General features: G+C 42.8%; 2 protein-coding genes across 2 annotated transcripts in view; one reads left to right on the top strand and one right to left on the bottom strand.

Annotated features, from left to right (window-relative positions):
- The window catches only part of LOC120027734 (SH3 and PX domain-containing protein 2A-like), a 121248-nt gene extending 98325 nt beyond the window's left edge, over nt 1-22923 (top strand). The window contains exons 8-16 of the mRNA XM_038972739.1: nt 4060-4173; nt 7046-7129; nt 13933-14050; nt 18168-18330; nt 18477-18561; nt 18592-18750; nt 19495-19544; nt 19654-19773; nt 20769-22923. Of these exons, the coding sequence (XP_038828667.1) occupies nt 4060-4173; nt 7046-7129; nt 13933-14050; nt 18168-18330; nt 18477-18561; nt 18592-18750; nt 19495-19544; nt 19654-19773; nt 20769-22847 (2972 nt within the window). The 3' untranslated portion in view covers nt 22848-22923. The remainder of the gene's footprint in view (nt 1-4059; nt 4174-7045; nt 7130-13932; nt 14051-18167; nt 18331-18476; nt 18562-18591; nt 18751-19494; nt 19545-19653; nt 19774-20768) is intronic.
- A 13320-nt stretch (nt 22924-36243) lies between these two features.
- On the bottom strand, nt 36244-136160 carry LOC120023137 (E3 ubiquitin-protein ligase NEURL1-like). Its single transcript, XM_038967131.1, has 6 exons — nt 136157-136160; nt 85383-85648; nt 82451-82772; nt 53293-54015; nt 39400-39579; nt 36244-37359 (listed from the first exon to the last, which is right to left on the bottom strand). Exons 1-6 carry the CDS (start codon nt 136158-136160, stop codon nt 37103-37105), a joined length of 1752 nt encoding a protein of 583 aa, XP_038823059.1. The 3' UTR covers nt 36244-37102.
- Between the last annotated feature and the right edge of the window lie 8019 nt (nt 136161-144179).

Here is a 144179-nt window from a genome sequence, read left to right as displayed (position 1 = left end):
CTAAATGGCACGGCCAGAAAGAGGGAACACCCACTAACTTCCTACTAACAACTGTCCTGAAAGAGAGAGAGAAGAGAAAAGAGAAAGAACCAGCTTCTGTCCATATTGCAGTTGGACAGAATGAGTTTCCTGGAAAATGTTGACACACGGACAGTAGTTGGTTGGAACATATGAGAACGTTCCCTCGCTTTCTCTCTCTGGTCTCTCTCTCTCTCTCTCTCTTCCTCCACAGTCTCTCTCCACTCTGGTAACTGCCTATGTGTGACGAGATCCAGCAGCCTTTCTGTTTCTAATTTCTCTGCTCTTTTACCGCATCTGACTTTCTCCAGAACTGAATTTATAGGCGAACTGGGCCTTGTCAAAGCCATGTGGTGTCTGCCAGCCTGGGAGCTGAATGTATAAGGGAGCTGGGCCTTGTCAAAGCCATGTGGTGTCTGTCAGCCTGGGAGCTGAATGTATAGGGGAGCTGGGCCTTGTCAAAGCCATGTGGTGTCTGCCAGCCTGGGAGCTGAATGTATAGGGGAGCTGGGCCTTGTCAAGCCATGTGGTGTCTGCCAGCCTGGGAGCTGAATGTATAGGGGAGCTGGGCCTTGTCAAGCCATGTGGTGTCTGCAAGCCTGGGAGATGAATGTATAGGGGAGCTGGGCCTTGTCAAGCCATGTGGTGTCTGCAAGCCTGGGAGATGAATGTATAGGGGAGCTGGGCCTTGTCAAGCCATGTGGTGTCTGCCAGCCTGGGAGCTGAATGTATAGGGGAGCTGGGCCTTGTCAAGCCATGTGGTGTCTGTCAGCCTGGGAGCTGAATGTATAGGCGAACTGGGCCTTGTCAAAGCCATGTGGTGTCTGTCAGCCTGGGAGCTGAATGTATAGGGGAGCTGGGCCTTGTCAAGCCATGTGGTGTCTGCCAGCTTGGGAGCTGAATGTATAGGGGAGCTGGGCCTTGTCAAGCCATGTGGTGTCTGTCAGCCTGGGAGCTGAATGTATAGGCGAACTGGGCCTTGTCAAGCCATGTGGTGTCTGTCAGCCTGGGAGTTGAATGTATAGGGGAGCTGGGCCTTGTCAAGCCATGTGGTGTCTGCCAGCTTGGGAGCTGAATGTATAGGGGAGCTGGGCCTTGTCAAGCCATGTGGTGTCTGTCAGCCTGGGAGCTGAATGTATAGGCGAACTGGGCCTTGTCAAGCCATGTGGTGTCTGTCAGCCTGGGAGTTGAATGTATAGGGGAGCTGGGCCTTGTCAAGCCATGTGGTGTCTGCCAGCCTGGGAGTTGAATGTATAGGGGAGCTGGGCCTTGTCAAGCCATGTGGTGTCTGTCAGCCTGGGAGTTGAATGTATAGGGGAGCTGGGCCTTGTCAAGCCATGTGGTGTCTGCCAGCCTGGGCGAGAGAGACCAGGGCTAAACTAGTTTTTCTCATTTGCCTTTTCACAGCACACGCAAGTACATACACATACAAGTGCAAGCAGGCATGTTCATGGATCCCTATATAGACACGCGCCCATGCTTGTAAGCATACACTTTCACACAAACACACATGTTTGCGTAAGCAGACACACTCTTTCCACGCACACAGACCTGACCAATTTCTATCAGCCCCAACTAGGTAGGCAGTGATATACAGCCGTGGCAGCTCACACATGCAGCTGATAATGGCAGTCGCTCACCAGGACCCTGTCACATAGGGATTTAGAGGACTGTTTTTCCTCCTCTTGTCAAGTCAGGTGACCCTTTGAAGAAAATGGCTCCTGAATTGTCTCTTTGCTAAACTATGGCCGAATTCCATAAAGGTGGATGGGTGGGATTATTTTATTTTGAACATTTGCTGTAACTTGATCTATAAAGTTTCTTTGCCAAAACTATAGGCAACTTCCATTGAGTTGGCACATAAAAGTGAATGTGTTTCGTATGGTATTGGCAATTTTTATAGAGGGAGCATGTTTCACATGTTGAATGTAGGACTTTAAAAAAGAAAGGAGAGCCCTACTGTACTGCCTCTCATCTCACTACTATATGTGTTGACTGCCATTCATCAAAACATATTTTCAGTCTAGGAACTAGCTAGCCTACAGTAGCATAATAATGAATTAGCATAGCATCAATGTCGCAATGTCAAATTCACATTGGCAGTTAGCACTGAGCAAAACCTATGCCTCTACAGTCAGTCCAACGTTACCGTTTTCGCTAGGCTAAACATTAGCATAGCGTCATTTGCATAGCCTTATTATCATTTTGTGAAGCCAACCAATTCTGATAGGTTTCCAAACTCACTGTACTGTGTGCGGTCAGACCCCAGACTCTGCTGTAATGTCTACAGTGGGACCTACTTTGAACTTCAATGCCTTTTAGACAATGCCTATGGGTTGAAGCCTCAAACACTGTGGTGGGCCATTCAGAGCTTCAAACATAGTATTGCTATAGTAGTCTTGTGGTATGAGTGACTTCCAACCTGGATTTATGGAAAACCAAGGAATGTTTGGGAAGTTCCTGGAATTTCGCAACCCTACCAATGACCAATGTTTTTTTTTTCCGATGAAGAAACTGTTGTACACAGACATGTTTTCCATATGGGTCAAATAGGTCTCATTTCCCAATGTGACTTGGCGTGTCTTGCAGGGACATAAAATGGGGTGTGTGAGGACTTGATTTGTGTGTGTGTGTGTGTGTGTGTGTGTGTGTGTGTGTGTGTGTGTGTGTGTGTATGTGTGTGTGTCAAACCACATCATAGGACCTCGCCATATGACTGTTAATACAGTCAAGAGCTGATGACTTAATTGTTGGACTCCATTGGAGAGAAAAAAATAGTTGTGCTCGTTGCCTCGCTCTCTTCTCTTTTATACTGTCAGAGCGTGCGAGTTATTGTGTATGTGTACATATGTGCATCCGTCAAGAGTGCGCCTGTGTGTGTTAGCATATGGCGTACGTCTGGGTGCGTTATAGGCTGCAGAAAGTCATCCATTATCCTGTATCTTCGAGGTTCACTGAAAGGCAGCTTCCCTACTATTTATGACTCTGAATAGTCCACGTTGAACCCAAATGTTACGGATGAAATGCTTGGGGAGCCTCCGAACTTCGTAAACAGAATAGACAGTCGGAGAATCTGGATTCGTGCTACCGCTGCAGAACTAAAACACAAAGACACATGCTAACTGTCAGGGAGGGATCGATGGCTTCTTTTCTTCTCTCTTTTAGTGAGTTTCGGTTTGGTTTGGTTCCCGATTTGACATGTGTTTTTGCATTCAATCAGGTCTAGGTAGAGGCGAGTCAATTCGAATCAAAAATCTTTATTGTCCCACAAACACCTCTCGAAATGCTAGACTAGGATTTTCTTTTTGAGACTAAGTTCAAGTCAATCCTTAACCATTGCACTGATACAGGGTCAGCTCTTATTTAATCCCCTTGATGGTTTCAGGTTAGAACTCAGTTATGGTCATCTGATCCTAGATCTGTGGTTCAGGGACAACTTCTACCTCCTTGAACCTTAAGTGACCATTTTCCTCTGCACTCCGGGCACATATATGAAAAAACGTGACCCTAACCCTAGAGTGCTGATCTAGGATCAGGTTCTCCCTGTCCATATAATCTCAATCATTATGATTTTAAAATGAAAAACTGATCCATGATCAGTACCGCTACTCTGAGACGTCTGGTGGTTTTGTAATGATAGCAGCTTTCCAAGCAGGTGAAAAGTTCCCTGGTTACATCACTTCACTGCTCTCCATGTAGCCGATATAAATGAACGCCTGGACCAAGAGAAACACTAACACCCGATCAATTCTGGAGTTCTATTTCCATTATTGAATGTAAATCACAATGTGTAAGTGTGTTTGGAGTCCAAGCCCAACTATTAGGTGTCATGCCTAAGGCCTTAGTAATGATGGTAGTGATATTTAGCAGGGAGAATGGCTGGTAAATATGTGTGTGTGTGTGTGTGTCTGTCTATTTTCTTTCTGTGTCATAGTGTATAAAGAATGTGTTTGTGTGTGTGTGTGTGTGTGTGTGTGTGTGTCTCTCCATGTGGCTCTGCACAAACTAATGTGTGTGTGTGTGTGTGTGTCTTTGTTATAGGTTGGTGGTTCGTCAGTACAGCCGAGGAGCAGGGTTGGGTGCCGGCCACATACCTGGACTCACAGAACGGCACTAGAGATGACCTGGAACTTAGCACCGTCAGGACAGGAGAAGGTAACACACACACACACCAGCCATTCTCCCTGCTAAATAGCACTACCATCATTACTAAGGCCTTAGGTAACACACACCAGCCATTCTCCCTGCTAAATATCCCTACCCTCATTACTAAGGCCTTAGGCATGACAACTAATAGTTGTGCTTGGACAGCAGGAACCTCGAGGACCAGGGTCAGAGCAGGAAACAGACACTGTAACAAACCCAGCCGAATGCCCTTTGTTCAAATTACAGGGTTTGCATCAGGCTGGATATTTTGGCACCAGAGGAAATTCCTTCACTACTCTTTCAAGGAGTTTTGTCATGACCTCTTTTTTTGCAATAATGTTTAGTCTGACTGTTTGGAGGGCATATTTCATCACTAGAGAATAAGCTCCCTTTCCTTTTGGTGCTTCGGGATGACACTGTAGCGCCTTAGCTGTGTGTTACACCCAGGCAGGCAGACAGACATGCACATACAGACATACACACACACAGACATACACACACACAGACATACACACATACACTCCCCCACCGTTAAAGTCATATTACCTCTGTTTTCCATCAGTTTTAGTAACCCATGGAGACTACCTGGTATAGTGTAATCATTATGCCGTAATGCTTTGTGTGTCATAGACTGCCACCAGGGTATGTAAGGCTCTCTCCCTGTCTCTCATTAAGACACATTGCTTTATGATCCTCACGCTGGCCCATGGCACTGTTACACTGTAAACTGGCACCCCACATCCCAGCATGTGATGACAGGTCCTCTGCAGCTGCCGTGGCCCCCAGCTCCCCTTAATGCAGACTGCAGTCACTCGAGAGAGAGAGAGAGAGAGAGAGAGAGAGAGAGAGAGAGAGAGAGAGAGAGAGAGAGAGAGAGAGAGAGAGAGAGAGAGAGAGAGAGAGAGAGAGAGAGAGAGAGAGAGAGAGAGAGAGAGAGAGAGAGAGAGAGAGAGAGAGAGAGAGAGAGAGAGAGAGAGAGAGAGAGAGAGAGAGAGAGAGAGAGAGAGAGAGAGAGAGAGAGACTGGGTGGTACTGGGTGGTACTGGGTGGTACTGGGTGGTACTGGGCTGGTAGTGAAAGTCTGTGACAGCCTTTAAGGAAAAAGACGGTCATGTAGCTGGAGCCTGGAAATACCTAGGGATCTGGGTCAGAGACTCGCAGAGAGGAAATGCAGACACACAAACACACATCCCTCCCATCCCACAAAACACTCCTCTATCAACACCTTCCCCATTAGAGCCTGCCTACTCAGTTTTCACACACCACTGCATATCTCATATCTCTGGTAACTACCCTGTCTCCCCCCCCCCCCCCCCCCTCATACTCATTAAGCCCCAGTCTGCTGTCATATAAACCAATAGCAGACTGTAGCTAGCTCACTGAGGAGGAACGACAGGGCCTGGTAGGTCTGGTCTATTGGAATTACCCTGGAATAACGTCTGCCTTTGTGGCTGTCCCCAATCTGATATTTCAATCAGGAGGTCAATGGGAGACGGAGAGAGAGAGAGAGATGAGAGTCATTTGATTCTGTCCTCCTCTCCTCACTCCTCCGTTTCTCCCTCCTCCTCTTCCCTCCATTATGAAGGGAGAGATGACAGTAATTTCATTCTGTTCTCCATCCTCATCACTCGTTCCTCCGTTCTGAAAGTCTGGTTTATGTCCTCCTAGGGAATGCGTTAAGGAAGGGAGGATAACTGCGAGGCATCAGAAAGCAACGAGTTGGACAGTATCAAATAGGGCTGTTTTACTTTACTGTAAGTCAGTGGTGTTGCAAGAGTGGACCCTGCTTATAAGGGCGACTGGAACGGAACAGTTTACCAGAGGACTTAGCTAGCTGTTACGGTAGCCTAACAGGCTAACATGGAGATTTACTCTTATCTATTTTCTCCTATACAGTTGCTAGAAAACCTATTAGCGACACATTGGACACAGATGTAGTTTGCTGGGCAATCTTAAACCATGTGTACCGTATGCTAGGGGCTAGTATGATACTATGCCACACAGATGTAGCATGTCTGTGACCATTTGAAAGGTCCCAGATACACACAACGTTATGTATGGGGATTGGCCTTCTTGAATACGGAATACGTCGTGGTGAGAACCTTGAAGACCAACAGATTTCAGTGTTCTAGACACACTAGATTGGATGATACTGTATAATACATCAAGTCATCATTGCTATAGAAATATAATTAATAGAACATGCTTGGATCTCTAACCCTGGCATTTTGTAATGAATAGAGACACCCTTTCTATACATTATATTTCTATGATACATCATGTCATCATTGTCATAGAGATTGAATGAATAGAACAGGCTTGGACGAGCTAACCCTGGTAATTTGTAATGAATGGAGACGTCCTTTCTATTCATTCTATTTATATGATCATTGCTTCCTCTTTTAATGTGGGGCTTGTTCTCTTTCGGTCTTTCGGTGACAGACGATGTGGAGGATAGCTCCTCTGGGCAGTTGTCTCTCGTAAGGAAATATCTCTGTGTTTATGACCTCGTTCTCTCTGTCCTCAGGATATCTGTGATTCCACTCTTCCTTTATACTGTCAGCACAACTCAGTCCCCAGAAATACTCACCCTTCAAGAAGTTTAGCTGCTTGACTGTGAAACGTGCGCGTGAACTCATTATCATGACAACAATGAATATCAATTCTTTCTGCAAAACCATTTGCTAATACGCTATTACAAATCATGTCATTTACTATGCATAGCTTAAAATGGACACCGTTTATTTGCTGGCTTTCCATGTCATGTTTTCACCATCCAACTAACTAACGCCGGCTTTTTGCCTTCTTTCATTTTGTAATACGCTTCTTAAGTTCATGTTTCTTTGTTTTTCTTTGTTTTCACCGTCCGTCCCGTCATCAGTTACTAAGAGACGCAAGGCTCATCTGAAGAGACTGGACCGCAGATGGACCTTGGGAGGCATAGTGAACCGCCAGCAGAGTCGAGGTGAACACACAGTCAACACACACAGACACACACACACACGCAAACACGCACACACACACACACACACACACACACACACACACACACACACACACACACACACACACACACACACACACACACACACACACACACACACACACAAACACACAAACACACAAGCACAGAGACACTCTCAAGTGGCCTCTGTCAGAACCACACACATACACACTCCTTCCTTCATCGCAAGAAAACTCATTTACATCCATGACAGTCAGCCAACAACAACTCCAGCTTAACGCCAACATCACAAACAGCACATTGGGTGGTCCTGTAGATTTCAGCTCCCGGAGTTACATTTACCACACTTTTCTCTACTTTTAGAAAGATCATTATTTCTTCATTTTGCTCTGCGTAACAGAATCATGTACTAACATGAAACAGATGAGATAATGAGGGGTATCTGATTCAGACAGGACAACAGTAACAACCTTGATGGCCAATAGCTGTTCTTAACATTACTGTGTGCAGTGCTACTTCATGTACTTATACAACTCCCTCCAGGGTCAGAACCATTCGATTTTAATGACTGAGTTTTTACTGAACATTTATTGGTAAAGATATGTTCTCACACTCTTGAATGTATCACGTTGCCAAGCTCCCCTGGCCACTGCAATACTGGAATACGTCTCAATGGAGAGTTGCTGTTGAGTCATAATGAATTCTCTTTGATGGACCCAGACAGACATGAGCCTATGTCTCATATTGTCTAGTATTTAATCTGGTCCAAGGTCAGCTTTGCATTTATCCTCTAATGGTTATGGTTGGAATCTGGGGAAGATAAGCTGATCCAAGATCTGTGGCTATTAAAAGGCTACTTCTACTCATATTTGATCAAAAAAGTCGTCACTATATTGAAGGATGAAGTTGCTATATACGCTGATTGAAGGTCTGTTAGATGTTCTCTGTCATTGATATAGATAGGATTTGGGGAGGCTGATCCTAGATCGGTGTCTGTGGCCTACTCCTACCTAGAGCCAGAGTCATTTCTCATCCCTCTAATAAGACCAGGAGAGATCAGCCATCTGGTTTTAGGATTAGTTTTAACCCACTCACTCCACCTGGCTCTGTCTTGTGTCTGTTTGTTTACTGAAACTGACCTGGGACTCATATAACTTCCCAGGCTCCCAATAACATACATGGGGCGTGACTCACCTGGTATAGCTTAACTCTGATCCCAGACCAGTCAAAGAGACAATAAACATAAGTGATTCAACAGAGCTGATCCAACACAGGGGGAACTTGTGTCAGATGGTATGAGTTAGTGCCTGTGTTGATGAATTTTATACAGGCCTGCGATGACCTATATACTTTCGGGCCAGGAGTTTTTCCTAACCACATGACCTGACCAGGAAAAACTCCACTTCCTAGTTGCAGTCTTACTAATCTATAACATGGGACATCGTTTTTCCTATACAGATGCTCAGGAAAACCCACAGGTCCTATTTATACTGCACAGGAGAAAAAATACTAGTTCAATGTAAGCCAACGATTTCCATGTGATGACTACATCCAGCTCTTTGGACGCTTTTGGTGAATGTACTAATATGGGATGCCAGAGCCTCGCCATAGTCTCCAGCCAGAGCTGAGCGAAGCATTTACAGTTAGGTAGCTAGCTCTCTCAGAGGAGTAGCAGCAGGAGGAATGGGCTGGCTGGAATAGGCTGGTGGAAAGTGTGAAGTGGGGCAGTAGCCCATACTGAAGCCTGGCTTTAATCACAGGCAGGAGCCTATAACAGTGGATGGATCCACTTCTGTGTGTGTGAGCTAGAGGTCGACCGATTATGATTTTTCAACGCCGATACCGATTATTGGAGGACCAAAAAAGACGATACCGAGTAATCGGCCGATTTTTATATATATATTTGTAATAATGACAATTACAACAATACTGAATGAATACTTTTATTTTAATTAGGCTGGCCATAGTATTGCCAGCCTAATCTCAGGAGCTGATAGGCTTGAAGTCATAAACACCACTGTGCTTGAAGCATTGCGAAGAGCTGCTGGCAAACGCAGGAAAGTGCTGTTTGAATGAATGCTTACGAGCCTGCTGCTGCCTACCACCGCTCAGTCAGACTGCTCTATCAAATATCAAATCATAGACTTAATTATAATATAATAAACACACAAATGCAAGCCTTAGGTCATTAATATGGTCAAATCCGGAAACTATCATTTCGAAAACAAAACATTTATTCTTTCAGTGAAATACGGAACCGTTCCCTATTGACATCCATAAGTCGGGTGACATCCATAAGTCTAAATATTGCTGTTACATTGCACAATCTTCAATGTTATGTCATAATTATGTAAAATTCTGGCAAATTAATTACGGGCTTTGTTGGGAAGAAATTGTCTTCACACAGTTCGGAACGAGCCAGGCGGCCTAAACTGCTGCATATACCCTGACTCTGCTTGCACAGAACGCAAGAGAAGTGACACAATTTCCTTAGTTAATATTGCCTGCTAACATGAATTTATTTTAACTAAATATGCAGGTTTAAAAAAATATACTTGTGTATTGATTTTAAGAAAGGCATTGATGTTTATGGTTAGGTACATTGGTGCAACGCTTTTTTCGCGAATGCGCTTGTTAAATCATCACCCATTTGGCGAATTAGGCTGTGATTCGATGATAAATTAATAGGCACTGCATTGATTATTTGCAACGCAGGACAAGCAAGTTAAACTAGTAATATCATCAACCATGTGTAGTTAACTAGTGATTATGTGAAGATTGATTGTTTTTTATAAGGTAAGTTTAATGCTAGCTAGCAACTTACCGTGGCTCCTTGCTGCACTCGCGTAACAGGTGGTCAGCCTGCCACGCAGTCTCCTCGTGGAGTGCAATGTAATCGGCCAAAATCGGCTTCCAAAAATGCAGATTACCGACTGTTATGAAAACTTGAAATCGGCCCTAATTAATCGGCCATGACGATTAATCGGTCGACCTCTAGTGTGAGCCACTGATGTAACTGCTGCCATGAAGGAATCAGGACAATCATTGCGTGTGGCATAATTAGTAGGCATTGTCATACATTTTTGTTGTAGTACTACTGATATTGATTACTGCATGGTTGGGAAAGGCATTTCACTGTACTTGAAATCAATATTCTATATCATCATCATATCCAATATCCTAGATGACTTCACTTGAGACTCTGGGTCAACGTACAGTACATGCCTGTGTAAGGATGCTGTACTAGAGACATCAACCAGCAAAAACAGATAGTAGTGATATATTGTCCCCTGTTGCGGCTGACACATTTTAACAGCCAGGGTTTCAGTTGGGAGTCCAGTGTTGCTTTCAGCTGGCACCATCAGAAGCACTGCTGCATGCTAACTCATTCATGACTTCAGATTAGAGGCCTTGTTTCCACCCTACAAAATTATCCCACCATGAAAATACTGCTGACTGTGGTCATTATGAATGCCAGACGAGGCATGTTTGTATCAGGCAGCACAGATAGGGCGCTTTGAGGCAGCATGCACAGACCGTTTCTAGCAGTGCTGAGTGATTATTAGTGCTGTTTGGGGTCGGTTCGGTTTCGGTTCGATTATAAAAAAAGAAACATGGTTTTCGATTTTTTTTTACAAATATTAAATTCGTTGTGAGATAATGACATTAAAATGATTTTAGAGCTTTTTAATGGACATTACAGAACCCAAAATAGTGAACATTCAATTGCCCAAACATTGAAAATATTCCATTGTCTCTGTCAGGTCCCCATTGGGTAGACATCAATAGAAAAATAAAAAATCACTATGAAATAATATTTCACTTTTGTATATTACTTTGTTTTTATTTGATGACTCTATTATCTTGAATTCCTTAAAGTCATCATCTCATCTCTGCTCAGCATTAGCAGCCAAACAGCCAGACAAAGTTATCTCTGTTCTCCCCATACTGTCTTTAGTCATCCTATTTAGCTAAGCTAGCTTGCCTTGGTATGCAGCAGAGCTGTCTGACAAAATAATGTTACTAGTCCTTCAAAGTAGATAAGGCACACTTTCACAAACTGTCTCTATCCCTCTCTCATCATTGAGTGCATTCCTCTCTCATGCAGTCTATGCAGTCTGTGTATAGTAAAATTGTATCCATCTCTGTCTGCACCAGAAAGAGCAGGTGCAATGGATTATGGTCATTATGGTACAACTCCGTTCAGCCAGGCATCCCACATAGTTCTTGACTTGATTTATTATTATTTGATTTCTCACTGGAGAAATGGAGTGTTGGGCTCACAGAAAAACTAAAAACGAAATGGATTTCAAGTAATTGAACCGACGTCAGTTAATCGCTCAGCATTAGTTTCTAGGAAGCTAAAAGTAGAGTTAAGCGTATCAGGGACATGATCATTGACCATAAAGAATACTTAGAATTACTCTACCCTGAGTGTTCTCTCCATAGACATAAGAAAATGGATAAATACCGTATCTCATGGTTCGTTCTATGAAGATGCACTCTTGTCATTAGACACGGACACTCTTTCTTAATTTATCTTTCCACGATTACATAAATACTCTATCCACCTCCTGCTCAACCTTATTGCAAGAGATTTGAGAAAGTGGAGAGGATGGGAGGAATTTAAAGAAAGATTCGAGAAAGAAGCATGCATGAGTTAGAGAGAGGAAAGTAGGGAGTCTAATCTTACAATATTAATGAATTGTCTTCTTAAGAACTTATCTGAAACTACCCAGAAACACTCTTTACTAATGGAATACTTGAACCATTTGTGAGAAATATAATATTTTCCCGTGGAGTCAAGGATTTAGTTACCGTGGAAACGAGATAGTAAACAAGATAAGGAGAGAAGATAAGTGCCAGGTGCTAAATCTTATGGATTAACACCACAGAGGAGGAAGCAAAAATTGATTACTTTGTTGTTGTTCCTACCCTACGTCAAGTCAATGGGTCTAAAGTTGTTAACTTTATCGCCAAAATACTCCCAAAGAAGACAAAGCAGGAAGCTAAATGGATCGCTTTGTTATTGTTTTATAGTCCACTTACTCTGACCCTACCTCAGGTCAATGGGCCTGCCTTTGGTAACTTTATCGCCAAAAATACTCCCAAGAAAAACGAATGGATCCCTTGTTATTTCATTGTTCGGTCAAACCCACAAATTCTTCTGACCCAATGTTAGGTCAGTACAGTCTGATTGGCTGGTCCGATGAAATCCATAGGTGATGATTGGCTAGTGACAGCAGGATGACCTCACCTCATCGATTACCTCATGTGTTGTTGACAGGGCGAGTCATTAGGTCAAACACTCTATCCAGTCTCCTCCACCCTGTTCCTCTGTCTGTATGTCTAGAGAACAGGATCAGTTACAGCAGAGTCTAATGTGATTTATGGCAGTGTGCTGATAACCTCCTTCTCAACTCACTGTTTGGGGCTTTGGGCCCAGCTGACTGGTCTAAACACTCACTAAGACGGTGTGAGACACACGTACACATACAGTACATGTCCAGAGAGCTCACACACATGATACGTACGTTTGAATACACACCCACACTCACAGGCACGCGCGCACACACACACACACACGCACGCACACACGCACGCACGCACGCACGCACGCACACACACACACACACACACACACTGTCACAAACCCACACTCACACCGTATTCCCTCTCCACCTGTAAGTACTCAGACGTCCTCAACCACACACACACCCCCACCCTACAAACACTCCCTGTGCTACCTAGTCCAAAAACCCCTAGACATTCCTTACAGCTCTCTATAATTGACCCAAGCCCCTCAGCTTGGAATGACAGGCAGCAGTAGAATATGTTCCCACTAAAACCTCACAACACCCCACCCATTGTAAACAGACTGACACATGCACATTCACACCTCTGAAGTTCCTGTTTCTCCTGTTTCACTTCCCCATCCCACCCAGGGACACATTGGCTGTGTCCCAAATGACACTATAGTCATCCTATAGTGCACTGCTTCTTGCACATTGCACTGCTATTGACATAGTCAAAGGTAGTGCACTATATGGGACAATATAGGGGATCATTTGAGACACAAGCCATTCTCACCGGACCAACTCCGATTCTCTCCCTGTTTTTATCTCCATTCCCTCCCATGCCCCTGTATATCTAAACCATTGAAGCAACAGCTGCTTAAAGTGGCCCTATCTATCTACCCCTCACTACTACCACTCATACTTGCACTTGGCTGTTCCCACAGTAGTTGAATCCCCCTACGGATCATCCCACTCTAAATCCCTGCGGCCAAGTGGAGCCAGATTAAGATCTGAGAGCTTCCACAGGTTCCTTATCTCCAACAGGGAGGCTCCATACTGCATCTCTGCAGCTCTGCAGCCATTTCAAAGGGATCCAGTCCGCAGTGTTGTTCACTCAACAGTGTTTATTATGGGTCCACAGTGGGTCCCGGCTGGGTTGCCTCTGTCACATTCTAGCTGTGATAAGGAAGAGTTTGAGAGTGTTGTGGATGTGATGAGAGGTTTGGCCAGTAGTGGGTGCTGTTTGTGGTTGTATTGGAGGATACACGTGGAATGGATACAGTCAGGGTATCCATGCTGGCTTGAACAAATAAAACAGATAAAATGGCTAACTGGGTGATTCCCGATACTTTTACCTCTGCGTTGCTTTCTAAGAGAACATTAATTGATTGAAATACTTTGGGAAATTCAAGGGGAGTTTTCCAAGGGGTTCATTACTGAGATTTACTGAACAGAAATGTTGATTCTCTCCATTTTTTCTGTCCTTCCTTCCATCGACCCGTGTAGAAGAGAAGTACATGACGGTGCAGCCGTACGCCAGCCAGGGGAAGGACGAGATCGGTTTTGAGAAAGGGGTCACCGTGGAGGTCATCCAAAAGAACCTGGAGGGCTGGTGGTACATCAGGTGAGCATCACCTCCTCCCATTGGTCCTTACTGTGGAGGGCTTCCTCTGATTGGTCCTCACCATGGAGTGACAGGCACCTTAGCCAACGGAAAACATTGCTCCAGTTAAGAATTTACACCTATTAGGGATTTTAAAGTACATTTTCTAACACTCTAATGAAATGAGTCCCCTATCATTATTTTCGGAGATGTGATCACGGCAGAGGTACATCTCATCTGTTGAATGGTATTGTAAAACATATGTGGCTCGTTGGCGATCCGGTGAATGCGTTGTGTGTGACCTGTTCGGTGGAAGAGCGACAGAGTGTGTTGTATACTCAGTAAATGTGCATTTCCTGGCCTGTTGTTTGTAGTTTCCTCATGGCCCCGACGGCCTTGTGAGCTCCACTCTCCAGCTGATGATTACCACATGCTACTCTGGACTCTGCTCTGGCTTAAAGAACAGTCCTGTTACATCTCTCATATATTATCCACAGACCAGAGGAGGACAGAGGCACCTTGATAGGGGAGGACGGGCTCATAGTAATGGCTGGAATGGAATTAATGGAATGGTATCGCACACATCAAACGCATGGTTACCTTGTGTTTGATTACATTCCATTGACTCCATTCCAGCAATTAATATGAGCCCCCCCCCCCCCCCCCCAGCAGCCTACTGGCTCACACCACAGTCAGAATCAGTCTATGTTCTTCTATGTGTATGAGGACATCTAGTGGTCGTAGACAGTCAGTGGGAGAATAAACAAAATAAAGACTCCCTTTGACCGTAAATAATTCTTGAATGCTTGTCAACCTTGGCTGAAGATGTAGTCAGATGTTTTACTGCTGATGTACCAGTAGTATTACTGACGGACATCAAGTGGAAGTAATCACAGTGTATTGCTTGTAATGACTTTGTAGTCAACACAAGATGCACTTTTTGACCGGTAAGGGTTACTGTTTGACCGGTAAGGGTTACTGTTTGACCGGTAAGGGTTACTATTTGACCGGTAGGGGGTTACTATTTGACCGGTAGAGGGTTACTATTTGACCAGTAGGGGGTTATTATTTGACCGGTAGGGGTTATTATTTGACCGGTAGGGGGTTATTATTTGACCGGTAGAGGGTTACTATTTGACCGGTAGGGGTTACTATTTGACCGGTAAGGGTTACTATTTGACCGGTAGGGGTTACTATTTGACCAGTAAGGGTTACTATTTGACCGGTAGGGGGTTACTATTTGACCGGTAGAGGGTTATTATTTGACCGATAAGGGTTACTATTTGACCGGTAAGGGTTACTATTTGACCGGTAAGGGTTACTATTTGACCGGTAGAGGGTTATTATTTGACCGATAAGGGTTACTATTTGACCGGTAAGGGTTACTATTTGACCGGTAAGGGTTACTATTTGACCGGTAGGGGGTTACTATTTGACCGGTAAGGGTTACTATTTGCCCGGTAGGGGTTACTATTTGACCGGTAGGGGGTTACTATTTGCCCGGTAGGGGTTACTATTTGACCGGTAGGGGGTTACTATTTGACCGGTAGAGGGTTATTATTTGACCAGTAAGGGTTACTATTTGACCGGTAAGGGTTACTATTTGCCCGGTAGGGGTTACTATTTCCCTGGTAGGGGGTTACTATTTGACCGGTAGAGGGTTATTATTTGACTGGTAAGGGTTACTATTTGACCGGTAGAGGGTTACTATTTGACCAGTAGGGGGTTACTATTTGACCGGTAAGGGTTACTATTTGACCGGTAGGGGGTTACTATTTGACCGGTAGGGGGTTACTATTTGACCGGTAGAGGGTTATTATTTGACTGGTAAGGGTTACTATTTGACCGGTAGGGGGTTACTATTTGACCGGTAGGGGGTTACTATTTGACCGGTAAGGGTTACTATTTGACCGGTAGGGGGTTACTATTTGACCGGTAAGGGTTACTATTTGACCGGTAGGGGGTTACTATTTGACCGGTAGGGGGTTACTATTTGACCGGTAGAGGGTTACTATTTGACCGGTAGAGGGTTATTATTTGACCAGTAGGGGGTTATTATTTGACCGGTAAGGGTTACTATTTGACCGGTAAGGGTTACTATTTGACCGGTTGGGGGTTACTGTTTGACCGGTAGGGGGTTACTATTTGCCCGTTAGGGGGTTACTATTTGACCGTTAGGGGGTTACTATTTGACCGGTAGGGAGTTACTATTTGACCGTTAGGGGGTTACTATTTGACCGGTAGGGAGTTACTATTTGACCGTTAGGGGGTTACTATTTGACCGTTAGGGGGTTACTATTTGACCGGTAAGGGTTACTATTTGACCGTTAGGGGGTTACTATTTGACCGGTAGGGGGTTACTATTTGACCGGTAAGGGTTACTATTTGACCGGTAGGGGGTTACTATTTGACCGGTAGAGGGTTACTATTTGACCAGTAAGGGTTACTATTTGACCAGTAAGGGTTACTATTTGACCGGTAGGGGGTTACTATTTGACCAGTAAGGGTTACTGTTTGACCGGTAAGGGTTACTATTTGACCGGTAGGGAGTTACTATTTGACCGTTAGGGGGTTACTATTTGACCGGTAAGGGTTACTATTTGACCGGTAGGGGGTTACTATTTGACCGGTAGAGGGTTACTATTTGACCAGTAGGGGGTTACTATTTGACCGGTAAGGGTTACTATTTGACCGGTAAGGGTTACTATTTGACCGGTTGGGGGTTACTGTTTGACCGGTAGGGGGTTATTATTTGACCGTTAGGGGGTTACTATTTGACCGGTAGAGTTACTATTTGACCGTTAGGGGGTTACTATTTGACCGTTAGGGGGTTACTATTTGACCGGTAGAGAGTTACTATTTGACCGTTAGGGGGTTACTATTTGACCGTTATGGGGTTACTATTTGCCCGTTAGGGGGTTACTATTTGACCGGTAGGGGGTTACTATTTGCCCGTTAGGGGGTTACTATTTGACCGTTAGGGGGTTACTATTTGACCGGTAGGGAGTTACTATTTGACCGTTAGGGGGTTACTATTTGATCGGTAAGGGTTACTATTTGACCGTTAGGGGGTTACTATTTGACCGTTAGGGGGTTACTATTTGACCGATAAGGGTTACTATTTGACCAGTAGGGGGTTATTATTTGACCGGTAAGGGTTACTATTTGACCGGTAAGGGTTACTATTTGACCGATAAGGGTTACTATTTGACCGGTAGGGGGTTACTATTTGACCGGTAGGGGGTTACTATTTTACTGGTAAGGGTTACTATTTGACCGGTAAGCGTTACTATTTGACCGGTAGGGGTTACTATTTTACTGGTAAGGGTTACTATTTGACCGGTAAGGGTTACTATTTGACTGGTAAGGGTTACTATTTGACCGGTAAGGGTTACTATTTGACCGGTAGGGGGTTACTATTTGACCAGTAGGGGGTTACTATTTGACCGGTAGGGAGTTACTATTTGACCGGTAGAGGGTTACTATTTGACCGGTAGAGGGTTACTATTTGACCGGTAGAGGGTTATTATTTTACTGGTAAGGGTTACTATTTGACCGGTAAGGGTTACTATTTGCCCGGTAGGGGTTACTATTTGACCGGTAGGGCATTACTATTTGACCGGTAGGGGGTTACTATTTGACCGGTAAGGGTTACTATTTGACCGGTAGGGGGTTACTATTTGACCGGTAGGGAGTTACTATTTGACCGGTAGAGGGTTATTATTTGACCGGTAGGGGGTTACTATTTGACCGGTAGGGGGTTACTATTTGACCGGTAGAGGGTTACTATTTGACCGGTTGGGGGTTACTATTTGACCGGTAAGGGTTACTATTTGACCGGTAGAGGGTTACTATTTGACCGGTAGGGGGTTACTATTTGCCCGGTAGGGGTTATTATTTGACCAGTAAGGGTTACTATTTGACCGGTAGGGGGTTACTATTTGACCGGTAGGGGGTTATTATTTGACCGGTAAGGGTTACTATTTTACCGGTAGAGGGTTATTATTTGACCGGTAGAGGGTTACTATTTTACTGGTAAGGGTTACTATTTTACTGGTAAGGGTTACTATTTGACCGGTAAGGGTTACTATTTGACCGGTGAGTAAACTTCCATTCTCCTCCCCAATTTTGCTGCTAGGTACCTGGGGAAGGAGGGCTGGGCCCCGGCCTCATACCTGAAGAAGATGAAGGAGGACTTCTCATCCCCGGGTAGGAAGAAGACCCTGACAGGCCCTGTGGAGATCATCGGCAACATCATGGAGATCAGCAACCTGCTCCAGAAGAAGTCCAGCAGTGAGAAGGTAAGGTTTTAAGATTAACTTTTAGCTTTTTAGTCTTTAAGCACTTTTTTTCTATTTTATTAGCTTTTGTTTGATTTATCTCTTGTATTGAATAGTTTTTTTTACTGTACAAATGCAGTTTAAATAAAGTTTGATTTGATTCGAAGGATGTCCAAACGGATGGAGATTCCACCAGTCCTGAGCGTCACATCTCCAAGAGTGAGATCAGCCTGCCCATGCCCTATGCCCCAGGTCACAACCCCAGCCCCGACCACGGCCCAGGTCCGAGTCCCAGTCCTGGGCTGAGTTCTGGATCTGGGATGGGTACCTCCAGTCCTAGCCTGGGCCCTGGTGCTAGTGGTCCTCTACAGGACAGTAAGGGGAAGACGGAACCTGGTTCCCCTGCTGTAGCACGTGTCGCTCCACACAGAGTGTCGATAGGTGAGTGTCATCGATTATGGAGTTGTATGTTGATTCAAATTAGACAATTTACTTGACTGAAGTAAAATATTGTTTTCTTCTTGCATAGGCTTTGAGGCTATAGGTAAGACATGGAAAGACGAAGGTGTATAGTGTGAATCTAATATTAGACTAATATTTGGGTGCTAATATATATCTATTACACTAATATTTGGGTGCTAATATATATATATATCTATTTGACTAATATTTGGGTGCTAATATATATCTCTTTGACTAATATTTGGGTGCTAATATATATCTATTAGACTAATATTTGGGTGCTAATATATATCTATTTGACTAATATTTGGGTGCTAATATATATCTCTTTGACTAATATTTGGGTGCTAATATATATCTATTAGACTAATATTTGGGTGCTAATATATATCTATTAGACTAATATTTGGGTGCTAATATATATCTATTAGACTAATATTTGGGTGCTAATATATTTCTATTTGACTAATATTTGGGTGCTAATATATATCTATTAGACTAATATTTGGGTGCTGGGATATATTTGTGTGACTAATATTTGGGTGTAATAAAATGCAATAAAAACATATATAGTGCTGGGTGATATAACATTTTGATTGGGGTTTTACGGATATACTAAGGTTTGTACTCGTCTGTTATGTGTGTACAGTAGACTACTAATTGCACTTCTATCATTTCTACATTTGACAGTAAATGATGCTAATCTATGATTCCATTCATTAGGCTCTCCCAACCTCCGACAAAAACCTCCCCCTAGAAGAGAAACAAATCTGGTAAGTCACTCTCAAATACAGTATGTATCAGAAAACGTTTTTTTTTACACATAAACATAGAACATTGAACTCAAGATTGCTTCTTTTTCTATTCCTCTTGTTTGTGCAGGGCTTCCAGTTACCCAAGCCACCAGAGCCCCCTACTGTGGAAGCGGAGTACTACACCATCGCAGAGTTCCAGTCCTGCATCTCTGATGGCATCAGTTTCCGTGGAGGACAAAAAGCTGACGTAAGCACCCAGAATCTTTGAGATAGATACAGTATATATACAGATATTTCGTTTCTGGATAGATGGATAGGCTACTGTCTATATGATCTCTCTATGCTCAGAACCGCTGTACATATGTTGGTATTGAAATCTGTCTGAGCACATTAAATATGAATGACAACTGACAGCTGAAGCTTCATAGATATGGCCTTGACGGTCTGTTCATTTTGATGATGCTGGCTACATACTGTATAGAGGCCAACTGGATGTCAGGGTGGACATTAAGTTAGAAGAAAGGAGCTTTTGTTTTGATTTCTCTAACCGTCGCACCAAGAATGATACCCAGAATATGTAGGATGTAGGATCTTAATTTGAGCCAGTTTGCTACAGCAGGAAAAATAATCCTGCAACAACAGGAAATTTGAATTATTATGTCGATTATAATTAATCTACATATTTTTTTGTAGGGGTTGATACGTTGTTCCTAAGGGAAAATCAAGTCTGAAATTTCTAACTGGAAATTACTCACTTCAGAAGACTTTTAAAATCTCAAATGCACTACAAGTTTTAAATGTCTTGCATTGCAGGAATGCTATCCTGCAACAGAGTGATCAAATGAAGGTCCTACATCTGTAAATGGGGAGGATGATGGTGTGATAGTGGAGGGGATGTTGGAGGGAGGGAGAGAACAGCAGTAGAGAAATAGGACACTATTACTCTGACCCTCTCCCTGTGCATTATAGATGCCAAGTTCTTCTGCAGCAGGGTGATCAAATTAAGATCCTACATCTATATAACCGCAACGCTCAAGAGATCTACATGTATGAGAAACATTGTCTACTTCCAAAATGACACCCTGTTCCCTTTATAGGGCACTACTTTTGATCAGGACCCATTGTTAAAAATATTATTTTCATCAGTGTGAAGTTCAAGTGAGGCTGAATGTTGATTATAAAGTGATAGTTCCATCAAGTGTGTCTGACTGTTGGTTATCTTCCCACCTGTCTTCTCTGTAGGTCATAGAGAAGAACTCCGGGGGCTGGTGGTATGTCCAGATCGGGGAGACGGAGGGTTGGGCCCCCTGCTCGTACATCGACAAACGCAAGAAGCCCAACCTCAGCCGACGAACCAGCACGCTTACTCGCCCCAAAGTCCCGCCCCCAGCTCCACCCACCAAAAAGCAAGACTCAGAAGAGACGCCATCACCTTCTCCCAGTCACTCCATCTCCTCATCCTCCAAAGCCCCAGAATCCCCCAGCCGGCCCACAGTATATGAGGAACCGGAATATGACGTTCCCGCTGTTGGATGCGAGGGCGAGTCGGACACAGATTCCCTGAAGGGAGAGACAATACATCGCCCCCTGGAGGTGAAAATCAACAGTGTGGTCTGTGAGAAGTACCGTAGTTCTCCTCCGGTCTGCAAGACCTCCCCTGTGATTATCAGCTATAGAAGAAGGTCCTTCAGGTCCGTTGAAGAGATGGCCAAGGAAGAATGTATCTATGAGAATGATGGCTTCAGGTGCAGTAGTGGTGATGAAGGGGCTTCGGCCAAAGGCTGCGGCGGTTCCAACTCCCCAAGGATCTTCCACTCCTCGACTGTACCCCGCAAAGCCTCAGGGTCTTCACCTCTAGCAGGGGGAAAGCCATTGAAGAAGATCGCCCCGGAGCTGATCCGAAGCCAGTCCCTAGCCAAAGCCGACACCAGCCCCAGGTCGTCCTCAGACGAATCGGGTAGAGGTTCCAGGAAACCTCCAGGCATCCGGACGGTGGAGCAAAGGATAGGCCAGAGCCCCTCCACCAAGCCAAAGCCCTCAGTGAGGCCTAAACCTCTCCTCCCCACCAAGTCAGAGCCACAGTGCCCTGAGAGGATGGACATCACTTCCCTGAGGCGCCAGTTGAGGCCCACGGGTCAGCTCCGGCATACCGTCCATGGGCTCAAAGACTCAGAGACGGCCTCCGTCATCTCGTCGGAGGACTCCCATTCTTCCCGCAACAGCACCTCAGACCTCTCCTCCATCTACTCCAAAGGGAGCCGGGGAGATTCGGATCTGGAGGGGTTCAACCTATACCGGACCACAGACGCCTACGACAAGGTCCAGGAGTCAGAGCTGAGCTTTCCATCTGGGGTGGAGGTGGAAGTCCTGGAGAGGCAGGAGAGTGGCTGGTGGTACATCCGTTGGCGGGACGAGGAAGGCTGGGCGCCCACTTTTTATTTGGAGCCCATGCGCCAAGGAAGGGACGGCGGTGGGTCCGAGTCTGACGGGCAGCGCTCTGGGTCGGGCAGCGGTACCGGGAGCAAGTCCAACAGCCTGGAGAAGAATGAGCAGCGCGTGCTGGCGCTCAACGACATCAACCTCCAGGGACTCACCAATCACCACCAGGTGCACCATACGCCAGGGGGTCTGAGATCGAGGAACACTCCCCCCATCCCCTCCAAGCCTCCGGGGGGCTTCTCCAAGCCGGCTGTGCTGGTTAACGGAGCCGTGAGAATGAGGAACGGTGGGGTGAGACCGCAGTCTGCCGTCAGACCCCAGTCCGTGTTCGTGTCTGCACCACAGCCCGCCATGGTCAGTCAACATTACATGACGAGTTCCCTGAGGCGGAACGAGTCATTGGCCGCCCACAACCAGTATCGTACTGACCAGTACCGCTCCGGTTCCGCTACCCTCGGCGTGCGCCGTAACTCCTCTTTCAACGCTGTGCGTGCGCAACCCGTCACAGTCGAGACCCGATCGAGACCCTCAGAGCGCTCTATCACCACCAGGGGGTCTTCGGCGGAACGATTTGGCGCCGGTGGCGGGACGGATGCCTTGAGCAGGGTTGGGGTTGTTGTGCAGCGTAATGGTATCCCCGTCTCCACAGTCAGGCCAAAGCCTATCGAGAAGAGCCAGCTGATCCATAACAACCTGGGGAGGGAGGTATATGTTTCCATCGCTGACTACCGGGGGGACGATGAGACCATGGGCTTCCCTGAGGGCACCTGCCTGGAGGTTCTAGACAGGAACCCCAATGGGTGGTGGTACTGCCAGGTCCAAGATGCCCTGCACCCCCGCAAGGGCTGGGTCCCCTCCAACTACCTAGAGAGGAAAAAGTAATGGCCTAATAATAATAACAATGCCCCCCTTTGATGATGTCACTAAGAATATTGGTGATGACATCACTCCATAAGAATGTTACCCCACAAGAGCTACCACAAGCAATATGCTCCAAATATGTAAACAAATGATTGATTCTGAAATACTTTATGTAACAAACAAAAAAAATGTTGTTTTAACCTTATAATGAGAAAGAGACACTTTTATTTCTGGTTTACTAAAATGTACACATGAAAGACTAAAAGTCCAGATTTTTGTGTGCGATATGGGATGTAACGAGAGACTGAAAACGGGGTTGGTCACCCCAAGTGTTAGAAACACAAAGATGTTTTTGGAACTTTGGAACGATGCGATTTGACACGACACCTTCTAGAAGGGGTTTACATTAGAAAGATAAGATAGCTGGGCAATGATGGCAAGCCTTATACCTGCCCTTGTGACTATAATGCCAAATAGGTGCCTTTCGTAGATGATCAACTGAATGGGGGTTCGAAGAAGTGGACGGAACACATCGGTGAATCAACGTCATTACCAAATGTATTACAGTGCCATAGGCCTATGAGCATGAATACCACCAAAATTATTTTTGTAACGTTCAAGAGAATCACTTGAGTATGAGTGTTTAGGAGCGTTACCGAGCGAATAGGATCAATCTAGAAGTGTTGTAGTAGAATGTTCAGAATCAAATAAGAAAAAAACAAGAGAACGGGAGAGATATCAGTGACTCTCAGTGAGTCACAATTGACTCACGTAAAATGACAAATTCTTTGATTATCTTTTTTAGACATTATTGTATGTTTTGTTCTTTAATGTCTCTGTGTGTCTTTTTGTCTGTCCTTAGAGATGTATTTCTGCTTTCTTGTGTAACACTCCACCGACAGCCCAGAATTGGAAAGAGTCAAAGTTTCCTCTCGGATATTCGGATCTCTGAAGTTTCACTGATGGAATATCTATGTTGAGGTACACGTAATTAGACGAACTTTGTAGTTTCATCCTGTTTTTCTAGTCCCACTTCTTATTCTATATTTTCAACCAAGCCTACAGAATCTTGCACGCAAATAAAGCCAAAACCTGTCAAGCTTGAAATCTAATTAAAGTATACTTATTGGGGAATAAATTCCAATTTAAGGTGCTTTTCAGTTAAAAAAAGAATTACCTACCACCAAGATATTACTTTACACAATAAGTTTACACAATAGGTTGTCTGTATTAGTCCCAGACAAATATCTTTTTATATACGCTTTAGTGTATACAGTATAGCAACCGCAGTTGCAGTTGCACAGAAAACAAGTACTGGAAATATGGCTTAATAATGGTTTTTAAATCCCAGGGATATATTTCCATAGCCTCGAGCCCACAATGTGATCAAACCAAAGAGGAATATCATTTCATTGGCTATTTTGTAGATTTACTATTTATTTATGGGCACAAATAGCCTAATACAGTGTATTCAAAAAAATACCTAAAACGAAGTTTCAAAACTGAAGAATATACAGTATATATTTTTTTGATAACATCAGGACATCTGGATTTTCTGAACCCAAATCAAAGCATGTTGAAACATGCGGATATTGCTGTGCAGTATTGGTTTATGTGGTATGCAATAGAGTTTATGTTTACTTCCTTGCTTTTAAAAGTAGTTTGGTATCTACTGGATTTAGAATAGTACTGCAGGACTATTTTGAGTTACTATTTACTTATACGTTTTCCCCAAACACAATACTGATATTACTTCAAAACGATCCCCAATTGAAAATCCAAATGAAGTACTATTTCAACTGGCTGGTGTTCAAGACTGCTGAAATATTTTTCTAACAGTGTGTGAGCTTCTCAATTGAGGTTAAACACGAACTTTTCATGACATTTTCTGCTGGACAGTATTATAGTATTAAACAAAGTATTGTACCTGCTAGATCGCAGTTATATCTGTTTTAGCCAACCATAGTTGTTTTTTGTTATTACAGTGTGATCACACATAGACAATAATGAAGATTGAAGTTCCGTTTTTTGTGAATTAATGCACTTTAACACTTGTTTACGGTGCATTAATGTAAGGATGCAGTTGAAATACTCAGCATATTATTTATAGATTTTTTTTTAAAACTATTTAATATGAGTATTTTTTTTACCTCAAGTTTTTCAACTCCTGTCTTTTCACAGGAGTTGAAAAATATCTAAGCCATTGGAGGATGCCAAAGCTCCTCACAATATAATAATTGGATAATGTACATGGTACTCTCTTGTGGGAGACGAATGCTACTGCAACATATTTTTTTCATGTTGCCCAACAAACCGGCAGTTACAATGCAATACCAAATGCACTGCTGGCCAGTGAAACTACCAACTACACAATGCCTGTACATAATTGAATGTTTTCAAATATTAATGCAGCTAAGAGTTAGTCGTTTTTTTTTTTGTAGTTTATCATTTTTTTTAGTTAATTTTATTGTATTTGGCTATCTTTTTTTTCAACCTTCTAAATGATGTTTTTTCCCCCATGCTGTGTGCTGCAACTAGCAGAATCATGGACACTTCCTTTCTCCTTATTGGTCTGTACGTAATGCCTGATTCAAATCTTATTGATTTTGAACTAATGTTTTTACCTCCCATTTGTGGTTTGACAATCAAATATTTATCCACTGCCTCACTAGACTGGACTAGACCTGTCAACCTAGTACAAAAGTCAATAATGTGTGATATACTGTATAATTTTTTGACATTTCTACAGTCTATTTGGTATGAATTTCAAGTCGTTGCATACAGATCTATAGAAGCTGAAGATAGTTCTGCTTCACAAATGGAGGGTAAAATGCTCTTTATCTCACCCATCATATCCTATCTAAAGCAATGGAAATCAATAATTAGGTCTATGTATAGTACAGCTACAGTTGATACAGAACCCCTTGAACCCCTAACCCATCTCCCTCCCTCCCCTCGACAAAGGCATTATGTAAACGTGTTGAATCACCCATAACCTTTCGCTACAGCACATATTAATGCATATCGCTATTGTTTAATTGAGCTCAATTTACATGGCTTCTCTGCCTGCGCCTGCAAATTACAAGGGAATTGTAATGTGTCAAGCTTGACTTTTTCATATTCAGTATTATGTATTTTTTTATTTTTAATAATTTGTTCAATGTTTTGGTCAAAATTATCATTTTTGTCTTCTTTGTTTTTTGTTTTCACCCCATTGTATTTGAACATCTTTCAGAAATGTAATAATGAGGAAATGTGCAATACAAATAGGCATCTTTAAAAAGCATAGCTATAGAAAAACATGATCAACATTACCTTTCTTGTCTAAGGAGATATGATCCCAAAATATATTGTATATCCCTTAATCCATTCAAGCCATCATCTATCATGTAAACACCTTTAGGTCATGACTCATTTCAGGTCCACTGCTTTTTTCATATAGCCTTTTTCAAAAGAGCAACAGTTGCTAATGGCACTGAACCTTCTCCAATCCCATTGGAGATGCTTACTTCCGTTGAGCTACAGCACAAAATGTTGTGACATGATGGACATGATTTTTAACCAATGTCCACGTAAGAATCCCTTCTGATCCTTCCTCCTGGCTAGCGTGCGTGGCTAGTGGACTGTGAATGGCACCGGCAGAACCCAATGACCCGGGTTCCCGACCTCGTTAACATCTAGCTGTTCTCTACCACAGATCCACAGAGGTAAGAGTTGTGTCAGCATCGAGGGCCTCTAGGTACTCACCAGACTGCCTTCGAGCTGTCACGTTTGTGCCTGAACAAAATGTTTTTCTTCTTGGAGTGTCTCTCTCCTCCACCCACAGTACGCAGATGCCCCCATGCCATTTGAACACAAGCCATGCCGGCCTCTTCAACCCCGTTGCCATGGCAAAAGTGACATTTGGAACCATCGCAGATGTCAACCGCGTAATGTAAACTGGGAGACTGTTAAGCGGTAGTCTTGTCGGGAACGTGTACTACAGGGCCATCGTAGTTTAATCCATCCACTTCCAAACCTATACCTACCACCAAATATAAGAAAACACTTTTTTATGTACAGTATCTCCATGTCCTCGATTAAGCCCCATGGGAATTCATTTCAGACTTGACCATGTTCAGAATGTTTAGAATCTTCTGAGGAGAAAGAGAGAAAATACTACATGGGTTTGGTTCTTTGTCCACAGATTACAACAGTGATGTTCCTGAGGTCCACTAAAGTTGGTTAGTTTAAAAGTTTCCTCTACAGATTATTTTTTTAATCACTTATCCCCACATAACAGTTAAGGTGCTTCCCGGCTTTGGAAGGTCTCAGTTAATTTCCTTTCCCCTCCAGTAGGTTTGATAGGGAAGAAACACACACCCTTCCGTTTTAACTTTGGTGGAGGGTGCCACAGATTTGTGGTAAAGTAGCACCCATGCAGGGGCCACACACACACAACGACTAGGGAAGCCATTCATGTCAGAGAGAATAGATTAGAGCCTCTATCATATTTGCGAATTCAGCCAAGTGAGACCGTCCCTACTGACGCCACACTGCCTCGACTCTCTGCCCCCGCCTCCTTTCTCTCTTTTTATTTTAACAAATTGGCGGGCCTTCCCGAGCGTGACGTTCCCTTAAGCCTCGTAATCCTAGATAGCACCAGCCGGAATGGCTTTTTTCCTCCCGGCTCTTTTTTTCTACTTTTCCTTTACTAGTGCCTCCTTGCTCACGCTTTGGCCTCTTCCACCATACTTCCGCCATGTTCTTTTTCTTTCTTTTGCCTCAACCAAAGCTAGTAGTTCCCAGTGCCGAAAGCTAGTCACTTGAAGAAAGAAGAGATTGCATATGTTGACTGTATCTAGTGTATGAGGTTTGGGTCGTAGAAGCATGTGATGTGAGATATTGTGTGTTGGTGTGTTTGAGAGAGGACGTGTGCACTGTGATGAGATGGATTGCGTGCAGGTGAGGTCAGGAGAAAGATAGGAGGTCAGGGATGAGGTTGGTTGTGTGTGGTATGCGTTGGGGAACCTGAGATGGATCAGATTGCGGATTGTAGATGACATGGCAAGAACGAGAGAACGAGACAGAGATAGTGAACAAGAGAGAGAGAGAGAGAGAGAGAGAAAGAGAGCGAGAGAGAGAGAGAGAGAGAGAGAGAGACAGAGGAGCTGGATACAGTTGTGGACATTGTGCTCCTCTGTTCATGCTGACTAGACTTCCGTTAAAACCAGCAGCAACAGCTTCCATCAGAGACAATGAATAACACTGCATCATACTTCCTCCTCTTCTCCCATCTCCCACGGCTTGGGCTAATGAACAATCCATGTATGATGCGTGACGGTGAAATCTCATTATCAAAAACACCATTTTAATTGCGGTAGTTAAAGTTTTGAAGCCCAGTAAGTCTCGCGCCGGTGGCACCCTGATAGCGGGGCAGCACAGCCACGAGGGGCTAATCTAAAACGAATTAGATTGCGGCTGTCGAAGATGGATAGATGCTCTCACTCTTTGTCTCTCTCGTTCTGTCTCTCTCCAGCTTTTTAGCGGGTGGCATATTAATCATGTGTCTGATTTATTCAGCTTTATATAATTTGCTGTGGTGAAGCTTCAACTTCTGTCTGATGGCTTATTCTGTCCTGGTGTGAAGGGAGAGCCTGGAGAGCCAGGTTAATGAGAGAAAGGGTAGGTTAGGGTGGTAGGAGATGTGATGTTTTGAGAAAGTTAGTAGTAAGTGTTTGTGAAAGGGGTGTGAGGTGTTTAACCTAAGGGTTGTTTTTAGTAGGTATTTTGAACATAACTTTTTCAGAGTGAACTTTTTATGTTGTTTGCCCGTGAAGGAAGTCAATGAATGAAAGAAAAGAAGAAGAAAAGGAGAGGGATGAAAGCTTTCTCAGTGCTAGAACTGATGGTAACGCTTCAGACAGGTGGAATGGGACTGCCGACTACGCCAAGTGTTACTTATTAACACAATTGCTTAGCACAACAGGTGGCGTTGGGGCATTGTTTAGAATGCTAATGTGTTGCATGGCTGAGGAATAGAGCATGCTGGTTCTTTGTTGTGTTTCCTGCTGCGCTGAGACTCTCACTGTTTGACTTCCTGTTCTAATTACTACTTTATACTCTCTTTAATTTACCCGCAGACAGATACATCACGTCACATCGCACTAAGCAATAACTGCTCACACTGCTTAAAACGACCTTCCTTTTTTTGTATGGGTACCAATTTGGACCATATTTATTTCCACATCCATATTTTCTGGAGGGAGGATTTGTCAGATAAAGATGTGTGTCATTTGAGGGGTCACTGAATACATTTTAGTTGACGTAGTCAAAAGTCTTGTTATTACCTAAGATCTGGCCTTCATGAGCATTCAGTGACGCCAGTTATAGTCTAATTCCTATTTACAGTAGAAAGTAGTGTGGCAAATCTCCAACACTGTCACAAAAACCTAATTTGTAGACAAGGCCTCAAACCAAAGTTACACTCTCTAAACCAATGCTCTGTAAACCGTCTAGGTCCTTATACCCAAACTTGAAACAATAATGACCCACTACCAGCATGTCAACTCTGTTACATCATACCACCAGTGCTTCGAGTTGGACCAAAGGAGTTGCTATAGTATTTGTTTTTCTCTCTTTCTTTATTTGCATTATTCTTATGCAACATTTGTGTTCAACTCCATAGAGACAACTCTAGAGACTAGTCCTGTTTTCAAAAGAAAGGTGTCATGGGAGGTTGGATTTCAAGAGAAACTGATTCCTTTTGTAAATGTCACTGACGTGAGTCATTCGGTGTGACAAAATGTAATGTTGTGTGACAAGGCGATAAAGCAGCAGGACATGTCATGATATTACAATTTTGCATCCGTGAGTAAGTCAATAAGTGTATGTGAAAGTACAGCAAATGTACAAATAATCAAATCAGTCTACACTTCAATGGGAAACATAACAATTGGTCTGTGTGCTAGCGGTTCTTTTTGGAAACAAGGCTGTTCCTTTTTACCGTTTTCATTCTGAAAACCTTTTTCTCGTTGTTGTATCTTGTTCATGTTTACATTGTATCTTGCATTGCCCTAAAGAGAAACACTATTAAATGTATTATCTTTGTTTAATTAATGTTGCCTCTCTGTTTTCATTTGTTAGCCTGAACATTCACATGCCATACATTATGAAACAGAATATTTGCAGTATTATTATTATTAAACATTTCAGTCATATAGCAGACGCAGAAGTATATGTTCATACTTTTTTCCCTGTACTGGTCCCCCGTGGGAATAGAACCCACAACCCTATCATTGTAAGCACCACTCTCTACCAGCCCAGCCACACAGGACCAACTGAGCTGATATGACTCATACATTCATATTTAGATTTATTTATAACTTTTACATACAATCGTAGGTGGCAGTAAATGTATTGAATGATACATATATCTTCATTTGTTGTATGGTATGAATCAGAATAAGTATATTTAGACTTGGATGGTACAATTTAATAATCCTGTTTTAGATGTACTGTATATTGTATGAGTTATGAGAGAACTGTAAAAATTGTAAAGGCAGAAAATGAAGATGAACTAGTACGGCAGAGCCCTACCTACTGCTAACGAGAAAGATGGAGGAAAAAAATCATACTGTGGCATCCGGACATCTATACACATGTAGAAAGATGTATCGCATACGCCTAAATGAACACGAAAAATGTGCACACCTACCTCCCCTTAGGACAACCACCCAACCCCCATCGAACCCCCACAAAACGCTCACTTTCAACAGAACATGTGCAAGTTACCCTCAGTATCTAAAGGTCGGAGCATTCATCACATTTATCATGGGTGGTTATGGGAGATGTAGAGAGAATGTAACACTCAGGCTAACAGCTGTGAGAGGACTAATACATAGAGACATCATGTCCAACATAAACACTGTATTGGAGTATTTCAGGAAGGTTCTAGAATGACAGGTATCAAATAAAGACGTAACAAACACTTAGGCCGACAGTGTTTCTGCCACCTTTTGGTTGCACATAGGCCATTTGGGAATACTTCATAGAGGTATTGAAGTAAAGGTCTTAGTGCTTCTGTTCATTCCATGTCACTGTCATCTTCAGGTGTGACGGTGATGGCATATTTAAGTGAGACAAGTGTCGACAGCGGAGGAAAGCTCCCATAGGACGACCCGTCGCTAAAACAGATTCTCATTGGTCAGTGGAACTATTTATATATATCCACTAGATGGCAATCTTGAGCTAGTCTGTTCTCCTCAGCCTTAGCTGGAGGAGTCAGAGGGGAGTTTGAGCTCATGGTTTGCGGTTTTTATCTGTTTATTTGTAAAGGTCTTACCTCAAGGGCCTTTGTAAAGCAGGTATAAGGACTGCATGTATTCCAAAAAATGTTTTTAAACACATGAACATTTAATCCATCATCACAGAGTATTACCTATGGACATTAACTATGACCCATCACTTTATAACAGAGATATGGGATACTAATACATCTTGATGACAGATTTGATATATATCGTCTAGATTATTATCAGACCTCATACCTCCTCCTAGATATTACCATGTCTTACACGCTATTAATCAACTACTGACAGACATATGTATATCTGGGGACATCAGAGGGATATTTGGATGAGGTGGTAGCTGCCTGCAGTGCTTGGAGCCCCTGACCCTAAGCCTAGTGTCCCCTGGAGGACCCCGGTTGAACATAGACCACCTAGGCAGATGGGGCCGTCCAAAACACGATGTAACAGGTGCCCCAAATCACAAACCACTGAAAGCACCAAGTTCCACTGGACCACAGAAGGTCAGCGTTGTGTTGATCTGAGTTAGCAAATCTATTTGGATTCCTCTGTGTTTTATGACTATGCTGACACAAACTGTGTACATGATCCATGCAGTCAGTGTGGCTGGGGGATGATAGTAATCTTAATCAATGGATTGTATAATTATTTAAAACCCTTGTTAGCGAACAGCTAAAATTGTTTTTATATACTATCTCTGTTTTATCAATGTACCAATTGGGCTTCAGGAAGAAGCATGGCATAATTACAACAGCCATGAAGGTTTTAAATGGTTTCACTGAAGCCTTTGACAAAAAACATCACTGTCTCACTTTTTATTGATCTCTCTAAGGCTTTTGATACAGTTGATAATGCTATACTAAGGCAGAGACTGTCGAGCATTGATCTTTGGGCGCATGCAGTTGCATGGTTTGCTAACTATCTGTCTGATAGAACTCAGTGCACTCAATTTGATGGGCTCATGTCTGTTAAATTGTCTGTCTGTAATGGTGTGCCCCAGGGCTCTGTACTTGGTAGAGGTGAAGGTCGAGAGCCGTGCGTCCTCCGAAACACAACCCAACCAAGCCGCACTGCTTCTTGACACAATGCCCACTTAACCCGGAAGCCAGCCACACCAATGTGCTGGAAGAAACACTGTACACCTGGCAACCATTTCAGCATGCGCTGCTCCCGGCCCCCCACAGGAGTTGCTAGTCCGCGATGGGACAAGGACGTCCCTGCCGGCTAAACCCTCCCCTATCCCGGGCGATGCTGGGCCAATTGTGCGCCGCCCCATGGGTCTCCCGGTCGCAGCCGGCTGCGACAGAGCCTGGACTCGAACCCAGAATCTCTAGTGGCACAGCTAGCACTGCGATCTAATGGTGTTTTCTAAAGCAAGAAATAGACCTCTGAACCGTTCACCTATTACTACCTGTCAGGGCAATGAGATTGAAACTGTAACCTCATAGAAATATCTTGGAATTGTAATTGATGACGGCCTCTCTTTTAAATTGCATATTCAACAATTTACATTTAAAAAGAAAATGAAGTTGGGATTTTATTTTAGGAATAAGGCCTGTTTTTCTTTTGAAGCCAGAAGTAGGCTAGTATCAGCTACATTTATGCCAATACTAGACTATGGGGATATTTTATATATGAATGCTTCCTCTCAGTGTTTGTGATCAATTGACACCCTTTACCATGGAGTACTGAGATTTATTTTAAACTGCAAAACCCTTACGCACCACTGCACTTTATATACCAGGGTTGGCTGGCCTTCTCTAGTCACTCGTAGGCTCAGTCACTGGTATACTTTTATTTACAAAGCCATTTTGGGTTTACTACCTTTTTATTTGGGCATTTATATTGTCCAGAAGGTTGATTTGAGGCTGATTCCCTGACCTGTCAATGTTTTTAATTTGCTGTTTTATGATTTTGTTATACTCTTGTGAATTCTATGTTTTTTTACTAGATTACCTGTAGTTTGGCCAGGACGCTCTTGAAAAAGAGACTTCAAATCTCAATGAGCCCTTCCAGGTTAAATAAAAGTTTTAAAAAAGAAAAAAAAGAAAGACATTTACTGGATTAATTAAAATCAAGAGTATGGATATAATAAATAAGAATTAGTCATCAAGTGCATGTTATAGTTGGATATGTATGGAAGATAATCCAATCATATTAAGATATTGGAGATGTGATAGAAAATATAGAATTAGCTTGTAGTCACATGTTTTCTAATTTATGTTCTATTGAAGTTTTATGAGAAAAGCAGGCACAGGCACTTCTTTGAAACACGTCTGGAAAGTTTATTGACACAATCGTCCGACTCACATTTAACAGAGCTCACAAACAGATCACTTGGAAACTAGTTTTCAAATAAAGACAGGTTTGCAAAGTATCTTAAACAATGGATGAGTCACAACATAGAACATATATTCTTCTATATCATGGAAAATAGGAGCAATCGTGTTTGACCTAGCCTATGTTACATTTCTATGTGTAGCGTTCTGATCGACCCCTGAACTCTGTCTAAATGATGGCTGAGGAGATTGCGATGTAGCGTTTTATGTTTTAGCTTGTTTTCTATTGGTCCCGAAGTTCACTAACTAGGACGGCGTGAACGATCAACTCAAACAACAAAAAGACAGAAAATAAAGTATATTTCCCAGGTGATACCTGTCTAGTGATATCTGAAGAAGGGGTTTTCTAAAATGGAGGATAGTAGAAGAAGAAAGAAAACACCCAAGTACAGTAGGATCTGAGATCAAAACACTTCAATGGAAGATAGATACAATACAGGGTCGACAAACAATCAGGAGAGAAACCAAAAATGTTTTTGGGGGTAAATTGGTATCACACTGCAACTGGTTAGTGTTATAGTTAGGGCCCTGATTTTTCCAGGTCACTAGGTCAGGAACAATTCTGGGCCCTAGTCATAGTATCTGTGTAGAGGGCTGAACTTTAAGCCACTGAGTACTGACATGAGTCAGACCACTTCAATTAATCCTGTATGTAACTCAATAAATATGATAGGCAGCAATTTAGGTGCCTTGTTTTTTTTTTTGCATGATATTTAACTTTTACGTTATTATAGGTTGTCAATGTACGGTATGCCATTTATGACATGACCGTATGTCCAATGACTATTGTTTACATTAGTGGTTGTGGGTTAAATTCCTTGGAAAAAGGGCCAGTAAAAAGAAAACGGTAAAAAAACAACGTTTCAAGCAAGGGGAAAATACGTGAGTTTAGCACAGACATTGCAAATTACGAGGTGGATTAACACATTTATTTTTTATTGGATTTCGGATTTCATCGGACACTTAGTATCAGCACAAATTTTACTGCGATAGAATATGCCAGAGATTACCTATAGACTAGACCATTTAAAAAGTACAATCAGGATTCTTATAAAGTGACATTTAACATTGCCATACAACGACGGGCTTTAAATTTATACTTGGTAAGAGCTATAAAAACAAACCTGGTTTGGACTCGAAAGGAGGCATAAACAACAACGTAAAAATTACAAAAAAATTCAGCGTCTGAATATTCAGAGATTGTAAAATTATTAATCTGTGCTTGTCTTTTACCCAAAGCAATGAGGTGTTATGATTGTATACTGCAGGGAGTCCCAGGTATTGGTGGAAGGTACAAGATAATATCGTTCCTGGCTTTAGGATACACCGTAGAAGTAGAAATAGCTGATTATTTCATGGTTTCAATCAACCAGAAAACAAACATTACAATCATGACTATCAATCGGGAAAAAAAGCTGACAAAATATGTTTTTTCTCTCTTGATACTACCAACCACACCAATAAAACTATTTGCCTCATTTTAAAACATAAATTAACATTCAAAATGTGAATTAACACTCAAGCAGTAGCGTATAATATCGTAAAAACACAAAGTTCTGTTTGTGAGTGTAAAGAGGATGTATACGAAACATCTGTCAGTATTTGCCCCAAACAGAGAGCTGGCAAATACTGTCGCAGCATTACATTCCAGATTCATTTGTCGATTATCTATTAATTACACCAAGATGCAAGATAAACGTGTTTAAAAAAAGCCTTTTCAGCTCTCGGCAGAAAGCTATGACATATAGCTCCAGTACACACAAGTGCGAGGGGAATTTCAATGGGATATATGACACATTCTGATCATAAAGGGGAAAAGTCTTACTTTTACAAAATCACATTTTCAGGTAGTCTTGCATTGATGTCAATGGGAGACTGAGTGATAATTTGACTTAAGTGTAAATTAGGATTCGCCCCAAAGTGATAAAAGTCATATGGGGTAAGTGACAGCTCGTGTAACCGACTGTATATCAACTTGTAACATTGAGGAACTCCCATCTACCTCTCATAACCCTACATTAATGTGTGTAACTGTGAAGGGTATTTGTTGCTGGTGGAAGCACTATGCAGATGTTAGAATAGTACCGTGATAGGGTTAGGGTTGTGTACATATTACTGACTGTCTGCGATGCAAATGACCGCTGACCAGTAAGTATTTTGAGTTATAAAAATAAGTTAGGGTCAACTCAGTTTTGTTTCATGTGCTTTTAATCCTCTGAGTTTCTGAAGTCCTGTTTCTGAAGCTTTTCTTCTGACACACAACATCGTATTTGGTATTTAGTAAGGGGTCTTGGTGAAAATAAAATGGATAGAAACAAAGCATTATTAATCACACATCCGTTGGTAACAAATTAACTGTTCATAAATTAAGGCAGGGAGCTGTGTCGGATCGACGTTGAACGCTATTACCATGACAACAATCACAGTGCATTGGGCTGGTGTTTGCGTAAACTGTCACCATTTTTGGGGCGTTAACAGTTGGACCTGAGGAACACCCAATAAATGTACTTTCACTTCCTGCTTCCAGTCACATGATGTGGGTACAAATTCTGGGATTGGATTGGGAGCTGAGGCTGCCAGTGACATTGTTTTGATGGCTGTTTAAATTGATTGTGTAAAATAATATGTATCCTCTCCTTTCGTGATGGGGCATTTCCGAGAGCGCAGTACTGACTCCAGTGCAACATACAACACTGCAGAGCAAGCAGATAGCTAGCTAGCGCAACAGGACAGCTACGACCAATGAATGTGCTATAGAACTACCACACAAATACATTTGGTTGAGAATATATGACTTACTGTATAGGAGCAAGAGGTGATACAGCACTCCTTCACACGTCATATACTTACGTCCCTATACTTCACAACCTTATACAACTGTAGTCATCTTCCTATTGATGAATCCTATGACTACTACAGAAATGCATCCCTTTCCGGTCACAACCCTTGAGCAACAAATAAGTCCTCTCTTTTCCTCTGCAGTTTGCCTAAGTAACACACAGACAGAAGTTGTGCCATACTGAGACGTTATGTTAATAAAAAACTATCTGTGGATCTTTTTTTTTTACAGACAAAGTCGAGTCAAGTTAAGAAGCAAATGTTGGAACTTAACAGTCCTTCTCCTCTTCAACATAAATAGATCATCTCAAGACCAAAAACGTTGAATTGAAACCACCTGGTTTGCTTCCATGCAAACGAGCAAACGAGCGGCAGTCGTCTGGAAGTGGCTTAAACAACCAAATAAAAAGTATTTTCACGTCTTCTCTTTCCTCAAAGTCTGAAACTTCCTGAATCCTTGGAGAGTAAGAAGAATGAAAACTTCTAGTTGAGAGAGGAAGTTCTCGCCGCGGTTGCAAACCTGCCACTTCAAAAGCCGTCACACACTGCGTCAGAGAGGGAAAGTGGAAATGTAAGAGACCTTTGCAGTGCAGGTCTACTAACTGTACCAGCCAACAAAAAATGGGTATTTGAAACAAAAACCAAGATTCTTCCTCAATATCCATCACACAAAAGTACCAGAGTGAACTGTCCATTGTCCATTTCCCTGATCTTAAAAGTTTATCAAAGTCTTTCCCCAACGTCTTCCTCCTCTCCCCATTAACTTATGCCTGTGGCCCTCAGTTTCAAGGCCCTTAGCTTCAAAGGCCCCCTACGTGCTACGGTAGGTCTTAATGATGTCTTTGATTTGTCTCCTGCAGATGGGGCAGCAGGCGTTGGACATCTTCTTGAGTTTGACGCCGCAGGTGTAGCAGAGACACATGTGACCGCAGGCGTAGATGACCGTGTCCACGTGGTTCTCATAGCAGATGGAACACTCATCGCCTGTCGGCCACCCGGGCCCTCTCCCGCTGCCTGATGGGAAGGTGGGCGACTTGGGGAGGCTGACGGGCGAGCTGGGGGTCGTTCCTGTTAGGGGGGAGGTAGTGACGGAGGGAGGGAAGGAGGGAGAGGGAGAAAGAGAGAGAGCATGTGTTAGGGGTGTCAGTAATCAATAGACTAATGAAAGAACATTCTGCATGTACACTACCGGTCAAAAGTTTTAGAACACCTACTCACCTACTGGTCTTTCTTTCTTTTTACTATTTTCTACATTGTAGAATAATGAAGACATCATAACTATGAAATAACACTTATGGAATCATGTAGTATCCAAAAAAGTGTTAGACAAATCAAAATATATTTTATATTTGTGATTCTTCAAATAGCCATGCTTTGCCTTGGTGACAGCTTTGCACACTCTTGGCATTCTCTAAACCAGCTTCACCTGGAATGCTTTTCCAACAGTCTTGAAGGAGTTCCCACATATGCTGAGCACTTTTGCCTGCTTTTCCTTCACTCTGCGGTCCGACTCATCCCAAACCATCTCAATTTGGTTGAGGTCGGGGAATTGTGGAGGTCAGGTCATCTGATGCAGCACTCCATCACTCTCCTTCTTGGTAAAATAGCCCTTACACAGCCTGGAGGTGTGTTGGGTCATTGTCCTGTTGAAAAACAAACTATAGTCCCAGTAAGGCGGCAGGTAGCCTAGTGGTTAGAGTGTTGGGCCAGTAACCAAAAGGTTACTGCTAGATCAAATCCCTGAGCTGACAATGTAAACATCTGTCGTTCTACCCCTGAACAAGGCAGTTAACCCATTGTTCCTAGGCCTTCATTGTAAATAAGAATTTGTTCTTAACTGACTTGCCTAGTTAAATAAAGGAAAAAAAAGGAAAAGCCACATGGGATGGAAATACACATATGGAGATCATCCATTCACTCACAAAAACACAGCGTTTGGAACCAGAAATCTTAAATTTGGACTCCAGATGAAAGGACAAATATCCACCGATGTCCGTTGCTTGTGTTTCTTGGCCCAAGCAAGTCTCTTCTTCTTATTGGTGTCCTTTAGTGGTGGTTTCGTTGCAGCATTTCGACCACGAAGGCCTGATTCATACAATCTCCTCTGAACAGTTGATGTTGCCGTGTCTGTTACTTGAAGTCTGTGAAGCATTTATTTGTCTGCAATTTCGGAGGCTGGTAACTCTAATGAACTTATCCTCTGCAGCAAAGGTAACTCTGGGTCTTCCATTCCTGTGGCAGTCATCATGAGAGCCAGTTTCATCATAGCGCTTGATGGTTTTTGCGACTGCTCTTGAAGAAACTATGTTCAAAGTTCTTGAAATGTTCCGTATTGACTGACCTTCATGTCTTAAAGTAATGATGGACTGTCGTTTCTCTTTGCTTATTTGAGCTGTTCTTGACATAATATGGACTTGATCTTTTACCAAATAGGGCTATCTTCTGTATACTACCCTTACCTTGTCACAACACAACTGATTGGCTCAAACACATTAAGAAGGAAAGACATTCCACAAATTCACTTTGAAGAAGGCACACCTGTTAATTGAAATGCATTCCAGGTATCTACCTCATGAAGCTGATTGAGAAAATGCCAAGAGTGTGCAAAGCTGTCACCAAGGCAAAGGGTGGCTATTTGAAGAATCTCACAAATAAAATATTTTTTGATTTGTTTAACACTTTTTTGGTTACTACATGATTCCATATGTGTTATTTCATAGTTTCGATATCTTCATTATTATTCTACAATGTAGAAAATAGTAAAAAGGAAGAAAAACCCTTGAATGAGTAGGTGTTCTAAAGCTTTTGACCGGTAGTGTATGAACTGATGTAATGGATCTAATCTACAGTGTTGATCAATACATTCCTTACAATAAATACAGTACAAACCCATTTTACTACTGTTGTTCTACTATGAAGGCAGCCTCACATTACGTAACTACAACAGTAGACGAGACATTGCGTCCTCTCGCTGCACAGCACGAGAAGCAATGTACCGAACAGACTCACCACCCAGGACATCTGCTACCTAGTGTCCCCTCTCCTCTCTTAACCCCCTGCAGTGGGTTTGATAGTTTGATTAATAGAGTGGCTCTGAAAGGTACAGACCTCCCGCAGAGCCACCACAGTAGGCACCGGAGCAGGGGCCTCCCAGGCCTCCGTTAAGGACAGGGTCGGAGCTTCCACTACCCAGGGCCAGGGCTAGGGTGCTGGGGGTGTGGGTGGAGGAGGAGGGAGAGCTGGGGATAGAGGGAGCCCGCGCCGGCTGGTCCCCGAGATGTGTGGAACCTGGAGCCAGAGAACAGACAGAGAGAAAAGAGATGGTTATGAAAGCATATAGAGTTAAAATATAGCCACCTCAAATAGAGCCACCTCAAATAGAGCCACCCGAACTATAGTCACCTCAATATAGCCACCTCAACTATAGGCACCTCAACTATAGGCACCTCAACTATAGTCACCTCAATATAGCCACCTCAAATATAGTCACCTCAATATAGCCACCTCAACTATAGCCACCTCAACTATAGTCACCTCAACTATAGCCACCTCAAATATAGTCACCTCAATATAGCCACCTCAACTATAGTCACCTCAATATAGCCACCTCAACTATAGCCACCTCAACTATAGTCACCTCAACTATAGTCACCTCAACTATAGCCACCTCAACTATAGCCACCTCAACTATAGCCACCTCAACTAGTCACCTCAACTATAGCCACCTCAACTATAGCCACCTCAACTATAGCCACCTCAACTATAGTCACCTCAACTATAGCCACCTCAACTATAGCCACCTCAACTATAGCCACCTCAACTATAGCCACCTCAACTATAGTCACCTCAACTATAGCCACCTCAACTATAGCCACCTCAACTATAGCCACCTCAACTATAGCCACCTCAACTATAGTCACCTCAATATAGGCACCCCAACTATAGCCACCTCAACTATAGCCACCTCAACTATAGCCACCTCAAATATAGGCACCTCAACTATAGGCACCTCAACTATAGTCACCTCAACTATAGGCACCTCAACTATAGCCACCTCAAATAGAGCCACCTCAACTATAGCCACCTCAATATAGCCACCTCAACTATAGCCACCTCAACTATAGCCACCTCAAATATAGCCACCTCAACTATAGCCACCTCAAATATAGCCACCTCAAATATAGCCACCTCAAATATGGGCATTTCAACTATAGTCACCTCAACTATAGTCACCTCAACTATAGTCACCTCAACTATAGCCACCTCAACTATAGCCACCTCAACTATAGTCACCTCAAATATAGTCACCTCAACTATAGCCACCTCAACTATAGCCACCTCAACTATAGGCACCTCAACTATAGTCACCTCAATATAGCCACCTCAACTATAGGCACCTCAACTATAGCCACCTCAACTATAGCCACCTCAACTATAGGCACCTCAACTATAGTCACCTCAATATAGCCACCTCAACTATAGCCACCTCAACTATAGCCACCTCAATATAGCCACCTCAACTATAGCCACCTCAACTATAGCCACCTCAACTATAGTCACCTCAACTATAGCCACCTCAACTATAGGCACCTCAACTATAGCCACCTCAACTATAGTCACCTCAACTATAGCCACCTCAACTATAGCCACCTCAACTATAGCCACCTCAACTATAGCCACCTCAACTATAGTCACCTCAACTATAGTCACCTCAACTATAGCCACCTCAACTATAGCCACCTCAACTATAGCCAACTCAACTATAGTCACCTCAATATAGGCACCCCAACTATAGCCACCTCAACTATAGCCACCTCAAATATAGGCACCTCAACTATAGGCACCTCAACTATAGTCACCTCAATATAGTCACCTCAACTATAGGCACCTCAACTATAGCCACCTCAAATAGAGCCACCTCAAATAGAGCCACCTCAACTATAGCCACCTCAACTATAGCCACCTCAACTATAGCCACCTCAATATAGCCACCTCAACTATAGCCACCTCAACTATAGCCACCTCAACTATAGCCACCTCAACTATAGCCACCTCAACTATAGCCACCTCAACTATAGCCATTTCAAATATAGCCACCTCAACTATAGCCACCTCAACTATAGCCACCTCAAATATAGCCACCTCAAATATGGGCATTTCAAATATAGTCACCTCAAATATAGCCACCTCAACTATAGGCACCTCAAATATAGGCACCTCAACTATAGGCACCTCAACTATAGGCACCTCAACGATAGCCACCTCAACGATAGCCACCTTAACTATAGCCACCTCAAATATAGGCATCTCAAATATAGGCACCTCAAATATAGGCACCTTTAGTACTGTAAGTGGACTATCCAGTAGGTTCTACATTGAAGAATGATCCTATATCATAAAGAACCGAGAGAAAGAAAGATTATTATTACTATTTTGATGTATTTATTTTATTTATATTAATTTTAAAAAAAGTCTCAGGTAATATTTATTATATATATATATATAAAAAATCCCCCCGTTCTCTAATCACCATTACAATACTTTGTATTTTATTTTATTGTTATTCTTGGTGTCATTTTCTCAACTGGTTTTAGCAACAGTGGCCTTGTTCATTCATGCTAATAAAGCTTATCTGAATCTGAAAGAAGAGTTGGTATGTTATGAAGACATAGGCCTACAAAGATCAGAGGGGGTTTTCTCTAAGTGTGCTATACAGTTACTATACAGTACATTGGTAGACAGATGAATGATTACTATTACTAGTCTGTTCAACCTCTCTTTCGTATCGTCTGAGATTCCTAAAGATTGGAAAGCGGCCGTGGTCATCCCCCTCTTCAAAGGGGGAGACACTCTAGACCCAAATTGTTACAGACCTAAATCCATCCTGCCCTGCCTTTCTAAAGTCTTCGAAAGCTAAGTGAACAAACAGATCATCGACCATCTCGAATCCCACTGTACCTTCTCCGCTATGCAATCCGGATTCCAAGCTGGTCACTGGTGCACCTCAGCCACGCTCAAGGTCCTAAACGATATCATAACCACCATCGATAAAAAACAGTAGTGTGCAGCCGTCTTCATCGACCTGGCCAAGGCTTTCGACTCTGTCAATCACCGTATTCTTATCGGCAGACTCAACAGCTTGGGTTTCTCTAATGACTGCCTCGCCTGGTTCACTAACTACTTTGCAGATAGAGTTCAGCGTTTCAAATCGGAGGGCCTGTTGTCTGGACCTCTGGCAGTCTCTATGGTGGTGCCACAGGGTTCAATTCTTGGGCCGACTCTTTTCTCTGTATATATCAATGATGTCGCTCTTGCTGCTGGTGATTCTTTGATCCACCTCTACGCAGACGACACCATTCTTTGGACACTGTGTTAACAAACCTCCAAACGAGCTTCAATGCCATACAACACTCCTTCCGTGGCCTCCAACTGCTCTTAAATGCAAGTAAAACTAAATGCATGCTCTTCAACCGATCGCTGCCCGCACGCGCCCGCCCGCCTAGCATCACTACTCTGGACGGTTCTGACTTAGAATATGTGGACAACTATAAATACCTAGGTGTCTGGCTAGACTGTAAACTCTCCTTCCAGACTCACATTAAGCATCTCCAATCCAAAGTTAAATCTAGAATCGGCTTCCTATTTCGCAACAAAGCCTCCTTCACTCATGCTGCCAAAAATACCCTCGTAAAACTGACTATCCTGCCGATCCTTGACTTTGGCGATGTCATTTACAAAATAGCCTCCAAAACTCTACTCAGCAAACTGGATGTAGTCTATCACAGTGCCATCCGTTTTGTCACCAAAGCCCCATATACTCCCCACCATTGCGACCTGTATGCTCTCGTTGGCTGGTCCTCACTACATATTTGCCGCCAAACCCCCTGGCTCCAGGTCATCTATACGTTTTTGCTATGTAAAGCTCCGCCTTATCTCAGCTCACTGGTCACCATAGCAACACCCACCCGTAGCACACGCTCCAGCAGGTATATTTCACTGGTCATCCCCAAAGCCAACACCTCCTTTGGTCGCCTTTCCTTACAGTTCTCGGCTGCCAATGACTGGAACGAATTGCAAAAATCACTGAAGTTGGGGACTTATATCTCCCTCACTAACTTCAAGCATCGGTTGTCAGAGCAGCTTACCGATCGCTGCAGCTGTACACAGGCCATCTGTAAATAGCCCATCCAACCATCTACCTACCTCATCCCCATATATATATATATTTTTTTCTGCTCTTTTGCACACCAGTATTTATACTTGCACATCCTCATCTGCACATCTATCACTATAGTGTTAATTGCTAAATTGTAATTACTTTGCCACTATGGCCTATTTATTGCCTTACCTCCTTACTTAATTTGCACACACTGTATACAGATTTTTCTATTGTGTTATTGACTGTACTTTGTTTATCCCATGTGTAACTCTGTTGTTGTTTTTGTTGCACTGCTTTGCTTTATTTTGGCCAGGTCGCAGTTGTAAATGAGAACTTGTTCTCAACTGGCCTACCTGATCTTATGATCTTATGATCCTATTGAAGTGAATGGCTTTTCAATAACTTTTGGGGATTTCTAGCGTGAAGTTTAGGGAGATATGTGGGGGTTTGTCACGTTCCACTCTCTTTTTTTTTTACATCCCCTGTTTCTGTGGTGAAGGCAGGGAAACAAATGGAAATTCCAAGTCCATGTTTAAGAAGCACATATATGGATGCCAGTGATGCCTAAGGTGAGGGGTCATGTTTCAGAGTCCCCAGCCCCAGTGTGATTAACATGACATAATGGGTTCCAAAGTCACGGTCATGGACACATTACGAAAAGTCGGAATGCGACCCTGGCTACGTCAGACATACAGTACATGCCTGTACATCGATGAAAGAGGATACGTCAGAAAAAGATGTTTGGAAGTATCTAAGGACCAAGTGGTTCCTTAACATTGGTTGACGGTTGGTTAGTTAAATGGTTGATAGTGATTGAGTAGTAATCATTTATATAGACTGAGCAAGATTGAGTGTCGCTGTTGATTTTATAAAGGGGGATCGCCTAATCAAAAGTGATACTACACCAAAAACAAACGTCATTTTTTTCCCCTAGACTGTATTTATGGAAGTAGACATATTGAATACATCCAGGTATTGTTAGTCCAGCACTGACCCGCAGTAGTTGTAATGTGAGGCCAATTGTTTTATTTCTGGTGTAAGTAGGCACTAACAGAATGACTATTTAATGTTTAGGAAATTACTATGAAAATTGTCTGTCTTGTTGAGTGTATGTGTCATAATTAAAAAAGAAGAATTATTAAAAGCTTTGCTAATTCGCTAGGAACAATGGAAATGGCTATCGTCACCATTTCGCCCTAAAGCCACAACATCCACAAATAGGGACATCATCAGCAACAACAGCGACAAACAAGCCACAATGAACTACAATGAACCCTTGAACATTTCAATAACATGTTATCTTAAGACCCGAGGGATGAGAGGAGGAATAGTTCATCAAAGCCTATGGGGATTGTGGGAACTGGGAGTGACCTCGATTGTCTTTCTCAGTGCGGTATGTCTGTTTTTCTGGATGGCATGATGGAAGAACGTGAAATATGAGTCGTCTGGTGGGTGGCCCATGGTCCATCATTAAGACTGCCATCAGCTGACAACATGGCGACCGGCCACCGTTTCTGACATCTCTCTGGGAGCGATTGATCTATGGCCAGGTCCAAAATGGCTGCCCGGCTGCAGTCTTTCTATGCTCACGAACACTGGAGAGGCTGTCGACTAGGCCAGTGGTTCCATTTTTTTTTTATCGCTTACTCTACCACCAACTTCATTTACCCACTCGTGCACTTTATCAGTCGGCCTATGGTCTCATGAGTCTTCTCAAGTACCCCCTGTGGATAGGCCAAGTACCCCCAGGGGTCCTAGTACCCCTGGTTGGGAACCACTGGACTAGGTGGCCATTTTGGTTCTGCGACAATGCTAACATAATGCATTAGGACCCATGTTGGCTGTAATACTGATCTCTGTTGCCTGATGACTGACTGACACGGTGCATTATGTCATGTGGTAGGCTGTACTGTACAAGTCTTGTGGAGTCTTGGAGGTTTTCTAAATGGGGCTGTATGTGCTGGTATAGTTGAAGAGGAGTGTTAAGCCCTGGGCTGTTTGTTTGTGTAGAGGGTTGCTCTGGTGCCCCTAGGCTCTTGGTGCCTCAGTGTGTGTATGTCTAAGTGTGTGTGTATGCGATGTGTGTGTGTATGTGTGTGTGTGTGTGTGTGTTTGTGCGGTGTGTTTTTAGATGGTCATTTGTAGAATGTCTATGTATAACACACAGTCCCATAACTATCCTTAGTTCGTATGTACACACCCTTATCCTCCTTATAAACTACCACTACAAATACTATTCAGAGTCCCCCTACGATCACATTACTACTACGCTGACAGGTCCCCATATGGACTCTAACCCAGAGGTGTGGTGGTGGTGCCGAGCCTCTCTCTGTCCTCCATCTCTCCCATTTTAATCCCCTATCTGGCATGTCCTCAGCAGCTGACCTAGGATCAGTGGAGCCCAGCCCTGATCCTCCTGTTCACTCCCAGATTAACTTAGAGAGGGACTGTGGACAGCTGTGGCGGCTCACTCCCACTGCCTCCCAAATGGCACCCTATTCCCTATGTGGTGCACTACTTTTGACTGCACTACTTTTGACCAGAGCTCTATGGGCCCTAGTAAAAAGTAGTGCACTATATAGGGAATAGGGTGCCATTTGGGAAACAGAGGTTTATTAAGAAGAGTATGTTTGTCCAGATCCTCTAAAGCAGTCTGCTATGGGAGGATTCTGAGGAATGTGGGCTATGTGACACTTAGACTGGGACATACTTTGACTCAACAACACTGGGTCACACACTGTCGCAGCACCTCGATGGGGTTGTGGCTTCAAAATGGCCGCTTGGCCCTACCGTCATGGCTGTGACTGAGGATGACCTTTGTGGTCATATAGTGACCTTAGGTCATCATAGGTCTCTACATCTTAGAAGAGGAGTGTGGGATTTCCTTCCAGGGATCTGTTTAGTGGTAGACTGATGAATAGAAGGGGAAGATGGGAGGAGGAAAAGAGGAGAGTGGGGTTGTAAAGTGGTTGCTTATCTTTCTACATCCATTGAGCTTTCTGAAACACGATATCCAAAGGAAATTTAAGAGCTTTGAAAGGTTTGGCGACTGTATATGGGTGGCCTTTAAGTTTTGTTGTCGACGCCATTTTCTACATTTAGGCTCTCAATGGTAATTTGTCAAATCTATATATAGGATAGTAAATTCTGTATATCTAGTTAAAGCTGCAATATGTAACTTTTTGGTCGACCTGACCAAATTCACATAGAAGTGTGATTTATAGATCTGTCATTCTGATTGAAAACAAGTCTAAGAGGTGGTAGATGTGCGATATTTCTACGCTTCATGTGCTTTGTTTCGTTTTTTGAGTCTATTACTCACACCAGTTTCAATCAGCTGAAAACACAATATTTTTGGCTATGGAAACAATATTTCACAGCGGTTTAAATGGTACAATGATTCTCTACACTATACATACTTGCAGGCGTGTGTAGAGTGTGTGTGAGAGACAGGATATTATCTGGCCCGACATGAAGTGAGTTATTTTATCAGTGCTCTGGTGCTGGAAATGTTTTGCAACATCCAGGTGTTTATAGCCCTGACATCGTAACATCCCTGCTATCAGATGTTAGTATCTGTAGGGCGGTGTGCGTGTGTATGTGTGCGTATGTGTATGTGTACACTGAGTGTACAAAACATTAAGGCCCCTTTCATAATATTGAGTTGCACCCCCCTTTGCCCTCAGAACAGCCTCAGTTTGTCTGGGCATGGACTCTACAAGGTGTCGAAAGCGTTCCACAGGGACGCTGGCCCATGTTGACTCCAATGCTTCCCACGGTTGTGTCAAGTTGGCTGGATGTCCTTTGGTGGACCATTCTTGATACACACGGGAAACTGTTGAGCGTGAAAACCCCAGCAACGTTGTCTCAAGGCTTGAAAAATATTATTTAACCTGTCTCCTCCCCTTCCTCTACACTGATTGAAGTGGATTTAACAAGTGACATCAATAAGGGATCATAAGGGATCATAGCTTTCACCTGGATTAATCAGTCTATGTCATGGAAAGAGCATGTGTCCTTAATGTTTTGTACACTCTGTGTGTGTGCGTGCGTGCAAGTGTGCGTGTGTGTATAGTAGTAGAGGCTAGAGAGATCATGTTCATTGTAAACACAGACCGCGCTGGATGATACTATCTCACGTCATATGCTGCCCTTTACCGCTCATTAAAATCCAGTGGTGAGTGCCCGCCGCGTGTGTGTGTGTGTGTGTGTGTGTGTGTGTGTGTGTGTGTGTGTGTGTGTGTGTGTGTGTGTGTGTGTGTGTGTGTGTGTGTGTGTGTGTGTGTAAATGCTAGGGAAGAGAAGGATATCAGAGTCACTAGACAGGGAGAGTGAGAGAAGGTGAGAGAGAGAGAGGGGGAGAGAGAGAGAGGGAGAGGGAGGAAGAGAGCAAGAGAGCGATGGCAGGAAAGGTGAATAAACGGCCAACCATGTCAGACCCAAGGATGTTTCAATGTTTCAGTCTGAAGGAGGGAGAAAAGAACGTGGGGGAAAGAAAGAAAGAATTACAGTGGCTGGAGTAGCTGTGGGTGTCGGGCGAGACGGTTCACTTGAGCGTGAACGAGCTGACATTCTAATGGAATCTATAATGTATGGGGAGAGGGTCAGAGTAATAGTGTCCTATTTCTCTACTGCTGTTCTCTCCCTCCCTCTAACATCTCCTCTACTATCACACCACCATCCCCCCATTTACAGATGTAGGACCTTCATTTGATCACTCCATTTCTGGACAACTTTCCTGTAATGCAGGACATTTAAAACGTGTAGTGTTGATTATAACCCACGTTGATTATAATCCACATTTGTTAATTTGTTCATTCATTTGTTTATCCATGTCACGTTCCTGACCTGTTTTCCTTTGTCATGTATTTGTTTTAGTTGGTCAGGGCGTGAGTTGGGTGGGTTGGTCTAGGTTTGATTTTCTATGTTGGGATTTTGTGTTCGGCCTGGTATGATTCTCAATCAGAGACAGCTGTGAATCGTTGTCCCTGATTGAGAATCATACTAAGGCAGCCAGGGTTTCACTTGTGTTTTGTGGGTGTTTGTTCCTGTGTCAGTGTTTGGGCCACACAGGACTGTTTCAGGTTAGTCACGTTTGTTGGTTGTTGTATTTTGTAGTGTTTGTTGTTTTCCCATTAAAATATGAATACTTACCAATCCGCATCTTGGTCCGATCCATGCTCCTCCTCGTCTAAGGAGGAGAACGACTACGACAGCCGCTACAGAAACACCCACCATAACAGGACCAAGCGGATTGGAGAAGGAAGGCAAGAACAACAGCAATGGGGAAAAGAGGAATGGACTTGGGAGGAAATCCTAGACGGGAAAGGACCCTGGGCAGAGCCAGAGGAGTGTCGCCGCCCCAAAGCGGAGCTGGAGGCAGCGAAAGCGGAGAGGAGGTTTTATGAGGCGAAAGCAAGGCAGAGCGGCTGGAAGCCCGAGAGGCTCACCCAAAAATGTCTTGGGGGGGGGGGGGGGCTAAAGGGGAGTGTGGCGAAGCCGGGTTGGATACCCGAGCCAACTCCCCGGGCTTACCGTGGAGTGAGAGGGCGTCGTACTGGTCAGACACCGTGTTATGCGGTGGAGCGCACGGTGTCCCCAGTACGCGTGCTTAGCCCAGTGCGGGCTATTCCACCTTGCCGCACTGGGAGGGCTAGGTTGAGCATTGAGCCAAGTGCCATGAAGCCGGCTCTACATATCTGGCCTCCAGTACGTCTCCTCAGGCCGGTGTACATGGCACCAGCCTTACGCATGGTGTCCCCGGTTCGCCAACACAGCCCAGTGCGGGTTATTCCACCTCCCCGCACTGGACGGGCTACGGGGAGCATGCAACCAGGTAAGGTTGGGCAGGCTCAGTGCTCAAGGGAGCCAGTACGCCTGCACGGTCCGGTATATCCGGCGCCACCTTCCCACCCCAGCCCAGTACCATCAGTGCCAACACCACACACCAGGCTTCCAGTGCGTTTCCAGAGCCCTGTTCCTCCTCCACGCACTCTCCCTGTGGTGCGTGTCTCCAGCCCAGTGCCTCCAGTTCCGGCACCACGCACCAGGCCTACTGTGCGCCTCAGCAGGTCAGCGTCGGCCGTCTGCCCAACGCCGCTTGCCTGCTCAGCGCTGCCTGAACTGTCTGCCTGCCCAGCGTGGTCTGAACTGTCTGCCTGCCCAGCGCTGCCCGTCTGTCCCGAGCCTTCAGAGCTGCCCGTCTGTTCAGAGCTGCCCGTCTGTCCCGAGCCTTCAGATCCGTTCAGCCAGGACCAGCCAGAGCCGTCCAGCCAGGACCAGCCAGAGCCGTCCAGCCAGGACCAGCCAGAGCCGTCCAGCCAGGACCAGCCAGAGCCGTCCGCCAGCCAGGATCCGCCAGAGCCGTCCGCCAGCCAGGATCCGCCAGAGCCTTCCGCCAGCCAGGATCCGCCAGAGCCTTCCGCCAGCCAGGATCCGCCAGAGCCTTCCGCCAGCCAGGATCCGCCAGAGCCTTCCGCCAGCCAGGATCCGCCAGAGCCTTCCGCCAGCCAGGATCCGCCAGAGCCTTCCGCCAGCCAGGATCCGCCAGAGCCTTCCGCCAGCCAGGATCCGCCAGAGTCATCCAGCCAGGATCCGTCCCTTAGTCCGGAGCTGCCGTCCCTCAGTCCGGAGCTGCCCCTTATCCTGGTGCTGCCCCTTATCCTGGTGCTGCCCCTTATCCTGGTGCTGCCCCTTATCCTGGTGCTGCCCCTCAGTCCGGTGCTACCCCTCGGTCAGGTGCTACCCCTCGGTCAGGTGCTACCCCTCGGTCAGGTGCTACCCCTCGGTCAGGTGCTACCCCTCAGTCTGTTACTGCCCTTTGGAATAGTGGGATTGACATGGAGGGTGAATATTGGGAGGAGGCCACGGAAGCGGGGGTTGACTATGGTGGGGTGGGGACCACGACCAGCGCCAGAGCCGCCACCGTGGACAGACGCCCACCCAGACCCTCCCCTAGACTTTGTGCTGGTGCGCCCGGAGTTCGCACCTTAAGGGGGGGGTTCTGTCACGTTCCTGACCTGTTTTCCTTTGTCATGTATTTGTTTTAGTTGGTCAGGGCGTGAGTTGGGTGGGTTGGTCTAGGTTTGATTTTCTATGTTGGGATTTTGTGTTCGGCCTGGTATGATTCTCAATCAGAGACAGCTGTGAATCGTTGTCCCTGATTGAGAATCATACTAAGGCAGCCAGGGTTTCACTTGTGTTTTGTGGGTGTTTGTTCCTGTGTCAGTGTTTGGGCCACACAGGACTGTTTCAGGTTAGTCACGTTTGTTGGTTGTTGTATTTTGTAGTGTTTGTTGTTTTCCCATTAAAATATGAATACTTACCAATCCGCATCTTGGTCCGATCCATGCTCCTCCTCGTCTGAGGAGGAGAACGACTACGACAGCCGTTACAATCCATTTATTCATTACTCTTAATCATTCATTAACTGCTCAATCCTTAATGAATTAATTTGTTCATTCATTCTCTATGAATATCCAATTGTTGCTTCTTAGTGAGCACGCTAGCTAGGAGCCCTAATCTTGACCTTCAGTGTTCACTCACCCTACCAAGGGCACTCCCCCACTAGGGGAGCTCAGGAATTAGTGGACCTCATGTCAGTGCACAACACACACCGCTTAAGCCAGCTTAAAGGAGCACTCCCAAATGTATACGCAGCCCCACGGGACAAATTCAGGTAAACCTGAAAGCCTGTAAAACAAATTCAGACCTGCCATCACATAAACAGATAAGACACTTCCTAACGTTGAAGAATTGGAACATAAAGGTGATTTACTATCTATCAGGGTTAGAAGGAATTCCTAGATTTTTCTGATGAATGACTGTAGTGTGGAGTCTCTAGAACAGTCGTTTCATGTTGCCGTAAACTCCTCGTAAGGTGGTCCGTACCTAAAGAAACTCAGCAGTATTCAGGCAGTTCTGTTGTCTGATAACAGACGACCAAGCAACAGTGCTTAGCAACAAGAGAACTTCCTTGAACTCCTTCCAAAAACCTGACAAAGTACCCGTAGTGCTCTAGCTAGATGTTTTTAAAAGCACATGTAATGTACTAGTAACAACAGACATTCAGAACAAACCACAACACCATAATACCATCTCCCTGTGCAGCTAACGAGTTCCTAGTAAAAAAGCATGGTGAGAAGACCCATAGGGCTGCATTTCCTGTGCAGTTTTCATGTAGGCCCATAGTATTGACTGTTGGCTTAGTGCCACTGCAGTTGTCCTATCTATCAATACCCCAGAGCCACACTCCAGCCTCAGACAGTGTGTAGTGTGCGCTGCAGCCCTAAGTGTCATGTATTGATGTGGCTTTCATTGATCGCGCTGTCAGCCACCTCCCTGTGTGTCTCCAGAGTGCCAGATCCAAAATGGCGGCTGTGTAATGTAATATAATGAGAACAGTGCTAACAGGGCGGCATGAGGGCATGTCGATGCCTTGCTAACTGCCGTGACCTCCATGGCTGCATGGAGAATAAGCGTGTTAGCATGAGGGCAATTTACAGGTGGGCAAACAAGCAGCACTTAATGAAAATAACATGTTAGCATTATATATCAGCACAGTAAGGTGTAGTTTATTTAACTCTCTGTCTGTCTGTCTGTCTGTCTGTCTGTCTGTCTGTCTGTCTGTCTGTCTGTCTGTCTGTCTGTCTCTGTCTCTGTCTCTGTCTCTGTCTCTCTCTCTCTCTCTCTCTCTCTCTCTCTCTCTCTCTCTCTCTCTCTCTCTCTCTCTCTCTCTTTCCCTCCTTCCTTTACTTCACTGAGAGGAAAGAGGGATATATTTAGCCGGAGCTTGATTCGTTCTAAGAAGCGAAACAATGATGTCACGTTGACGATTGGACTGTTAAAATAAGACAGGCCATCAACCTTCCCTGTCTTTCTACATGATACACCTAACAAAGACGTGTCATTTTAAAATGTCCGCTTGTCCAGTCTCCGAAACGCTCTGCCAAATTTTCATTTGCATGTAATTATGGTTCAATAAAACAAAGCCATTATGTCATAGAAGGATATCGGAGTGAACATTCGCTGTTTTTTAGTTTAGACGTTTGTCTGCCCTTTTCGCAGACTATGTAAAGAGGGACCTTGTGCACCGCTTGGCTGGATAGGGGGCCTACAGATGTAGGATCGACATTTGATCCCCCTGTTGCAGGAGGTTTGAGTTTTAAAAAGGCTCCTGAAGTTTGTAATTTCCACTTTGAAATCTCACACTAGATTTTCTCTGTAGTATAAACCACATAATAATTCACATTTACTGTTGCTGCAGGATTATTCTCCTGCGGCATTTTCCTGGCTCAAATGAAGATCCTTCATCTGTAAGTAAATACGTATAAAGAGCTCAGCAATTCACCTCTCAAACAGTCTAAAAGCACAGTTGTAGCTACTTTAGCCACACCTGCCTGCCACGGCAGAAATAAAGTATGTTTAGCATATTGCAAATGGGCCCTTGTTACTAAATCCCTGACTTACGATCGATCATAAATGTATAAATGAAAAGGTTTACACCATGTCAGATTCAATCCTCCTAGGGCCTGTAGTACTGTAGACACTGTAGTATTTAAGGCCAGTACCTGACCATGTGACCCGATCAGGAAAAGTCACCTAGCCCCTACAGTCCATAGCTAGGGCCTGGAGTTTTCCCTAGTCAGGTAACATAAATAGGAAAAACTCCTGGCCCCACATAGAGCATACAAGTAATAGTAGAGAGAAGTACTCTAAGTACACGTAACTGCCAAATTAAAGGAAATACTAACCTAACTTGTCTTAATAGGCCGTTGGGCCTCCACACATGTTTCCTTTATTTTGGCAGTTACCTGTATAACATAACAGTCATTCTGACTTACCCAGTATCCTGAGTTGAGTGACGGCTCCGTGCAGACCGAAGAACATCCACAGGGGCCGGGCGTTGTCCACACACACTTGCATCCCCGCGTTGGTGCCATTGTGGCTCAAGATCACCTCCCCTTCCTGGTTGACCAGGAAGCCCAGTATATCACTGCTCTGGAGCAGCGTGGGCACTCGGCATACAGCCCAGAATTCCTTGCGGTCGACTAAGGCCTCCGGGTTGTAGGGCAGGTCGCTAGGGCGCAGCACGGCGGGGTCGCATGATGTCACGCCGTAGGACAGCGATCCCGACCTAGCCGGGCTCGACTTGGTCACCTTGATAAACACGGTCTCGCCGGTACGCAGTGGCCGGTCAGTGAAGACGAGTGTTCGCTCCTCTCTGGCGTGCTCAGATCTCGCCACCGTCTGCTCGTCGAGCATCTTGATGTGGGCACCGCGCAGGGCGTGGAAATGGAGGTCGCTTTCGAGGGAGTGTGGGAGGACAGAGGACTGCTGGGTGTTGAGGGAGTTCTGGGGGATGGGGCAGGAGGCGGAGGGAGGGGCCAGGTGGAGATGGGCGTGGTTATGTGGGTGGGCTGGGCCAGAGCCGTCCGCTTCCTGCAGGTTGAGATCACAGAGGCTGACAGAGAGGCGGGATTCATCTGCCTCGCGGCGGAGAGAGGAGGAGCGTACGGTGGTGAAGGAGCGGGGACGGAGGAAGTCGGGAGGGACGATCTCACTCTCTGGAAGAAAAGAAGAAGGGAGAGAGAGGGAGAGCGAGGGGGAGAGAGAGAGAAAGAGACAGAGAGAGAGAGAGAGAAAGGCAATTTTAGTTTATATAATCATTGTAAATTGTGTTGAAATATAAAGAGAAAGAGAGACCATTATATCTGAGAAAGAGACAAAGAGAGATAAAATGAGGGAGAGTCAACTAATAACAATACTGCAGTGTTGTTGTGTTGTCATTTGTTAGTGTTCAAATTATTTGACAGTTTATACAGCCGTTTCTGTCGCAATGTATTGTTTTGCCAACCTTCGAATATTCCTTGAATTGAAAAGAGAGAGAAACGGAGAGGAACAGAGAGAGAGAATTAAAGGAAAAGAGACACAAGCCAAGCACTAAAGAAAAGGCCTAAATTGGCTGATGTTACAAACTAGTACAAGATGTAGGATATTGCTAATTAGCTGGTACAGCAGCAGAGGAATGTGTCATTTCGCTTGTTTAAAGATGTAGAAATTAATTTGAAAAAACTAGATTTGGTTGAGTGCTTTAATATCAGTAGGGAGCAGAATCAGCTCATTTCACACGAGGAGGACAAAGTACTTCATTAACCAGCCATGGATGATACTAAGAAAGACATTTGTGTTTGTGAGACATTGTGTGTGTATGTGTGTGTGTGGAGCTCCCTCCTTCTGCATTCCCAGCAGTCCATAGTACAGTATCATCCTTCTACAGTGAGCCATTTATACCTGCTAACACATGTCCCCCCACACAGTAGGGCAGGTAGTAGTCACACACACACACACACACACACACACACACACACACACACACACACACACACACACACACACACACACACACACACACACACACACACACACACACACACACACACACACACACACACACACACACACACACACACACGCACACACACACACACACACACACACACAGAGAGAGAGAATGCCCTGCTTATAGTCTCCCCTCTCCCCACCCAACCCCTGCTGGGCAGCTGCCTGTCTGAAAATAAGGTCTCTAAATGTGCAACCCCCCCCACCAACCCAGCACTGGGAGAATTAGCCCTGGGGTGTATTCAGTAGGAGCCAAACAGAACCAAAATGGAAGCAAACATAACGAAACAGGGAGGCACCTACAGTACCTGAATTTCTCCATTAGAAACTCAAATTTTCGTTGCGACTAATGATCTCAGACAGAGAGAGAAAAGGGAGGGAGAGAGGGAGGGGGGGAGAGGGGAAGGGAGGGAGAAAGAAGAGGGACAGTCATTGCTCAGAGGGTGTAAGTGGATAAGGAAAATGAGTGACGAGACCGACCACCTTTGTTGATGGACAGAGAGAGAGATTGGGGAGATGGATAGCAAGGTAAGCGGGGGAGGGCAAGAGAAAGAAAATGACATTGTTGACCACCTCCTCTGAGAGGGCAGAAGATAGAGAGAGAACCCATCACTCAAAGAGCGAGAGAACAAGACAGAGAGAAAGCGGGACCACCAGAAAATGATAGCGAGTGACCCCCTCTTTTGAGACAGGAGACCCCATAATTTCAGAGCGAGGGAGCGGCAGACTGACAGAAAGAAAGAGAGGGAGAGAGAGAGAGAGAGAGAGAGAGAGAGAGAGAGAGAGAGAGAGAGAGAGAGAGAGGATAAAAGCCAGCATCCACCAGTCCTCCCAGGAGAGGCCCATTTCAACCCCTGCTCCCTCTGAGGCCTGTCCCAGAAACCCTTTTAGAGGCCAGGGCCAGCTCTGGACATAGATAAACCTCTTACCCCTTAATTACTACTCTCACGAGGCCTGCCAGACAGCCTGCCTGCCTGCGTGTGTGTGTGTTTGTCTGCTAATAACAGCAGTGAAACCACAGAGATCTAAAATCTCTCAGCCTGTCCCATCTGAAAGGGCTGAAAGGGACCCTGGCCAGAGTGGGATTATCTTCCACTCGGAAAGCATTCAAATGTATTTTGTCCTAATATGGACACTACAAATGTTAATGGCTGGCAAGGCAATGTAGTGCATTTGAATGTGTGCCAGAAAACCAACTGCTGTCCATTTGTGAGCTATTTTGAATTTTGGTGTACATTCCTTGTACACTTCAATGTGTATGACATTTAAATGTGTTAAGAACGGCCAGAGAACCTATGCTGTCAAATGCGGAGAGGAGATTCTAATTGAGAACTGGTTGCGACCTGTCAGGCTGACCAAGCCGGCAAGATTATCAGACCTTCGTCTTTCTTGTTGTTCACTAAGAAGATTACGTCCAGATTGTACAGGGGAAAAGAGAGGTTTCTCTTTTAGTGCTGGCTGCAATAAATGTTCGAGTCAAACCAGGATCCAGGAACCAGGTCCAACTCTTACCCAATACCATATCATTCAATCAAACATTTCAAAGAGGCACTGTAATGGAATATTTCTGTGGTCTACTGAAAGGCAACAACTGACGTCCTATACTGATTTTACATCTGAGTTATTTAGTAAGGGCTCTTATCCAGAGTGACGTACAGTAGTGAGTGCATACATTTTCACACTTTTTCCCCCGTGGGAATCGAACCGATAACCCTGGCGTTGCAAGCACCACACTCTACCAACTGAGCCACACTTGCTACCTTTACATACTATACTGTGCGTGACTGACAGATGACATAATTAGGGTTATAGGTGCTCATTTAGTCTATCAAAAGACCAGAGAACAAAGACACCTTACAGTGTGTGATCCTCCGTTTAGTAGTGCTGATTCAATGTAGATCATCCTCCAACTGCCATCCCTTTGATCAGTTCCCGCCTTTAAATCCAAGATGGCAGCCCAGTTTGTCTCAAAGTCATGTCAAGTGTCAATTAGCATTAGCGGCTAATGCACAGACGGCTCTGGAAACTGACTGTACTAATGTTTCACGAGACTAAGGGACTTTGATTGTTCTATTTGATCTTTGTTGGGAGTATAACATGAATGGAACAGTGCCTTGAAAAAGCATGCATTCGTCTCAGTGACTGCTAATCGACCATTAAACTAACAGCCCAAAAAGCACACAGTGCAGTTAGCCTCTTGAGCCTATGGGGGGTGCTGTTTCGACTTAGCATAAATTCGTCTCCAAATTAAACTGCCTAGTACTCAATTCTTGCTCGTACAATATGCATATTATTGTTATTATTGGATAGAAAACACTCTCTAGTTTCTATAGCCGTTGGAATTATGTCTCTGAGTGGAACAGAACTCATTCTACAGCACTTTTCCTGACAGGGAGTGAGATTTCAGAAATCTTGGCCTCTGGTCCCAGGTCAGTTTTAATGTCCCTGTGAATGCTATGAGGATACAAACACTGCCTACGCCTTCCTCTAGATGTCAGTAAGTGGTGACAATTTGAATGGAGTCGATTGCGCAATCAGGGCCTGTATAAAAGGCCAAAGACCGGATGTACCGTTCTTTTGTTCCCTGCGCCTGACGCACGATGGACGTCGGACTGGCCTCTTTCCAAGCTTTGGTTTAGCCAGTAATATATCGCCGGTCATGTTTTTACTCGTTATAGGTGTTAAAAACATCATAAGGTAGTTAATTTAAACCGTTTTATAGCAATTTATATCCGTTTAGTGCGATTTTGAGGCAATTCTTTGTGACGCCCTTCCAAGATCTGGGCACTTTTCCTGTACATACCGAACGTTAGTGGCCATTTCGACGGGACAACAGGACATCTTTCGACCAAAAGACGATTAGACCGGAGAAAGGATACATTGCCCAAGAATCTGATGGAAGAACAGCTCATAGTAAGGACTATTTATGATGATAAATCGTTGTTCTGTAGAAAAATGTTAAACGCATTTTCCGCCATTTTTTTTTGTGTAGCTTCGCTTTGGCGGACCCTGTATTGCACAGTAAGGATAATTTTAGAAATGTAATTCAGCGATTGCATTAAGAACTAATTTGTCTTTCAATTGATATCCAACTTTTATTTTTTTAGTCAAGTTTATGAATAGCTTTTGATAAAAATAGGTGTCTTTCCAACATGGCGCCGGGCAGATTGCTTGAGTAGTTGGACACTATTTCCATTGTGTAAGCACGATTTGTGCCGCTAAATATGCACATTTTCGATCAAACTCTATATGTATGTTGTAATATGATGTTACAGGAGTGTCATCGGAAGAATTCTGAGAAGGTTAGTGAAAAAATTAATATATTTTGGTGATGATAACGCTATCGCTCTTTTAGCCTTGAATCAATGCTCGGGTAACGTTTGCACATGTGGTATGCTAATATAACGATTTATTGTGTTTTCGCTGTAAAACACTTAGAAAATCTGAAATATTGTCTGAATTCACAAGATCTGTGTCTTTCCATTGCTGTGCGCTGTATATTTTTAAGAAATGTTTTATGATGAGTAAATTGGTAATACACGTTGCTCTCTGTATTTATTCTAGTCGAGTTGTGATGGTGGGTGCAATTGTAAACTATGATTTCTACCTGAAATATGTACATTTTTCTAACAAAACCTATCCTATACAATAAATATGTTATCAGACTGTCATCTGATGAGGTTTTTTCTTGGTTAGTGGCTATCAATATCTTTATTTGGCCGAATTGGTGATAGCTACTGGTGGAGAGAAAAAATGGTGGACAAAGAAAAATGGTGTCTTTTGCTAACGTGGTTACCTAATAGATTTACATATTGTGTCTTCCCTGTAAAACATTTTACAAATCAGAAATGATTGCTGGATTCACAAGAAGTGGATCTTTCATCTGGTGTCTTGGACTTGTGATTGAATGATATTTAGATGCTAGTATTTACTTGTGACGCTATGCTAGCTATGCTATTCAGCTTTTTTACTGGTGGGGGTGGTGGGGGGTGCTCCCGGATCCGGGTTTCTGAGGCGGTAAAAGTTAACACTGTTAGCGCCCGAGGCTAGCAGAGGAAGAGCGATGACTACCGCTAGCTCTTTATTCAATCTGATGCTTCCCACTTCCTCTGTCCTCTCCTACTATAGCGTCCAATAGGTACTTAGTGGATGCCGCGGACCGGCTATGTAAATGAATACAATTATCAAAATCTATTTCTATTTCATAAAACATTTAATTTCCCAAACAGTCGAACGCAGAGGGGCTACCTTCAATTAAGTATTTCTTAACGAGGCGAGGAGACAAATCGTAGCACTTTGCAACATACTTAAGCCAAATGATTGGGGAAGGTAAAGGATGGGAGTGCGTGTGCGGTGGGAGTGCGTGTGCGTGATCGCATGTGCGTAGCTCAGGCATACTAACTTCTAACATCCCCGATGCCAGCCCTGATTCCAATGCTGGACGAACTCTCACTCTCTAGACCAGGGATGGGCAACTGGGGCCCGCGGACCAAAAATAAAGAAATATACAGTACAAAGTCAAAAGTTTGGACACACCTACTCATTCAAGGGTTTCTTTATTTTTACTATGTTCTACATTGTAGAATAATAGTGAAGACATCACAACTATGAAACAACACATATGGAATCATGTAGTAACCAAAGATATTATATTTGAGATTCTTCAAAGTAGCCACCCTTTGCCTTGATGACAGCATTGCACACTCTTGGCATTCTCTCAACCAGTTTCATGAGGTAGTCACCTGGAATGCATTTCAATTAACAGTTGTGACTTGTTAAAAGTTAATTTGTGGAATTTCTTTCCTTCTTAATGTGTTTGAGCAAATCAGTTGTGTTGTGACAAGGTAGGGTTGGCATACAGAAGATAGATCTATTTGATAAAAAACCAAGTCCATATTGTCAAGAACAATTCAAATAAGCAAAGAGAAACGACACTCCTAAATACAGTATCTCTCCGAGACGCAGGCCTCCTTTTTGTCCTTAGAATTTCTAAGCAAACAGCTGGAGGCAGGGTTTTCTCTTATAGAGCTCCATTTTTATGGAATGGTCTGCCTACCCATGTGAGAGACGGAGACTCGGTCTCGACCTTTAAGTCTTTACTGAAGACTCATCTCTTCAGTAGGTCCTATGATTGAGTGAAGTCTGGCCCAGGGGTGCGAAGGTGAACGGCAAGGCACTGGAGCGACGAACTGCCCTTGCTGTCTCTGCCTGGCCGGCTCCCCTCTCCCCACTGGGATTCTCTGCCTCTGACCCTATTACAGGGGCTGAGTCACTGGCTTACTAGTGCTCTTCCAGGCCGTCCCTAGGAGGGGTGCATCACTTGAGTGGTTTGAGTCACAGATGTGATCTTCCTGTCCGGTTTTGCGCACCCTCGGGCTCGTGCGGTGGACGAGCTCTTCGTGGGCTGTACTCAGCCTTGTCTCAGGGTAGTAAGTTGGTGATCTGTTGATATCCCTCTAGTGGTGTGGGGGCTGTGCTTTGGCAAAGTGGGTGGGGTTATATCGTGTCTGGTTGGCCATGTCCAGGGGTATCGTCAGACGACCCACCCCTGTCTCAGTCTCCAGTATCTATGCTGCAATAGTCTATGTGCCGGGGGCTAGGGTCAGTTTGTTATAATATATTTATATAATAATATATATTATAATATATGTCCTGCATAAATGTAAGTATGCTCCCTCTAATTCTCTCTCTCTCTCCCTCTCTCTCCCCTCCCGGAGGACCTGAGCCCTAGGATCATGCCTCAGGACTACCTGCCCTGATGACTCCTGGCTCTCCCCAGTCCACCTGGACGTGCTGCTGCTCCAGTTTCAACTGTTCTGCTTGCGGCTAGGGAACCCTGACCTGTTCACCAGATGTGCTACCTTGTCCCGGCCCTGCTGTTTTCGACTCGCTCTTTCTCTCTCTCTACCGCACCTGCTGTCTCGACCTCTGAATGCTCGGCTATGAAAAGCCAACTGACATTTACTCCTGAAGTACTGACCTGTTGCACCCTCTTCAATCACTGTGATTATTATTTGACCCTGCTGGTCATTTATGAACGTTTGAACATTCTGGCTTTAAATGGCCATGTACTCTTATAATCTCCACCCGGCACAGCTAGAAGAGGACTGGCCACCCCTCATAGCCTGGTTCCTCTCTAGGTTTCTTCCTAGGTTCCTGCCTTTCTAGGGAGTTTTTCCTATCCACCGTGCTTCTACATCTGCATCGCTTGCTGTTTGGGGTTTTAGGCTGGGTTTCTGTATAGCACTTTGTGACATCCGCTGATGTAAAAAAAGGGCTTTATAAATACATTTGATTGAATGATTGATTAAATCGTTTTTTTCCTTCATCAATCTACACACAATACCCCATAATGACATCACAATACCCCATAATTACATCACAATACCCCATAATGACATCACAATACCCCATAATGAGTTAGAATAATAGACCACACAAGGTGCAATTTATAAATGTGGTTGTGAATCAGCAGTCACTCAATAAGACCATGTCGGCAAATTTATTTAGATTGATAAATTAACGGTCAGCTATCTAAATTTGTAGTAAGTATGGTCGAATTACTGACTGAGGTGGGGCCCATTGATTATCAGTTATCATATTAAAAACTGCAAACATTTACCTCCACCCTATGGAAAAATGTGTAGAATTGCAGAAAATGTGTTATAAAATTGCTAAATCTTCTCTCCGCCCCATTGAAAAAAGTGTAACATTTAAGCAAACTTGCTTTAAAATGGCAAAATGGCAAAATGGCAAATAAATGTAATTTATTTGTCTTTGCTGTCACGAGGGGAGGCACTATGTTTTTTCTAGCGGAGGGGGGGGTTATGGACACGACACCCCATGATGAGTTCTGTTTTTTTGTGGCCCCACCCCCATCAAAGTTGCCCATCCCTGCTCTAGGCTCACTCAAATCAAATCACCAGGGTCTTTGAGAATGACATCATCAAACGGAGCCGAGAGTGGCGTGTGGCTTTCTTTCATTACTGCAGAGCTCTGTCCTAAATTGGATTAGGGTTGGGGATAGACGTTTGGCACGACGAGGAATAGCTGAGGACCACAGAGACATGAGGGAGGCATGGAGGAATGGAGTTTGGGCATGATGATGACACGACTCAGGGGATAACGGGATTGAGGAGAAGAGACGGAGGGATGTGAGAGGAGAGGGTGGGATAGGAGGAGAGGAGTTGGAGCAGCTCTCCTATTCATTCTCTCTCTCTCTCTCTCTCTCTCTCTCTCTCTCTCTCTCTCTCTCTCTCTCTCTCTCTCTCTCTCTCTCTCTCTCTCTCTCTCTCTCTCTCTCTCTCTCTCTCTCTCTCTCTTTCTCTTTCTCTCTCTCTTTTTCTCTCTCTCTTTTTCTCTCTCTCTCTCTTTCCTTCTCTTCTCTCTCTCTCTCTGTCTCTCTCTCTCTCTCTCTCATGCTCTCTCTTTCCACACACTCACTAACACTCAGCAGAATGAAAAAGCATGTACTGCAGCTTCCAGTCAAGTTCAGTGACGGTACATAGTGTGTCTACTGTGTACCATCTCTCCTGAGTCACTCTGTGAGTCAAGAGTCTCCACTGAATGCAGAATTTGGTGCATGATCTGGTCTTACACTAGCTCTGGTACAGGGCGTTCGCACGATCCTCTACTTAGGGTAAAAATGTGTTAGTAGAGGAACTTGCTATTGCCGTGGACAAGAGCTAGTCTTACAGTATGACAAATACAGCAACCATCATGAAGATGTACTATGAGATTCGACAAGGATAATTTTCTTCTGCCGAGCTGAATGTTGACATTCGTGAACACAGTTTCAAGATGTTAGGCTTTGGCCCAATTCTTCATGAAAGGAGGTCTCTGTAGACCAGGTCTAAATGGCAGTGCATGTTGACTTTGTGCCCCTAGTGAGACGGAGAGAGGGAGGAGAATATGAGAGGGAAGATAAAAGAGTGAAGGACGCTGTGCCTATGCTGAAAAAGTGGAGTGTATGTTTGTGTATGTTTGTGTGTGTTTGTGTATGTTTGTGTGTGTGTGTAAGTATGTGTATGTGTGAGTGTATGCGTGTAACTGCACCAGCTGCTGCCCACTCATCATGGTGCACCTGCTCTTTAAGCTAGCGACAAACCCCTAGGTGCCCATTGGTCCTTTTCAGATAGGCTGCCCACAGATGTGCGTTCTCATTGGCCGATTGGCCGAGGGCACAGATTTGCAATTGCAGCTCTCTGAAAGAAGCTTCAAACAAAGTGGGCACTCTGGCCTCACACACACACACACACACACACACACACACACACACACACACACACACACACACACACACACACACACACACACACACACACACACACACACACACACACACACACACACACACACACACACACACACACACACACACACACAGGCCATCCCAATCTAACCCTGTTAAGGAAACTAACTGTAATGGGGACACAGAGCGAGGCAGCTGTAGTCAATACACTAGGAGAGAGAGAAAAAAACTATTTAAAATCCAAACACATTCAATTGAGAACCAAACGCAGCACCTGTTGGGCTAAACCAACAAATATACAAAATGGGGGAGGGGAGGGGGGAGTTTGGGCTCTTTCTCTGAGCGTTTGATTGGTAATTGCAGTGAAGCTAGCAGGCTACTAATGCTGTGTGTGTACGGGGAAGAGGAGGGAGGAGAGGGCGAAGAAGGAGAGGGATAGGCTGGCTGGCTTCGTGGCTTTGCTAGCTTTGCACATGAAAAAATACTATAGTAAAATAACTGTAGTATATACTATAGTAATCAATGTAGTGTTTTGACGGATTGTAGTATACTGTAGTATTTATTGTAGTTATTTTGTGGACTGTAGTATACTGTAGTAATTACTGTAGGGTTTTAGGGGACATTACTGTAGTATTTACTATTTTGTTCTTGTTTTATTATCTTTGACATATAAGTGGAGATTTCTCCTTGAGGAAACCTACTGGAGAAATACTAAGAGGACATTTTCCAGAAGCTGTAGGTAACACGGAGGTCTGACAAAATAGTTCAGCACTTCTGCTCTTTTCTATAACCTGTAGGGAACACAATATATGGTCTTTATGTGGCATGTAGGTTTCTTACTTATGGATGGCATAGATTGCGATATGGGGGAGGGGAATGGGCATATGCAAATGAAATACTGTAGTATTTAGTATAGCTTAAAAAGTGTAGTGTTTTTGCAGACTGTAGTCTTTTTGTGGACAATTCTGTAGTATTTACTACAGTGTTTTTCTTGCGGATAATACTGTTGTATTTACTATAGTATTCTACACTATACTACAACATTCTATAGTAAGTACTACACATGATAGAGGGATTCTACAGTGTGTAGTATTGTGTTCTACAGTATACTACAGTTTACTACATAATTCTATAATAAGCATTATAGTATTCTATAGTCAACTGTTGTATTTTTTATGTGGGTTTAGCTGAGGGAACGTGCCAGGGTCCGAGAGCCAACGTTGTGGCTCTCCCTGTGAGAGGGGGGATTTGCACAGTTATACATATGGCTTTTTTCTCTCTCTCTCTCTCTCTCTCTCTCTCTCTCTCTCTGAGCTTGGCTTTATTCACAGACGCTCAGGGATTCATAAGATGTGAGAGACTGATGGGGGGGTGGAGGATTGGGACGGGACTGAAAGGAGGAGAGGAGAAGTGGAGTAGGGAGGAAGGAGAGCAGCTAACAGCTGTGTTCTTTTAGAAGTAGAGCTGCACAGCTGATACAGGCGGGGATGGATGGGGAGAGACGCGGAAGGATGGGGAGGAGAGTGCCCATGTTTGAGGTTTCCAGGAGAGACTAAGTGATGGAGAGATAAAGAGGGATGGAGAGAGGTGGAGAGAGAGAGTTGGAGAAAGAGAGAGGGGGGTGAGAGAGGTAAAGAAGGATAGTGTGAGTGAGAAGGATAGAAAGAGAGAGAGTGATTGAGTGAGAGAGAGAAAGAGAGAGGGATACAGTGAGTGAGTGGATGGAAAGAGAGAAAGAAAAGAGATGAAGTGGAAAGAGAGAGAGGGGCAGCGAGGGAGGGTTTGAGGGATGTTTTTGGATAGTGCCGTATACCCTGATACTCCCTGGCTTTGGGCCAGTCGCTCCCTCGCCTCGCCGGCAGGTCGATTTCGTACCCCCAGGCTGGAAAGATCAACAGCCTTTTGGGAGGCGACACACGCCACATGGCTCCAAAACAAAAGCCCAGGCACAAACGCTCTCCATAAGTCACAAAAGCCCCAGAAGCCCCGGTCCCTTAGGTCACAGCAAAATTCAGCATGTGCAGTATCTCTCAACCAATCAGTGGTCGGGGCCTAAGCATTAATACATGAATAATTCCATCATAAGGTTTTTATATTAAAGCGCCTCTCAGTTTTCCTCCTACTCGACTGCTCCAACCCGACCGTGGCAGGTCTGGGTTCAAGTACCATTTACAATTTTTCAAATACTTGTGAGTGTTTGCTCTAACTGCCTGGAGTGCAAGATGGGCAGGGTTTGCAGTTTTGAGGCTATTCTGTTGGTTCCATTTAGCCAGTCTAACTCAATTAAGCACAGATAAAGTATTTGAAGTTATTTAGAGTAGTATTTGAACCAAGGTCTGGACTGTGGCGGGGACAGAGCTGTTATTTGGCTACTAATTTATCGGGTCAAAAGGAGGGAATTAATTCCAGCCAATGTAACAGACTGCCTTTGACTCGGATTGAATGTATTTTCTTGCAATCTTCTATGCATCGCCTATATGTTTAGACAGGGCTATATTAATTGCGTTGTTTCCCTTCACACTTCATAATAGGGGGTAGTCCATTGTACGGTGTCCATTTTAGGACGTGAAAGACATGAAGTACAACGTCAGGAAGGGCAACATAAATCTTGGCATTACACCTCTGGTGTCTTCCCACTGGGCACAGACGACCAGTTCAACGTCTAGTTTGGATTTACATTTAGTTGAGATGTCAACTAATGTGAATTAAATCCGAAAACAACAAAACATTACACCATGTTATTGGATTTAGGTTAAAAGTTTGGTGAAAAAAGGACAACATTTCTTTACGTTGATTACTTTTTTCAAATCCAATCAGTTTTCCATGTTGGTTCAACGTCACCACATTGAATTAATTTGTTGAAATGACGTGGAAACAACATTGATTCAACGAGTTTTTTTCCAGTGGGTGTAATCTACTGTGGGTGTAATCTACTTCAAAATGTCCTATAAAATAGGAAATTAGTATTAAACTCAGTCAACATATTCTCAAATTGGTTTCACTGCCAAACCATACAGAATATTTTTCCTCTGTCTATCCAAACCACTGACCAAACAATGACCTTGACTTCTACAGTTCATTTGACATTTACGTCCATAAACACAGCCAGACAATTAATTCGTGCGGAGACCGTTGTGACATTCAAACGGCTCTTTCTACAATACATTTCCAGTTTGAACGCATAAAACCACAATGTTACAACATAATTTATCCTTAGCGTATTATCCTTGGATCTTCTGCTTTGGCCAGGAGACTTATAAGTGCACCTACTGTATTAGCTAGGAATTAGACAGTTCGGCCAAGACAAACCTCAATGCCAGTCAAAACACTAAAATAATCAAATAACCATTTTACCCACAGGAGTGTGTTTTCCCCTCAGTGGACCGTAACCAGTAACCTCCGTGGTTTGTGTCTATGGTTTTGGATAACGTTTGCATAACGTCCCTCAATGACTTCTAGTGTTCCAAATGACTTCATATTACCGCAGTCATGAGATTGGACCGAGAACATAGTGGACGATAGGTCCAAAACATGGCAAGGAACCAAGTGTCCAATAAGCTCTACTTCGGTATCCATCTTCTCTGTGCAATATCTTGATAACAACAATAATATGAGATATTTTTCATCAGTTAAGAGGCTGAGGACATATTGTAGATATTCCTTTGGAAAGTCCTTACTCCAGTGACAAGTGTCATCTATTTTTGCGTTTCAAACTTGGCCGACCTCTCAGCAGTTGTAAATCTTTTCTCGTTGCCATTAGACTCGTCATTAGTTTATATACAGATGTAGGATCTTAATTTGATCACCCTGTTGCAGGAGAACGTTCCTGAAATGTAAAACCTGTCGTGTATTTGAGGTTTAAAAAGGCTTCTGAAGTTTGTAATTTCCACTTACAAATTTCAGTCTCGATTTCCTCTTACGAAAAATGTATCAACCGCTACAAAATGTCCATTCATTATAATCTGCATAATAATTCACATTTCCTGTTGCTGCAGGATTATTTTCCTGCTGTAGAAAATTGTCTCAAATTAAGATCCTACATCTCTAGGTAGTTACTCTCTCGGTATCCTTAGGGTAAAAGTAAGTGAGAAAACATTGTGAGTTTGCAGTGAGAGTAAAGCAAAATAGTGAATTAGCTTGCTTTGATGAATGTTATTCTATGCTAATGCCTCTCTTCTCCCACTCTTTCATTCTCTCTCTCCCGCTCTTTCTTTCCTTCTCCCCCTCCCTCTATCTCACTTTCTCCATCACTCCCCAACTTTTTTCACTCATCCCATCATTCTCTGTCCCCTTCCTCTCTCCGTCTTTCTCTCACTCCCTCCCTCCAGCTCTCCTTCTAATCACTAGTTTGTGCCACTACACAGCTGCACCACAACATATCACATATGCATCTTGGTACTTGCCAGCAAAACCCAGCCCAAGCAGACTGGTTCCATCCAGATGTCATATGTCATTAATACTCACGCTAATAGAGTCATTCTCTACAGCTGGTCACAAAGGTTTAAACTGTGTTAACTCCAAACAGGGACACAGTCAACTACACTGCAAGAGCCTATGTCTGTCTGTGATGTCTGAAACGATCTGTACTGTATATAAAAGTTCTGGCTTATTGGATTTATAGATAAGGACAGGTCTATATATCATACATTGTCTGACTTCAGTGTATTGAGTGCTAAATTCGACCAGACAAGCTTTGTGTTTTGTTGTGACATCAATAACAAGTTATCATGGCATGTCACGCATATGTGTAAACTGTACTCTATACTATTGTACGGTTTCTTAGTCACTTTAATTGTGTGTAAATATTGCATCACCCATCTCATATGTTTATACTGTACTCTATACTATGCCACTGTATCTTAGTCCAATGCCGCTCTGACATACAGTTGAAGTCGGAAGTTTACATACACCTTAGCCAAATACATTTAAACTCAGTTTTTCGCAATTCCTGACATTTAATACTAGTAAAAATTCCTTGTCTTAGGTCAGTTAGGATCACCACTTTATTTTAAGAATGTGAAATGTCATAATAATAGTAGAGATCATGATTTATTTCAGCTTATATTTCTTTCATCACATTCCCAGTGGGTCAGAAGTTTACATACACTCAATTAGTATTTGTTAGCATTGCCTTTAAATTGTTTAACTTGGGTCAAACGTTTCGGGTAGCCTTCCACAAGCTTCTCACAATAGGTTGGGTGAATTTTGGCCCATTCCTCCTGACAGAGCTGGTGTAACTGAGTCAGGTTTGTAGGCTTTCTTGCTCGCACACGCTTTTTCAGTTCTGTCCACAATTTTCTTATTGATTGAGGTCAGGGCTTTGTTATGGCCACTCCAATACCTTGACTTTGTTGTTCTTAAGCCATTTTGCCACAACTTTGGAAGTATGCTTGGGGTCATTGTCCATTTGGAAGACCCATTTGCGACCAAGCTGTAACTTCCTGACTGATGTATTGAGCTGTTGCTTCAATATATCCACATAATTTTATTTTCTCATGATGCCATCTATTTTGTGAAGTGCACCAGTCCCTCCAGCAGCAAAGCACCCCCACAACATGATGCTGCCACCCCCGTGCTTCATGGTTGGGATGGTGTTCTTCGGCTTGCTAGCCTCCCCCTTTTTCCTCCAAACATAACAATGGTCATTATGGCCAAACAGTTCTATTTTTGTTTCATCAGACCAGAGGACATTTCTACAAAAAGTACGATCTTTGTCCCCATGTGCAGTTGCAAATCGTAGTCTGGCTTTTTTTATGGTGGTTTTGGAGCAGTGGCTTCTTCCTTGCTGAGCGGCCTTTCAGGTAATGTCGATATAGGACTCGTTTTACTGTGGATATAGATACTTTGTACCTGTTTCCTCCAGCATCTTCACAAGGTCCTTTGCTGTTGTTCTGGGATTGATTTGCACTTTTGACACCAAAGTATGTTCATCTCTAGGAGATAAAACGTGTCTCCTCCCTGAGCGGTATGACGGCTGCGTGGTCCCATGGTGTTTATACTTGCATACTATTGTTTCTACAGATGAACGTGGTACCTTCAGGCGTTTGGAAATTGCTCCCAAGGATGAACCAGACTTGTGGAGGTCTACAATTCTTTTCTGAGGTCTTGGCTGATTTATTTTGATTTTCCCATGATGTCAAGCAAAGAGGCCTTGAAATACATCCACAGGTACACCTCCAATTGACTCAAATTATGTCAATTAGCCTATCAGAAGCTTCTAAAGCCATGACATAATTTTCTGGAATTTTCCAAGCTGTTTAAAAGGCACAGTCAACTTAGTGTATGTAAACTTCTGACCCACTAGAATTGTGATACAGTAAGTGTAACGGCTTTCCTCCTCCTCTTCATCCGAAGAGGAGGAGCAGGGATTGAACCAAAATGCAGCGTTGTGTGATGACATGATTTATTTAAACAAGACGAAAAAACAAACTACACTTGAATAATTAACAAAACAAATAAACGATGTAGACAGACCTGGACGACGAACTTACATGAAACACGAAGAACGCAATAACAGGAAAACTGACTACATAAAACGAACGAACAAACAAAACCGAAAACAGTCCCGTGTGGCGTAACATACAGACACTGACACAGGAGACAACCACCCACAACAAACAGTGTGAAAACACCTACCTTAATATGACTCTCAATCAGAGGAAATGAAAACCACCTGCCTCTAATTGAGAGCCATATCAGGTCACCCTTTAAACCAACATAGAAACAGAAAACATAGACTGCCCACCCAAACTCACGTCCTGACCAACTAACACATACAAAAACTAACAGAAAACAGGTCAGGAACGTGACATACCCCCCCCCTTAAGGTGCGAACTCCGGGCGCACCAGCACAAAGTTTAGGGGAGGGTCTGGGTGGGCATCTGACCACGGTGGTGGCTCAGGCTCTGGGCGAGGTCCCCACCCCACCATAGTCAATCCCAGCTTACGTTTCCCCCTACGACTGACCACCCTCCTATTCCACCCACTTAATTTTTTGGGTAACATCGAGACAAGGGGCAGCACCGGGACAAGGGACAGCACCGGGATAGAGAGATAGCTCGAAACAAAGAGGTAGGTCAGGATAGAGAGGTAGCTCAGGATAGAGGGGCAACTCCGGACTGAAGGGCAGCTCCGGACAGAGAGACAGCTCTGGACTGAGGGGCAGTTCTGGATAAATAGCCGCTCTGGGCTGAGGGACAGCTCATGACTGGCTGACGGCTCTGGACGCTCATGGCTGGCTGACGGCTCTGGACGCTCATGGCTGGCTGACGGCTCTGGACGCTCATGGCTGGCTGACGGCTCTGGACGCTCATGGCTGGCTGACGGCTCTGGACGCTCATGGCTGGCTGACGGCTCTGGACGCTCATGGCTGGCTGACGGCTCTGGACGCTCCTGGCTGGCTGACGGCTCTGGACGCTCCTGGCTGGCTGACGGCTCTGGCCGCTCCTGGCTGGCTGACGGCTCTGGCCGCTCCTGGCTGGCTGACGGCTCAGACGGCACTGGGCAGACGGATGGCTCAGACGGCACTGGGGAGACGGATGGCTCAGATGGCGCTGGTGAGACGGATGGCTCTGGCCGGATGAGACGCACTGTAGGCCTGGTGCGTGGTGCCGGAACTGGAGGCACCGGGCTAAGGACACGCACCTTCAGGCTAGTGCGGGAAGCAGGGACAGGGCACACTGAATTCTCACAGCGTACCTTGGGCCTGGTGCGTGGTACCGGAACTGGTGGTACCGGGCTGAGGGCACGCACATCAGGACGAGTACGGGGAGAAGGAACAGTGTGTACAGGGCTCTGGAGACGCACAGGTGGCTTAGTGCGTGGTGCCGGAACTGGAGGCACTGGGCTGGAGACACGCACCATAGGGAGAGTGCGTGGAGGAGGAACAGGGCTCTGGAAACGCACTGGAAGCCTGGTGCGTGGTGTAGGCACTGCTGGTACTGGGCTGGGGCGGGGAGGTGGCGCCGGAAATACCGGACCGTGCAGGCGTACTGGCTCCCTTGAGCACCGAGCCTGCCCAACCTTACCTGGTTGAATGCTCCCCGTCGCCCGCCCAGTGCGGGGAGGTGGAATAACCCGCACCGGGCTATGTAGGCGAACCGGGGACACCATGCGTAAGGCTGGTGCCATGTAAGCCGGCCCGAGGAGACGCACTGGAGGCCATATATGAAGAGCCGGCTTCATGGCACTTGGCTCAATGCCCAATCTAGCCCTACCAGTGCGGGGTGGTGGAATAACCCGCACCGGGCTATGCACACGTACAGGAGACACCGTGCGCTCTACTGCGTAACACGGTGTCTGCCCGTACTCCCGCTCTCCACGGTTAGCCTGGGAAGTGGGCGCAGGTCTCCTACCTGCCCTTGGCCCACTACCTCTAAGCCCCCCTTAATATGACTCTCAATCAGAGGAAATGAAAACCACCTGCCTCTAATTGAGAGCCATATCAGGTCACCCTTTAAACCAACATAGAAACAGAAAACATAGACTGCCCACCCAAACTCACGTCCTGACCAACTAACACATACAAAAACTAACAGAAAACAGGTCAGGAACGTGACAGTAAGTGAAATAATCTGTCTGTAAACAATTGTTGGAAAAATTACTTGTGTCATGCACAAAGTAGATGTCCTAACCGACTTGCCAAAACTTAAGTTTGTTAACAAGAAATGTGTGGAGTGGTTGAAAAATGAGTTTTAATGACTCCAACCTAAGTGCATGTAAACTTCTGACTTCAACTGTATATGTATATTTATTCTTAATCCATTCCTTACTTAGATTTACTTGTATTTTGGTTATATGTTGTGAAATTGTTACATATTACTTGTTAGATATTACTGCACTGTCGGAACTAGAAGCAGAAGCATTTCGCTACACACGCATTAACATCTGCCAAACACGTGTATGTGACCAATCAAATTTGATTTGATTTGATACCTCTGCACAACAAATCATACGTGAAAGGTACTGTTTAACCATGAAGAGACGTCAGGTTTCTAACCTGCTGTCAACCAGACAACATAGCAATATGAAAGATTTTAATATGTTTCCGTATCAGACCTGGCATATTTTAATTCTTCACATCTGTCCTAATGCTGACACACACACACACACACACACACACACATGCACGCATGCACACGCATCCACACACGCACTCACACGCACGCACTCTCACACACACGCACTCTCTCACACACACACACGCACACACACGCACACGCACACACACACACACACACACACACACACACACACACACACACACACACACACACACACACTCTACAAGGTTCGGACAACCTTACAGACATTGTGACACCTTGTCAGAGATAAGCGACATTTCTCGGACACATTCGCGAAAGACAAACAAAAGCACCCATTTTTCTCACAACCTCATCCGTCAAGCTCTCACAGCTTGTGTTCCCGCGTGTCAAAACATCGGGCTCTTTTTTCTCTGTTGCCCCTGTCGACATCTTTAGAAAAGAGCACATTCCGCAATCACTGGTGATTTGCCCTACAGTATAAACAATACATTGAGCCAAAATGGGAGAAAGTAAAATCTACTTGTATTGAAAACTTTTAAACAGGTCAAGGAGCAGAGCAGCTCGGCTTTTGAATGTCATGGAGTATTCTTTGAAAACACTCAAACAATTTGAAAATGTTTTCAGGGCCATTTGAAAAGTAACAGAATGTTCCTTTCCTTTGAAATGTTTATATTACTTTCTGATTTTCGATCAGAGAGAGAGATGGAGAAAAAGAGACAGAGAAAGAGAGAGACAAAGAGAGAGAAGGTTAGGCTGACCTGTCAATTGTTGAGATCAATGACAACTGTGTTACTTTGAGATATTCTATAATTCATACAGTATGTTTAAGTTGTGTTACTTTGAGATATTCTATAATTCATACAGTATGTTTAAGTTGTGTTACTTTGAGATATTCTATAATTCATGTAGTATATTTATGTTGTGTTACTTTGAGATATTCTATAATTCATACAGTGTGTTTATACTATGTTACATTGAGAAATTCTATAACTCATACAGTGTGTTTATGTTGACGCATAGTGAAAGACTGTACTTACCTCACTTCAAGTGTACTGGAGTGTATTAACTACACACATTCCCTAAGACAACAACTGAACAGTCTGTGTGTGTGTGTGTGTGTGTGTGTGTGTGTGTGTGTGTGTGTGTGTGTGTGTGTGTGTGTGTGTGTGTGTGTGTGTGTGTGTGTGTGTGTGTGTGTGTGTGTGTGTGTGTGTGTGTGTGTGTGTGTGTGTGTGTGTGTGTGTGTGTGTGAGAGAGTGAGTCCGTGTGTGTGTGTGAGAGACAGAGCCATTGAACATTGTTACAGTTAGAAGAACCTAAAGGTCTCTAACTGTCACACAGTGTTTTGACGTCAGTCTCCCTGCTTCATTTTCAGAGACGTCACTTTGGGGCCCCTCTCTGATTAAGGTTCCACTGTGACCTCCTCATCACAGCACGGCCTGGCCCCCCTGTCTTCAAACTAGCAGCTGGAACTCCTCAACCTCTTTAACCCCAGTTCTATGGACCTGTGTGTGTGTGTGTGTTCATACTTGTATGTCTCTGTGCCTGTACGTGCATGAACATTGCACACGTGAACGATATGTGACAGACAGCCATGAAGCACCGGAGCTCCATTTATATTTATGAAACAACCTTTTTACCCTGCTGGATGTAAAGCCTCTGAGGGGCATCAGGTTCATTATTCTACCCCAACCCAGAAGATATTGCATTTGCCCAGTTAAAGATGCACTATGCGGAAATCACAATTTCCTGGTTGCTAAAATTCGAATAGTTTGCCTAATTTCAGTTTATGTGTCAAAACAAGCAGTCATTGTGTAGAAAATCATTGTACCATCTAAACCGCTGTGAAATATATTTTCCATAACCAAAAATATTGTATATTCAGCTGTTCGAAGCTGATGTACAAAACCAAAAGTAAAAGATGCAAAAACGAAACTTCAGAACAGGAAGCATAGAAATAGCACACATAGAACAGCTTCTTAGACTTGCTTTCAAAGGGAATGAAAAATCTATAACTCACATTTCTATGTGAATTTGGTCGGGTCGCCCAAGAAGTTACATATTGTAGCTTTAAAGGCCTGAAACAGTAAATCAGGTCCTACCTACACTGTAAAAATAGAAAGTCTCAAAACACCATGATTGTGTAACAAAACCATGAAAAGTTGCGCACATAATCTGAGATCTGGTGTTTGGAGGGTGTTTGAATGTAATCCCAATGTAAGCGTTTTAATACACAGAATGTGCTTTAAAACTGAAATGAAGTACTCTGAAACACCCAAAGTGGTTAATCACCAAAATATTGGTGTTTTTAAGAGAGTGTTGTGAAAACACTGTTTGGTGTTTCAGTGCATGTAAAAGGCAGCATCAAAACACAAAAACTGTGTTTCTCATAAAATCAATGGTTTATAAATGCATTGTGGTTTATAGCTTAAATATTGATCGATGATAAGAGACTATGGAGAATTATTGTTTTGTGGAATCTACATTTTTTCCAGTTCCATTATTTAGACAGATCGGAAAAAAAGACAGGCAGTAAGATGGTACATTTCGTTGGAATTTGACCCGCTCAACCACACAGCCACACTGTAAGAAATTGTTCTGGGTTGAATTGAAATGATCTAGTCGTAACACACCTCGCTTAGTCACCCCTCTCCCCACCAAAGACCAGGGTTAAATTACCCGCTCCAACCCTTCAATCTGTTTCTCCCACCTATCTCTATCCCCTCTGTCCTTTCAGAACTGTCGCCATAAAGTGTCAAAATGCAAGTCGTTTCAATGATTTATTAATTGTATATGTTGTAAATGTTGTTGAAAATGTAAGTGTATTTTATGAGGATAACCGAAGAAAGAGAACATTGAGTGATTGAACTCATTGGAAGTCGTTGGTTTGAATCACCTTGCATTTCCTATCTTGCCACTTAAAGAGGATTGTGGGTAATTCAAACAATTTTGACTTTGTGATTTTTTTTCACACGACCTCGTATGCATGTTTGAAGAAAGGAAACTCTATGTTAAGCTTGTTGTGCCATGAGGTGTAATGGATCATGATGAAGTTATGAAAACCATCAGGCAAAATGACCTTCAATGAGGACTGCACCCTTTCCCACATTCATTACTGTTAATGAAAGAGGCAAAGGTAGAATCCTAAATTCTTGCAGTCCAACCTTCAGTTGGGTCTGGTGGTTTAAACACTGTGTCTGACAATGCCTGCCAAAATTGTATAAAATGACACATTTTCAAATACATAAAACAATGTTAAACATTAAGACACTAGGAAACTACACCAAAAGAGAAGGGATCTAATTCTGCACTAAACAGAACTTGAAACACCAAAATAGTGTTTTAAATATTTTCTGTGAGTGCTCCCAGTCCCTGGCAAGGTGTTGCACAACGCTTGATTTAGTGGTGTTACAACACACCATGTAATATTTCAGAACATCTCAGGATGATGTGTTTCAATACTCCAGCAAAGTGAAGGTTTTGTCTCCTTCAAGATGGTGGCAAGCTCAGTGTTACAAAGCACTTCTCCTACCTAGGAGGCTCTAGCAGGACGTGTCACGCCTGTCACACCTTTCCCAAATACCAGCGCCATAAAGATATGGACTTGTTTATGGCTACATATATTGCCGGGGAAGGTGAGCTTAATGGTGCCAAAAAGGAGAAGGCAGTTAAGAGAGATGATAGATTGACAGCAAGGCAAGCAAGCGCATCTCCATTTCTATGGTCGTCATTGACGGTGTGTGTGTGTGTGTGTGTGTGTGTGTGTGTGTGTGTGTGTGTGTGTGTGTGTGTGTGTGTGTGTGTGTGTGTGTGTGTGTGTGTCTCTCTCCATCCATGTGTGTGTTTGTGGAATGAAGCTGCCACCCTCAGAGTAGCTAGATTTATCTAGCCCATATTTCTGCCTGTCTGGGTTTCATTAGCTAGAGCTGGGATCTCACACTACGCTCATCATCCAACTGTAGGGGTGGAAAACACTAAATCACACTACGCCATGTGTAATAATATCCCCAAAAATGTGTCCGGAAGGCACCTCCTGCAGGGGGCCTATCACACAATACCTACCCAGGGTCTGTACATTAGTCCCCCAATCAGAGGCTTTAAGACTATTGTTCTGTGCTGACCTCAATACAAAATGTATTTCAAATACATGTACATTTGCGTCTTTGCTAAAATGCATTTAATGACTCAAAATGCACATGCAGTGCCTTCAGAAAGTATTCACACCCCTTGATTTTTTTCACATTTTGTTGTGTTACAAAGTAGGATTAAAATTGATTTAATTGTCTTTTTTGTGCTTAGCTCTATTCCGTTTCTTTTTGCCATAAAAAACTCCCTAGTCCTTGCCGATGACAAGCATACCCATAACATGATGCAGCCATCACCAAGCTTGAAAAAATGAAAAGTGGTACTCAGTTATATGTTGTGTTGGATTTGACCCCAAAATAACGCTTTGTATTCAGGACATAAAGTTTATTTCTTTGCCAAAATTTGAGCAGTTATACTTTAGTGTCTTATTGCGAACAGGATGTATGTTTTGGAACGTTTTTATTCTGTACAGGATTCCTTCTTTTCACTCTGCCAATTAGGTTATTATTGTGGAGTAACTACAATGTTGTTGATTCATCCTACATCTTCTCCTATCACCGCCATTAAACTCTGTCATTGTTTTAAAGTCACCATTGGCCTCATGGTGAAATCCCTGAGCAGTTTCCTTCTTCTCCGGCAACTGAGCAAGTAAGGACGCCTGTTTCTTTGTAGTGACTGGGAGTATTGATACACCCTCTGTCACGTTCCTGACCTGTTTTCTGTTGTTTTTGAACTTTGTTTAGTTGGTCAGGACGTGAGCTGGGTGGGTAGTCTATGTTATGTGTTTCTATGTTGGGTTAAATGTGTTGCCTGATATGGTTCTCAATTAGGGGCAGGTGTTTGACGTTTCCTCTGATTGAGAACCATATTAAGGTAGGCTGTTCTCACTGTTTGTTTGTGGGTGATTGTTCCTGTGTCTGTGTCTGTTTGCAGCACATGGGACTGTTTCGTTTGTTCGTTCGTTTGGCTAGTCTTTCCTGTTCGTGCGTTCTTCGTGTCTATGTAAGTTCTCAAGTTCAGGTCTGTCTACGTCGTTTTGTTGTTTTGTTTCTATTCAAGTGTTCTTCGTATGTTCGTCTTTGCTTTAATAAATATTCATTATGTCTACATACCTCGCTGCGTGTTGGTCCGATCCATGCTCCTCCTCGTCCGAGGAGGAGGAATATGACGAACGTTACACCCTCTAAAGTGTAATTAAAGGGATATTCAATGCTGCTTTTTATTTCTTTTTACCCATCTACCAGTAGGTGCACTTCTTTGCGAGGCATTGCAAATCCTCCCTGGTCTTTGTGGTTGAATCTGTGTTTGAAATTCACTGCTCGACTGACGGACCTTACAGAGATGAGGTAGTCATTCAAAAATCATGTTAAACAATATTCTTGCACACAAATTGAGCGCATGCAACTTATTGTGTGACTTGTTAAGCAAATGTGTACTCATGAACTTATTTAGGCTTTCCATAACAAAGGGGTTGAATACTTATTGACTTTTAATTTTTTATGAATTTGTGAACATTTAGAAAAACATAATTCCACTTTGACATTATGTGGTATTGTGTGTAGTCTAGTGACAAAAAAAGGCTTTTACACAACAAAATGTGGAAAAAGTCTAGAGCTTGCTAAAATGCATGTAATGACTGACAATATTCCAGAAATGAATGGCTATGACAGCTAGGCTACAGGGTGGCCAAAGTGTTTAATCATTTGGCTTCCTAGGTTACTCTTTACATATTGATCACTGCAGATCATTTGTTTGGCCACCAAGCCAAAACTTTGGCAGTAGCTAGGTTTTCAAATTGTCCCACCAGAGATGTGATTCCATCAAACTGACTTGTTGTGGATAAAAGGCTGTGTGTGATGACGTAGTGCACATAAAAATAACTTTTGTCATTCAATTCCAACGTATCAAATAAAAAATACAAGTTAAATGGGTTTCCATCGCCTTTTCAACTCTACTGATGGTTTTGTCACAAAAACAGCTGCGTTATATAGAAAATGTGCCCACTCTGGTCTTGGCACATGTGCTCTAGCCCACAGCTTGCAGATACAGTACGGGTAGGCTACATGATGAGATTATTATGGATAAAGAGCGATATTATTTATATTTGTCAAAGGGCAGCCAAGCATTGATCATCATGTTACCAGAATAAGACCCTGGATATTTATTGGAAAGGAGCATCAAGCTCATCACCGTGCCCTTTCACCCCCCTGTGAAGTTCATCATAACTTATCTCATCCGTAGACTAATAAACTGCATCATTTCCCGAGTCATCGTGGGAGGACCACACAACATATCATCGCGTGACTCCAAGTTTACTTCTATATGATGGTTAATATATAAATATTTGTGCATTAAGTCGTTTCCACCGCCATTTCTCGCATAATTAACTTTACACACACAAAAAGACCCCACCATGCCGAACGAACAATTTATCTTTCTGCATTTATAAAATTAAACCAGCATTTCATGTTTCCATCAGCCCGGTTGTGACTTGTTTCATGCATCAGGTATTTCATCCGCATGAAATGGTTGGATGGAAGCGTGGATAGTGACAGCATTTAAACTGTGATGGTGAGTAAAATTCAATATTGGCGCATCCTTTCTACTTAACACATCAAAGGGAAGCAAAAGGCACTCATTTCGTGGAATGACCCAGTACACGTTCATTTTATTACATTTTTTAATTGAACCTTTATTTAACTAGGCAAGTCAGTTAAGAACAAATTCTTATTTACAATGACGGCCTAACGAAAGGCAAAAGGCCTCCTGTGGGGACGGCGGCTGGGATTAAAAATAAAAATATAGGACAAAACACACATCATGACAAGAGAGACACCACAACACTACATAAAAAGAGACCTAAGACAACAACATAGCAAGGCAGCGACACATGAATACACAGCATGGTAGCAACACCACATGACAACAACATGGTAGCAACACAACATGGTAGCAGCACAAAACATGGTACAAACACTATTGGGCACAGACAACAGCACAAAGGGCAAGAAGGTAGAGACAACAATACATCAGGCGAAGCAGCCACAACTGTCAGTAAGATTGTCCATGATTGAGTCTTTGAATGAAGAGATGGAGACAAAACGGTCCAGTTCGAGTGTTTTTTGCAGCTCGTTCCAGTCGCTGGCTGCAGCGAATTGAAAAGAGGAGCGACACAGGGATGTGTGTGCTTTGGGGACCTTTAACAGAATGTGACAGGCAGAACGGGTGTTGTATGTTAAGTTCAATGCTCTCGTCAACTTTGCTTGTTTATTTGTCATATGCACATGAAAGACATGGAGTCACTACATGACTGATAATGTATCACGTTTGAAGTCATTTACATTTTAGTGCTGGTGGTATGTAGTTGAGGCAGTTAAGAAGAGATAGACAAAGAATGTAGACAGAGAAGACAGTTAAGAAGAGATAGTTAAGAAGAGATAGAGAGAGAGAAGATAGTTAAGAAGAGATAGTTAAGAAGAGATAGACAGAGAATATGCTCATCACCCAACTGAAGGTGTGGAAAACACTACATCACACTAAGCCATGTGTAATAACCCCTAAAATGTGTCTGGAAGGCATCTCTTGCAGGGGGCCTATCACACAATCCCTACAGAGGGACCTATCATGCGTCACCCAATCGGAGGCCTTGAAGTTGTTGCTGGGTGCAACCGGGGTCATCCTGTCATCCTAACCTTCTGTGCTGACCTCAACACAACCCTTGGGACTTTAACCGATGTTATCGAAGGACAAAATACACTTGTTTTTAGAAGTAGGCATGTGTATTCACTTTGGTGCTAGGGTAGTAAATAACGGTTTCTGTATGTTTGTGAGTGTGTGTGTGTGTGTGTGTGTGTGTGTGTGTGTGTGTGTGTGTGTGTGTGTGTGTGTGTGTGTGTGTGTGTGTGTGTGTGTGTGTGTGTGTGTGTGTGTGTGTGTGTGAGACAGTGTGTAATTATGGGTTTTAAAATAGCTAATGTCTTGCAACAGAGTTTTTCCCCCAGTGATTATTAAGGATCGTTTACATTTATTTAATAAATCTTTCAGAGTTGGCATTTGATTAAACAGAACTGAGACCGTTTAAAACTTTTTCTAGGTATTGTTTGTAACCGTAGTCTGTGAGAACACCAGGATGACTAACAGATGCCTCAGGTACTTCTCTATCTGTGCCATTCCCAATAAGCAGAAACCTGTGATCAGTTAAACATTTCCTTAACCTCACCGTAACCACTATCAGGTAAAGCTAAATCTGACCTTAGATGATTACCTAGGGGAGATGTTAGACTTCACAGTAGCAGCTAAACAGACGTGTCCTGATGCATGTACAGTGCAGTGGAGCCATTAAGTTAAATGATTAGAATATGTAACATAATGCGTGTCGGCAGGCTTGGGGAAAAAGTGATTTGGTCTGACAGATACCACCTCTGCTAGGGAATATGAAGTGAAGGCAGCCTGGAGGTTTGTGTGTGGAAGGTGGAAACAATATAAGCCCCATGTTCATTCCTGTTACATGTGAAATTTCACAAAACCATAATAAGGTCGACCATAGAATGTTCCATGTAAATCAGTAAGAGATTACTGTAACTAGAAAAGGATGTATAGGCCTACAGTACTGAAGGGGAAAAACAATAACTAGACTGCTGCATGTCCATGTATACAGAGAGATAAGAGGATGCTGGTTTAATTGTAAACATGATGTATATATTTTGGATGTAGGTGGAAAGCTAAAGCAAGAAAAGAAAATCTTTCCCAAAGTAAAAAAAAAAACATCTAGGGAAGAAAATTGTAGGACTATTACAGTTCAGATGTAAGCAACCAGTATGTTGAGGGCAGATGTTTGTCAGAAGGCCCCCTGAGGACCTATAGGAGCTCTGTACCCTAGGCTGCCCTGGCTATAGCCTGACTGTAAAAGGCTGTGTGTTGATTTAACTAGAGCTGAAGAGAGCGATTGTAACAGCGCTCCGAGCAGCATACGGTTTACCAAGACGCCAGGGATCTCCCCAAGTGACTTATAGAAGAGAGTTCAAACTGTCCAAGCATTGTAGGAAATATACTTTTAGCCAAAGGAACACACATGATTCTTGACATTTGAATCTTTTTTGTTTGTTTTGTTAACCTTTTTTTCTCTGCCCCCGATGCTATTCTTGCTTTCCCGTGTCACGGTAATGCGAGACGACAATGTGAACTTTGGGCCAACGAATTCCGGCCGCGTTGTCTGACGTTGCTACTCTCAGGAGTCCATGCTAGTCTGTTGAGGAATACAGCTAGGTTTCTATCGCTACTTGTCATCGCTGCCTCCCGTCAAGACTAGGAGTGCGGGGGGACTGGGGGGACTTCAGATAAAACGACTCCCACATCACACGGTGAACACAAAACATCCCACCCCTCTGCTACCCGAGACAGGAGATACCGCTGTACTCCTGTCAATTGGCACGGCTCGCAATTAGGATCAAATGGGCTATCTATGGAACATGTGACCAACCCCCTTGCCTATTTTTAACACAAGGGGGATGACAACATTGACACATTGAATCCCTAGAGAACAGAAACATGCACAGTATGCCATAGGCCCTGGGTACATCAAAGCCTTAGCTAACACTAGGTTATCGCATGCTATGTCTATCGCTATGGTATGTATGCTAAGCCTTGGATAACGCTAGGCTATCGTATGCTATGTCTATCTCTATGGTATGTATGCTAAGCCTTGGCTAACGTTAGGCTATCGTATGCTATGTCTATCTCTATGGTATGTATGTTAAGCTGCATTGCATGCCTCGATAATGCACAGCAGGGCAGTTATTTTGCAGCCCATGTGCTATAGTGGTGCAAACATACTAGGGCCAAATGTTAGTCATTTATAGGTAGCATTTGTAAAGAGCTTGTCATCAGATCTTAGAGTGGTTCACATTAGGTTAGAATAACTATCACTAACCTCATCCACCATAAGAAAATATATCTAATTCCCAGTCAGTTGACACTATGTTTACAGTCGGTAAAAATGTTACAATACCTAATATGACTTTGGAGTGGACAAAATGCACCATTACATTCTGCATGACCATGGTGCTCACGGTAAAGTCATCCTCGAAAGGCATGGGTGATCACCAAATCACCTAATTCTCTCATTGTCCATCAATTGTCCATCACCTTACCAAGAAGCTAGAAGTGAGGAATGGTATGGAGATGTATGTGTAGGTGTGCATGCATGCCTTCTTAACATACCTAGCAGTTGCACTCCACGGGTCAACCCATAGACATCTATCAGTGCCCACAGCGGTTCTCCTGTTCTCACCCCACTGAAGAACAACATCGGGTTGGACTCATTGATTCTATAGAAGACCCGGCCCTTCTTGTCCACCCAGAAGGCGATGACGTTCCCTTCGTTGGCAAACTCCTCAGGTAATGCCTTGGCCCAGAAGCCACTCTGGGAGACCAGGTCAGGACAGGCATACTTGGGCAGGCTTTCTGGGTTGATACGGGACGGGTCTTTAGCCGTGAAGCCCAGACGGAGAGCTCCGCTCCAGCAACACTGCTTCTTAGTGATCTGTGGAAGGAGGACAGACTATGATAGGTCGATGGTGTTACAGCAGTTTGTAGTAGCATAAGAGTGTACGGTCTAGGATTGTACTTTATAAGGAAGTCTAAATGTTGCCTTGAAGTTTGAAGATTCCCTTTGTGTATTGTTTGTGAATGAGATTCCATTTTGTGACCTAGGCCTATACAATGCTGTCAGGTTGCAAAAGAAAGCAAGTCATGGGCCAATTTGGTTGGTTGTATAACTGTACCATGGTTTCCGTTAGTAAAATATGGTGGCAGACCTTTGACAGGCAGCATTTTAATTTACCGGACATTTAAGACATTTACCGGACCAATATGCATTGGGTGCGTAACCTGATTAGGGCGTCCACCCACAGTGACAGAAATCCCATTTAGATTATGGTAATTCATCTCAACAGACCATGACACTCTAGGATGCAATGGCGTGCGTCCTTCTTACAGAATTCCGATGCGCAATTTGAAAATAATTGCCACATTTACTTTTCCTCAGCTAACAACAGGAGTAATGAACAGCAAAATCACTAGCCTATGTCAATCTGCTATCCCCCATAGTTAAAAAGTGTACCTATTCTGTTGGACAGCTTGTCGTTCTGTGTGAAAGAAATAGGCCATTCCAAACAAAATCTGGGACAGTTGTGGGACAATAGATCCCAAATTCATACAACTAAAAGACCTAGGCTACATCCCCAAAAATGTCAAAAGAAATGAGGCTCATGCAACTGATCAGAATATTTTGCTTAAAATGTTGAAACAATATTTAGTCTTCACATTATAAGCGCAGCAATCCGCACAAGGCAGTAGGATACGTGCAAATGTTCATTTCATAATGCTATTAGCAGGAAAACACAGTTGTCAAAAGCACACCGCACATGCGAGCGGTTTCATGAGACAGAGAAAAAATATCCATTCGAAATTTTGAAGGGAGATAAAGATGCAACAACTAGCATGGGTTGTTAATATGACTAGGATTGTGCATTTGGCTCCTGGACAATAAAATAAAGTTGATTTGAAAACCAGTACAACATGAGAGAAATAGGCTACTGGTTTCAATGGCATATGGGAGTCTTTATAAAATAATTGCCTGTAAGTTTGGTTGGATTTTGGCTAGGCTACTTCGAAGCCAGGTAAGACATGCCTCATAATATGTACTGTAGTAAAACGTTCAGGTTTCAAACAGTTAAGTATATGTTTTCAAAATTCATACTGCCTTCCGCTCATTGCAAAGTGGTGTGTGACACACTATTGCCTGCCTAGTTGCCTATGCACTTGAATGGCGAAAGGGAAGCACAAATCAATTACCAGCTGAGAAATAAAAATAGTAGCTTATTTTAATCGTGGCCATCAAAACTGTTTTTAACAGGCGATTGCGTTTAGAATTGTTGCACAATGATTGGGCTTATAAAAGCACGTTTCACTCCAGCACCAACGAACTAGCTGTTTGATGAGCTGAAGCAGCAGCTCACACGCTACAGCGACTTCAACCAATGAATAGGCTAAAATTCCCCCGTACATCTGGCCGGAGCCAAAAATGTTTTAGCAGCTTTTCTTTCTTTTCTTTTTTTTTTTTACCGGTTAATGGAAACCCTGAACTGTACCTAAGTGTACTTCCGAGCAGGGGTTCCCAAACTTTTTTACTCAGGCCCCCATTCCAGCATTGGGGAACATCACACCTTCCCCCGCGAGCGAGCGAAGTCTATTTCTATAGGCACAAGCACTGTTCATGACACAAACTGTTCCCACCCCTGGGAGAGAAAATATTGCAGGTTTAAAACTTATTTCCTGCAGTTCTACACATTTTGTCATGTGGTGAGGAGAGAATTGATCAATTTTAAAGATCATTTTCTTGCAATTCTATAAAAAAAAAGGGTTTAGGAACCACTGCTTTAGAGCACTTGGCTGAATGAACTGTTGTGCTTGCTGCTATTCACTCATCATTGTTTTACCAACACCCAGTAAAGCCACATCCACTTTCCCTGGTGCCATAAGCAATATTTACCCAGTGCTTTGACTGTGTTGACATGCTGGCTTGTTAGATGGAAACCTGCTAAGCCTATTTGGGGAGACAGGATCAGGAGGGGGAAGCAGCAGTAGACTGAATGAAGGATTTACCTGGACAAGCTCATAAGCTAGATGTGTGTGTGTGTGTGTGTGTGTGTGTGTGTGTGTGTGTGTGTGTGTGTGTGTGTGTGTGTGTGTGTGTGTGTGTGTGTGTTCGCATCACCACCCTGACTTGGTGTGTTTACATTATATATACCGTGCATACATCAGATACTGTACACATCAAAGCTAGTCTCACCTATTGTACAGATCCGTGTTAGTATCTCTCTCCATATCTTGCGTCATCTTTTGAGCCTTTGGTGTCAGCATCCCACCATGTACAGAACAACCTACAAAGTTCCCTACAACTGGGTGTTCTGGTGCCTCTCTGGCAGTTCAACATGTTGATTGGGGACCTTGCTGGGGAATGGGCTTTTTCTTCTTGAAAATGTTAATAAAATAAACAAATAAAATCAATCTACCGTTGTTAGAATACTTTAAAATACTGTACATAAACCTCCTTGGGTGTGGTGTTGTGTCCATCTAAATCTCTACATACCTTGATCCGGACCTGCTCGTACAACGCTACAGGTCTGTTGCTGAAGGTGATGGCGTTACAGAAGCTGGCCTGCCTCTTGACGGTCCTCTGGGCCAGGTCCATGGCGATCTGGGAGCCCTTGGTGTTCGGGTGGAAGAGCAAGGGACTTATGGCCAGGCCTCTCCTCTGGCCCCCGCCCACAACGCCACACTGCTGGATGGGCAGGCAGCGCTTGGGCTTGTGGTGGCATCGGTGGGTGGTGGAGGGGAACGGACCGCCCAGAGAGTCTGATGGATAGACAGAGGGGTGTCATCAGAATGACATTCAAACCCTTCTAATCCTTTATACAGTATGTGTTTGTGTTCTATGTTGTTATGCGTCTTGTATGTACAGTATGTACTGTTCATGTGAATGGGACATTTGCCTGTTTTCCCCCATGAAGTTCCCTCCCAGAAAATACAAGTTATTTTAATGTAATTGAATATAAATACACTCATTAGAACAGGTGTAGTTCTTGCTCGGCTTTAGCTGAAGTTGAATGATTGTCACATATTAGGATGTGTAAATTGCCCCACGATGCTGATCTCAGCACAATGTCATGTTGCCCCACGTTTATGGCAAAGGTTATGATTTAGGGAGGCTAAAGCTGATCCTAGATCTGTGCCTATGGGGACCTTCTATGGATTTCTAGGCCTATTCCTATCAGATAACTAGTTCACCTCTTACTACAATCGGACTTGTTTGATTCACATAAACAGCAGTTGCTCAGTAATCATGTTGGTCCTCCAGCGAAAACCAATTCCAAGTCCATGCTGTTGTTTAACGTTTTACAATGTTTGAGTAGGAAATGACATTTTCCTCCCTGTTCATTGCTTTGTGCCTGACCTTATGACCTTAGGACTGGCAAATAAAGTTAGTGGTTGATGTGCACCATCGCTGACCCAACATTATCATCCTTTTCTGAGTATTGAGTCAGTGACTACGTGGCATTTTCAGTTAGGATTAAGCATCATTACTGTACAGTGTAGAATATAATACAATACTATTATATTATTAATGTTTATAGTATAAACCACGTGTAAATGTACTTTGAGTTTAATTGAATATTATTTATTGATATAAGGAGGGGGTGTCTAATAACCTCATATTGTCTCGGGAAAATGCATACAGTTCATCATATGACTCATATAAACAAGTACAGGGAAGTACAAACGGACAGGAAACTACAAACTACATGATTAAAATCTAGTAATGGAATCCAAATAGATATTCTAGCACACCATTAGAAACTGCAATACTAGCTCCAGTATGGTACAATATATCATATGACTCTTATAAACAAACTCAGGGACGCACAAACTACATGATTTGATTACTATCTAGAAATATAATGTAGATAGAGAACCTAGTGCATCAGGAACAAACCATAGGATTTCACTTCTATCTAGTACAGCTACATCTGTTATAACACATCAGCAGGATCTGCAATGGAAAGCTTCAGGATTATCATGACTATTAGGAATTACATCTAGATAGAGAATGTAGTCCATTAGCGCCTCACTAGGACCATCTGCATAGGAAAGCTTCCATATACTGATAATGAACAAGATGCAGAGTGAATGAATGTGTTTACCAATGACCCAGGGAGCAGGTGAAGGTTCTACAAATCTGTCCCCAGTCACCTACTACACTGCAGCAGCCAGACATGCTCTCAAAGACACACATCTCGTTTCAATTTCATGCCTCCTTCCACTGTTCTGGCTATAATGTGAGGTCTACACTGAGTGTACAAAATATTAGGAACACCTTCCTACTATTGAGCTGCAACCCTTTTGCCCTCAGAACAGCCTCAATTCATCAGGGCATGGACTCTATAAGGTGTCAAAAGCGTTCCACAGGGATGCTGGCCCATGTTGACTCCAAAGCTTCCCACAGTTGTGTCAAATTGGCTGGATGTCCTTTGACCATTCTTGATACACACGGAAAACTGTTGAGTGTGAAAAACCCAGCAGTGTTGCAGTTCTTGACACACTCAAACCGGTGCGCCTGGCACCTACTACCACACCCCGTTCAAAAGCACTTAAATATTTTGTCTTGCCCATTCACCTTCTGAATGGCACACATACACAATTCATGTCTCAATTGTCTCAAGACATAAAATTCCATCTTTAACCAGTCTCCTCCCCTTCATCTACACTGATTGAAGTGGATTTCGCACTACAGAGGGTAGTGCGAACGGCCCAGTACATCACTGGGGCCAAGCTTCCTGCCATCCAGGACCTCTATACCAGGCGGTGTCAGAGGAAGGCCATAAAAAAGAATCCAGCCACCCTAGTCATAGACTGTTCTCTCTGCTACCGCACGGCAAGCGGTACCGGAGCACCAAGTCTAGGTCCAAGAGGCTTCTAAACAGCTTCTACCCCCAAGCCATAAGACTCCTGAACATCTAGTCAAATGGCTACCCAGACTATTTGCATTGCCCCCCACCCCCTCTTTACACCACTGCTACTCTCTGTTGTCATCTATGCATTGCCACTTTAATAACTCTACCTACATGTACATACTACCTCAACTAACCGGTGTCCCCGCACATTGACTCTGTATTGGTACCCCCCTGTATATAGTCTCGCTATTGTTACTTTACTGCTGCTCTTTAATTACTTGTTACTTTTATCTCTTACTCTTATCCATATTTTTTTGAAAGTGCATTTTTGGTTAAGGGCTCGTAAGTAAGCATTTCACTGTAAGGTCTACACTTGATGTATTCGGCGCATGTGACGAATAACATTGGATTTGATTTAACAAGTGAGATCAATAAGGGATCATAGCTTTCACCTGGATTCACCTGGTCAGTTTATGTCATGGAAAGAGCAGGTGTTCCTAATGTTTTGTAGACACAGTGTATATAATGTCATGTGACTGGGATATTAGCCTGTTGTGCCCTTTCAATTAGCTAACTGTGTTTTGGTTCTATTCTATATTCAAATCAGGGCCTCTTGGTTGTCCTCACCAAATTGTACAAATCACAATAACCCAGCGCTTCTACTTTTTACCATTGATAACCTCAACAAAGACTGCAAAAGCAACTGAGGGTCTGGGAATCACTGATAAGGCCTGTATACAGCATTCTACATAACAGCTAGCCTACGTCCCAAATGGCACCCTATTCCCTACACCATGCACTACTTTCAACCAAAGCCCTATAAGGCACTGTCAAAATGAGTGCACTAAAAAGGGAATAGGGTGCCATTTGGGAGGAAGACACTACTTTATCAATAGATACACACTCCCAGTGTTTAGCCTATACAATCACTTACTCACTCAGGCCCCATAATCAAGCATCATGTCCTTTTGTCTTTAGCGTAGGGGCAAAGGGAGAGCATTCATTGAATGGGGCGCACATGCTCGCAGCAGATTGGACAGTGTGTGTGTGTGTGTGTGTACAGTGTGTGTGTGTGTCAGGCAAGATTGAACTGAATGCATTAGCGACAACTAGCAAAAGGAGAACCGCAGCTGTTGGTTGAGGGAAACAGGGGTTAAGTGTGAATTCACGTTCCTTAGCAACCCTCAGTCTCTGCGTCAAAGGCTAGATTTGCGGGAACGGCTCAGGCTAGATACGGACAGATGCTATTTGTTTGCTAGCAGACAACACATGAATGATATTTGCATTTTAGTGCTATGGTTCATCAGGACAGCTTTGTAGGCTACAGTAGGATCACTAATATTTCCAAACTCATCTTGGCCTATCTGACTGAAAGTAATTTTTCCATGAAGGATTGCTCTGTTTTATGCTTATTGACAGGCTGTCTGTAAATGCTTTGGAGCTATACCTACAGGTATAGGATATTAATTTGACCAGTTTCTAATGCAGGTTGACGTTTCTTGTCATGAGTCTTGTCCTGGAGGCAGAACTGAGCGATTTCCCTTTAAATAGCCCAGTGGTTAGCTTTTTGGTCTTAATTTAAAGTGGCACTCCAGTCTCCTTTTCACCTCATTCAACACCTGATTTACATAACAAAAGACACATCTCAATAGGTGGTCCAGGTATGTCATGAAGTAGCACAAGTGGGGGTGGGCCTTTCCTCTTTTGTTCTCTATTGCTCCTCTTTTGTTCCTCAAGCAAGGGGGGCGATGACATCACAGATTTCCATCAGACCAACACCTAGACTGCGCTACTCCTTGAAGTTTGCAGTTGTGTTTAAAAAACACTCGTTTGCGCAGAAATATTTTTTTTTACCCTTTACTGTCTGTACTTTATTGTATTTATACTGGGGATATTGCTTTTCAACGGTAAAAGTTCAAACGTCGCTGAAGGCCATTTTTAAGGTTAGGGTTAGGCATTAGGGGCAGTTTGAATGATGAGCGATGTTTGAACTTTTACTGTTGAAAAGCAATATCCCAAGTAGAAATACAGTAGCAGTGTGGTTTTATGACTTTATAGCTGTGCCAGCTAGTGACCACTCCGCAGAGCTGCCTCCAGAAGAATATTCATGATGAAAAATGCTAACCTGCGCTTCGCACCGCAAGAAGATAGTCCTAGCATTACCAGACAAAGATATGGAAAAAAGGTGTATGGGGATAAGACTGTATGACCTTATCACTCTCTAGCTGGATTTGTAATGTGCCTGGGGATCTTGGAGTGCCTCAATACAGATGTAGTATCTTAATTTGAGCCAGTTTGCTAGAGCAGTAAAATAATCCTGCAGCAACAGGAAATGTGAATTATTATGTGGATTATAATTAATGGATATTTTCTTTGTAGGGGTTGATGCATTTTATATTACGGCAAATCAAGTTAGAATTGTAAAAGTGGAAATTACAAACTTTAGAAGCCTTTTTAAACCTTGAATACACTACAAGTTTGCATTTCCTGCAGTACAGGAAAATTATCATTAACAAAAGAGTGATGAAATTAAGATCCTAAATCTGTACCATCGGCAGGATGTTATTCAGAATGACCAACCTTCCCAGAGAATTCCCCTTCTAATTCTCCATAAGTGGGCTCCCGAGTGGAGCAGCGGTCTAAGGCACTGCATCTCAGTGCTAGAGACGTCACTACAGACCCCGTTTTGATCCCGGGCTGTATCACAACCAGCCGTGATCAGGAGTTCCTTCTTAACTGACTTGTCTAGTTAAATAAATAAAAAATTCCCAATGCCTACAATTTGACCTCAAGTAACATCTGTGGAAGGATGTAAGCATATTGGGTGATGAAGCCAATGATTACGAAGCACCAAGTCAGGTCATGTGTAACAGGTCCTTCCACCTCATACATACTGTTGATAGGATTTCACATGCCTAATTTGTGCTCACGCTGCCATTGGTTACACTCTTAGAAAACAAGGTGCTATCTAGAACCTAAAAGGTTTCTTCAGCTGTCCCCATAGGAGAACACTTTGAAGAACCCTTTTTGGTTCCAGGTAGAACCTTATTGGGTTCAATGTAGAACCCTTTCCCCAGAGGGTTCTACATGGAACCCGAAAGAGTTCTGTGAAAAAGGGTTCTCCTATAGGGACAGCCAAAGAACCCTTTTGGAACCCTTTTTTTCTGAGAGTGTATATTTAGAGTTGAGGGTACAATTCCTACAGTATAATAGTGAGATGAAAAAGCCCAATTATGGTAATTGTTTCGGTGATGTTCTGTGTGAGCACATAGTTCACACATGGAGCCACTCTCCTATTCAAGCTCTGCATTGAAACATTGTTTATAATGATGAATACCTCAATTTGATTCCATTAGCCAAAGATGATTAATTAGCTGTTAGCGAGCTATTTACGAAGACGAAAAGCGAGCTAGGAGCCTAAGTTAAGTGTCCAGTTTGATTGATTTCTTTCTGTACACAAGAGAGGTAACTATATGAATCAGGTAGAGTGGAATGCAAGACACAAGGGGTATTTCAATTAAAAAAAAGTTATTTGTCACATGCTTCGTAAACTAACAGTGAAATGCTTACTTACGGGCCCTTCCCAACAATGCAGAGGAAGAAAATTAAGAAATAATAGAAAGTAATAACACGTAATAACAAATACACAGTGAGTAATGGCAACTTGGCAATATATACGGGGTACCAGTACTGAGTCAATGTGCAGGGATACGAGGTAATTGAGGTAGATACTGTGTGTATATATACAGTGCATTTGGAAAGTATCCAGACCCCTTGACTTTTCCACATTTTGTTACGTTACAGCCTTATTCTAAAATGTATTAAATCGTTTTTTCCCCCTCATCAATCTACACACAATAACCCATAATGACAAAGTAAAAACAGGTTTTTAGACATTGTTACAAATGTATTAAAAATAAAACATTGAAATATTACATTGACATAAGTATTCAGACCATTTGGAAGCGATTAGAGCCTTGAGTCTTCTTGGGTATGACGCTACAAGCTTGGCACACCTATATTTGGGGAGTTTCTCCCATTCTTATCTGCAAATCCTATCAAGCTCTGTCAGGTTGGACGGGGAGCGTCGCTGCAGAGCTATTTCCAGGTCTCTCCAGAGATGTTCGATCGGGTTCAAGTCCAGGCTCTGGCTGGACCACTCAAGGACATTCAGAGACTTGACCTGAAGCAACTCCCGTGTTGTCTTGGCTGTGTGCTTAGGGTTGTTGTCCTGTTGGAAGGTGAACCTTCACCCCTGTCTGAGGGTCTGAGCGCTCTGGAGCAGGTTTTAATCAAAGATCTCTCTGTACTTGGCTCCGTTCATCTTTCCCTCGATCCTGACTAGTCTCCCAGTCCCTGCCGCTGAAAAACATCCCCAGAGCATGATGCTGCCACTACCAGGCTTCACCGTAGGGATAGTGCCAGGTTATCCTCCAGACATGACGCTTGGCATTCAGGCAAAAGAGTTCAGTCTTGGTTTCATCAGATTAGAGAATCTTGTTTCCCATGGTCTGAGAGTCCTTAAGGGGCCTTTTGGCAAACTCCAAGCGGGCTGTCGTGCCTTTTACTGAGGAGTGGCTTCCGTCTGGCCACTCTACCATAAATTGGTGGAGTGCTGCAGAGATGGTTGTCCTTCTGGAAGGTTCTCCCATCTCCACAGAGGTACTCTTGAGCTCGGTCAGAGTGAACATCGGGTTCTTGGTCACCTCCCTGACCAAGGCCCTTCTCCCCCGATTGCTCAGTTTGGCCGGCGACCAGCTCTAGGAAGAGTCTTGGCGGTTCCAAACTTCTTCCATTTAAGAATGATGGAGGCCACTGTGTTCTTGGGGACCTTCAATGCTGCAGAAATGTTTTGGTACCCTTCCCCAGATCTGTGCCTTGACACAATCCTGTCTCGGAGCTCTACGGACAATTCCTTCGACCTCATGGCTTGGTTTTTGCTCTGACATGCACTGTCAAATGTGGGACCTTATATAGACAGGTGTGTGCCTTTCCAAATCATGTCAAATCAATTAGATTTACCACAGGTGGACTCCAATTAAGTTGTACAAACATCTCAAGGATGATCAATGGAAACAGGATGCACCTGAGCTCAATTTCGAGTCTCATAGCAAAGCGTCTGAATACTTATGTCAATAAGGTATTTCTGTTTCTTATTTTTCATACATGCAAACACTTCTAAAAAACATTTTTCACTTTGTCATTATGGGGTATTGTGTGAAAAAGTCAAGAGGTCTGAATACTTTCCAAATGCACTGTAGGTAGGGATAAGGTGCTCGTATCAGATCATGTAGCTGCTCCAGCAACGTGTCCAAAGTTGGTGTCTGTCACACACAAACACACACACACACACACACACACACACACACACACACACACACACACACACACACACACACACACACACACACACACACACACACACACACACACACACACACACACACACACACACACACAGTGACCGTCATGGCTCTAAAATGGCTCTATTTAACCTACTAGTCCGGAAGCTGCCTCCCATAACACAGCAACATCCTCATTAGTGTGTGTGTGTGTGCGTGTCTGTGTCCATGTCCATTTAAAATCCTTACATGACTGTTCTCTCCCTCTCTCCCAAAGGTCAAGGATGTCTCTTTATGGATAAACATTGTGCATACTGTGGTTCTCCTTCCGTAGCCTGGAGACGTGTGTGTGTGTGTGTGTGTGTGTGTGTGTGTGTGTGTGTGTGTGTGTGTGTGTGAGGACTTATTTCGCTAATGACCTCACAGTAATGACAAGTCTAATCCCTGTCGGAACACACACAGCTTCTGTGTGACTAAGACTTGTCATCCTTCAATGAACATCTTTGTAAAAGTGTAAATGAATCTTCCTGCTATCGTTGTATAACTAGACTGAGTGGGCTGCGTCTCAATTGACAGCCTATTCCCTATTTAGTGCATGTACTGTATGTATCTACAAGGGAATGTAATTCTTATCTGCATACTGCACGGGTTAGTGACAGTATAACGGCACATAGTGTGAATAGTGTTCCATCAGTTGGAATAAATATTCAAATATTTGTTCAGGAGAACTAACTGACGCTGGAGTAATGACTTCCTGGTTGTATCTTAGCATGGGACACTTTCATTTATAACTGTCATTCATGTAATAGCACTTGAGTCCTCATAATGGTATTGTCCACATAAAACAGTATTTGTCATCATAATACACATGTTACTAGTCATCATAATACTATTGTCTTCATAATAAGTGGTGAGTCTTCTAGGCTTGGGCAGTATATCGTATTTAAATTTTTTTTAACCTGTATTTAACTAGGCAAGTCAGTTAAGAACAAATTCTTATTTTCAATGACGGCCTAGGAACAGTGGGTTAACTGCCTGTTCAGGGGCAGAACGACAGATTTGTACCTTGTCAGCTCGGGGATTTGAACTTGCAACCTTTCGGTTACTAGTCCAACGCTCTAACCACTGGCTGCCCTGCCGCCCCAAATACTGGGGTATTTGGAAATAGCCAGTTTTTCAATACCGTCAATACCATTGAAACTATTTATTTTAAGTTTTTCATAGTACATGGCCTCACACATGAATCCAAATGAAAATATTTGTAGCTACTTTTTAAGTAAATACCTGCAGTCAACTTGTGCAAAACGCTAGGAGATAAAGTCGTTTTCATTGCAAGTTAAAGCATACTGTTAGCTAGCTAGCTAGCTTACGCTAGCTGGCTGGCTTGCTAGCTAATGTTACGTGTATGAGCTGTGTATTACTAGTTATAGCCTCATGTTAACTAGCTAGCTAACATTGAAACCAAGTTGGTTAACTTTAGCTACCTGCAGATTCGTGCATGGTGCATGATAGTATGGGTTGGCATTATGGGTCTAAACAAAAGACTCCACTATGCAAGTAACCATTTCACTGTAACGTTTACACCTTCTGTATCCTCTGTATCTGACAAATAAACTTTGATTTTACTTGATATAGTGTGTTTACCAGAGAGGGTCATGTGAAGAAGAACATGGCCTGCACCAAAGTCAGATTAGGATATAGACCAAGGATTAGTGTATTTTTACTACTACTTTTTGCTACTACTTTCACCACTTTTATTTTTAATCTTTGGTTGTTTACTACACTACCTTACTCACTCTGTTTAGTACATGGCCTCAAAAGTGAATCCTTAAAGATATGGGTGGGGCTAAGGCTAAACCGGTGCAGATAAAGAAAAGCTCTCCAGTAGGTGTACCACAAGTTTAGCAACTTTCAAAGAATAATTAATTTCCCATTGTTTCTCAACTGCAGTGTATGATATACCATTTTCTAGCTCTGAGTCTCTACTTTTATCAATGTAAAAAACACCATTTCAAATGTTGCTACATAGGACCGAATCAAGGTGGTCGGTCACATATGAACATTTGGTTACCGCCCAAACGCATTGTCTTCACAAAACACATGGTACTAATCATAATACTATAATGTCTTCATAAAACACATGGTACTAATCATAATACTATAATGTCTTCATAATACACATGGTACTAGTCATCATAATACTATAATGTCTTCATAATACACATGATACTAGTCATCATAATACTATAATGTTCTCATAATACACATGGTACTAGTCAACAGAATACTATAATGTCTTCATAATACACATGATACTAGTCATCATAATACTATAATGTCTTCATAATACACATGATACTAGTCATCATAATACTATAATGTCCTCATAATACGCATGGTACTAGTCATCATAATACTATAATGTCTTCATAATACACATGGTACTAGTCAACAGAATACTATACTGTCTTCATAATACACATGGTATTAGTTACCATAATACTATAATATCTTCATAATACACATGGCAGTAGTCATCATAATACTATTCTCCTTGTAATACACAATTACGATTCCACAAGAAAACAGGTATTGTGTCATACTATCCTCGTACAATGTGCCAAGCAAAGCATAATAAAGCCATGAACAGAATTTCTGTGGCAACATGGGTCAAGCAGGTTTCTAAGACTGCAGGGACAACGGAGCTTTCCAGGGTATCTATCAGCAACTGAGACCCACAGCATAGCAACAGAACCTCCCCTCTCTCCTCTTCTTTGAAGTGTGGGCTGGGAGTTAGCCTAGCGGTTAACAGGTTCGACCAGTAACCCAAGAAGTTGGTGGTTCGAATCGCCAAGCTGACTAGGTGAAATCTGTCGATGTGCCCTTGAGCAAGGCACTTATCCCTAATTGCTCCTGTAAGTCGCTCTGTATAAGAGTGTCTGCTAAATGATGGAAAAAAAATGAAATAAAATAAGAACTAATTTCCACCTGTCACCCCTAGCTCCCCAGGCTTGCTTCTCTACAAAACACAGCTTAATACACACATCCTCCAGAGATCCGGGACCAACACACAGACTTGCACGAATGCACACACACGAATGCACACACACACTCTGGGCAGACTTAGCCTTATGATCGACCCACACTCACTTCTTATTTCACCAGAGTAGCACCAGGAATAGAGGATTTGAATGTCTGCTTACAAATACAGGAAATTGGGGGAATGAAAAAGTTTTATAAAATAAAGATTATACAAAATAAATACAGGATCTACATTTTGTATTTAGTTTCACATTTCTTTCTGTTAGCAATATTGTAAATAAGCCTTAAGCATGGTGACAAACAACATTTTAACGATGTTTGCATAGGTTGTCTGAAGAATGTGTATATCATTTCAGTCATGAACAAATGGTGTTTTGGCTTCATGTACCAACAACTATGAAATTAATCAACGAATCACACTCACATTAATCAAGTTAACAATATACTGCAGTGCCTCTATGCATCATACATTCATAATGTTTGTGTTATAGACAAGCAATTTGTGTTATATACATGCAATTTGTGTTATAGACAAGCAATTTGTGTTATAGACAAGCAATTTGTGTTATAGACAAGCACTATGTGTTATAGACAAGCAATATGTGTTATGGACAAGCAATATGTGTTATAGACAAGCAATTTGTGTTATAGACAAGCAATGTGTGTTATAGACAAGCAATATGTGTTATGGACAAGCAATATGTGTTATGGACAAGCAATATGTGTTATAGACAAGCAAAGTGTGTTATAGACAAGCAAAGTGTGTTATAGACAAGCAATTTGTGTTATAGACAAGAAACTTGTGTTATAGACAAGCAATTTGTGTCATAGACAAGCAACTTGTGTTATAGACAAGCAGTTTGTGTTATAGACAAGCAATTTGTGTTATAAACAAGCAATTTGTGTTACAGACAAGCAATTTGTGTTACAGATAAGCAATATGTGTTATAGACAAGCAATTTGTGTTATAGACAAGCAATATGTGTTACAGACAAGCAATTTGTGTTATAGACAAGCAATTTGTGTTATAGACAAGCAATATGTGTTATAGACAAGCAATATGTGTTACAGACAAGCAACTTGTGTTATAGACTAGCAACTTGTGTTATAGACAAGCAATTTGTGTTATAGACAAGCAATTTGTTATAGACAAGCAATTTGTGTTATAGACTAGCAACTTGTGTTATAGACAAGCAATTTGTGTTATAGACAAGCAATTTGTTATAGACAAGCAATTTGTGTTATAGACAAGCAAAGTGTGTTATAGACAAGCAATTTGTGTTATAGACAAGAAACTTGTGTTATAGACAAGCAATTTGTGTCATAGACAAGCAACTTGTGTTATAGACAAGCAGTTTGTGTTATAGACAAGCAATTTGTGTTATAGACAAGCAATTGGTGTTATAGACAAGCAATTTGTGTTACAGACAAGCAATTTGTGTTATAGATAAGCAATATGTGTTATAGACAAGCAATATGTGTTACAGACAAGCAATTTGTGTTATAGACAAGCAATTTGTGTTATAGACAAGCAATTTGTGTTATAGACAAGCAATATGTGTTATAGACAAGCAATATGTGTTACAGACAAGCAATTTGTGTTATAGACTAGCAACTTGTGTTATAGACAAGCAATTTGTGTTATAGACAAGCAATTTGTTATAGACAAGCAATTTGTGTTATAGACAAGCAATTTGTTATAGACAAGCAATTTGTGTTATAGACTAGCAACTTGTGTTATAGACAAGCAATTTGTTATAGACAAGCAATTTCATTTCCTGGAGGCTGGAGTTGCTAGTGTTTATGTGTGAATGACATATTGGTAATATAAGTTAGACTGAGGTATACGAGGCTGAGGTTACTAAGTGTAAATGTGTAAACAACATATTGGTAATATAAGGTAGACTGAGGTATACGAGGCTGAGGTTACTAAGTGTAAATGTGTAAACAACATATTGGTAATATAAGGTAGACTGAGGTATACGAGGCTGAGGTTACTAAGTGTAAATGTGTAAACAACATATTGGTAATATAAGTTAGACTGAGGTATACGAGGCTGAGGTTACTAAGTGTAAATGTGTAAACAACATATTGGTAATATAAGTTAGACTGAGGTATACGAGGCTGAGGTTACTAAGTGTAAATGTGTAAACAACATATTGGTAATATAAGGTAGACTGAGGTATACGAGGCTGAGGTTACTAAGTGTAAATGTGTAAACAACATATTGGTAATATAAGGTAGACTGAGGTATACGAGGCTGAGGTTACTAAGTGTAAATGTGTAAACAACATATTGGTAATATAAGGTAGACTGAGGTATACGAGGCTGAGGTTACTAAGTGTAAATGTGTAAACAACATATTGGTAATATAAGTTAGACTGAGGTATACGAGGCTGAGGTTACTAAGTGTAAATGTGTAAAGAACATATTGGTAATATAAGGTAGACTGAGGTATACGAGGCTGAGGTTACTAAGTGTAAATGTGTAAACAACATATTGGTAATATAAGTTAGACTGAGGTATACGAGGCTGAGGTTACTAAGTGTAAATGTGTGAATGACAGCTGCTATGACAGAGACACAGATCAAGTGGATAAAACCCAATACTATCCTCCTGGGTTTACAGGTAGGAAGAGATTACTGCCAATGATACTGTAGCTATGGCTGCCTTATGCTCTACTGCTCTTCTAACTGGGCGCCATGGCAGCACATATGTTTGTGGTAACCTAGGCTACCTCGTCTGCTGCTAGGCAACGGCATGACAACACCATTGATTTGCACTTGATAGATGCATGGCTCGAGAGTTTAAGATAAAAAGATTTTCAAGATAACAAAAAGAAAACGATTGGAAAGAGGAGAACTATTCCTGTGCGCAATTCCATAGATAACACACAAAGTATATACAAAATGTACTACCAACACAAGCTAAATGTAACGACATTGCTAGCTCCATTCTCAAATAGCCTTTCCCTCTGCTTCAACTGAGACTGTGTCAGCTGAATAATTTAGACATCATCATCATGGCGTCATGACGACCTGAGAGTGCAAGGTGAGCTGTCCAACTTAATACATACCTCACGCCATGACTCTCGTCTCGCTAAGTCGTTCACCTGAGCTCACCTGAGCTCACCCATGTTAACACATTCCCCCAGAGAACAGCTGCAATCAATAAGTAATAACCATTTTCGATTCGATATGACAATATAATGACTCTATGCTCCTCTGCAGTAGGTTTGTAGAATGCTTTGTGGAGGAGCCTGATGAGAGTATATTGATTGCAAGCAGGATGCTATTTTTACTGACGCACATGCAGACATGCGCACACACAAACACACACACACACACACACACACACACACACACACACACACACACACACACACACACACACCACACACACCACACACACACACACACACACACACACACACACACACACACACACACACACACACACACACACACACACACACACCACACACAAACACAAAGTTGTTATGTGCCGCCTCGAAGGTGACCTGTCAAGTCAAGAGGAATATGACGACAACAGGGGTATGTGCATTGTCACAAAGTGTATATGTGTGTGTGACACTATGTGTGTGTTGACTCACGTTAACCCAGTCTGGATCCACAGGGAGGGAGACACTGACGGTACGATCACCATACGGTCACCACCCACCAATGCCACTTGACCCCCTAGACATATGTTCCTGTCACACCATGGCAACAGGCCATGACTAAACACACTGGGCACTACTCTGTTATTAGACCCCGTCTTACTGCTCTCCCTCTATTCCTACTTGTTTCATTCATTCTCTCGCTCTCTCTCTCTTTCTCTCTCCCTATTTCTTTCATGTTCTCCCTCTCTCCCTCTTTGTGTCTCCCTCCATTGACTTGATACAGACGATATGTGTACTACGCCTTTAGCCGTTAATCATGAACAGCCTCTTGGCCTCTGCATGATGAGTGATCTGTGTGCATTTCTTCTGTCCCATGTCTATATCCAAATGACATTTTATGTTCGCAGGACAAGGTGAGATACGGGACATTGATAAGACATTCACACCAATCAGCAGCTCGTATTTGGAGACTGAGCTTCCAATAGAGGATAACATTCTCTCTCTCACACACACACACACACACACACACACACACACACACACACACACACACACACACACACACACACACACACACACACACACACACACACACACACACACACACACACACGCACGCACGCACGCACGCACACACACACACACACACACACGATCAAGGGTGAAAGGCTGGCCCACTTTGAGTCGATAAAGAGCCTCAACAAGTGCTCCCAACACGTTCAGCAGAGAACTCCATTACGCAATCCAGACCCAACACAACACTGTCCTGATGTGTTCTGCTACAGAACTGACTTTACTGCTACAGAACCGGCTTTTTCCCCACTTCACACTAGCCTATACACAGAAACTCACTCACTTAAAATCGTACCGAAAGTTAGATTTCAGCTAACGCCTTTCATATAGAAACAGCAAGTGCAGTGTAAAACCAAGAAACTAGGCTAGTGAACATGGAATCCTCTCCCTCTCTCTTTAAGGCCTTTGACCTTGATCCTACAGTGAGAAGCCACACACACACGCACACGCACACACACACGCACACGCACACACACACACACACACACACACACACACACACACACACACACACACACACACACACACACACACACACACACACACACACACAGCCATTCTGCTGTCCTGTCCTGTTGTCTCAGGCGCTACTGTGTCCTTATCTACCTAATTGGATTCATTAATGGGCTTTAATTAGACCTAATGATCAGGTGGTCTGACTCCTGGGAGGCTGTGAGGGACTTGATGTCAGTATGGTGGAGGTAAGCCACTCCACAGCTACAGGTCCAGACAACTAAGTCAACATGTGTTATCAAGGCCTTTAGTAACCTGATCCAATGCATTGCAGCAGCACTGTGTTTTCATTAACTGTATATTGAGGCATCAGGCAGCCAATTGGTTGGAGAGTTGGGACAGTAACCGAAAGGTTGCTAGGTTGAATCCCCGAGCTAACAAGGTACAGATCTGTCGTTCAGCCCCTGAACAAGGCAGTTAACATACTGTTCCTAGGCCGTCATTGTAAATAAGAATTGGTTATTAACGGACTTGCCTAGTTAAATAAAGGTTAAATATTTTTATTTATTATAGTACTTGGATGGATGTGATTGTATGTTTTATTAGATGTGTTCTTACCTACATGCGTGATAGCCCATAGACTTGAATAATAGAACATATAGCTTACGTTCAATGATAAATGATGCGGTGTTCTATTCATTTTCTGAATTACAGCCTTTCAGTAATTGACTTGTTTCCCCTGCACTGAAGGGTCCAAATGCAATTAATACATGTCATGTTTATTGTTAAAATACCATTTTATAGGCCCACAGAATCCTTTAAAATGCTGTTCTTTAGAGACATTTACTGTAATTCTGGGACTTGGCAATAAGGCTATGCAGAGGATGAGCTAAGCTGTGATAGCCTACATAAACACAAATTGATTTATTGATTGGTTTGGTTGGCCCACTAACAGCACAGCTGGATATGACTGACTTCCCCCAGTTGCAGAGTGTGGGGAAACCCCCACAACAATGTGAGACGACTGAAATATACTGGGGGGCTTGGGGGGAAACCCCGCAACTTTCTTAACAAACTGCGTCTACAGTTACTATCATCAACAGAAGCCGACTGAGGAAGTACGCAAACGATGGTATCAACGTGAAAACGGATAAGGGATGATAGACGAATAATGACATCAGCAGGTTTTCCTATAAATTGCTATAAATTATTCAACTGCATTCAATACAAAATATATCAAATCGACCCAAAGGAAAAGCTTTAATGTTTGTATTTCTACTATAACACTGATCACAGGGAAATATATATACTGGGGAATAATAGCCTTCTGTAGCCTAGCCAATGTATGCAAATGTCTATAATGAACTGTCTCTGGTGTGACATCTGTGTGACATCAGAATTTGGGTAGCCTACCTGATACACACGCAACGTTATTTTACGCGACAGGAATTGCACTCTCCAACTATTTTCCATTGCATTGCAAATTGAATGAAACGATAACCTACCGTGTGTACAGTATAAGCAATGGTGACGTGATCTATGAGTGTATCTAAACGTTATGTTTCCTTACCGTACAAGGCATTTCGCGTTATCTGGCCTCCCATGACTACAATTCCAGGCGGCAGCCCTTATATACCAGCTCTCAATATTCAAACACTTGCGGTGTTGATGCACAATCCAACGCCGACAACATGATTGGAGGCTACATCCAGAACGGTCGTTCTTTCTCCCGATTGGAATATAAACACAGTGCACTCCAGGTCCCCTAAGCACCAAGCAGAGCGGTAGTGAAGGCTGCTCCCCCATTCACTGTGCGCTTTCAGCGCCTTGAGCCCCACTCACACACAGACATTTACATAAAAGGTGGAGTCAAGGCAAAGCGTTATTAACGCAGTCGCTGCCAGTTTCCAACAATCATAAAGGATATGAGTAACATGGACACTCGGACAATTTCAGGGTAGGCTTTACCCTAGAATAGAATAGAATAAAATACAATCGAACATTGCATTGCCTTCCAGAGAGAATGTGTCTTGCAAATCATTTTAAAGCACTGTCAATATAAAATAAAGATGTGCATAGTATACAATGGAGGGTGTGGACATAGGCAGACTATGTAAGAGCTATAGGCTATGCTAGAGCGCTCGTTCTATAGGCTTATCTCTCACAGTGTCCTCCCCTCTCTCTCATGAGTAACCACACTATGTTTGGGTCCAGAGTAGGGCAGAGGAACCAAGCGGTCACATTCTTTACCCTCAGCACTCTGCCTTTCACCTCAAGTGAGTCCCTTCTTCCTGGTGTGCCTCGGGGCCCCTCTGCCCCTGGCAGACAGCCTGGGTGACCCCTCAAGAGTCACGCCTCTGACTTAAGCTGTCATCACGTATCCACGGTGACATCGGAGCCCCTCCATCTTGGAGTAGTTTACATTAGCCTCAAGGATGTTCGCTGCTTAGATATCTCTTAAGGGTGATAATGGCTTTGTGAATGACTAGGAGTGACAAATGTAAGTGATATTGTCAAAAAGGGTGAATGAAAATGCTTATGGGCTGAGTGTTTCTATCGGGGTTAAATTGGGGTGGGCGGTGGGGGATCTTGGGAAGGCAACCAATGTTAAGAATAGTTGAACGCATATACGCCTACTATCTTGACCTTCTGAGTTGTACAATGAATGAAAAATTCCCCTCCAATCAATCATTCATGATTCACACGTGCCACCACTGTCACGCCCTGACCGTAGATTGCTTTGTATGTTTCTATTTTTAATTTGGTCAGGGTGTGATGTGGGTGGGTATTCTATGTTGTAGGTCTAGGTTTTCTATTTCTATGTGTTTGGCCTGGTATGGTTCTCAATCAGAGGCAGCTGTCTATCGTTGTCTCTGATTGAGAGCCATACTTAGGTAGTCTGTTTTCCTATTTTGAGTTGTGGGTGATTATTTTCTGTTTAGTGTTTTTCGTCACCTTACAGGACTGTTCGTTTGTCGTTTTTGTTGTTTTGTTCAGTGTTCAGTTGTTTTATTAAAATAATGAACACTTACCACGCTGCACCTTGGTCCTCCTCTCCTTCTCCCGACGACGTTCGTTACAACTACTATAATAATTGACTGAAAAAATAAGCATTAGCGAACCAACCTTATAGAGCCTATTAAATTACTACTGTATTCTAATTCCTAATTCTATGGAGCCAACACTGTTCAAAATAAGACATTTCAATCTATGCCGGGGAATTCTATTCATTTTACCCAGTGAGACATTGCATTGTTGTGTGAGGGTGTTGTCATAATGGTCCCATTTGGAGCATTCAGAGGAGAGTGATGAAGATAACTGGTTAGCTAAGCCCTTCTTGTTTGAGTTGAAAACATTACCATTGAATCATGCTGACAATAATATTTACCATTTCCCCCTTTAACGATTACGGCTACGTAACCATAACAAACACTTGAGGCTAGATGGGGACTTTAATCTAAACTAAATCAGGGCCGCAAACCGAAGGTTTGTTTTTGTAGATCATACTCACACATGGTGTGCACATTTTGAATATAAACATAAATGCATTGAGTCCTATTCAATGGGTGGAATGAATTGGAGAGGAGTTTTCAATGGCCTAGATGCTCCCACCGGACCACTGGGCCTAAATAAGTAAGAATGTGTGTGTGTGAGTGAATGAGGAAAGCTGGTGTTGTCTGACAGGGCTCAGTTTCAACTGTTTGTCACGCCACCAATTGAGGTAGCGCTAGTTCCTAGTGTGATCATGCCAAGCTTGACCAAAACCAGGTTCCATGAGCGGACTCGGACAAACTTCCTGCCTGCTTTCCCTGAAGGCCGTCATGTCTTCTTAAAGATAGATGCTAAATGTAGCCTAATAACAGTTCAACCCCGGTTCAACACTTCCTTGAATTTCCTGACATTCATGAAGACACGCTCGGCGAAAACACTTCTGTCCATTGTCTTCCTGTTTATAAGGACAGACCTCCTCCATGCATGCCATTTTAACCTTTTTAAGTGAGCATCTTTGACCATGGACCGCAGTCCTATATCTGTTACATGACTAAGTCTGTAAAGTTGGGTTCTTTGTGAATCCAGGCGTAAATACTGTATCCTTACATAACTCACTAAAATAAATAAAAGTGGTCTGGTTCTGGGATGTGGACCTACAGGCACTCTCATCTGGCGACTGCATGGACCCCCCCCCCCCCCCCCCCCACACACACACACATACAAACACACTCACTCCAACAGAAACCCACTTTTGTTTTAGTGTCTTGGGAAAGCTTTATGCTCCTTATTGTCTTGACTCAGAGGGAAAGCCCTGACTCGTTCCATTAGTAAGTACACCAGCTGTCCTGGTCCGTCCTATCTCACAACATATTTTTGGGCTACGTCCTGTTTAGCCTCAGCAGTGGTTGCCAAACACACACACACACACACACACACACACACACACACACACACACACACACACACACACACACACACACACACACACACACACACACACACACACACACACACACACACACACACACACACACACACACAGCGTTTAGGATTTACGACTACTCCATTGTGCGTTCGTTATCTGTGGTTGCACCAGACTACAGGCGGTGAGAATTGTATGTCCATAATAATGAGAATAAGGTTTAAAATACTGGCTTCAGTACATCTGTCATTCTCAAATAAAATAAAAAGAAAGAATCATCAATAGGTATTTTTGTTGAGTTTGATTCGTTTCTGCCTCTGTTAATTATCTAAAAGATATTGAGGTTGTGTCTCGGGTCAATGTGATTGACTGTGCCTAGTGATTTGTTTAAAATGGATACTTCCTATGGGAAATGAGCCTTAGTGTAGACAAAGATGCAAGCAAGCACGCACGTGCGCACACACACACACACTACCTAAAGGGGAACATGCACAGTGTTAAGTTACACTGTATGCTAACAGAATGTCAGTTGATCGTTAACTGTCTGCTTCCTAGTTATGCTACAAGAACAAACACGTTTGTTGGCTTCTGTCAGTTTGGTTGTTTGCAAATCAAATATCCCATATCTACTACCGGTGAAAAGGTTTAAAAAAAATTAAGATATGAGGGTATCTGTGGGAATTGATTGGCGATGTTCGACTGATGATTTTAATTTCCAATACCAGTATCAGGCCTCATCGCTGTGTTTAAGTGTCTGATTCGGTTGATGACGTTATCTGGTATATTAATGAGGGGACATCAACCTTGTGGGAGGTATCTGTACTTTGATCAGTCGATCAGTCGATTCTGTTACCAGTCTGTACCAAATCTAGAACAGTTTTATAGATCAAGAACAGATGGTCCTTTATAATGTCAAACTATAGCTGAACAAACATCAACACATCATTTTAATGGCACCTGGAAACCAGTCGGACATGTTTCCAAGAAAAACGTAGCATTCGGCTGCAGCCTGGGTTATTATTTTAGCATGATCCTGCCCTCCACATACAGACACACATCTTCTCCCACCTCCTGACCTAAAAGTGTAACAAAAAGGAAATTGTGTCCGTATATAAACAGCAATCTCACCAACGCAAATACAGTAAGTACTGTACACAAAGACTGTCCAATACAACACACATGCTTGCACACACACACACACACACACACACACACACACACACACACACACACACACACACACACACACACACACACACACACACACACACACACACACACACACACAGAACAGGGTCTGCCATCTATCCCTGAGTGCCTGGTGAAATGGAATACGACAGCAGATGCTTGAGGGGGGACGTTGGACTGGGTCTCCTGCGGACCGTATTGTCTGACTCTGAGAGGGCCGTGTGACGCGTGTGGTGCAAACATTACCCCTTTTCAGAGCCAGCCTCCAGTGTCAAATCACTGGGCCATGTGCAACATATTACTAGGTAACACTACAACATTATATGATCTGAGAAAGAGGGGATGAGAGAAAGAGAAGAATGGAATGGGTATCAATAAACATTATGTAGCTATGTCACTATGTACGGAACATTCAAAATGATTATATTGTAACAAAACCATATGGTAATAGATACAGTTTTTTACAATCACTTTGGTACTAATTTCGGAACCTTGATGTCATTTTTCAAAACTCTAGACACAAAACTCACAACCAATGATCAAAATGCAAATTTTTCAAAACTCTTACACTTTTACCAATTGCTTGGATACAATACACATAAAGCTAAGATCATTTGTTCATTGAACTAAAATCACCGGTTCAAAATGACACAACTTACATCTGAGATGACTGTCTATTCATTTCATTACAATGATCTAACTATCAATTAATACAACTGCTCAAAATGATAAGTACCTCTTGCATTACTCTTAATGCATCGTTTTATGGAAACTGACGAACAATATTCCATGTTTAGATCATGAAAGTTTCAGGATAACAAGATCCATTGACACCAATTACCATGGAACATGAACAAATTGGACTACATTATCTATTGATGTAATATTTCATCATCATTCTTTATCAGACACTGTTTCTATGGTCCCATGTGCCACTTTCCAGGCCATGTTTTTCAGATTTGACATTACTGTACACTCACCGGCTACTTTATTAGTGGGTAGGACCCCCTTTTGCCTCCACAACAGCCTGAATTATTCACAGTGTTGTAAGTTAAGAGATGCCATTCTGCACACCGCTGTTATAAACAGCTGTTATTTGAGCATTTGTGGCCTTTCTGTTAACTTGAATGAGTCTGGACGTTCTCCTCTGACCTTTCTCATTAACAAGATGTTTTGCCCACAGAACTGCCGCTGAATGTGTTTTGTTTATCGCACCATTCTCTGTAAACTCTAGAGACTGTAGTGTGTAAAAATCCCAGGAAGGCATCTGTTTCTGAGATGCTGGAATCACCATGTGTGGCATCAACAATCATACCACGGTCAAAGTTGCTTAGATTACGCATCTTGCCCGTTCTAATGTTTGGTCGAACAACAACTAAAGCTCTCTACTCTATATACACTATATATTGAGTTGCAGGCAGCCACATGATTCGCTGTTCGAATGTAACCTTCCTTGATGGACTAAATCAGGTCTGTAGAGCTGATGGCATGACCTATGTCATTGTGTGGAATAATGTCAGGTTCCACCATGCTCAAAAAGTGCAAGCATGGTTTCAGGCCCATCCACAATTTACCACCCTGTACTTACCCCCATACTCTCCTTTCCTAAAACCCAATTGAGGAATGGGGGTGGAAGGTATATGATAGGCGCCCTCACGAACAAGCCACCCTTCTCCAGGCCATGGATGACGCATGCAATGACATCACGGTAGACCAGTGTCAGGCCTGGATTCGCCATGCCCGAAGATTCTTCCCAAGATGTTTGGCTAATGAAAACATTCATTGTGATGTGGATGAGAACCTGTGACCAAATCCACAAGACAGGGTTGAGGGAAATATAGAAGTACAGTAATAAATCCTTTGTTTTGCGTTTTACAGTAAGCCATGTGAGGAACACTGCAGTTGATGTTTTACTGTAGTTTTTTTCTTTTTTGTAGGTAATAATTTTTTGCTTTGATTCAGAAACCTATGAGTGATTTTATTGTATTTCATCAATAAATTTCAGATTTTGTTCATGATTCCACTGTGTCTGTACTATTCTCTCTACTAGTCCTTTTACAGTGATGTATTTACGTGTAGTAGCATAATGAAACATGTCTCAAATGTTTTGCACTGCAATATTTAATGATTGAACAAACAACTACACAGTGAAACTATCGGTATCTTGTGTGTGGGTGATCTAAATGAATGTTCCTATGGTATTTCATGATAAATTAGTTATTTGAACCAATGATTCTGCAAGTGCAAGGTTTCTTTAAAGATATGAATGCACAATGCAATATTTTGAACATTGGACAGCCTGTGTTACAAGTGATGACCGTTTTGAGTTTTGTGTCTAGAGTTTTGAAAAATGACCACACGGTTCTGAAATTAGTGCCAAAGGGATTGTAAAAAACTGTAAATGCAATTTAATATTTTACAACGTCATATGATCTGAGAGATACAGGTAACTGCCAAAATAAAGGAAACACCAACATGAAGTGTCTTAATAGGGCGTTGGCCACAACAGGCTGCCAGAACAGCTTCAATGCGCCTTGGCATAGATTCTACAAGTGTCTGGAACTCTATTGGAGTGATGCGACACCATTCTTCCACAAGAATTTCCATCATTTGGTGTTTTGGTGGTGGAAAACTCTGTCTCAGCGCAGCTCTAGAATCTCCCATAAGTGCCGTTGCTTGAGTTGATCTCATTGGGTTGAGATCTGGCAGTGGTGGGCCGTCAGGGCCAGCAAGGCCTTCTCTGCTGGCCTAAACATCATCAGAATATATATATTTTTTAAATATATTTTCCCACAAATATGTATTAAATTATTCCCCAGAGTAAGAGTTATACTCTTCATTTCATAGCTTTCCTCTTGGTTGCACTGCTTCCAGCCCCAGGTTGAGATTTGGAGGGCTGGTCTTTATGTTAGATCTTTTATCCAATCATATTCAGCCATCATGTGTTGCCAGGGGTCTAAAATCTGCCCTCAGGCCTTCAGAATCAACAGTGCGGGCGGTTGTAGCTTAAAGTGAATGGAAATGAAAATTTAGTGTCAACCAATCAGCTTTAGAGTTGGCTATTGTACGCCTGCTGGCTGGCTCCAGTGTTACACAGGAGCCAGCTAGCAGGCGTAGTGCGTGCATGTCTTTTGAATGGATTACCAATATTGAGAGGCAGGTCCTATGGGCAGGTCTATGCAGAACCTCAGAACTAGGAAACTGAATTTGATAAACAAATTAATTTGCGTACTACTAATCTGTTTTTTCAACCCACAATGGCGGAAGGAGGAGAAGATATCGATTTGGTCGAGGATATAATTATAACGCCATTCTCAAGACGAACTTTTCAAGAAAAGAGACATTGTAAGGAGAGGTCACCCGACGCCGACGCTACAAAGCCTGTCACAGGCGGGAAAGGGGTTCGTTCGCCACTTTCAAAGTTCCAACTACGAGCGCTATCAATGGCTCACAGGCTCCGAGAAGCACTGCAAACTGTACTGCTGGGAATGCCTATTATTTGCAAGTGATCGATTTGGTGTTTGGAGCCACACTGGCTTTGCAAACTTGAGTTGTCTAACCAAGGCAGCAACGAGACACCAAAGTACGGCTGGGCACTTACAAGCAATGGTGCTTTTGAAAACTTTTGGGGACACCCGAGTGGATCTACAGCTCAACGAACAAGCGCGCAGGGCAACGGAGCTGCACAATGAAAAGGTGAAGAAAAATAGGGAAATATTGAAAAGACTCATTGATTGTGTCATGTTTTTGGGTAAACAGGAACTTTCATTTAGGGGACACGATGAAAGTGCTGACTCCACAAACAAAGGGAACTACGTGGAGCTTCTTTCTTTTCTTTCTGAAAGCAACACAGATTTACAATACCACCTGTCCACTAACAAAGTGTTCATTGGGACGTCAGGCAAAATACAAAATGACCTAATTTATGCTATTGCTGAAGTGATGGGAGAAGAGATCAAAATGGAGATTAAAAAAGCTCCCTTTGTTGCTGTTATGGTGGACGAGACAACAGATGTGGGAAATGCAGCACAGCTCTCACTCGTCCTGCGTTATGTGACGGACACAGGAGTCAAGGAGCGATTTATCCGATTTGAAGATGTGACAAGCGGCAAGTGAGCTGATGACATTGCCGCTCTTATTTTCCGTTTCTTGGAGGAAAATGAATGTAGTCTGGATAAAGTTGTGGCACAGTGTTTTGATGGCGCAGCAGTCATGGCATCTGGACTCAATGGGGTGCAGGCTAAAGTTAAAGAGAGGGCACCGATGGCCTTATTCATTCACTGCTATGCACATCGACTAAATTTAGTACTGACTCAAGGAGCCTCAAAGCTTAAAGAATGCAAGGTCTTCTTTGCCAACCTCAATGGCCTTGCAGCATTTTTCTCACGATCCCCTAAGCGCACGCAACTGCTGGATGACATCTGCAAGCGTCGTCTTCCTAAGGTTGCACCAACGAGGTGGCAATATACATCTAGATTGGTCAATGCAGTCTTTGAAAAGAGAGTTGCCCTAAAGGAGCTGTTTAACCACTTACTGGAACATCATGATGACCATGACGGGGATACTGTGCTTATGGCTGATGGATTTAATGCACGTTTGGATGATTTTGAGTTTTGTTTTTTCCTTGAAACATTCAATGGGATTTTTAATTATTTGGATGTGCTTTTTGGAATTCTACAGAAACAAACTTACAATTCTGCCTGACAAGGGTGAACGTGTTTTGTGACACAATTGAGCGAGAGAGGCGCAGGTTCAGTCAAATCTACGATGACACAGCGCGCATCTCAAGTTCACCCAGCGCACGCAGAGGCCCAGCACAAGGAGACCCTCGCACATACTACCAACAACTCCACAGCAATATTCTGGACAACATTCTTTGCCAGATACGAAACAGGTTTCAAGACCATAAAAAATTAATGTTTCTCTCCCTCCTGGACCCCCAGCACTTTCAGACCTACCGGGAAAAGAATCCCGCAAACAGCCTTCTCCAGCTTAACAGAGAGTCATGGAACACTGTTCGACCTATCCAAGCTAAAAACAGAACTGACTGTAATGTATGCTATGACTGATTTTGAAGGGAAAAGTCCCTCTGATCTCCTTGATTTCCTTAAGCAGAAAAATCTGAATGAGGACATGGGGCAACTTTACACATTGGCATGTGTGACAGTGACTATCCCTGTGTCCACGGCTCCTGTTGAGCGGTCATTCTCGGCCTTAAAGCGAATCAAAACGTATTCCAGAAATGCTACTGGACAGACTCGGCTTTCAGGATTAGCCTCCATGTCGATAGAAAAGGACTTATTGGTGGAACTAAAACGCACAGATAGACTGTACAACAGAGTCATTGAAGTCTTCTTGAGGAAAGAAAGGAGGAAGGATTTTGTGTTCAAATAATCAGTCTTTGGTGAGTAGGCATACAATGCATTTTTTTTTTAAAATTAAATGTGTATTTATGTTTCGCATTTTATTTCGTTAATATTAAATAGCCTATATATTAACAAAATAAAATGGCAAAATAGCATGTTGCAAATTATTTGTTTTCTTTCTTTTATTTTCAGTGAATAGTTATGTGTCTTTATCATCACGGTGAAACTGCTTTGGGTGCGACAATGCGCTGTTTAGTGAACACACTGTATTTTTATTTTTTTGGACTTACAGCTCAAAGTTTGTGGACCAGAAATTGATAGAAGAAGAATATTAATATAACTCTGTTGCACTCGACTATGTTCTTGCCTATTAGTTGAACTGTACTGTATTGTACTCTTCCCCTGCAATTCTCTGAATAAAAATGTCAATTTCAAGGTGACGCAACGCCTGGTTATACTGCGTTTCTGTCTAAATGTATAGTGTCTAGAACCATGGCATCATAATGATGGGCGGCAGATTAGCCTAGTGGTTAGAGCGTTGGGCTAGTAACCGAAAGGCTGCAAGTTCGAATCCCCAAGCTGACAAGGTAGAAATCTGTCGTTCTGCCCCTGAACAAGGCAGTTAACCCACTGTTCCTAGGCCGTCATTGAAAATAAGAATTTGTTCTTAACTGACTTGCCTAGTTAAATAAAGGTAAAAAATAAATAAAAAAATGTTTCAATTTGTAAGTCGCTCTGGATAAGAGCGTCTGCTAAATGACTTAAATGTAATAAGAGGTGGATTAATTCGGGTGCGACTGTGTAGGACCTCACTGAAGGCCCAGGCCCACGGCACGCCACTGAGATCTGGTGACACGCACACACACACACACACACACACACAAACCCCCTATGCTCCTTTGAGACCGCTCTTTCAAAGTCACTGAGGTCTCTTCTTCTAGCCATGGTAGTCAAAATAATGGGAAACTGGGCATTTTAATACATGACCCTAGGCATGATGGGATGTTAATTGCGTAATTAACTCAGGAACCACACCTGTGTGGAAGCACCTGCTTTCAATAGACTTTGTATCCCTCATTTACTGAAGTGTTTCCTTTATTCTGGCAGTTACCTGTACATCGCCTAATTTGACTCAGACATCAAGTCGGTGATCATAGTAATCATGTAAGGATAATCAAGTCAACTCAACAAGATAGCAGCACAAATTATAGCCAGTGTATACGTAAGGGATAAACGCGTTATCTTGGAAATAATAGACGATGCAGTGAAAGCACACATTTACTGTAGATTTTCCAAATTTATAAGCAAATTCATACTTTCTCATATTTTGGTTGCTTTTTGGTTGCTAGAAACGCATCCCAGTCGTTCGATTAGTTTGATATTTACGGACACGACCCAATTGTTTGTTCTTTATGTTCCGATACCATGCTCAGTAGCAATGTTCTTATCCCTTGCTTGCTGCTAGCTAGCCAGCCAACTCGCTATGGCTACACAGGGACGACCTCTGCAGCCAGAATAACAGCAACGTTTATTCCGTTGCGTTTGTTTAAGCGGTTCGTCCCACTTACACCACAGTTGACAAAGTAAACAATACTGGGCACACATTTATAGGAAGTAAAAAAAAAACATTCATATTTTCTTTCATGTGAGCAAATTCATTAATTCTCATACTTTGGTTGCTAGAGATGCGACCCGGTCATTCTTTCGATTAGTTTGATATTTACAGTCGATCGTTCTTTATGTTACGCTGCCATGCTCGCTGGTAACGTTCGTATCCCTTGCTTTCTTAAGCTTTCTAACTAGCCAAGTAGCTATGGCTAACAGTGACAATTCATTTGGAAACAACAATGATGCTACATTTTGCCTGGCATAGCTAGAAAACTTTCCCTTTTTGTCTGGCCACTCGTCAACACTGCCTGTTAAGTATGAGGAGATTGCGTTGCATATCAAACACTAGGCTACAAGCTAGCTAAGTAGTTTGTTACTAGCAAACCTGCCAATACCGTATGACAACCGAATTCAAAAATATCAGTTGCTTAAAACAGCTGTCAAACTAGAAGCATGTGGGAGGATTTGACAGCTTTCGTGGAGGAGGGGACAGGAGAAATTCATGCTCATCACTCACCACGTTAGGTCATCAGACGCTCCCCAAAACTATGTCTCTGCAAAAATAAATCAATGCTACGTTTTTTACTTGTTGAACCTGCGTTTACAATGTATCCGATTTGAGTTTGTGTAGTTGTTGGTTTAGCTTTCTGTAACTTTGTAGCAAGTACAGCCTGCATTTGTAGGCGCATATTGCGTAATGATTGCAAGGTGTCCCGATATCTTTTCCAACTGTCCCGTTATCTGGTTTTAATGTCCCTTCTAGAATGCCAATCAGAAACAAGTATTCAACAATGCTGTGGTACAACATGGTAATAACTATGCACATCAGACTGTCTTCAAGGGGAAACCATACTATCCTTCTTGCATGATTTCTGTCTTGTACAGAAAATCAATGGGGTTCAAAGGTAATAGCACAATGTCTTAGGGTTCAATCAGTACAGTATGTTGTATATCGCCACCATAATACAACCAACCCTAAACCTCGTCTTGTCAATGTATATTACACCACTATCCAACATGCCTGAGAGGGCGGACGACTCCATGACATTTATTAGTGAAGGTGAAAGTTGGAGCCGATTACGTGTCTTGTGTAACATAGTTGTCATCAGGAGTGAAGGAAGGGAAGTGGAGAGGTGATAATAAGATCTGTCAGTCTTCTTTAATATCTTGCTGAGTCGCCAGGCGGATTACTGTTAAGAAAGAGGCGTATTGTCTCCGGCGATGCAACAGAGAACCTAATTTCCATGTCTATGGGGCTACAGTGAAATGTGTTGGTGTGGAGGGATATCTCAAAGTATATTACGGAAACAGTATGCAGGTTTTAGTGGACGGAAGGACTTTGGGACATCACTTGTTTCTCCGTAATATAGTACAGTACCTATTCTAAGGCCTAAGGTTCAGTCATGCGTGATGGAAAGTTTAATTTTAGTTTAATTTCCATTAAGTAACTTGTTTAATCGAATCAACTGAATTACTGAAATTATGATTGACACATATTAGTATCAAAACCGTATCAAAACACACGTTTGAGGTTAACTGTTGCAGGAACCTAGTTTGGTAGAGACTAAAACCACAAAGGCCTACATCGTCCTCTTTCCTTTACCCGCTAGTCCTACACTAGATACAGTACATGTGGCTGTAATTCCTCACCAAATATGCCAAGACAGCTTTAAATTGCAGTTCCGATCATAATAGAGTGTTTATTGTTCGTTACAATAGTGTAATGCAGAACAGCTGTTCCAACCAGGAAACATATTTTCATACATTTGCTTAAATAGATTACATTTTCCATTAATCAGCGACCGTGCTGAATTAGCGATTTTGAAATCCCCCGTTCGTTGAATCAGCGTATCTGTGTCCGGGGGGGTATGTGTGTGTGTGTGTCTTGAATCAGTGTGTATACTTCTTGGCACCCGTAGGCCCCATGTTAACTTTGGCTGGTGGATGGCGATGCGAGTTGGCCCTGTGTGTGATTGTGACTGCACCTCCTCATTTGGCCTCTCCTTCTTCCTCCTCCTCCTCTCTTTTATCACTCTATCTATCTCTATTACTAATCTCTCCCCTGGTTTGATCCCCTCCTTCAGCCACGCTTCGGATCATCATTGAAACCGATTTGATCTGAGACCAGATCAAAAGAAAGGGAAACGATGTGACTGCCTTGTGTAAGCCAACAATGGCATTTGTCCCATAGAGAGGATTGCCTTGGATGCAGCAACATCATCCACTCACTGTTTCTAATACAACAGCTTTTTTAATTAGGCCCTGGAAAGGCCACCAAAAGATTTGTCAAGGGCCACATCTGGCCCAGGCCCCCAATGGGAAAAAGAAACAGTAGCAAGAGACAGAGTGGCAGATCGGGACATTTCTTCAGGGCATGGTTCTATTCCCAGTGCACTAATTGGTAGGAGCTGATGTGTGTATCAGTTCTTCTCTGCCGGATGCACACAAACACACAGGGAGACATCTCATCTCACTCTGTCTGTCTGTCTGTCTGTCTGTCTGTCTGTCTGTCTGTCTGTCTCTCTCTCTCTGCCTGAGGGATTGAGGGAAGGACATGAGAGAAAGAGAGAAGGAGTCGCCGTAGAAACGAGTGGAAGCAGCCTCTCACTTAAGGGCAGAGAAGACGGTCTCAAAGTGTCATGAGGACTTGGGGGTTGATTCAGGAGGGTACTCCCGTGTCCTGTTGTCCTGTTTGGTCTAAATCAGTCACTTTTTCAAGGACGGAGTCGGATTGAAAAGTGTGTGTGGCTGAGTGTGTGCATGTGTGTATGTGTGGATTCTACAGACTAAAATACAACCTGTCTGTACACTCCACAGTTGAGACAGAGTGAGTATCTGGGAACTGTATGGTTCAACTGAACCTGACTGCATTTCTACTTTCCCCTAAAATGATCCCTCTCAGCAGGAGAGGGTTAGAAGGGAGCATGTTCTGTCATAAAAGTGGCGTAATCTAGAAATGCAACCGTCACAGTTTGTGTGTGTCTGTGTGTGTGTGTGGATTACATCAGAGCTGACTTTAATCGCCCTGGGATAGGGCGGTCAGAGGGATAACAGGGTCGCAGAAGACCAGTCATAGAGAACCATGGGAAAAGTCCCATATAGGAAGCTAATAAGGAAGAGTGAATGGGCCAGATAGGACCTGTACGACACAGAATGCCATAGCTATTAGGGAGCCCAGGTTTAGTCTTCAATGGGAGCCTCTTAGGGGTTGGGATGGGGGGTTATATTGTTCTCTAGGGGTAAAGGGCGTTAGATAGATAGTAAGCTCTCTCTCTCTCTCTCTCTCTCTCTCTCTCTCTCTCTCTCTCTCTCTCTCTCTCTCTCTCTCTCTCTCTCTCTCTCTCTCTCTCTCTCTCTCTCTCTCTCTCTCTCTCTCTCTCTCTCTCTCTCTCTCTCTCTCGCTCTCTCGCTCTCTCGCTCTCTCGCTCTCTCGCTCTCTCGCTCTCTCTCTCTCTCTCGCTCTCTCTCTCTCTCTCTCGATAATCTGCTGTGGCCCATGTGAGCAGTGGATTACATATTTATTCAGTTTTCATCCCAGCTCTACTGCCATCTGTCACCCACAGCATGGCCATGGGAGAGTTACAGGAGGGTTACAGTAGTTAGTGTGTGTGTGTGTGTGAGAGAGAGGTATTTAGCATGCCGGCCAGGTTTAAAGAGACTTATGGTGACACTGAGGAGTGTTTCACTGCGAGAAAGAAGATCTCGATAGATCAGTCGAGTTACATATTTTACAAATCAATGAATTACATTTATATTCTTTTCACATTTCAACAAACATTTCTGCTATAGAGACTCAATGCTTACAGCTGACCATGGAGTGAATGTTTGGTACCATTTGACCAGCATCAAGTGATTGGTCAAGTGTTGACATATCCATAAATCTATGTTGTCTGTTTACATACACGTGTTTATTTCATTTCTATTTTGACCGTGGACTGATTCTATGACTGTATTTGTGTGTGACAGCTCTTGCTATGGTCCTCCCACGCATTGGCCTACTCTCTCCCCTAAGGCTGGGGATATGTGGAAGTGAAAGAGAGAGGAGATAGAAAAAGAGAGAGAGAGAGTCTGTGAGAGAGAGTCTGAGCGAGAGTGTCTGAGCGAGAGAGAGAGAGATTTTAGACTCACTCACACAGGGGACTGTATGTTTTCGACCACAACACTGCCATCCACCCCCGAGGCAAGACTGTCTCTCTGGTTGTTGGTAAGCAACTGACAACATGCAAGTCTTTCTGTTTTTAGCATTGATGTAGCCTTACAAGAGTTCACAAACACACACACACACACACAACCCTCTTGTAAGGTGCCTCTGCAAACTGATCAAGCGAACGAATCACTCAACAACAAATGCAGCTTATGTCCTACACTGAACCCATCTACCCCATAGTGTTACTGAATAACAAAACACATCATTAAAATCATGCCGTCAATTGTTTCAATGTTCTTTCCTGTAAGCCAAAACAAACTTGTGGTCTGGGTAAAATACATATTATGACTAATATGACTTCATGCTGTTCTCAGCTGCATGACCTGTTCTGGGCACATTGTGCAGCGCCTGGTCTATGACACACGGCATGTGTTTGATCATTGAGCCGTTTATGCAATGCCTGAATACATGTGGATGAATAAATGAATAATGCATTCTATTCGTGCAGAGAGAGTGAGAGAGAGAGAGCGCAGGGGAGGGAGAAAGAGAGAGGGAGTGGGAGACAGAGAAACAGACAGAGAGAGAGAGAGAGAAACAGACAGAGAAACACAGGGACAAATCACACACATATTCATATCCATAAGAGACAGAAACAATGGTCAAATCAAATGAAATGTATTTATAAGCCCTTCTTACATCAGCTGATATCTCAAAGTGCTGTAGAGAAACCCAGCCTAAAACCCCAAACAGCAAGCAATGCAGGTGTAGAAGCACGGTGGCTAGGAAAAACTTCCTAGAAAGGCCAGAACCTAGGAAGAAACCTAGAGAGGAACCAGGCTATGAGGGGTGGCCAGTCCTCTTCTGGCTGTGCCGGGTGGAGATAACAGAACATGGCCAAGACGTTCAAATGTTCATAGATGACCAGCAGGGTCAAATAATAATAATCACATTGGTTGTCGAGGGTGCAACAGGTCAGCACCTCAGGAGTAAATGTCAGTTGGCTTTTCATAGCCGATCATTCAGAGTATCTCTACCGTTCCTGCTGTCTCTAGAGAGTTGAAAACAGCAGGTCTGGGACAGGTAGCATGTGCGGTGAACAGGTCAGGGTTCCATAGCCGCAGGCAGAACAGTTGAAACTGGAGCAGCAGCACAGCCAGGTGGACTGGGGACAGCAAGGAGTCATCAGGCCAGGTAGTCCTGAGGCATGGTCCTAGGGCTCAGGTCCTCCGAGAGAGAGAAAGAAAGAATTAGAGAGAGCATACTTAAATTCACACAAGACACCGGATAAGACAGGAGAAATACTCCAGATATAACAGACTGCCCCCCGACACAAACTCCTGCAGCATAAATACTGGAAGCTGAGACAGGAAGGGTCGGGAGACAATGTGGCCCCATCCGACGATACCCCCGGACAGGGCCAAACAGGCAGGATATAACCCCACCCTCTTTGCCAAAGCACAGCCCCCACACCACTAGAGGGATATCTTCAACCACCAACTACCATCCTGAGACAAGGCCGAGTATAGCCCGCCACGGCACAACCCAAGGGGGGGCGCCAACCCAGACAGGAAGATCACGTCAGTGACTCAACCCACTCAAGTGACGCACTCCTCCTAGGGACGGCATGGAAGAGCACCAGTAAGCCAGTGACTCAGCCCCTGTAATAGGGTTAGAGGCAGAGAATCCCAGTGGAGAGAGGGGAACCGGCCAGGCAGAGAGAGCAAGGGCGGTTCGTTGCTCCAGTGCCTTTCCGTTCACCTTCACACTCCTGGGCCAGACTACACTCAATCATAGGACCTACTGAAGAGATGAGTCTTCAATAACGACTTAAAGGTTGAGACCGTGTCTGCGTCTCTCACATGGGTGAGCGAAGGCCTGCGTCTTGTGACCGTAGCGTACGTGTAGGTATGTACGGCAGGACCAAATCGGAAAGATAGGTAGGAGCAAGCCCATGTAATGCTTTGTAGGTTAGAAGTAAAACCTTGAAATCAGCCCTTGCCTTAACAGGAAGCCAGTGTAGAGAGGCTAGCGCTGGAGTAATATGATACATTTTTTTGGTTCTAGTCAAAATTCTAGCAGCCGTGTTTAGCACTAACTGAAGTTTATTTAGAAGCCGGAAAGTAGAGCATTGCAGTAGTCTAACCTAGAAGTGACAAAAGCATGGATTAATTTTTCAGAAAGTTTCTGATTTTTGCAATGTTACGTAGATGGAAAAAAACTGTCCTTGAAACAGTTTTGATATGTTCATCAAAAGAGAGATCAGAGTCCAGAGTAACGCCGAGGTCCTTCACCGTTTTATTTGAGACGACTGTACAACCATCAAGATTAATTGTCAGATTCAACAGAAGATCAAGAGGGAGGTTTGTGGATGATCAGTCAATACCAGGTTAGGTCAAGTCCCAACTCCATCCTCACGGATCTCATGTCTCTTTGATTTGATCAAACTCCTTAACAAAATGATATACGCAGTTCTTACTAATCGAGCTGTTTTCCCTACCTAGCTCCTGCTAAAAATAAACACATTCACTTTCCTATCAAATTCCATGCCAATTTTGCCAGGTGCAAATTCTTTAACCGTCAATTTCGGCTCCCGAGTGGCGCAGTGGTCTAAGGCACTGCATCTCAGTGCTAGAGGCGTCACTACAGACCCTGGTTTGATTCCATGCTGTATCACAACAGTCTGTGATTGGGAGTCCCCTAGGGTGGTGCACAATTGGCCCAGCGTCGTCCGGGTTAGTGTTTGGCCGGGGTAGGCCGTCATTGTAAATAAGAATTTGTTCTTAACTGACTTGCCGGGTTAAATAAAGGTTAAATACAAATAGCAGAAATCTGTAGATCTAGTTACAAACAATCTGTGTCACTAAATCAATGGAGGACAGATCTCGATCAGAATAAACGTAGGGAGTTAGAGAAAAATGTAACTGTCACTCCACAATGATACAATAATGCAAAATGCAGATAGTGGCCCATTCAAATTGAGAGATTAAAAACAATCGTAGTGTAATGCCACCTGTACCATGGTTGACTATCTATACGCATAAACAAAAACAAAACAAAGTACAGTGGATAAAAGGACAATTCGGCACTTCTAAAGAAACTTCTTTCAACGGGGGATAAGGAGGCAGGCTTTGGCGCAGGCATTTACGGTACCAGTCAAAAGTTTGGACAAACCTAGTCATTCGAGGGTTTTTCTTTATTTTTACTATTTTCTACATTGTAGAATAGAATCATGTAGTAACCAAAAAAGTGTTAAATAAAAAGAGAGTTTATATTTGAGATTCTTCAAAGTAGCCACCTTTTACATTGATGACAGCTTTGCAAAATAGGAAAAATAAAGAAAACCCTTGAATGAGTAGGTGTGTCCAAACTTTTGACTGGTACTGTACATTATAGTTACCTGATAAAATTGCATGTCATTTAATATTATTAAGATATATAATATTAAAAAGATAATCATTTCGTTGTATAACCCACCGTAAAGCAAGGCATTCACTTCAGTTTCAAAGGAACCATAGTTACAGAAAGTACAAACTGTACACCTTTATCTAGGGGACTGTTTGTGTATCGACCAGTCTCAATAGCGAGAGGGGCCACGCCACATCTACATTTTGCAAAAGACTTTCCATATTGCTTGGATAAAACAATACGTTCATAGGGTTCTGTTCCAAAAGTGCATTTAAAAAGGCAGTAGGTTTGTTACTTTCAGGCTTGTTCATCAGTTGGTACCACTTTAGTTCATTGCTCTTTAAAAGTGCTGATTCAAAAGCATTACGGTCATTTCTAGAATACACTCTGTCTGTATCAGTGAGTCATATGGATGGAGTTAAAAAAGGCTTTGACATATAAAACCTTTATTTGCAGTTGGGACATCATAAGCCCATCAAAATATCCGTTTACGTAGACATTCATTCGGCACGCTGCAAAATCTCAGCCACTTTTTAAAAAGACAGCCACTGGTGATGCAATAGAGTTTTCCAGCCCAAATCGCCTTGAATCGCAGCATTTAGTATTTCATCCACAACAAGGTCAAATCTGCAGGCATGGTTATAAACAGCATTAAAACCAGGACGGTAACATTTGTGCCCCCATACTGCTGCATCATAATTCATAAGAGCTAGCACCAAACAGTTTATTGAAACATTTAAAAGGTAGCACACCCATGTATTTACACTTTGCAATAATGTGACCAAGGGCACCATTCACATGGTTAGCTATGTACTTAACAGACACATTGTAATCCACAAATTCATTAGTAATCAACCCCAAATACTTGTCCTCACTGACAACATCTCGTATGACAGAGCCACTGGACAAAATAAAAAGTGTACTAGGCAGTGCTGACTAAACACATGCTGTCTCTGTTGCACCTATTGTTGCACTGTGAGGGACTGTAGACTGCAGTCTCTGGTTATTTTGACCTCTGGTCTGCATAAGGCCCAGAGTTGTTCTTGGGCAGGTCACATGGTCAGGGAAACTCATTGCCTTACGCATGGGTTATGTCCTCACACGGTTGGAATGTTTTCAGTGAAGTGTGATGTCAAGCGTGTGTAAAACCACATTTCAAACCAATAAGAGACATCCAGATGTAAGATCTTAATTTGAGCTAGTTAGCTACAGCAGGAAAATAATCCGTCCAGCAACAGTAAATGACAATTATGTGGCTTATAATTAATGGACATTTTTTTTGTAGGGCTTGATAGATTTTGCGTTAGGGCAAATCAAGTCTGACATTTTTAAGTGGAAATTACAAACTTTAGAGGCCTTTTTAACTCTTGGATACACTACACATTTGCATTTCCTGCCATGCAGGAACATTCAAATCAACAAATGAGTGATCAAATCAAGATCCTACATCTGTATTTCATGTTTAGCTGATGACATCATGTCAGCTTACTTGTCATGTTGTTGCTCCTTTCCTCTGCTTCCATTTATATAGAGTAATCCTCCTCAAAACTATAATTCATTCCATTTCTAACAAAATTATGACTTGAAATGCTGAACAAATTATTTAATTGGTGTTTTTGCCAAGTTTTTTTTGGTTCACTCTGAAAAGAATATCCTTTATTAAATTTTTTATAATGAGCATAAACATACATGCATGGCTCGTTATCGTGTTAATAATAATGTGGTTTTGGAAAAATACATGTTTCGTGAAAAATGTTAGTATCAGGTTACTTTAGGACAAGCCAACAACTACTCAGTCAATAGTTCCTCTTTCCAGAGCTCTCTGCAAAAATGTCTCATGTCCAGTTTTATTTGATAATTCACGGATAACCAAATTGGAAATTGCGCAGATTAAACGGTTATATTTCACACACAACACAGGCCATTCAGGGGCTGACAACATACCAGGCAAATTCAATAATTCCTTCTCCGAAAACTCACTCAAAATCATTTGATGCAACAGCAACGATACTCTTAAATGAAAAGACAGAAAGGGTAGTCACATGGGGAAATGCAGAGAGTGCATTGGTAAGGTGTTAGTGTAGTGTAGTGGTTACATCTGTTTGAGATGTAGCGTGTTGTTATCCATGTCTGTCATGATAATAATCAAAGAGTTTGCTGCTGTACAGTATGGAAACTGGCTATAGGAGTATAGTACTGTAGACATTTTGAAAGAATATCTGAAAGATATGTCAACTTAGTATCCAGAATAAAAGAGTCCAAGGAAGTACAGTGTTCATATCTATTCAAGAGGGAGTTCCTTAACTGTCAGCCAGAGCTTTGTTGCAGCAGTCCCACAAAATATCACCACTGCACCTGACTATGAGAAACCCGCACAGGAATCCATTTGTTACTCAGCACTCCATACAGATTCAATTCTGACTTTACAACTTGCCCTTTCAGATATCGGATTGTTACTGTACACTGTATGCCCTTGTTCTTGCAATTCAGTCAGGTACTTTCTCCAATACTAAGTACAATCTTCAAAATACTTTGTTTTTTTCCCATCAACCAATTCAAAATACACTACATGACCAAAAGTATGTGGACACCTGCTTGTTGAGCATCTCATTCCAAAATCATGGGCATTAATATGGAGTTGGTCCCTCCCCCCTTTGCTGCTATAACAGTCTCCACTCTTCTGGAAAGGCTTTCCACTAGATGTTGGAACATTGCTGCGGGGACTTGCTTCCATTCAGCCGCAAGAGCAATGCTGAGGTTGGGCACTGATGTTGGGCTATTAGCACTGCCTCGAAGTCGACGTTCCAATTCATCCCAAAGGTGTTCGATGGGGTTGAGGACAGGGATCTGTGCAGGCCAGTCAAGTTCTAGGTCAGTCAAGTTCTTCCACACCGATCTTGACAAACCATTTCTGTATAGACCTTGCTTTGTGCACAGGGGCATTGTCATGCTGAAACAGGAAAGGGCCTTCCTCAAACGGTTTCCTCAAAATTGGATTCGTCTAGAATGTCATTGTTTGCTGTAGTGTTAAGATTTCCCTTCACTGGAACGAAGAGGGCTAGCCCAAACCATGAAAAACAGCCCCAACCATTATTCCTCCTCCACCAAACTTTACAGTTGGTACTACGCATTTGGGCACGTAGCGTTCTCCTGGCATCCAACAAACTCAGATGTTTCTGTCGGATTGCCAGATGGTGATGCGTGATTCATCACTCCAGAGAACGCGTTTCCACTGCTCCAGAGTCCAATGGCAACGAGCTTTACACCACTCCAGCTGACTCCAGCCGACAAGCCTAAGCTGATTTTAGGCTTGCGTGCGGCTTCTCAGCCATGGAAACCCATTTCATGAAGCTCCCGACGAACAGTTGATGTTGCTTCCAGAGGCAGTTTGGAACTCGGTTGTATTGTCGCTGCCAATGTTTCCAATGAACAAGGCATGAACCATTGGCATGAACCCTATGGTGTTACATTGTACAGATGTAGAATATTAATTTGATCACTCTTTGGTTGATGAGAATTTCCCTGCACAGCAAGAAATGCAAACTTGTAGTGTATTCAAGGTTTTAAAAGGCTTCTAAAGTTTGTAATTTCCACTTTAAAATGTCAGACTTGATTTGCACTAACATAAAATGTATCAACCCCTACAAATGTTTTTCCATTAATTATAATCCATATAATAATTATAATTTCCTATTGCTGCAGGATTATTTCCCTGCTGTAGCAAACTGGCTCAAATTAAGATCCCATATCTGTAAATGGACCTAAAGCTGTTTGTCTCATATTACTGTACCATCTGCTTCTGTCAGTTTAAACAGTTTAACAGCCAAAGTTCCCACTTTTACAACCCATTGTAAATACACCTGTGTACTCAGATAACAGTCACAAGGCTGCCAATTGCTGTAGCACTATCTAGCACTATCCCTCAGCTAGAGTCATACAAGTGAGGGGAGGAAGAGAGGACAGTAGTGTCCATAGTGCCACCAAGAGGAACTGAAGTCATTATAGACAACCTGACTTCAACAGTCCCTATTACCTTTAATAATTATATGAAGCCATATGTCAGTGTATAATGGTTAAACGTCACCATTTTGACATATTCTAATGAGACCGTGTAGAAGCAGAAATAATACATTATTTTATACTCTGCTATATATTATACTGTATATTGTAACCATACATACATATTCATAGCCATACTGTATGTTCTGTTGCCTGTTAACCTTGAGCTATCAAGGACAGTTAGCTAGTCGTCAAGCACTCTGAGTTCAATAGTTCACTCTATGCAAACCCTCTTCAGTCAAAACTCTGGCATGTAGAGGCTTGAGAAAAAAAACGATTAGAATCAACAGTTGTAAAATCGAAGGCAAAAGCACTGTATGTCATACATTCACTCACGGTACTTACAATCACTTCAAGCTGCTCATAGTTATTGGATTTCATATAAAGGCATGTGTACAGCATGATTGCATAAGCATAACACTATGTTGCTTCTGTAGATCTGACACACACACACACACTGGAGTTGGTCGAGAATTAAGGTCTGCCGTCTTTTTATACCAGCCGTTTATAAATTGTGAGCTTTGCATTACAATGTCTTTAGTGCTTTCATCCTCTAAGGAGAGAAAATGTGTCGTCAGCACCTTTGTTATTTGGGCTTGGAATGTTTGCTGTAGTATCGGTGTCAAGGAGGTTAGGGTTCAACCATAGTGTAGCTAGAAGGTGTGTAGAGCACTGCTGTGTAATCATCCAGGCCTGACTTTGACATCAAAGATTTGAATGGAAAGTTACTGGCTATGGTCAGATGTCTTGGTTGGTCCCTCGGAGTCACTGATTGCATGTCTTTGTAGCGGCATCACTCTTAGGTTAAACATGTCCGCTTGCTTAACGCTGATGTAAATGCTATTTACAGGTCGCTGGTTGTGTGTAGGTCATTGTGACCGTGGTCATTTTGGGGTTGAGTCAATAACATAGCTCTCCACTTGGCCTTACAGTTTATTTCAATCACTTAGTTAGCACATACCTGTGACAATTGTACCAAAGTCTTAGTATGAATGCACAACACAACGTTTTGAATATGAGACTGCTGTCACGATCGTCTTGATGTGGAAGAGAGGACCAAGGCGCAGCGTGATATGAATACATCCTCTTTAATATTAACGAAGACGAAACAAAATACTTATACAAACTAACAAAACAACAAACTGACGAACGTGAAGCTATACAGACTAAGTGCTAACATGCAACATAGACATAGACAATTACCCACAACAGCCTAATGCCTATGGCTGCCTTAAATATGGCTCCCAATCAGAGATAATGATAGACAGCTGTCTCTGATTGAGAACCATTCAGGCAACCATAGACATACCTAGACACCTACACTAAACACAACCCCATAAACTCTACCAAAACCCCCTAGACACTACAACCACCCAAGACGAGACAAATACACACAAACATCCCATGTCACACCCTGACCTAACTAAAATAATACAGAAAACAAAGATAACTAAGGCCAGGGCGTGACAACTGCGTTTCTGTGTCTAGTTTTGGAAATTCACCACATACTTCTGAAAATAGCACCAGATCGATTGAAGAAAACTGTAATGCCCAGTAAACTGTTTGAAATGAGGAACAAACACAGTAAGTCCATTTAGACATCGAAATGTAATGGTTAATAATTGAAATGTAACGGTTAATAAGTATGATGGTTAATAATTGAAATGCAATGGTTCAAATATAGTTGTAATGCGGTCGACATAATGGTCTCAGATGAGATATGAATATAAATATATCATGTTTTATTAGTGGTTTGTTTGTCTGCAGCATTTCCAAGCTATTTTAACCCCACTTAGCTGTTAATAGGTCCGTGTCTCACCGATTGCTCAAGGCACAGTAATCATAAACAACAACGTTCTATTAAATGAGTCTCCAAAGACTGCAAAGGTTATGTTATGATTAATTCATGAATAAAATGGAACTTGACCAAGAATGCCCTGAGTCTACAGACATTACAATGAACAATTGAGTAGAACAGCATGCACTGTGTGTGTGTGTGTGGGTACAGTAACAGCCATGCCCCTCCAGTGCCCCAGCAGCAGTAATAACATCAGGGATAAAGGGCCGAGCCCCTGTCAATTAGCTGTAATGAAAGGGTGATGATATACACTCATTCAGACAGGAGCTGCCTGCCTACCTTTCATTCTCTCTGGTGGTATCACTAAACAGCCTTGGATACAACTCAATGGAAAGCACTATAACAGAGGAGTAGAACAGCAATTTAAAGGTCAACATAAACCTAATTGACCCTATAGTGTATATATATATGAGTGTAAAATAGCATATGGACTATACGCATATGGAGGGGTTCTAAGTATCTGCTTTGCTAGTGGTGTTGACTGCTGCTGTCCTACGAGTGTCACCTGTTTATCCTACTGAACAACTGGACATCACTGAACACCTGCTCAGCTTAATGAAGTAGAAAGCTCTTTCAGCAACCTGCCTTCAGCTATTAAGTGAAATGAATATGCCTACATATTTTACTCATCCTGACTGCCACTACCCTCTAATGCTTTCCCAATCCACCTAAAAGTGTCTAATGCATGTCTCCTAGCTGAGATCCAAAACAGACATTACTTTTTCCCCAGATAAAAACGTTATGCTCCTTCCAAATGGCACCCTATTCCCTATGTAGTGCACTACTTTTGACCAGAGTTCTATGGGCTCTGTTGAAAAGTAATACAGCATATAGGGAATAGGGTGCCATTTGGGATGCAAGCAGGGAGAAGTGGACTGGAAGTAAAGTGTTGTTTCCCCAGAGGGATCAGTCTACAACTTGTTCAATGGTCCAGAATACATTTGCATGTCATTTTTCAGCCTCTGTGTGTGTGCGTGCGCGCTTGCGAGCTAATACCTGACCTGTCCAAGCTGCTGTGTGTGTGTGTGTGTGTTTAAACAAAGACATAGTCTCCCCTCTAGTCCCTGTCACAGTTCCTTTCTGCCACACTTTCACACATTCCTAGAGTTCTCTGCTATTCCCAGAGGCTCTGAGCCTGAGGTGAAGAGAGCACGGTCAACCTCGGGGGTCTGTTAGCTTAGAGACATCTGTCTGGGTACATCCACCTACCCAGGGTCGTAGCCAGAATGAATCAGGACGGGCATTTGTTTTCCAAAGGGGGGATTTTTTTTCACGGGACCTCATAGGTGTGCATGTACTTGTGCGTGCGTGAACACATTTTTTTAATGGGTGTTATGAAGACTATAGGCGGTGCGTGAGTTTCAAGTTTGGGGTAGCTTACAATTGATCCTACCATTGGCTATTGGTTGAGACGCAGGGCCCGTTCTAGCTTTGTACGTCAGGGTTGGAAATTAGAAATGTGAATTGGGCCAAGTTGGAGGTAATAATGCATTTAAGTTACAGTTTATTGAGATGCGTGAATACACCACACCAAATTTGACAAATGTTCTGCAATTGTATATCGTAATGACTTACAGTATGTTCCCTACTTAGTCAATTGATTAGATGATTTACTCTACGTAAATAAGTTCAATGAATTGATACAGTAGTTCACCTCTGTTTTCTTTTATTCTGCAATAGAGTATATTGTAACCATGTGTTCAAGCTAATCAAATCAACATTTATTTATGATACAGAGTAGTGTACGCTCAAAATACAATGAAAGTTCTACTCGCAACTAAAGCTCTCCTCGGAAATAGTGCAATGATATTAAGGCCAAATGTATTTGTATTTACATTAGGCTATAGACTAGAACTAGCTATACCATGTAGTCATATGCCTATTAGGCAAATTAGAGTTTGTTCCTGAACTTGTATTTATTTAAGCAGGCAAGTCAGTTAAGAACAAATTCTTTTTTACAATGACGGTCTACCCTGGTCAAAACCCACATGACCCTGGGCCAATTATGCACTGCCCTATGAGACTCACAATCACAGCTGGTTGTGATACAGGCTGGAATCGAACCTGGGTCTGTAGTGACGCCTCTAGCACTAGAGATGCAGTGCCTTAGACCGCTGCGCCACTCAGGAGCCCAACTGGCCAAATGGCAGAGCTAACATTCAGCACCATAAGTTGGTTCAACTTCTTTAACATCATTGTGCGATCCTGGCGCTGTCCTTTTAGAGCCACGAAGGGATGCTCCAATTGTTTAAAATAACAATCAGCAAAATCTGTTGCCTACGCCTAATAGACCACATTCATCACTTATTATTATTATTATTATTATTACAAATAGAAAATTCTCACAATGAGGCTCGTGTAGTAAAATTAGATCAACGCTGAATCAATGTCTCTCAAGATTACATAAAGATTAATCTTGGTGACCTAGAAGTAAAATTATTTTGTCATTTCCTGTTTTACTTCTGGGAGAATGCCGTTAACAATTGTGATTACCTTTGAAGTTTTCTCCCTTGCAAACGGAATCTCCCTTCCGCTAATTTCAAGTGTTTCATCATGGCCAAAAAGCTATACATTTTTTACGATATAGGCAATTTGACTATGGCTGTGGAATCCAGTGGGAAAAGTTTATCATCCGCACACGGGCTTGAAAATCATCACACCAGTTTAAGAATCGTCTTTGCCCAATCCTGATTTGTCCAAATAATCAATGACAAAAACCTCAAACCAGGAACGACTGCTGCTGGTAATCTACTTGAGCCCTGACAGATTCTTGCCATTTCATGTTCTCGAGAATCTGTCCATGAGAGATTATGTAACGCGTAATTAGTATTTTACATAACAGAACAGAATATAATAGCATAGTAGGCCTATAATGTTACTGTTACAACAAAAACACCTAATGAGAATGAGATTTTAGGGTGGATACCAGAAGATGAACAGTAAAAAAACTCAACAGAGTGCACCACTAGGGAGAATGTAGGCCTATGCTTTGATTGAAAACATTTAATAAATGTACTCATAGTTTGTGAACACCGTCTGCTATAATTTGCTCACGAAAAGTAATTGAAGACGCATAGGCTACTCCCATGAAACTGATTGAAATCAACCAAATGATTGGCATGCTTAGGCTACTACCATGAAACCGATTGAAATCAATCAAATGTTTGGCATGTAGATGGAGTTTCATCTGTAAAACACGAATAAGTATCATTCACAATTGACAGTAATGATGGCCTATTTTGAAATGAAAGATGTCTAACTTTGTCTGACTCCCCAAACATATGGAAGAAGGTACTCTGGTCAGATGAGACAAAAATTGAGCTTTTTGGCCATCAAGGAAAACGCTACATCTGACACAAACCCTACACCTCTCATCACCCCGAGAACACCATCCCCACAGTGAAGCATGGTGGTGGCAGCATCATACTGTGGGAATGTTTTTCATCGGCAGGGACTGGGAAACTGGTCAGAATTGAAGGAATGATGGATGGTGCTCAATACAGGGAAATTCTTGAGGGAAACCTTTTTCAGTCTTCCAGAGATTTGAGACTGGGATGGAGGTTCACCTTCCAGCAGGACAATGACCCTAAGCATACTGATAAAGCAACACTCGAGTGGTTTAAGGGGAAACATTTAAATGTCTTGGAATGGCCTAGTCAAAGCCCAGACCTCAATCCAATTGAGAATCTGTGGTATGACTTAAAGATTGCTGTACACCTGTCACAATCGTTGGAAGCATACTCGGACCAACGTGCAGCGTGATCTGGGTTCCACATCTTTATTATTTAAAGTAAGTGAACCACACAACAAAACAATAAAGAATAAATGAAACGACAATGGCGTGCTAACATGCAACTACACATAAACAATATCCCACAAACACAGGTGGGAAAAACAACTACTTAAATATGATCCCCAATTAGAGACAACAATTACCAGCTGCCTCTAATTGGGAATCATACAAAACACCAACATTGAAAAAGAAACTAGAACACATCATAGACATAGAAATACTAGATCACCCCCTATTCACACCCTGACCTACTATACCATAGAGAAACAATGGCTCTCTATGGTCAGGGCGTAACACCAGCAGGAACCCATCCAACTTGAAGGAGCTGGAGCAATTTTTCCTTGAAGAATGGGCAAAAATCACAGTGGCTAAATGTGCCAAGCTTATAGAGACATACCCCAAGAGACTTGCAGCTGTAATTGCTGCAAAAGGTGGCTCTACAAAGTATTGACTTTGGGGGGATGAATAGTTATGCATGCTCAAGTTTAAATTTTTGTGTCTTATTTCTTGTTTGTTTCACAATAAAACATATTTTGCATCTTCAAAGTGGTAGGCATGTTGTGTAAATCAAATTATACAAACCCCCCCCAAAAATAAATTGTAATTCCAGGTTGTAAGGCAACAAAATAGGAAGAATGCCAATTGGGGTGAATACTTTTGCAAGCCACTGTATTCTATAACAGAGCACTCCAACCCTCTTCCAAGAGAGCTACCATCCTGTAGGTTTTCATTCAAACCCTAACCTAGCCCAACTGATTCTAATAATTAGCTGGTTTATAAGATTAATCATGTTAGTTACATCTGGCGTTGGAGTGAAAACCTACAGGAGGGTAGTTCTCCAGGAACAGGGTTGGAGAGCCCTGTTCTATAATGGTAGGCTATTTGATAGCCTACAATTTAAATTGTTCTCCCTTACCTTAAAAAATAGCACCACATCACTGTGGCATTCACCTCTCTGCTCGGCCTGTCCACCTCCCTTTCTATCTGTCTTGACTTGAACTATCTGCTAGTGAAGTGCAACATTGTATGAAATAAATCAACCGGGTCCAGCCTGAAGCTGTTGCTAGCGGACTTGCAACATTGTATCAACTCGTCTATTCTGGGCACCTCAGAGATTCCTGCACCAGTGCCTCTAGGTCACCTGGCTGCTCGTTATGGCGCACACCTGTCACCAGTGTTACGCGCATCTGTACATAATGACACTCACCTGGACTCCATCACCTCCTTGATTACCTGCCCTTTATTTGTCACTCCCTTTGGTTTCTTCCCCACTCGTCATTGTTTCTGTTTCTGTTTCATGTCTGTGTGCGGTTAGTGTTTCTTGTTTTGTATTATGTTCTGTATATTTTATTAAAACACTCACTCCCTGAACTTGCTTCCAGACTCTCAGCGCATGTCGTTACAGCAATGGATGTTAAAAAAAAAACAGACTTTGTTGACTGACTATGTGAGGTGAAGAAAAAATGACTGAGAAGCTCAGCTTATTAATGGTGGATGTGGTGAGTTAAGACAATCAGATTCAAATCAGACAACCTCAAATGTGCACTTTCCTACATTTGCGAGCAGCAGGCCAGGTACTTCTACGCGTGCTCAGGCGCGCATGCTCCCTCAACATTACCAGGACAGAGAAACCAGACACATGCTCATTGCTCATAAAAATAATTTACAAGTCAATATTGTCATATTACCTGTAAATGATGCTTATGAAATAAAATAAAACTTGTTCCTCACAAGTGTAGCAGGTTGTGAACTCCGCAAACAACGTTTCCACCAAGAATGAGAACGTAAATGACTGTAATTAATACATACATGAATAGAAGTTAATGTAACCAAATTAAGGGAATTAACAGTACATTTACTAGGACTGCTGATGACATATGTAATGGGGAATAAATGATCAAAATGTCAATATTTTATTTGGACGGGCAAGGATGTACCATAGGGTGGGCCAGGACCCCTAAGGCCCACCCATAACGCTGGCCCTGCACCCACCCACAGATCTCTATCTCTCTGAGTCAGCATAGACTAAACTAGACTTGAGCATCCAGCCGGGGTCGGAAGCAGACAGCGATGTGTTTTGCCCCTTTCCCATTTTTTTTTTTTTTTTGTATGTTTATTTTTTATTTTTACTGTGAAATCATTACGAATTCAACAAAAATGTGATTAATTTAGGAATTCTGTTCCCAAATATTGCCACAAATAAATATAAAAAGAGATAAGTGACTGTGTCTCAATGTAACCAAGGTACGAAATTATTACTATTTTCAAATACAATTTATTTTTGGGCTTAGTTGTGGTCAATTTGCAGTGTACAAATGATTGTTATGTTTCGGAACCCCCACCATTGGATCCGACAAATACGGCCCACGGCTGAATGTACAGTAGTTGCCCACCCCTGTTATAGAGCATAGGCTATACACTAGACCATACTGCTATTCCATACACCCCCACCAACCCATTTCCCATAGTGAAATTACATAAATCAAGTGGTTGAATCGAGTTCTTAGTGTGTGTGAGTGTGTATGTGTGTGTGTGTCATCATTTACTGCCCAATCAGCATTTACCAGCATGGGCCTATATGCAAATCCCAGGTGGTTCAGAAGATAATGATAGTAAATGCGTTCTGACACGAAGCCATATTGGAAACGTACGTCTATCTTTCATTTCCAATATGGCTGGTCTGACTAACACAGATCTCTCTATCCACCTCCAGATCTATTATTACCTCCCGCTGATCACACTTAGCAACCATCGCCATGGGAACCGTTTTCATGTTAAGCCTGGTCGTCAAGGAGACGTGGCTGAAAGCATAACGGGACCCTCTCTCGTGTTCTGTGTCCAGTACAAATGTAGCCTGGTCCCAGATCTGTTTGTGCTGTTTGAGCTCAATGGCCATAATTTGTCTGTATACAGAACAAACAGAACTGGGACCAGGCTAATACAAATACTGGTTGCTCAGATTTAAAAAAAAAAGAGTTTGTCCTTCGGATGTACAAGAGGCAATCACTGTATGTGACACACACACACACACACACACACACACACACACACACACACACACACACACACACACACACACACACACACACACACACACACACACACACACACACACACACACACACACACACACACAATTAGCAATTTGGTTGCAGTCCCATTTTGAATTGTCCACTCTCTCAGCTCAGCTGCCTGCCTAATCCAAATGTAGTATAGTAGTGGGTTAAAGAGCGGGCTGTGGAAACAGACTGGCTTTCATCACATTACAGTATTACACACTGGATGAACAGTCTGAAGGGCACCAGAAAGGGCTGCTTGTGTGGATTGGAATGTGTGTGTGTCTGTGTGTCTGTCTGTCTCTCTTTATCTGTCTCTCTCTGTGTGCGTGTGTGTGTGTGTTGAGACAATTATGTTGCTTTGATTTGTGACAGAACCAGATGGTTAACAAATGGATTAATATACAGCTGAACCACCACTGGTAGTCTATACTCATTTTGCTGTGCTTAATAAACAACCACAACCATTTGTCGTTGGCTTTTATGATCTATTGCAGACTACCCTTGAGAGCTACTTCAACATAATTTACCTGCTTCATTTAACTGAGTGAGTCACACACACTTCATACAGTCATTTTAACAGACACACACACACACACACACACACACACACACACACACACACACACACACACACACACACACACACACACACACACACACACACACACACACACACACACACACGCTCACACACACTCACACACACACACACGCTCACACACACTCACACACAGCTCTGAATGTCTCGCTGCTGTATCTGCTCAATTTTTCCCACAGTAAGGTTATGCCCCACAGGTTGCTGTGTGTGTGTGATATTAGCTACTCGATTGTGTGGCCTTGACGTCTCTCATCTTGTTTCCGATAAAAAAGGAACTGTGTCTTCATTTGTAAATGTGTCAAGTGAGAAAGTGCGAAAATATATATTTTTGAATACAACTGGCATTCACAAAGACAATTGACCCCTACAAACTGTGTATTCTCCATTAGTGTAATATTTCCCTGTCCTTTTATCGAGTGGTGGAAGAAGTACCCAATTATAATACTTGAGTAAAAGTAAAGATACCTTAATAGAAAATGACTCAAGTAAAAGTGAAAGTCTACAAGCAAAATACTACTTCAGTAAAAGTCTAAAAGCATTTGGTTTAAAATATACTTAAGTATCAAAAGTAAATGTAATTGCTATAATATACTTAAGTGTCAAAAGTAAAATTAAAAGTAGAAATCATTTAAAATACCTTATATTAAGCAAACCAGACCACACGATTTCTTGTTTTTTTATTTACGGAAAGCCAACAAAATACAAGGTATTTTTACTCAAGTACTTTACACCACTGCTTTTATCTATGGGATAATTGTATTGGAAATGCATTTTAAAGTATGCACTTAACGGAATAAAATGTTTTGCATGTCAGCAATCAAGTGTTCAAGATATAAGACTTTCAAAAAGCTTATTGTAACTGGCTACATCCTCATTTTGATCATCGTGATGATGTGGCAAGTTACAATTAGCATTTTAAAGTCCTTTATCTTGAAAACTTGATTGCTGACATGCAAAACAATTTGTACTGTATCAACAGTGGAAAAAATACAACAAAAAAAAATGAATAAAATAGTTTTTGAGTGGATTGTTCCTTTTCTTGTAATTGTAATCACATTAATCCTGGTAACAATGAAACTTGTTTTTATTATCATTCATTTCAATATAATTACTATAATCTAATGGCCAGTTGCAATGATTAATAACGCTGCTGTTGGCACAATAATTATTATTAACCACGCTGGATCACAGAACACATGATGCACCAAGGGTTGAAAGCCCACCCTGACAATAATTGCTATTGTCTCCCATGAGCTACAGCAACAGAAACCCGTATAATAGAATCCTCATTAAAAGCATTTCATAAACCTACATTACGCAGAGTTAAAGTAAAAGTAGGCCTATTTGTATATAATGAATAGAGTGAATTGTGGAGTCTATTGTGATTACAGTCTAATGAATTTACTAAAACCCTCAGACCATGCGAGTTTAATGTTTAATACAACCATTGAGTGTTGAGTTTGACAGATAGCCTGTAGCGATCTGCGGCAGGCGCTGTCCTTCAGCACCACACCACTATTCACGCTGGACTGGAATGGCATGCAGGGATTATCTACGGGAATATGGATTCAAATAAATCCATCCATTCAGAATAATCCCTGCCCATTCCTGATTTCCAAACGCATTTAGGCAATTTTTGTGTTCGTGTTGCCTAGACTACAGGCCTACTTTTCCATTGATAATGGAGGATGCTCACGTCAGAACCACTTGTATGTGTGTTCACAGTGAAAAATTATGTTAGATCTAATTTGTTTGCTATGAAGTGGTAAATAATAAAATATACAACTGAACATAACATTTCTCAATAGTTACTGACCTTTCTGAGAGCTCGGAAGTCTTTGAAATCATTTCTGATGCAACGTTGAGATGCCCGAGACATTATTACCCATGTCGGATTTATGTTCACTGTCCTGATGTGCGCTCGAGCTCCAGTGGTTTTAGTGAAATTTAGTTTAATTTCTAAAGAAGCTGCCATGTTGTGTTGAAGGGGGTACGTGCTACACTTTTTGCCTTTGACAAAAGAGTAGAACTTCTTTTGTTGCGGACATGTCATCCAAATACCAAATACACCGTTTTAAAAGTGGGACAAGCGACGGCGCAGGTGTGCTGCGCGTGCTTAGAAAACCGGAGAGAGCAGTTGAAAGTGAAGCACCTATTTCCTAGATTTGGACAGTATTTTCTCTGTAGGCCTACAACCGTCACCTAAAGTAATGAGTTCTACAAAAGTAAATGATTTATGAAAAATAGAAATACAAACTTGCAAAGGCAAAAACATCTCTCTTTGTTAACATATGGGAATAAGAACACTCACCATGTCCCCACTGAATGGAATTTGAGTAAAGTAAATGATTTATGAAAAATGGCAACGTACAAACAACTATCGCAGGAATGAATCATTCAGATGAGAAAACATGGAGATGGAGATGCTATATCTATCACCAAGCCATGAATTGTGTAAAACTGCCATCTAGTGTAAAAACAATTACAACTAAATATAGACTGACATCATAGCGCAAGCGGACCATTACAATTAGTAAAAGTTAAGACATTGACATTTAGATCATGTAGCCTATCGATTCATTATTTTATTGGGGCCCGTGGAAAATATTACCTCGGTTTGTGATTAAAGCCTGTTCTTCCAAAAATTAATGAACACACCGCTCTGCCCGCCGGCAAAGAGCATCAACTCTGCCAGTCACTACCGAGCTAATGTTGTCCCAGGAAGACAATCATACGACCAACTTTTCACTTTTAACCAAAGTCTACATTGCGAAAAAAGTAGCTGGAGTCGCTGAGGTGTAGTACAGCTTAATTGTCATGGTTATGGTGCAGGTTGTCATTGGTGTTGAGCTATGAGAGCACTAACTTGCATTATTCAGTAGGCTAATTTTGAGCAGTGAAGAGAATCATATTAATTATGTAGCGAACCCTGATTGCCCTTATTTATATGGCCATCTCCAGTAAGCTTGAGAACATTTTTCTTGAATTCCTATGAAATGAAAAAGACTATACATGGAAAATGGTTAAAGCTTTACTTGAAAGACGGTTGATGCATCACAATGGATATCTGGCGTATTACGTATATTTAGGGCATGACACATTAAGAAAAGAAAGATATATTGAATGATAAGGTATTACAAAAGTAAGGGTAAAAACATTTTATTATATGTATTTTATATTAAGGCGAGAGAAAAAAAAACATATCTGGGCTTCTGGAGTCAAATGCACTGCATCGCAGTGCTTGAGACCCAGGTTTGATCCCAGGCTGTCACAACCGGCTGTAACCGGGGGTCCCATAGGGTGGTGCACAATTGGCCCGGTGTTGTCTGAGTTAGGGGGGGCTTTACTTGGCTCATTGTGCTCTATCGACTCCTTGTGGAGGCCCGGGTGCCTGCAGGCTGACTCTGGTCGTCAGTTGAACGGTGTTTCCTCCGACACATTGGTGCAGCTGGCTTGCGGGTCAAACGGGCGGGTGTTAAGGAAAGCGGTTTGGCTGTCATGTTTCGGAGGACGCGTAACTCGACTCTCCTGAGTCCATTGGGGAGTTGGGCAATGTTATTGAATTTGGGAGAAAAAAAAAACATATCTCATACACTCAATACAACCATTTACATAATTTGAAAACAGTTATTTTCAAACACTTTGAGATTCGCGGTGATGTGAGGATCAAGAAAATAATGCACTCCCTTGGGCTAGGAACTTGTTGCATGTTTTGAAAATCACCGTTTAAAAAAACAACTTTAATCTGACCTTGTGATGTCACAGAGAAGCATGTTTTGGGGGACCTTTCTTCTTACCTTTTTAACCACAGATTATAGAAACGTGGTGTTTTCCAATATGTAGACACCAGTGGTGGAAAAAGTATTCAGTTGTCATACGTCCGTAAAAGTAAAATGACTCAAGGTAAAGTGAAAGTCACCCAGTAAATTTCACCATATTGCTGTCCTGCCTGAGCATTCAAAGTGTAACAAGTACTTTTTGGTGTCAGGGAAAATGTATGGGAGTAAAAAGTACATATTTTCTTTGGAAATGTAGTGAAGTAAAAGTAAAAGTTGTCAAAAATATAAGTAGTAAAGAAAGTACAGATACCCCCCAAAAACTACTTAAGTAGTACCTTAAATCATTTTTACTTCGTTACTTTACACCACTGGTAGACACTGGTTTGGTGCTGGAGACGATGAATATGAGGTTGAATAGTGGCATAATTGCCCTTTAAGTTGGCAACTTAACAAGCTTAGTTAAACAACAGCACCTTATTTTAATGCACTGGTTTATGCAGATTTTCTTAGGCCCAGGTATGCCAGGCACATACTAGTGCTGCGTGCATGATTTTATTACCAAGGATAGTGAGATAGGGCTAAAGCATAGGGCTGTTTCTTCTCAGCTGAACCAACTGAGGTCAGCAGATCAAATATATAATACAATTGCATCTTGAACAGTGCATTTTCCCTTTCACGTACGTTATTATGACTAGAAACAGAAACCTGGACGGTTTTCTGGATCCTGGCCATGCAATGGTTGATAAATGAAGGACTCATGCCTCTTCTGTTGCAACTTCAAACCTGTAATGCTTTGTTTGTGGTACAGTAGACAGACCTCTTCACATCTCTAAATAGAACAGGGCCTTAGCATACAGTGCACTTCAGTGCCTGCTTGCCAGAATACTTGCTAGGCTACATTGTCTACTTTAAAAAAGATATATATCCTGTTTACATCTTGTGTCCATCCACCCACAGCTCCAGCAGAACACCTAGGTCTGTCTAAGACGCGGCGGAAGGAGACAGAGCAGAAGGAGGTGAAGCAGCCGTTTGCACATGGACCTGGGCACCAAGCAGTCATCCGTAGGCTACAGAGCCAAACCTGCAGAGCCAACTATTGCAGAAGAGGCTGGAACAGCAGGCAGCAGAGAGGAGGCAGCAGAGGCTGGAGCAGCAGGCAGCAGAGAGGGAGCCGCAGCAGAGGCTGGAGCAGCAGGCAGCAGAGAGGGAGCCACAGCAGAGGCTGGAGCAACAGGCAGCAGAGAGGGAGCCGCAGCAGAGGCTGGAGCAGCAGGCAGCAGAGAGGGAGCCACAGCAGAGGCTGGAGCAGCAGGCAGCAGAGAGGGAGCCACAGCAGAGGCTGGAGCAACAGGCAGCAGAGAGGGAGCCACAGCAGAGGCTGGAGCAACAGGCAGCAGAGAGGGAGCCACAACAGAGGCTGGAGCAACAGGCAGCAGAGAGGGAGCCACAACAGAGGCTGGAGCAACAGCAGCAGAGAGGAAGCAGCAGCAGTGAGGAAACAGAGAGGAAGCAGCAGGTGAGGCCACCACGACCAGGGCTCTCTCTCTCTCTCTCTCTCTCTCTCTCTCTCTCTCTCTCTCCTCTCCTATTCTCTCCTTTCACATGCTCTCTCACCCCCTCTCCCCTTCCTCTCCCATCCCTCCATCCTCCAGTCTGTTCACATGGGCACAGACTGGCCAGGGAGTGCCAACTTGGCCTTTGGTGCCCATTGGTTGTGCCTGGTTTCCACTGCCAAATTGGATGTTGATAAATGCTCAAGCCATTGCCATGGTCTGGCTTGTATCAGTGTGAATACAGCACATTTTTTCAATTTTATTTTTTAAACATTTTCCTCTTTTTGCATTAATTATTCGTGTTTAGTGCCATTTGCAAGTTGCTTTCAACTGGTGTTTGTCCTTTGTGACTAATATTTTGACACATTTGCATTGCTGCTTATCAAACACATTTTAAACACACAGGCACTTTGTTTCTCTGCCTGTCTCTCATCTACCTACACTCAATGGAATGAAACTGTACATCTACGCTGTTGGGAGTTTGGATTAGATTTGTGCCCCCTTTACCCCCTTGCAGATCCTCGATGAGCGATCCAGAAAGGACATAGAGCAGCTGCAAGAGAGAAACACCAAATTACATCACATACTCAGCTGTCCCTCGACAATCAGCACAAAGGGCATCCAACCTGAAGGTAAGGCGGCCTACTCACTGAAAACACACCCAGGAGAGCGTGTGTGTGTGTATGTGTGTGTGTGTGTGTGTGTGTGTGGTGTGTACATGAGTATGTGGATCTTTGCTTCTGCATGTGAGTATGTGCACCTGTGTGTGTGTGTGTGTGTGTGTTTCTCATCTGTGTGTGTGTGTGTCTGGAGAAGACTTCACAGATGAAAGCCCCATCCACAGAGAGATGCCTCTCAGTGTTGCCTACTGCGGATCAAAACAACATGGCAGCAGGACCTTACATAATACGAGTTCTGGGAACCCAAGGTTGTTTTTTAGGTTGCTTTCCACACACCCTATATTTGCTCCAAATGGTACCCTATTCCCTTTCTAGTGTGCTACTTTTAACCAGTGCCCATTGGGTTGCCCATAGGGCTCTGGCCAAAAGTAGTGTGCTTTATAGGGAATTGCTATGCAATTCAAAAACAGTTTTATTTTGGGAAAGTGGGAATTGAAAGATATTTGACTTATTCTGAAGGCTTCAAGGACTTCTAATGCAATTCACTTCCTTGTGCACTTGTGCATAACCTAGCCTCCTCTCGCCTTAGGCAACTCTGTTTGTGGAGATGTGTGATGGAATTTCAGTTTGAATAAAGTTATTTTTTCAATCATTTTTGGCACATTTTTCAGATATAAGTGTTATATTTTCAAATCTTGAAGTACAAAACTAAGCTGACAACACTTGTAATACCCCATATGTTATTTTCCGAACATTTGATTGGGGTTTCACACATCTTTCACCCCTGAGTCATTCATGCAAAATCTAAGTCTTTTGTGAAAAACCATGAGAACATTTTGTTTAGTCACCAATACATCAGATTGTCACACCGATGGATCTCGATTCCCTCATCGCCTTGACCATCAGGACCGATGGGCGACTACAGGAACGATGGAGGGAGAGGAGATTAGATTTCGCTCGCCTGTCCAAGGATTCCACCTCGCTTCCGAAGCATCCCGGAAGTCCCCGATGGCCCCGTTGCCGAGAGAACCTGAGGCGACCCGAGGTTCCCCGAGAGTCGCCGAAGACGGCCAAGTCACCGTTTCCCGAGCATATGCAACTAGGCAGAGATGGGCAGAACGGCTATACAGACTCAACACTAAGAGTTGCCTGTATTGTGAGCATGTTGATAAAAATGTGTCTTACAGTTTCATTATCCTTATATAGTACATACGTAGGATAAATACTCAGAAACAGGGGTATTGTCAAGCAGTTGGCCACTGTAAAAACATAACACAGTGTTGGAAGCCGTTTCTGCCCCATGGATCACCTTTTCTACCTGACTTGTCAACTGATACAGTATTGCCTGTCTCTGCTTGAAATTCATTAGCTTACAGTGTATCAATGGAATTCAGATAATGAGTTGAATATGTTGTTTTATAATCTGGGTGGTTTGAGCCCTGAATGCTGATTGGCTGACAGCCGTGGTATATCAGACCGTGTATGACAAAACATTTATTTTTACTGCTCTAATTACATTGGTAACCAGATTATAATAGCAATAAGGCACCTCGGGGGTTTGTGGTATATGGCCAATGTACCACGGCTAAGGGCTGTGTCTAGGCACTTCGCGTTGTGTCGTGCTAAAAGGACAGCCCTTAGCCGTCGTATATAGGCCGTATACGACACCTCCTCGGGCCGTATTGCTTAAATATACAACGCAGGTATTTCAGCAGTGCATTATACACTACACTATAATCCCAAATGCTAGAATTTAGAGTGGCTCTTTCCACTTTGTCCTGTTGAAGCACACTGTCTGATGGAGAATGATGATGTAGTATTTACAGTCACATCCGTATATATGATTTGGTTTGACCTTCCAACATCAATTGTCAAATTGATACATTTATCATTTATCAAAATATAGAAATGTAATCTTCAGCAGTTATCAAACTATACGTTACAGTAACTAGGCAGACACTACATCATTTTGGTTCAGTAGTTATCAAACTATACGTTACAGTAACTAGGCAGACACTACATCATTTTGGTTCAGTAGTTATCAAACTATATGTTACAGTAACTAGGCAGACACTACATCATTTTGGTTCAGTAGTTATCAAACTATACGTTACAGTAACTAGGCAGACACTACATCATTTTGGTTCAGTAGTTATCAAACTATACGTTACAGTAACTAGGCAGACACTACATCATTTTGGTTCAGTAGTTATCAAACTATACGTTACAGTAACTAGGCAGACACTACATCATTTTGGTTCAGTAGTTATCAAACTATACGTTACAGTAACTAGGCAGACACTACATCATTTTGGTTCAGTAGTTATCAAACTATACGTTACAGTAACTAGGCAGACACTACATCATTTTGGTTCAGTAGTTATCAAACTATACGTTACAGTAACTAGGCAGACACTACATCATTTTGGTTCAGCAGTTATCAAACTATACGTTACAGTAACTAGGCAGACACTACATCATTGTGGTTCAGTAGTTATCAAACTATACGTTACAGTAACTAGGCAGACACTACATCATTTTGGTTCAGTAGTTATCAAACTATACGTTACAGTAACTAGGCAGACACTACATCATTGTGGTTCAGTAGTTATCAAACTATACGTTACAGTAACTAGGCAGACACTACATCATTTTGGTTCAGTAGTTATCAAACTATACGTTACAGTAACTAGGCAGACACTACATCATTTTGGTTCAGTAGGTATCAGTTTTGAGCAGTTTGATTTGTATTTGTATTTGTATTTATTATGGATCCCCATTAGCTGCTGCCAAAGTAGCAGCTACTCTTCCTGGGGTCCTGCAAAATTAAGGCAGTTTATACAATTTTAAAACATTACAATACATTCACAGATTTCACAACACACTGTGTGCCCATAGGCCCCTACTCCACCACTACCACATATCTACAATACTAAATCCATGAGTATGTATAGTGCGTATGTTATCGTGTGTGTGTGTGTGTCTGTGCCAATGTTTGTGTTGCTTCACAGTCCCCGCTATTCCATAATGTGTTTTTTTAATCTGTTTTTAAAATGTAATTTTACTGCTTGCGTCAGTTACTTGATGTGGAGTTCCATGTAGTCAATGGCTCTATGTAGTACTGTGTGCATTCCATAGTCTGTTCTGGACTTGGACTGTGAAGAGACCTCTTGTGGCATGTCTTGTGGGGTATGCATGAGAGGTATTCAACATGTCAATACCTCTCATAAGTACAAGTAGTGATGAAGTAGTGACAGGCATATTATTAATATTAGCTCTCTGTGTACATCCAAGGGCCAGCCGTGCTGCCCTGTTCTGAGGGGAAAACGTCAAACTGTAACCAGTGCCTGCAACCTGGATCAGGTTGTCAGTCAACCTACCAGAGTAGTTACAAACAGCACAAGAATTAAATCATCAACATGTATTGATCACATTTTTACTAACGCTGCAGATATTTGCTTTAAAGCAGTATCCAAATCCATAGGATGTAGTGATCACAATATACATTGCCTTGCAGAAGTATTCACCCCCCTTGGCGTTTTTCCTATTTTGTTTCATTACAACCTGTAATTTAAATTGATTTTTATTTGAATTTCATGTAATGGACATACACAAAATAGTCCAAATTGGTGAAGTGAAATGAAAAAAATAACTTGTTTCAAAAAATAAAAAAATAAAAAAAACGGAAAAGTGGTGTATGTATTCCCCCCCTTTGCTATGAAGCCACTAAATAAGATCTGGTGCAACCAATTACCTTCATAAGTCACATAATTCATTAAATAAAGTCCACCAGTGTGCAATCTAAGTGTCACATGATCTGTCACATGATCTCAGTATATATACACCTGTTCTGAAAGGCCCCAGAGTCTGCAACACCACTAAGCAAGCGGCACCATGAAGACCAAGGAGCTCTCCAAACAGGTCAGGGACAAAGTTGTGGAGAAGTACAGATCAGG

This window comes from Salvelinus namaycush, chromosome 2 (genome assembly GCF_016432855.1).
Source record: "Salvelinus namaycush isolate Seneca chromosome 2, SaNama_1.0, whole genome shotgun sequence".
NCBI lineage: Eukaryota > Metazoa > Chordata > Actinopteri > Salmoniformes > Salmonidae > Salvelinus > Salvelinus namaycush.
The sequence above is the reverse complement of the archived record's forward strand: the minus strand, read 5'-3'. Positions and strand labels throughout refer to the sequence as shown.

What these genes read in the sequence shown, in the direction of transcription:
- LOC120023137 (XM_038967131.1), bottom strand. An exon ending in CCGTGGAGTGCAACTGCTAG is followed by an intron (nt 54,016 to 82,450) that starts GTATGTTAAGAA and finishes CTTTTCTTCCAG; the next exon opens with AGAGTGAGATCGTCCCTCCC. An exon ending in CACTCAACTCAGGATACTGG is followed by an intron (nt 39,580 to 53,292) that starts GTAAGTCAGAAT and finishes CTCTGGCTCCAG; the next exon opens with GTTCCACACATCTCGGGGAC.